We start from the raw sequence: 144,179 nt of genomic DNA, 5'->3' as shown, positions 1-144,179 counted from the left end.
TAACTCCTTAAATATTGACATTTCGGGGTTTTTAGCTATAATTTGTGATCACTTTTTTGAGGAGGAAAAATAGCATACTTTAAAATGGCCATAACTCCTTAAATATTGACATTTCGGGGTTTTTAGCTATAATTTGTGATCAGTTTTTAAAGGAGGAAAAATAGCATACTTTAAAATGGCCATAACTCCTTAAATATTGATATTTCGGGGTTTTTAGCTATAATTTGTGATCAGTTTTTAAAGGAGGAAAAATAGCATACTTTAAAATGGCCATAACTCCTTAAATATTGACATTTCGGGGTTTTTAGCTATAATTTGTGATCACTTTTTTGAGGAGGAAAAATAGCATACTTTAAAATGGCCATAACTCCTTAAATATTGACATTTCGGGGTTTTTAGCTATAATTTGTGATCACTTTTTAAAGGAGGAAAAATAGCATACTTTAAAATGGCCATAACTCCTTAAATATTGACATTTCGGAGTTTTTAGCTATAATTTGTGATCACTTTTTAAAGGAGGAAAAATAGCATACTTTAAAATGGCCATAACTCCTTAAATATTGACATTTCGGGGTTTTTAGCTATAATTTGTGATCACTTTTTGAACTAGGAAAAATAGCATACTTTAAAATGGCCATAACTCCTTAAATATTGACATTTCGGGGTTTTTAGCTATAATTTGTGATCATTTTTTTAAAGAGGAAAAATAGCATACTTTAAAATGGCCATAACTCCTTAAATATTGACATTTCGGGGTTTTTAGCTATAATTTGTGATCACTTTTTTGAGGAGGAAAAATAGCATACTTTAAAATGGCCATAACTCCTTAAATATTGACATTTCGGGGTTTTTAGCTATAATTTGTGATCACTTTTTAAAGGAGGAAAAATAGCATACTTTAAAATGGCCATAACTCCTTAAATATTGACATTTCGGGGTTTTTAGCTATAATTTATGATCACTTTTCAAAGGAGGAAAAATAGCATACTTTAAAATGGCCATAACTCCTTAAATATTGACATTTCGGGGTTTTTAGCTATAATTTGTGATCACTTTTTGAACTAGGAAAAATAGCATACTTTAAAATGGCCATAACTCCTTAAATATTGACATTTCGGCGTTTTTAGTTATAATTTGTGATCACTTTTTTGAGGTGGAAGACTAGCATACTTTAAAATGGCCATAACTCCTTAAATATTGACATTTCGGGGTTTTTAGCTATAATTTGTGATCACTTTTTGAACTAGGAAAAATAGCATACTTTAAAATGGCCATAACTCCTTAAATATTGACATTTCGGGGTTTTTAGCTATAATTTGTGATCACTTTTTTGAGGAGGAAAAATAGCATACTTTAAAATGGCCATAACTCCTTAAATATTGAAATTTCGGGGTTTTTAGCTATAATTTGTGATCACTTTTTGAACTAGGAAAAATAGCATACTTTAAAATGGCCATAACTCCTTAAATATTGACATTTCGGGGTTTTTAGCTATAATTTGTGATCACTTTTTTGAGGAGGAAAAATAGCATACTTTAAAATGGCCATAACTCCTTAAATATTGAAATTTCGGGGTTTTTAGCTATAATTTGTGATCACTTTTTGAACTAGGAAAAATAGCATACTTTAAAATGGCCATAACTCCTTAAATATTGACATTTCGGGGTTTTTAGCTATAATTTGTGGTCACTTTTTTAAAGAGGAAAAATAGCATACTTTAAAATGGCCATAACTCCTTAAATATTGAAATTTCGGGGTTTTTAGCTATAATTTGTGATCACTTTTTGAACTAGGAAAAATAGCATACTTTAAAATGGCCATAACTCCTTAAATATTGACATTTCGGGGTTTTTAGCTATAATTTGTGGTCACTTTTTTAAAGAGGAAAAATAGCATACTTTAAAATGGCCATAACTCCTTAAATATTGACATTTCGGGGTTTTTAGCTATAATTTGTGATCACTTTTTGAACTAGGATAAATAGCATACTTTAAAATGGCCATAACTCCTTAAATATTGACATTTCGGGGTTTTTAGCTATAATTTGTGGTCACTTTTTTAAAGAGGAAAAATAGCATACTTTAAAATGGCCATAACTCCTTAAATATTGACATTTCGGGGTTTTTAGCTATAATTTGTGATCACTTTTTGAACTAGGATAAATAGCATACTTTAAAATGGCCATAACTCCTTAAATATTGACATTTCGGGGTTTTTAGCTATAATTTATGATCACTTTTCAAAGGAGGAAAAATAGCATACTTTAAAATGGCCATAACTCCTTAAATATTGACATTTCGGGGTTTTTAGCTATAATTTGTGATCACTTTTTGAACTGGGAAAAATAGCATACTTTAAAATGGCCATAACTCCTTAAATATTGACATTTCGGGGTTTTTAGCTATAATTTGTGATCACTTTTTGAACTAGGATAAATAGCATACTTTAAAATGGCCATAACTCCTTAAATATTGACATTTCGGGGTTTTTAGCTATAATTTATGATCACTTTTCAAAGGAGGAAAAATAGCATACTTTAAAATGGCCATAACTCCTTAAATATTGACATTTCGGGGTTTTTAGCTATAATTTGTGATCACTTTTTGAACTGGGAAAAATAGCATACTTTAAAATGGCCATAACTCCTTAAATATTGACATTTCGGGGTTTTTAGCTATAATTTATGATCACTTTTCAAAGGAGGAAAAATAGCATACTTTAAAATGGCCATAACTCCTTAAATATTGACATTTCGGGGTTTTTAGCTATAATTTGTGAACACTTCTTGAACTAGGAAAAATAGCATACTTTAAAATGGTAATAACTCCTTAAATATTGACATTTCGGGGTTTTTAGCTATAATTTGTGATCACTTTTTGAACTGGGAAAAATAGCATACTTTAAAATGGCCATAACTCCTTAAATATTGACATTTCGGGGTTTTTAGCTATAATTTGTGATCACTTTTTAAAGGAGGAAAAATAGCATACTTTAAAATGGCCATAACTCCTTAAATATTGACATTTCGGGGTTTTTAGCTATAATTTGTGATCACTTTTTGAACTAGGAAAAATAGCATACTTTAAAATGGCCATAACTCCTTAAATATTGACATTTCGGGGTTTTTAGCTATAATTTGTGATCACTTTTTAAAGGAGGAAAAATAGCATACTTTAAAATGGCCATAACTCCTTAAATATTGACATTTCGGGGTTTTTAGCTATAATTTGTGATCACTTTTTAAAGGAGGAAAAATAGCATACTTTAAAATGGCCATAACTCCTTAAATATTGACATTTCGGGTTTTTTAGCTATAATTTGTGATCACTTTTTAAAGGAGGAAAAATAGCATACTTTAAAATGGCCATAACTCCTTAAATATTGACATTTCGGGGTTTTTAGCTATAATTTGTGATCACTTTTTAAAGGAGGAAAAATAGCATACTTTAAAATGGCCATAACTCCTTAAATATTGACATTTCGGGTTTTTTAGCTATAATTTGTGATCACTTTTTAAAGGAGGAAAAATAGCATACTTTAAAATGGCCATAACTCCTTAAATATTGACATTTCGGGGTTTTTAGCTATAATTTGTGATCACTTTTTAAGGGAGGAAAAATAGCATACTTTAAAATGGCCATAACTCCTTAAATATTGACATTTCGGGTTTTTTAGCTATAATTTGTGATCACTTTTTAAGGGAGGAAAAATAGCATACTTTAAAATGGCCATAACTCCTTAAATATTGACATTTCGGGGTTTTTAGCTATAATTTGTGATCACCTTTTTAAAGAGGAAAAATAGCATACTTTAAAATGGCCATAACTCCTTAAATATTGACATTTCGGGGTTTTTAGCTATAATTTGTGATCACTTTTTAAAGGAGGAAAAATAGCATACTTTAAAATGGCCATAACTCCTTAAATATTGACATTTCGGGGTTTTTAGCTATAATTTGTGATCACTTTTTAAAGGAGGAAAAATAGCATACTTTAAAATGGCCATAACTCCTTAAATATTGACATTTCGGGTTTTTTAGCTATAATTTGTGATCACTTTTTAAAGGAGGAAAAATAGCATACTTTAAAATGGCCATAACTCCTTAAATATTGACATTTCGGGGTTTTTAGCTATAATTTGTGATCACTTTTTAAAGGAGGAAAAATAGCATACTTTAAAATGGCCATAACTCCTTAAATATTGACATTTCGGGGTTTTTAGCTATAATTTGTGATCACCTTTTTAAAGAGGAAAAATAGCATACTTTAAAATGGCCATAACTCCTTAAATATTGACATTTCGGGGTTTTTAGCTATAATTTGTGATCACTTTTTAAGGGAGGAAAAATAGCATACTTTAAAATGGCCATAACTCCTTAAATATTGACATTTCGGGGTTTTTAGCTATAATTTGTGATCACCTTTTTAAAGAGGAAAAATAGCATACTTTAAAATGGCCATAACTCCTTAAATATTGACATTTCGGGGTTTTTAGCTATAATTTGTGATCACTTTTTAAAGGAGGAAAAATAGCATACTTTAAAATGGCCATAACTCCTTAAATATTGACATTTCGGGGTTTTTAGCTATAATTTGTGATCACTTTTTAAAGGAGGAAAAATAGCATACTTTAAAATGGCCATAACTCCTTAAATATTGACATTTCGGGTTTTTTAGCTATAATTTGTGATCACTTTTTAAAGGAGGAAAAATAGCATACTTTAAAATGGCCATAACTCCTTAAATATTGACATTTCGGGGTTTTTAGCTATAATTTGTGATCACTTTTTAAAGGAGGAAAAATAGCATACTTTAAAATGGCCATAACTCCTTAAATATTGACATTTCGGGGTTTTTAGCTATAATTTGTGATCACCTTTTTAAAGAGGAAAAATAGCATACTTTAAAATGGCCATAACTCCTTAAATATTGACATTTCGGGGTTTTTAGCTATAATTTGTGATCACTTTTTTGAGGAGGAAAAATAGCATACTTTAAAATGGCCATAACTCCTTAAATATTGACATTTCGGGGTTTTTAGCTATAATTTGTGATCACCTTTTTAAAGAGGAAAAATAGCATACTTTAAAATGGCCATAACTCCTTAAATATTGACATTTCGGGGTTTTTAGCTATAATTTGTGATCACTTTTTAAAGGAGGAAAAATAGCATACTTTAAAATGGCCATAACTCCTTAAATATTGACATTTCGGGGTTTTTAGCTATAATTTGTGATCACTTTTTAAAGGAGGAAAAATAGCATACTTTAAAATGGCCATAACTCCTTAAATATTGACATTTCGGGTTTTTTAGCTATAATTTGTGATCACTTTTTAAAGGAGGAAAAATAGCATACTTTAAAATGGCCATAACTCCTTAAATATTGACATTTCGGGGTTTTTAGCTATAATTTGTGATCACTTTTTAAAGGAGGAAAAATAGCATACTTTAAAATGGCCATAACTCCTTAAATATTGACATTTCGGGTTTTTTAGCTATAATTTGTGATCACTTTTTAAAGGAGGAAAAATAGCATACTTTAAAATGGCCATAACTCCTTAAATATTGACATTTCGGGGTTTTTAGCTATAATTTGTGATCACTTTTTAAGGGAGGAAAAATAGCATACTTTAAAATGGCCATAACTCCTTAAATATTGACATTTCGGGTTTTTTAGCTATAATTTGTGATCACTTTTTAAGGGAGGAAAAATAGCATACTTTAAAATGGCCATAACTCCTTAAATATTGACATTTCGGGGTTTTTAGCTATAATTTGTGATCACCTTTTTAAAGAGGAAAAATAGCATACTTTAAAATGGCCATAACTCCTTAAATATTGACATTTCGGGGTTTTTAGCTATAATTTGTGATCACTTTTTAAAGGAGGAAAAATAGCATACTTTAAAATGGCCATAACTCCTTAAATATTGACATTTCGGGGTTTTTAGCTATAATTTGTGATCACTTTTTAAAGGAGGAAAAATAGCATACTTTAAAATGGCCATAACTCCTTAAATATTGACATTTCGGGTTTTTTAGCTATAATTTGTGATCACTTTTTAAAGGAGGAAAAATAGCATACTTTAAAATGGCCATAACTCCTTAAATATTGACATTTCGGGGTTTTTAGCTATAATTTGTGATCACCTTTTTAAAGAGGAAAAATAGCATACTTTAAAATGGCCATAACTCCTTAAATATTGACATTTCGGGGTGTTTAGCTATAATTTGTGATCACTTCTTGAACTAGGAAAAATAGCATACTTTAAAATGGCCATAACTCCTTAAATATTGACTTTTCGGGGTTTTTAGCTATAATTTGTGATCACCTTTTTAAAGAGGAAAAATAGCATACTTTAAAATGGCCATAACTCCTTAAATATTGACATTTCGGGGTGTTTAGCTATAATTTGTGATCACTTCTTGAACTAGGAAAAATAGCATACTTTAAAATGGCCATAACTCCTTAAATATTGACATTTCGGGGTTTTTAGCTATAATTTGTGATCACCTTTTTAAAGAGGAAAAATAGCATACTTTAAAATGGCCATAACTCCTTAAATATTGACATTTCGGGGTGTTTAGCTATAATTTGTGATCACTTCTTGAACTAGGAAAAATAGCATACTTTAAAATGGCCATAACTCCTTAAATATTGACTTTTCGGGGTTTTTAGCTATAATTTGTGATCACCTTTTTAAAGAGGAAAAATAGCATACTTTAAAATGGCCATAACTCCTTAAATATTGACATTTCGGGGTTTTTAGCTATAATTTGTGATCACTTTTTAAAGGAGGAAAAATAGCATACTTTAAAATGGCCATAACTCCTTAAATATTGACATTTCGGGTTTTTTAGCTATAATTTGTGATCACCTTATTAAAGAGGAAAAATAGCATACTTTAAAATGGCCATAGCTCCTTAAATATTGACTTTTCGGGGTTTTTAGCTATAATTTGTGATCACCTTTTTAAAGAGGAAAAATAGCATACTTTAAAATGGCCATAACTCCTTAAATATTGACATTTCGGGGTTTTTAGCTATAATTTGTGATCACTTTTTTGAGGAGGAAAAATAGCATACTTTAAAATGGCCATAACTCCTTAAATATTGACATTTCGGGGTTTTTAGCTATAATTTGTGATCACCTTTTTGAGGAGGAAAAATAGCATACTTTAAAATGGCCATAACTCCTTAAATATTGACATTTCGGGGTTTTTAGCTATAATTTGTGATCACTTTTTTAAAGAGGAAAAATAGCATACTTTAAAATGGCCATAACTCCTTAAATATTGACATTTCGGGGTTTTTAGCTATAATTTGTGATCACTTTTTTGAGGAGGAAAAATAGCATACTTTAAAATGGCCATAACTCCTTAAATATTGACATTTCGGGGTTTTTAGCTATAATTTGTGATCACTTTTTTGAGGAGGAAAATAGCATACTTTAAAATGGCCATAACTCCTTAAATATTGACATTTCGGGGTTTTTAGCTATAATTTGTGATCACTTTTTTGAGGAGGAAAAATAGCATACTTTAAAATGGCCATAACTCCTTAAATATTGACATTTCGGGGTTTTTAGCTATAATTTGTGATCACTTTTTTGAGGAGGAAAAATATCATACTTTAAAATGGCCATAACTCCTTAAATATTGACATTTCGGGGTTTTTAGCTATAATTTGTGATCACCTTTTTAAAGAGGAAAAATAGCATACTTTAAAATGACCATAACTCCTTAAATATTGACATTTCGGGGTTTTTAGCTATAATTTGTGATCACTTTTTAAAGGAGGAAAAATAGCATACTTTAAAATGGCCATAACTCCTTAAATATTGACATTTCGGGGTTTTTAGCTATAATTTGTGATCACTTCTTGAACTAGGAAAAATAGCATACTTTAAAATGGCCATAACTCCTTAAATATTGACATTTCGGGTTTTTAGCTATAATTTGTGATCACCTTATTAAAGAGGAAAAATAGCATACTTTAAAATGGCCATAACTCCTTAAATATTGACTTTTCGGGGTTTTTAGCTATAATTTGTGATCACCTTTTTAAAGGGGAAAAATAGCATACTTTAAAATGGCCATAACTCCGTAAATATTGACATTTCGGGGTTTTTAGCTATAATTTGTGATCACCTTTTTAAAGAGGAAAAATAGCATACTTTAAAATGGCCATAACTCCTTAAATATTGACTTTTCGGGGTTTTTAGCTATAATTTGTGATCACCTTTTTAAAGAGGAAAAATAGCATACTTTAAAATGGCCATAACTCCTTAAATATTGACATTTCGGGGTTTTTAGCTATAATTTGTGATCACTTTTTAAAGGAGGAAAAATAGCATACTTTAAAATGGCCATAACTCCTTAAATATTGACATTTCGGGGTTTTTAGCTATAATTTGTGATCACTTTTTTGAGGAGGAAAAATAGCATACTTTAAAATGGCCATAACTCCTTAAATATTGACATTTCGGGGTTTTTAGCTATAATTTGTGATCACCTTTTTAAAGAGGAAAAATAGCATACTTTAAAATGGCCATAACTCCTTAAATATTGACATTTCGGGGTTTTTAGCTATAATTTGTGATCACTTTTTTGAGGAGGAAAAATAGCATACTTTAAAATGGCCATAACTCCTTAAATATTGACATTTCGGGGTTTTTAGCTATAATTTGTGATCACTTTTTGAACTTGGAAAAATAGCATACTTTAAAATGGCCATAACTCCTTAAATATTGACATTTCGGGGTTTTTAGCTATAATTTGTGATCACTTTTTAAAGGAGGAAAAATAGCATATTTTAAAATGGCCATAACTCCTTAAATATTGACATTTCGGGGTTTTTAGCTATAATTTGTGATCACTTTTTGAAGGAGAAAAAATAGCATACTTTCAACTGGCCATAACTCCTTAAATATTGACATTTCGGGGTTTTTAGCTATAATTTGTGATCACTTTTTGAAGGAGAAAAAATAGCATACTTTAAAATGGCCATAACTCCTTAAATATTGACATTTCGGGGTTTTTAGCTATAATTTGTGATCACTTTTTGAAGGAGAAAAAATAGCATACTTTAAAATGGCCATAACTCCTTAAATATTGACATTTCGGGGTTTTTAGCTATAATTTGTGATCACTTTTTAAAGGAGGAAAAATAGCATACTTTAAAATGGCCATAACTCCTTAAATATTGACATTTCGGGGTTTTTAGCTATAATTTGTGATCACTTTTTAAAGGAGGAAAAATAGCATACTTTAAAATGGCCATAACTCCTTAAATATTGACATTTCGGGGTTTTTAGCTATAATTTGTGATCACTTTTTGAAGGAGGAAAAATAGCATACTTTAAAATGGCCATAACTCCTTAAATATTGACATTTCGGGGTTTTTAGCTATAATTTGTGATCACTTTTTGAACTAGGAAAAATAGCATACTTTAAAATGGCCATAACTCCTTAAATATTGACATTTCGGGGTTTTTAGCTGTAATTTGTGATCACTTTTTAAACTAGGAAAGATTGCATACTTTAAAATGGCCATAACTCCTTAAATATTGACATTTCGGGTTTTTTAGCTATAATTTGTGATCACCTTATTAAAGAGGAAAATAGCATACTTTAAAATGTCCATAACTCCTTAAATATTGACATTTCGGGGTTTTTAGCTGTAATTTGTGATCACTTTTTGAACTAGGAAAAATAGCATACTTTAAAATGGCCATAACTCCTTAAATATTGACATTTCGGGGTTTTTAGCTATAATTTGTGATCACTTTTTAAACTAGGAAAGATTGCATACTTTAAAGTGGCCATAACTCCTTAAATATTGACATTTCGGGTTTTTTAGCTATAATTTGTGATCACCTTATTAAAGAGGAAAAATAGCATACTTTAAAATGTCCATAACTCCTTAAATATTGACATTTCGGGGTTTTTAGCTGTAATTTGTGATCACTTTTTGAACTAGGAAAAATAGCATACTTTAAAATGGCCATAACTCCTTAAATATTGACATTTCGGGGTTTTTAGCTATAATTTGTGATCACTTTTTAAACTAGGAAAGATTGCATACTTTAAAATGGCCATAACTCCTTAAATATTGACATTTCGGGGTTTTTAGCTATAATTTGTGATCACTTTTTGAACTAGAAAAAATAGCATACTTTAAAATGGCCATAACTCCTTAAATATTGACATTTCGGGGTTTTTAGCTATAATTTGTGATCACTTTTTTGAGGAGGAAAAATAGCATACTTTAAAATGGCCATAACTCCTTAAATATTGACATTTCGGGGTTTTTAGCTATAATTTGTGATCACTGTTTTTAGGAGGAAAAATAGCATACTTTAAAATGGCCATAACTCCTTAAATATTGACATTTCGGGGTTTTTAGCTATAATTTGTGATCACTGTTTTTAGGAGGAAAAATAGCATACTTTAAAATGGCCATAACTCCTTAAATATTGACATTGTGATCACTTTTTTAAAGAGGAAAAATAGCATACTTTAAAATGGCCATAACTCCTTAAATATTGACATTTCGGGGCTTTTAGCTATAATTTGTGATCACTTTTTTAAAGAGGAAAAATAGCATACTTTAAAATGGCCATAACTCCTTAAATATTGACATTTCGGGGTTTTTAGCTATAATTTGTGATCACTGTTTTTAGGAGGAAAAATAGCATACTTTAAAATGGCCATAACTCCTTAAATATTGACATTTCGGGGCTTTTAGCTATAAATTGTGATCACTTTTTTAAAGAGGAAAAATAGCATACTTTAAAATGTCCATAACTCCTTAAATATTGACATTTCGGGGTTTTTAGCTGTAATTTGTGATCACTTTTTGAACTAGGAAAAATAGCATACTTTAAAATGGCCATAACTCCTTAAATATTGACATTTCGGGGCTTTTAGCTATAATTTGTGATCACTTTTTGAACTTGGAAAAATAGCATACTTTAAAATGGCCATAACTCCTTAAATATTGACATTTCGGGGCTTTTAGCTATAATTTGTGATCACTTTTTTAAAGAGGAAAAATAGCATACTTTAAAATGGCCATAACTCCTTAAATATTGACATTTCGGGGTTTTTAGCTATAATTTGTGATCACTGTTTTTAGGAGGAAAAATAGCATACTTTAAAATGGCCATAACTCCTTAAATATTGACATTTCGGGGTTTTTAGCTATAATTTGTGATCACTTTTTTAAAGAGGAAAAATAGCATACTTTAAAATGGCCATAACTCCTTAAATATTGACATTTCGGGGCTTTTAGCTATAATTTGTGATCACTGTTTTTAGGAGGAAAAATAGCATACTTTAAAATGGCCATAACTCCTTAAATATTGACATTTCGGGGTTTTTAGCTATAATTTGTGATCACTGTTTTTAGGAGGAAAAATAGCATACTTTAAAATGGCCATAACTCCTTAAATATTGACATTTCGGGGCTTTTAGCTATAATTTGTGATCACTGTTTTAGGAGGAAAAATAGCATACTTTAAAATGGCCATAACTCCTTAAATATTGACATTTCGGGGTTTTTAGCTATAATTTGTGATCACTGTTTTTAGGAGGAAAAATAGCATACTTTAAAATGGCCATAACTCCTTAAATATTGACATTTCGGGGCTTTTAGCTATAATTTGTGATCACTGTTTTTAGGAGGAAAAATAGCATACTTTAAAATGGCCATAACTCCTTAAATATTGACATTTCGGGGTTTTTAGCTATAATTTGTGATCACTGTTTTTAAGGAGGAAAAATAGCATACTTTAAAATGGCCATAACTCCTTAAATATTGACATTTCGGGGTTTTTAGCTATAATTTGTGATCACTGTTTTTAGGAGGAAAAATAGCATACTTTAAAATGGCCATAACTCCTTAAATATTGACATTTCGGGGTTTTTAGCTATAATTTGTGATCACTGTTTTTAGAAGGAAAAATAGCATACTTTAAAATGGCCATAACTCCTTAAATATTGACATTTCGGGGTTTTTAGCTATAATTTGTGATCACTTTTTTAAAGAGGAAAAATAGCATACTTTAAAATGGCCATAACTCCTTAAATATTGACATTTCGGGGTTTTTAGCTATAATTTGTGATCACTGTTTTAAGGAGGAAAAATAGCATACTTTAAAATGGCCATAACTCCTTAAATATTGACATTTCGGGGTTTTTAGCTATAATTTGTGATCACTGTTTTTAGGAGGAAAAATAGCATACTTTAAAATGGCCATAACTCCTTAAATATTGACATTTCGGGGTTTTTAGCTATAATTTGTGATCACTGTTTTTAGGAGGAAAAATAGCATACTTTAAAATGGCCATAACTCCTTAAATATTGACATTTCGGGGTTTTTAGCTATAATTTGTGATCACTGTTTTAAGGAGGAAAAATAGCATACTTTAAAATGGCCATAACTCCTTAAATATTGACATTTCGGGGTTTTTAGCTATAATTTGTGATCACTGTTTTAGAAGGAAAAATAGCATACTTTAAAATGGCCATAACTCCTTAAATATTGACATTTCGGGGTTTTTAGCTATAATTTGTGATCACTTTTTTAAAGAGGAAAAATAGCATACTTTAAAATGGCCATAACTCCTTAAATATTGACATTTCGGGGCTTTTAGCTATAATTTGTGATCACTGTTTTTAGGAGGAAAAATAGCATACTTTAAAATGGCCATAACTCCTTAAATATTGACATTTCGGGGCTTTTAGCTATAATTTGTGATCACTTTTTTAAAGAGGAAAAATAGCATACTTTAAAATGGCCATAACTCCTTAAATATTGACATTTCGGGGTTTTTAGCTATAATTTGTGATCACTGTTTTAGAAGGAAAAATAGCATACTTTAAAATGGCCATAACTCCTTAAATATTGACATTTCGGGGTTTTTAGCTATAATTTGTGATCACTTTTTTAAGGAGGAAAAATAGCATACTTTAAAATGGCCATAACTCCTTAAATATTGACATTTCGGGGTTTTTAGCTATAATTTGTGATCACTTTTTTAAAGAGGAAAAATAGCATACTTTAAAATGGCCATAACTCCTTAAATATTGACATTTCGGGGTTTTTAGCTATAATTTGTGATCACTGTTTTTAGGAGGAAAAATAGCATACTTTAAAATGGCCATAACTCCTTAAATATTGACATTTCGGGGTTTTTAGCTATAATTTGTGATCACTTTTTTAAAGAGGAAAAATAGCATACTTTAAAATGGCCATAACTCCTTAAATATTGACATTTCGGGGTTTTTAGCTATAATTTGTGATCACTGTTTTAAGGAGGAAAAATAGCATACTTTAAAATGGCCATAACTCCTTAAATATTGACATTTCGGGGTTTTTAGCTATAATTTGTGATCACTTTTTTAAGGAGGAAAAATAGCATACTTTAAAATGGCCATAACTCCTTAAATATTGACATTTCGGGGTTTTTAGCTATAATTTGTGATCACTTTTTGAAGGAGGAAAAATAGCATACTTTAAAATGGCCATAACTCCTTAAATATTGACATTTCGGGGTTTTAGCTATAATTTGTGATCACTTTTTTAAATAGGAAAAATAGCATACTTTAAAATGGCCATAACTCCTTAAATATTGACATTTCGGGGTTTTTAGCTATAATTTGTGATCACTTTTTTAAGGAGGAAAAATAGCATACTTTAAAATGGCCATAACTCCTTAAATATTGACATTTCGGGGTTTTTAGCTATAATTTGTGATCACTTTTTTAAAGAGGAAAAATAGCATACTTTAAAATGGCCATAACTCCTTAAATATTGACATTTCGGGGTTTTTAGCTATAATTTGTGATCACTTTTTTAAGGAGGAAAAATAGCATACTTTAAAATGGCCATAACTCCTTAAATATTGACATTTCGGGGTTTTTAGCTATAATTTGTGATCACTTTTTGAAGAGGAAAAATAGCATACTTTAAAATGGCCATAACTCCTTAAATATTGACATTTCGGGGTTTTTAGCTATAATTTGTGATCACTTTTTGAAGGAGGAAAAATAGCATACTTTAAAATGGCCATAACTCCTTAAATATTGACATTTCGGGGTTTTTAGCTATAATTTGTGATCACTTTTTAAGGAGGAAAAATAGCATACTTTAAAATGGCCATAACTCCTTAAATATTGACATTTCGGGGTTTTTAGCTATAATTTGTGATCACTTTTTTAAGGAGGAAAAATAGCATACTTTAAAATGGCCATAACTCCTTAAATATTGACATTTCGGGGTTTTTAGCTATAATTTGTGATCACTTTTTAAGGAGGAAAAATAGCATACTTTAAAATGGCCATAACTCCTTAAATATTGACATTTCGGGGTTTTTAGCTATAATTTGTGATCACTTTTTAAGGAGGAAAAATAGCATACTTTAAAATGGCCATAACTCCTTAAATATTGACATTTCGGGGTTTTTAGCTATAATTTGTGATCACTTTTTAAGGAGGAAAAATAGCATACTTTAAAATGGCCATAACTCCTTAAATATTGACATTTCGGGGTTTTTAGCTATAATTTGTGATCACTTTTTAAAGGAGGAAAAATAGCATACTTTAAAATGGCCATAACTCCTTAAATATTGACATTTCGGGGTTTTTAGCTATAATTTGTGATCACTTTTTAAAGGAGGAAAAATAGCATACTTTAAAATGGCCATAACTCCTTAAATATTGACATTTCGGGGTTTTTAGCTATAATTTGTGATCACTTTTTGAACTAGGAAAAATAGCATACTTTAAAATGGCCATAACTCCTTAAATATTGACATTTCGGGGTTTTTAGCTATAATTTGTGATCACTTTTTGAAAGAGGAAAAATAGCATACTTTAAAATGGCCATAACTCCTTAAATATTGACATTTCGGGGTTTTTAGCTATAATTTGTGATCACTTTTTAAGGAGGAAAAATAGCATACTTTAAAATGGCCATAACTCCTTAAATATTGACATTTCGGGGTTTTTAGCTATAATTTGTGATCACTGTTTTGAAGGAGGAAAAATAGCATACTTTAAAATGGCCATAACTCCTTAAATATTGACATTTCGGGGTTTTTAGCTATAATTTGTGATCACTTTTTAAGGAGGAAAAATAGCATACTTTAAAATGGCCATAACTCCTTAAATATTGACATTTCGGGGTTTTTAGCTATAATTGTGATCACTTTTTAAGGAGGAAAAATAGCATACTTTAAAATGGCCATAACTCCTTAAATATTGACATTTCGGGGTTTTAGCTATAATTTGTGATCACTTTTTTGAACTAGGAAAAATAGCATACTTTAAAATGGCCATAACTCCTTAAATATTGACATTTCGGGGTTTTTAGCTATAATTTGTGATCACTTTTTAAGGAGGAAAAATAGCATACTTTAAAATGGCCATAACTCCTTAAATATTGACATTTCGGGGTTTTAGCTATAATTTGTGATCACTTTTTTGAACTAGGAAAAATAGCATACTTTAAAATGGCCATAACTCCTTAAATATTGACATTTCGGGGTTTTTAGCTATAATTTGTGATCACTTTTTAAAGGAGGTAAAATAGCATACTTTAAAATGGCCATAACTCCTTAAATATTGACATTTCGGGGTTTTTAGCTATAATTTGTGATCACTTTTTTGAGGAGGAAAAATAGCATACTTTAAAATGGCCATAACTCCTTAAATATTGACATTTCGGGGTTTTTAGCTATAATTTGTGATCACTTTTTTGAGGAGGAAAAATAGCATACTTTAAAATGGCCATAACTCCTTAAATATTGACATTTCGGGGTTTTTAGCTATAATTTGTGATCACTTTTTAAAGGAGGTAAAATAGCATACTTTAAAATGGCCATAACTCCTTAAATATTGACATTTCGGGGTTTTTAGCTATAATTTGTGATCACTTTTTTGAACTAGGAAAAATAGCATACTTTAAAATGGCCATAACTCCTTAAATATTGACATTTCGGGGTTTTTAGCTATAATTTGTGATCACTTTTTAAAGGAGGTAAAATAGCATACTTTAAAATGGCCATAACTCCTTAAATATTGACATTTCGGGGTTTTTAGCTATAATTTGTGATCATTTTTTGAACTAGGAAAAATAGCATACTTTAAAATGGCCATAACTCCTTAAATATTGACATTTCGGGGTTTTTAGCTATAATTTGTGATCACTTTTTAAAGGAGGTAAAATAGCATACTTTAAAATGGCCATAACTCCTTAAATATTGACATTTCGGGGTTTTTAGCTATAATTTGTGATCATTTTTTGAACTAGGAAAAATAGCATACTTTAAAATGGCCATAACTCCTTAAATATTGACATTTCGGGGTTTTTAGCTATAATTTGTGATCACTTTTTAAAGGAGGAAAAATAGCATACTTTAAAATGGCCATAACACCTTAAATATTGACATTTCGGGGTTTTTAGCTATAATTTGTGATCACTTTTTAAAGGAGGAAAAATAGCATACTTTAAAATGGCCATAACTCCTTAAATATTGACATTTCGGGGTTTTTAGCTATAATTTGTGATCACTTTTTAAAGGAGGAAAAATAGCATACTTTAAAATGGCCATAACTCCTTAAATATTGACATTTCGGGGTTTTTAGCTATAATTTGTGATCACTGTTTTTAGGAGGAAAAATAGCATACTTTAAAATGGCCATAACTCCTTAAATATTGACATTTCGGGGTTTTTAGCTATAATTTGTGATCACTTTTTTGAGGAGGAAAAATAGCATACTTTAAAATGGCCATAACTCCTTAAATATTGACATTTCGGGGTTTTTAGCTATAATTTGTGATCACTTTTTTGAGGAGGTAAAATAGCATACTTTAAAATGGCCATAACTCCTTAAATATTGACATTTCGGGGTTTTTAGCTATAATTTGTGATCACTTTTTTGAGGAGGAAAAATAGCATACTTTAAAATGGCCATAACTCCTTAAATACTGACATTTCGGCGTTTCTAGCTATAATTTGTGATCACTTTTTGAACTAAGAAAAATAGCATACTTTAAAATGGCCATAACAACTTAAATATTGACATTTCGGCGTTTCTAGCTATAATTTGTGATCACTTTTTTGAGGAGGAAAAATAGCATACTTTAAAATGGCCATAACTCCTTAAATATTGACATTTCGGGGTTTTTAGCTATAATTTGTGATCACTTTTTTGAGGAGGAAAAATAGCATACTTTAAAATGGCCATAACTCCTTAAATATTGACATTTCGGGGTTTTTAGCTATAATTTGTGATCACTTTTTTGAGGAGGAAAAATAGCATACTTTAAAATGGCCATAACTCCTTAAATATTGACTTTTCGGGGTTTTTCGCTATAATTTGTGATCACTTTTTGAACTAGGAAAAATAGCATACTTTAAAATGGCCATAACTCCTTAAATATTGACATTTCGGGGTTTTTAGCTATAATTTGTGATCACTTTTTTGAGGAGGAAAAATAGCATACTTTAAAATGGCCATAACTCCTTAAATATTGACTTTTCGGGGTTTTTAGCTATAATTTGTGATCACTTTTTGAACTAGGAAAAATAGCATACTTTAAAATGGCCATAACTCCTTAAATATTGACATTTCGGGGTTTTTAGCTATAATTTGTGATCACTTTTTGAACTAGGAAAAATAGCATACTTTAAAATGGCCATAACTCCTTAAATATTGACATTTCGGGGTTTTTAGCTATAATTTGTGATCACTTTTTGAACTAAGAAAAATAGCATACTTTAAAATGGCCATAACTCCTTAAATATTGACATTTCGGGGTTTTTAGCTATAATTTGTGATCACTTTTTGAACTAGGAAAAATAGCATACTTTAAAATGGCCATAACTCCTTAAATATTGACATTTCGGGGTTTTTAGCTATAATTTGTGATCACTTTTTTGAGGAGGAAAAATAGCATACTTTAAAATGGCCATAACTCCTTAAATATTGACATTTCGGGGTTTTTAGCTATAATTTGTGATCACTTTTTGAACTAGGAAAAATAGCATACTTTAAAATGGCCATAACTCCTTAAATATTGACATTTCGGGGTTTTTAGCTATAATTTGTGATCACTTTTTTGAGGAGGAAAAATAGCATACTTTAAAATGGCCATAACTTCTTAAATATTGACATTTCGGGGTTTTTAGCTATAATTTGTGATCACTTTTTGAACTAGGAAAAATAGCATACTTTAAAATGGCCATAACTCCTTAAATATTGACATTTCGGGGTTTTTAGCTATAATTTGTGATCACTTTTTGAACTAGGAAAAATAGCATACTTTAAAATGGCCATAACTCCTTAAATATTGACATTTCGGGGTTTTTAGCTATAATTTGTGATCACTTTTTAAAGGAGGAAAAATAGCATACTTTAAAATGGCCATAACTCCTTAAATATTGACTTTTCGGGGTTTTTAGCTATAATTTGTGATCACTTTTTGAACTAGGAAAAATAGCATACTTTAAAATGGCCATAACTCCTTAAATATTGACATTTCGGGGTTTTTAGCTATAATCGGTGATCACTTTTTAAAGGAGGAAAAATAGCATACTTTAAAATGGCCATAACTCCTTAAATATTGACATTTCGGGGTTTTTAGCTATAATTTGTGATCACTTTTTTGAGGAGGAAAAATAGCATACTTTAAAATGGCCATAACTTCTTAAATATTGACATTTCGGGGTTTTTAGCTATAATTTGTGATCACTTTTTGAACTAGGAAAAATAGCATACTTTAAAATGGCCATAACTCCTTAAATATTGACATTTCGGGGTTTTTAGCTATAATTTGTGATCACTTTTTGAACTAGGAAAAATAGCATACTTTAAAATGGCCATAACTCCTTAAATATTGACATTTCGGGGTTTTTAGCTATAATTTGTGATCACTTTTTAAAGGAGGAAAAATAGCATACTTTAAAATGGCCATAACTCCTTAAATATTGACTTTTCGGGGTTTTTAGCTATAATTTGTGATCACTTTTTGAACTAGGAAAAATAGCATACTTTAAAATGGCCATAACTCCTTAAATATTGACATTTCGGGGTTTTTAGCTATAATCGGTGATCACTTTTTAAAGGAGGAAAAATAGCATACTTTAAAATGGCCATAACTCCTTAAATATTGACATTTCGGGGTTTTTAGCTATAATTTGTGATCACTTTTTGAACTAGGAAAAATAGCATACTTTAAAATGGCCATAACTCCTTAAATATTGACATTTCGGGGTTTTTAGCTATAATTTGTGATCACTTTTTGAACTAGGAAAAATAGCATACTTTAAAATGGCCATAACTACTTAAATATTGACATTTCGGGGTTTTTAGCTATAATTTGTGATCACTTTTTTAAAGAGGAAAAATAGCATACTTTAAAATGGCCATAACTCCTTAAATATTGACATTTCGGGGTTTTTAGCTATAATTTGTGATCACTTTTTAAAGGAGGAAAAATAGCATACATTAAAATGGCCATAACTCCTTAAATATTGACATTTCGGGGTTTTTAGCTATAATTTGTGATAACTTTTTTAAAGAGGAAAAATAGCATACTTTAAAATGGCCATAACTCCTTAAATATTGACATTTCGGGGTTTTTAGCTATAATTTGTGATCACTTTTTGAACTAGGAAAAATAGCATACTTTAAAATGGCCATAACTCCTTAAATATTGACATTTCGGGGTTTTTAGCTATAATTTGTGATCACTTTTTAAAGGAGGAAAAATAGAATACTTTAAAATGGCCATAACTCCTTAAATATTGACATTTCGGGGTTTTTAGCTATAATTTGTGATCACTTTTTAAAGGAGGAAAAATAGCATACTTTAAAATGGCCATAACTCCTTAAATATTGACATTTCGGGGTTTTTAGCTATAATTTGTGATCACTTTTTAAAGGAGGAAAAATAGCATACTTTAAAATGGCCATAACTCCTTAAATATTGACATTTCGGGGTTTTTAGCTATAATTTGTGATCACTTTTTAAAGGAGGAAAAATAGCATACATTAAAATGGCCATAACTCCTTAAATATTGACATTTCGGGGTTTTTAGCTATAATTTGTGATAACTTTTTTAAAGAGGAAAAATAGCATACTTTAAAATGGCCATAACTCCTTAAATATTGACATTTCGGGGTTTTTAGCTATAATTTGTGATCACTTTTTGAACTAGGAAAAATAGCATACTTTAAAATGGCCATAACTCCTTAAATATTGACATTTCGGGGTTTTTAGCTATAATTTGTGATCACTTTTTGAACTAGGAAAAATAGCATACTTTAAAATGGCCATAACTCCTTAAATATTGACATTTCGGGGTTTTTAGCTATAATTTGTGATCACTTTTTAAAGGAGGAAAAATAGAATACTTTAAAATGGCCATAACTCCTTAAATATTGACATTTCGGGGTTTTTAGCTATAATTTGTGATCACTTTTTGAACTAGGAAAAATAGCATACTTTAAAATGGCCATAACTCCTTAAATATTGACATTTCGGGGTTTTTAGCTATAATTTGTGATCACTTTTTAAAGGAGGAAAAATAGCATACTTTAAAATGGCCATAACTCCTTAAATATTGACATTTCGGGGTTTTTAGCTATAATCGGTGATCACTTTTTAAAGGAGGAAAAATAGCATACTTTAAAATGGCCATAACTCCTTAAATATTGACATTTCGGGGTTTTTAGCTATAATTTGTGATCACTTTTTGAACTAGGAAAAATAGCATACTTTAAAATGGCCATAACTCCTTAAATATTGACATTTCGGGGTTTTTAGCTATAATTTGTGATCACTTTTTGAACTAGGAAAAATAGCATACTTTAAAATGGCCATAACTCCTTAAATATTGACATTTCGGGGTTTTTAGCTATAATTTGTGATCACTTTTTAAAGGAGGAAAAATAGCATACATTAAAATGGCCATAACTCCTTAAATATTGACATTTCGGGGTTTTTAGCTATAATTTGTGATAACTTTTTTAAAGAGGAAAAATAGCATACTTTAAAATGGCCATAACTCCTTAAATATTGACATTTCGGGGTTTTTAGCTATAATTTGTGATCACTTTTTGAACTAGGAAAAATAGCATACTTTAAAATGGCCATAACTCCTTAAATATTGACATTTCGGGGTTTTTAGCTATAATTTGTGATCACTTTTTGAACTAGGAAAAATAGCATACTTTAAAATGGCCATAACTACTTAAATATTGACATTTCGGGGTTTTTAGCTATAATTTGTGATCACTTTTTAAAGGAGGAAAAATAGCATACATTAAAATGGCCATAACTCCTTAAATATTGACATTTCGGGGTTTTTAGCTATAATTTGTGATAACTTTTTTAAAGAGGAAAAATAGCATACTTTAAAATGGCCATAACTCCTTAAATATTGACATTTCGGGGTTTTTAGCTATAATTTGTGATCACTTTTTGAACTAGGAAAAATAGCATACTTTAAAATGGCCATAACTCCTTAAATATTGACATTTCGGGGTTTTTAGCTATAATTTGTGATCACTTTTTGAACTAGGAAAAATAGCATACTTTAAAATGGCCATAACTACTTAAATATTGACATTTCGGGGTTTTTAGCTATAATTTGTGATCACTTTTTAAAGGAGGAAAAATAGCATACATTAAAATGGCCATAACTCCTTAAATATTGACATTTCGGGGTTTTTAGCTATAATTTGTGATAACTTTTTTAAAGAGGAAAAATAGCATACTTTAAAATGGCCATAACTCCTTAAATATTGACATTTCGGGGTTTTTAGCTATAATTTGTGATCACTTTTTGAACTAGGAAAAATAGCATACTTTAAAATGGCCATAACTCCTTAAATATTGACATTTCGGGGTTTTTAGCTATAATTTGTGATCACTTTTTAAAGGAGGAAAAATAGCATACTTTAAAATGGCCATAACTCCTTAAATATTGACATTTCGGGGTTTTTAGCTATAATTTGTGATCACTTTTTAAAGGAGGAAAAATAGCATACTTTAAAATGGCCATAACTCCTTAAATATTGACATTTCGGGGTTTTTAGCTATAATTTGTGATCACTTTTTAAAGGAGGAAAAATAGCATACATTAAAATGGCCATAACTCCTTAAATATTGACATTTCGGGGTTTTTAGCTATAATTTGTGATCACTTTTTAAAGGAGGAAAAATAGCATACATTAAAATGGCCATAACTCCTTAAATATTGACATTTCGGGGTTTTTAGCTATAATTTGTGATAACTTTTTTAAAGAGGAAAAATAGCATACTTTAAAATGGCCATAACTCCTTAAATATTGACATTTCGGGGTTTTTAGCTATAATTTGTGATCACTTTTTAAAGGAGGAAAAATAGCATACTTTAAAATGGCCATAACTCCTTAAATATTGACATTTCGGGGTTTTTAGCTATAATTTGTGATCACTTTTTAAAGGAGGAAAAATAGCATACTTTAAAATGGCCATAACTCCTTAAATATTGACATTTCGGGGTTTTTAGCTATAATTTGTGATCACTTTTTAAAGGAGGAAAAATAGCATACTTTAAAATGGCCATAACTCCTTAAATATTGACATTTCGGGGTTTTTAGCTATAATTTGTGATCACTTTTTAAAGGAGGAAAAATAGCATACTTTAAAATGGCCATAACTCCTTAAATATTGACATTTCGGGGTTTTTAGCTATAATTTGTGATCACTTTTTAAAGGAGGAAAAATAGCATACATTAAAATGGCCATAACTCCTTAAATATTGACATTTCGGGGTTTTTAGCTATAATTTGTGATAACTTTTTTAAAGAGGAAAAATAGCATACTTTAAAATGGCCATAACTCCTTAAATATTGACATTTCGGGGTTTTTAGCTATAATTTGTGATCACTTTTTAAAGGAGGAAAAATAGCATACTTTAAAATGGCCATAACTCCTTAAATATTGACATTTCGGGGTTTTTAGCTATAATTTGTGATCACTTTTTAAAGGAGGAAAAATAGCATACTTTAAAATGGCCATAACTCCTTAAATATTGACATTTCGGGGTTTTTAGCTATAATTTGTGATCACTTTTTAAAGGAGGAAAAATAGCATACTTTAAAATGGCCATAACTCCTTAAATATTGACATTTCGGGGTTTTTAGCTATAATTTGTGATCACTTTTTAAAGGAGGAAAAATAGCATACATTAAAATGGCCATAACTCCTTAAATATTGACATTTCGGGGTTTTTAGCTATAATTTGTGATAACTTTTTTAAAGAGGAAAAATAGCATACTTTAAAATGGCCATAACTCCTTAAATATTGACATTTCGGGGTTTTTAGCTATAATTTGTGATCACTTTTTGAACTAGGAAAAATAGAATACTTCAAAATGGCCATAACTCCTTAAATATTGACATTTCGGGGTTTTTAGCTATAATTTGTGATCACTTTTTAAAGGAGGAAAAATAGCATACTTTAAAATGGCCATAACTCCTTAAATATTGACATTTCGGGGTTTTTAGCTATAATCGGTGATCACTTTTTAAAGGAGGAAAAATAGCATACTTTAAAATGGCCATAACTCCTTAAATATTGACATTTCGGGGTTTTAGCTATAATTTGTGATCACTTTTTTGAGGAGGAAAAATAGCATACTTTAAAATGGCCATAACTCCTTAAATATTGACATTTCGGGGTTTTTAGCTATAATTTGTGATCACTTTTTGAACTAGGAAAAATAGCATACTTTGAATTGGCCATAACTCCTTAAATATTGACATTTCGGGGTTTTTAGCTATAATTTGTGATCACTTTTTGAACTAGGAAAAATAGTATACTTTAAAATGGCCATAACTCCTTAAATATTGACATTTCGGGGTTTTTAGCTATAATTTGTGATCACTTTTTGAACTAAGAAAAATAGCATACTTTAAAATGGCCATAACTCCTTAAATATTGACATTTCGGGGTTTTTAGCTATAATTTGTGATCACTTTTTTGAGGAGGAAAAATAGCATACTTTAAAATGGCCATAACTCCTTAAATATTGACATTTCGGGGTTTTTAGCTATAATTTGTGATCACTTTTTGAACTAGGAAAAATAGCATACTTTAAATTGGCCATAACTCCTTAAATATTGACATTTCGGGGTTTTTAGCTATAATTTGTGATCACTTTTTAAAGGAGGAAAAATAGCATACTTTAAATTGGCCATAACTCCTTAAATATTGACATTTCAGGGTGATATCACTAGGTCGACCTAGCCGCCTCTATCCATTTTACTTCGCATCTATTTCGTCTTTTCTGTTTTAGCCTTGTTTTTAGTGTCTCCAACGTGCGTTGCAATACACCCATCTCTCTTTTCGTCCTTGTCTCTCTATATATAAGTGTCTGTTGGTATATATGTAAATGCACATATATATTTTCTAGTCTCAGATAATGCCGCAACATCGGTTGCCATAACACATTGACGTTGTGCAAACCATGTAAAAATTGGCACAATTCATTTAGGGCAACATCCTTGAAGCTTTTGCCGGCATATAACGTTCAGCGCCATCTCTCTCCTTTTACTTCCTACACCTCTCTCTCACAAATAACAGAACAATGAATGAAAGGATGTATGTATGAATGACAGAGGACGAACGCGACATGGGTACAAACAGATAAGTTCCTCATAGATTCGGATCTCTATGTATAGCTAAATGAACAAGCAATGGGGACGGACGGCATTTCCCCTCCCCTCTACCTCACTTCCTATAAACTCTCTGTATTTCACACAGAATGACGTCATTCAACCAAGTTTATCATTGAGAAAAAATAGAGAAGGTAAATTTTAGCGCCGCAAGGGGCCGGGGTCAGCTATTTTTTTTCACACTGAGGTCATACCCCAGGGTATTCGTCCTTGTTTAGAGCCCACAAAAAAAAGCCTCCCTCCCTCGAAATACAAAACTTCATTCATTTATTTTTTTGTTATACTTTTTTGTCTGTAAGCCATAATTTATTTATTGCAATCAAATTGTGTTTTTTTTTTCTCAATTTTTTTCCATTTCTTTTCAATCAATTTATGATTTGTGTGTGTTTGTTTGTGTTGAGTTTTTTGGAAGAAATTTTTTTTTATAAAAAAGGAAACTTATAATTGTTTGCACGAATCCTGGCAGCCAGCAGTTGGCTTGTCATCTTCATCCATAGTTGTTTTTTTTAAGGCGACAAGGGCCAGGACCTTCTGATTTTTTGGCAAATTAAATAATCCAGGCGCAAAAAAAGTATAAATATTAAAATTACGAAAGCATTGTTGATGTTCTTCTTCTTCTTGTTTATTTGTCTGTCTCCGTGGGTCAGTTTTTCATCATCAGCATCATCATCAGGAAATAAATATATGTTTGTATATTGCAATCGATTCTATAAACAATTTATAAAATTTGGAAAAGTTTCTTCAGTTCAACCATTAGAGCCCAATCAGCCTTAATTAAATCATCACGGAAGTAATCCTTGCAAGCATCGATACTTTGACGGGAAATCTGAAAAGAGAAGAAGGTGATAAAAAATGAAATGGAAAGGATAAAAAGAAACAAAAAAAATAAAAATTACCAGTAAAGAAAGTCTTAAAGTCGGGCGGGGCCGACTTTATGATACCCTACACCACTTTGCTAATTTAGTTGAGCTCCACATAATAATTAAATGTTTTTATGGGAGAATTCATAATTCACCCTATGATTATAATTATAATTTAAAATTCAAAGGACTAAATATGCCGAAACATTTGTATCCTTTAAATTCGGAATTGTATTGCCCATTTGGAGCAAAAATAATTTGAAATCAGATAAAGATATATATGGGAGCTATATCCAAATCTAAACCGATCTCCATAAAATTTGGCAAAGATATTTCTGAGCGGTATTTGATATATTTCCCTGAATATCGTTCTTACGGATTGCTATTACGGCTGTGGACAACAAATCGGATGAACACTATATATGGCAGCTATAGCTATATCTGAACCGATCTTCACCAAATTTGGCATACTAGCTTCTAGACTCAATTCGGTCGTATGTGCCGAATTCCACCCCATTTGGACAAATATTAGACGTACAATAAAAAGTAAATCGGACGAAGTTATATATGGGAGCTATATCCAAATCTGAACCGATCTCGATAAATTTTAGCAAAGGTATTTCTGAGCTGTATTGGCTATATTTTCCCAAATATTGTTGTTACAGAGTGCATATTACGGCAGCGGAAGACAAAAATAACAAATCGGATGAACAATATATTTGGGAGCTATAGCTATATCTGAACCGATTTCGATCAAATTTGGCAAACTTATTTTCAGACCTAATTTGGTTGTATGTGCAAAATTCCATACCATTCAGACTGATATTACACGTTTGGTGCACAATAAAAGGCAAATCGGACGAAGATAAATATGGGAGCTATATCTAAATTTTTACCGATTATCTCCAATTTCAATAGCGTTCGTCCTTGAGCCAAAAATTTCATCGCAATCGGATAATAAATGCGACCTGCATTTTGTTCACAAGAATACATGGACAGACGGGCGGACTGACATGCATAAATCAACTCAGATTCTATGCAGATCATCAAAAGGGTCTATCTCGTTTCCTTTTGCCTGTGCACATACCCTAACCATCATGTGGTGTAGGGTATAAAAAGAAAGATAATAATAGAGGTCTCTCAATTTTTTAGACCCCAGGTCTCTTTGGGCAAAATTCGTTTTAGGACATTTAGAGTCGATCTAGGGATGTCCGTCCGTCTGGCTAGCTGGTGTGTAGGATAACTCATGAAGGTCCTAAACTTGGTACATCACAATATTATCCTCAAACTTAGATCGAGTTCGGAGATGGGCAATATCGGTCCACTCCATCTGGTACCTCCCCCACAGAAGGTCGAAATGCTATAATGGACAATATCGGACCACCCCATTAAGTACCTCCCCCATAAATGGTCGAAATTTTGAATAATTATAACTCTTATAAAATGTGATAAAAATATCCAATTATCTTCAAATTACACAGATCACAATATTTTAATTAACCCAAGGTCTGGTGTGAAGATGGAATATATAGGTCCACTCCTTCTGGTACCACCCCACAAAGGGTCAAAATTTTGAATATCCATGAAGCTCATAAAACGGGAAATGAACATCCGATTCCGTTCAGACTTGGAACATCTCAATATATGTATTAAAACAAGATCTGTTATAAAGATGGTAGAGATCGGACCAATCCTTCTGGTACCTCATCCACAAAGGGTCAAAATTTTGAATAATCAAAACGATTATAAAATCCAAATAAGAGTCCAGTTCTCTTCATACTTCGCATATCCCATTATTTCTAGTAATACCAAATCTGATGCGAAGATGGGATATATCGGCTCACAGGAGAATCACACCTTCTAGAGTTTTCAATAAAAAGGAGGACCTCATAGGTCTTATTTGAAAAGTAAACCGTCTAAAGGTCCTCAATGAAATGAATACCTTCTTCGGTATTCTTCGGTCTGAATACCTTTTGCAGGTCTTCTGAGCGAAAAAGATCTTTACAAAGTCTTCGGAGACCTGTCGAAGGCCTTCCTTATTATTATTTATGAATAGGAAACCTATATGAGACCTTCTACAGGGCCTGCTATGGATTGAAGGTTTCTTTTATAAAAAAAGACCTCTACAGGTCTTTTTACGCAAAAAAAATCGCCTTTAGCTCATTTATGCGTAGAACAAAAATTTGACCTCTCTCTCTCCGGTCCTTTTAGAGGAAAACAAAAAAAAACCATACAGCCTTCAACTATGCGAAATAATGACGCACTATTCGCTCTACGATTCCATTGGAAAACAAAGGACGAATGCCGGGCGGAGAGAAGGGACTAATAAAACAAAATGAAACATTGAATGACTAGCACAACATAGAGTACGAGACCCAACTCTCCACTTTTCCACCATTTCCTCGCATTGCAGAGAAGTTGGCAGAGAACGAAAATAAGATGTGTGTATTCCAAAAATAGATTTGTAGATGATGGAGTAAACATTAAATAATTGGGTCAATGTGTCAATACAAATAAACGAATGAACGAACGTAACATACACACACACACACAGAGATACGCATGTATATATACACCACTACAATATATATTATATACAAGAAAAAGAACATGTGTGTGTGTGTGCGCGCAGCATTTCAGCCAAAAGTCAATGGCCAACAGAAAGCGTAGAAGGCAAAGTATGACGTTAACAATTTTCCAAGCAATTGTCATGAATACCCTCAACCCAGCTATTGGATGGGATGGGAGGTATGGGAAGGCATCCAACCAACAAAACATTTCTCCATCCATTCATATTTTGCCTTGAGGTCGGCTTACATACATACATACATATTTGTTTCCTTGAGGTTTCTTCAATGGATTAAAGAAGAAGATGTGGAGGAAAATGTATTTAACTAGAAAGACTAAACGGGATCGAATGAGATATAGAATCCACTTTTTTAAACCACTTTAAAATCAAAATTCTCAAATATTCCCTGGAACCGAAGGATAGTAAATTTTACGTAAAAAATACCACTAATAATAATGCTGAAGGAAAACAAAGCATCCATAATCCAAAATATCTGAGAGACATCTTCCAGAAGCAAAAGTGACCAAAACTGTTAACCAACAAATTCCAAATATTTTTGCGAAATAGTCTTCTAACCCTTGCGAAGCCAAAATATTAAGTTGTAGCCCCTTGAAATAAAAATTGTGGTTAGGATCTTCGAAATAATAGTTTTAGACCATAGGTACCTTTGGACAAAATACGTTTTAGAACATTTGGAGTCGATCTAGCGATGTCTGCCTGTCCGTCTGTCTGTCTGCCTAGCTGGTGTGCACGATAACTCTCAAGCGTGATAGTGTAATTTCTTTATATTTGGCTGGGAAACCACAAGTGGGTATCGTTAGAGCACTCCAGCATTTAAATGTGAATAGATCTTTTGTGTCTCGTACCATAGCTCGTTACCTTTATACTGGTAGCGTAGCCCGACGTCAAGGAAGTGGACAGAAGAAAACAGCAACATCAGCAGAAATGGTTCGAAAAGTAAAGAAGCGACCCGCGTCGCAGTGGCCGAAAAATGGCTCGTGATGGCAATATTTCATTCGGCAAATATTGAAAAATGAGCTCGGGGTAAAGCCATTGAAATTCCAACAAGTAAAAAAGCTGTAAGTTCGGCCGGGCCGAACTTTTAATACCCTCCACCATTTGGTACAAATTTGGCAATTTCCAAAAAATAAAACCCGTTAAAAATTCTGTTAAAATCTTAAAAGTACCGAATGCTTATACGACGACGTGGGCCTGCATAGGCAACTTTTGTCATAAATTATTACATATTTAAATGCGAAACTTGAAGAAAAATCTGTTTATAATGTAGCTAAAATCGTCAAAATACCGAATATGGGGGGTACCGTTATATGGGGGCTATACGAAGACGTGGACCTGCACAGACAATTTTCTGGCATGGGCTGAAGTATCCATTACGAACTTCACATAGCGTAAAATCATTAAAATATCGAATATCGGGGGGTTCCGTTATATGGGGGATATATGAAGACGTGGACCTACATGGCTCACTCTTTGACTTTGGATGAAGTATCCATTACGAACTTCAAATACCAAATTTGAAACGATTCCGGTAAACAATGTCGCTAAAATCATCAAAATACCGAATATCGGGAGGTACCGTTATATGGGGGCTATATGATAACTTGGACCTACATGGCCCATTTACGAACTTAACCTGCCTACTGGGAAAAAATACATGTGTGCAAAATTTTAGCCTTCTATCTCAATTTGTTCGAAAGATAGCGTGATTACAACAGACAGACAGGCAGACACACAGACGGACAGACAGACAGACACACAGACAGACAGACGGACATGGCTAAATCGTCTTAGAATTTTACGCTGATCAAGAATATATATACTTTGTTGGGTCTGACATGAATATTTCGAGGAGTTACAAACGGAATGACAAAATTAATATACCCTCCATAGTATGGTGGAGGGTATAAAAAGTGCAAGAACTTAAACCGCAACAGAAAGAAAATAGACTCAAAAGAGCTAAAGAGTAGCTTCGCTTGGCCGAAAGAGCTGAACTGCCGAATTTGGTTTTCCCCGATGAGAAAACATTCGTTGTCCAGCAGTTTGTAAACAAACAAAATTATCGTGTTTACTTGCCAAAGAGGTCAGCTGAAAATGTGCACCTTCGGTTGGCCACCACAACTCAGGCGCCGGCCATGGTGATGGTGTGGGACGCCATAACAGTCGCTCTCCGCTCGTATTAATCGACCGTGGCATCAGAATAATGCCGAATATTATCGCGAAAATATTCTGGAGGGTGTATTAAAGCCTTGGGCACGCAAATATTTTGGCCGCAGAACTTGGACATTCCAATAGGACTCAGCGCCATCGCACTCAGCACGCTCCACCCAAGAATGGTTACAAAATGAGGTTCCTCGCTTCATTTCCAGCGCACAATGGTCACCAAAATCTCCGGATCTCCAATCCGTTGGACTATTGTGTCTGGAGTATTTTGGAAAGCAAAGTTGGCACTAAAAAATACCAAAGTGTCGATCATCCCAAGCAAGCGCTTCGCCGGGAATGGGCCAAAATACCGCAGAGCAACATTGTAGGCGCCATTACTAGTAATGCTGAAAATGGGTTTTTGTTGGCAGATGCGAAGACCTGAACCAGCATAGACAATTCTCTGTCACAGGCTGTAGCATCCATTACGAACTTGAAATATGACATCTCAAACAATTTTGGTGGGTCTTGTACCAAAACTCGTCAAAATTCTGAATATAGGGAGGTACTGATATATGGGGCATATACGAAGACCTGGACCGGCATAGACAATTTTCTGTCATAGGCTGTAGTATCCATTACGAACTTCAAATACCAAATTTTAAACAATTCCGGTCAATAATGTCGCTAAAATCATTAAAATACCGAATACCGGGAGGTACCGTTATATGAGTACTATAGAAAAACCTGGACCGATATATCTCATTTTCAATACCAACCATCCTAGACACAATACAAATTGCTCTGCTAAATTTTGACGCTCTACGTCAAATAATGTGGGCTGTATCGTGATTTCAATAGATCGACAGACGGACAAACAGACGGACAGACAGATGGACGGACAGACAGACGGACATCGTTAAATCGACTTAGAATTTTATACATGTATGCATATACACATATACATTATGGGGTCTACGACGAATACTTAAGGATGTTACAAACGGAATGACAAAGTTAATATACCCTCCTTTCCAAGGTGGAGGGTATAAAAATCGTATCATAAATTTCCATCAACTTACCTTGCTAACCAACATATCATCAGCTTCAAAATGACGGCCAAACATTTTGGGTGATTCACCGGGTATGGGTTCGATTTTGACACAAATCTCCTGACCTTTGCGGGCCGTTTCCAATTGTTTGTGATTCGATTCGATGGAGGTGACAATGCCAATATCGACAAACTGCAAAAGAAAAAGAGAGACAGGAAATAAATTTCATTATTAAAAAAATACTACTCAAAAAAAATATGCAAAGCAATTTACGGATGTATAACAAGTTAACAATTACAAAAAAAAATTAACAACAACAATTCCCTGGGGATAAGAGGCGTTCGCCAAAAAAACAACCTACAATCCATTGAGTCTGGTATTTTGATTTTCCTATCTTTGGTATGTTTTTCTTCTTTTTCTTTTATAAGGTTTCAGGCATTTCTCACCTACTCGTCGTCATCGCCATCATCATTCTCCGTCGTTGCAGTTGTCGTTGTCATAGCCGCTGTTGGGCTGTTAGGCATAAATGTTGCAAGTTTATTCAATTATTCAACTTTCAGCGACAGCAGCAACAACAACATCGCCACCACCACGTCATTATGCAACTTCAACTTCTCTGGAACTATGAAAAGCAAAAACCGATTCAAGTCATCGTAAACCAACCAACCACCACCGCCAACCTAAACCTAGGACAGGAAATTAAAAGCGTAACATTTCCTGTGGGCGTTCAGTTTAGCTTTGCAGAAATATGAGTGGAAGTAAGAAAAATGTAAATGATAACCAGACAGTCAGACAGACGACTGGCAGTAAGTCAGTCAGACTGATCGTCATTCAGCCAACAAGCCAACAGAAAAAAATAATAAACATCAAGTATTTATTGAATTGAATTGAATGCTGTTGCTTGTGGTGGGTCAGGAATGACAATTGCCATTTACAAAAGGTGCTACAAATTTTTATGAAATATCAGAGATGTCCCTTACCTGTTCCTCCCATAGATAGAAGAGCTACTATAGGTGTCCAATTGCCATTTACAAAAGGTGCTACAAATTGTGATGAGCTATGGGAGGTGCCCCTTCCCTGTTCCTCCTATAGATAGAAGAGCTACTATAGGTGTCCAAAAGATAGATACGCGTTAATTACGGGTTATGTTAGGAAAGTAAGTTTGCACAAAATTGGATGATCTTTTCTTGATCGATACAATAAATTATTTTCTGTGAAAATTTTGACTTTTTGTGGAGAAGGTACCAGAAGGAGTGGACCAATATTGCCCATCTCTAAGTTTGACATTAATATTACCATGTACCAAGTTTGAGGAAATTAGGAGAATCCACTTCTGTCTGAATATGAAATGGATTTGAACACCATTTTATAGCATTCAAAAGCAGAATTCGATTGGAGATGATCTGACGAAGAATTCCCGAGAGTACTCCTTTTACAGAGAGAGAGAGAGAGAGAGTATTCTACAGATTTGCAAAGAAAAATTAACAGCAAGATCTCCGACTTTAGTTGCGAGGAAGAAATACTCAAAAGGGACAGGACTCGAAGATTGCTGATAATGAAATTTCCAATATATCGAGACAATCCACTTCTGCTTGATTATAACTTGCATATCAAAGCATCGAAATAAAAGACAGAATTTGGTCAGGTAAATCTGACCGATGAATTCCAGAGAGTACTCCTTTTACCTGTGGTGAGAGTGGCAGTACTGGAAGATTGCTGAAAATGAAATTTCCAATCTATCAGGACAATCCACTTCAGCCGATTATATTTTGGATATCAAAACATCGAAATAAAAGACAGAATTCGGTCGAGGAAAATCTGATCGAAGAATAGCAGAGAGTACTTCCTTTGCCTGTGGTCGTATCAATAGATGAAAAGATGAACTTGAACGTATTCTCCAAAATTGCAAACAATCATTTACAGCCATAAATCCGATTTACTCAATTCTATTCGCGAATGAAACACACTCAGGTTTGGCTAGAATCGATTTTCGTTTAGGAAATCACATGGTACTCCACGGATTAAAAAAAAACGCTTTCGTCAATGTAAAAAACAAGTAAAAAACAGCTATCTTGAAAATTTTCAAAAAATCCTACTAAAATGAAAACCGTTATAAGCTGGATATACGATATCGTGGACCTATATAGACAATTCTCTTCCAGAGGGTAAAGAACACAGAGAAAACACTTTTGGGGGGATTTTCAGACAATTCCATTAAAAAATGTTGCTAAACTCATGAAAATACCGAATATCAGAAGGCACAGTTGCATGGGGGATATACGATAGCATGGACTCATATAGACAATTCTTTTCAAGGATTATAGTTCTCACAAAGACCTCCTTGTCTGGAATTTCAACTCCATTAAAAAATGAGGCTTTAATCATCAAATACCGAATATCGGGGGCTACCCATGTATGGGGGCTATACGATATGGTGGACCATATCTTGACAAACTATCCAAGTTTTTCTGAAAAAAACCTAATTTTTGTGGGCGCCATATCTTTACTTTATTTTTTGTAAAGAATTCAAAATTAATTTAAATTTCTGAAATGGCGCCCATATTCGTCTTAGACCCCATAAAGTATATATATTCATAATCAGCATAAAATTCTAAGTCGAATTAACGATGTCCGTCTGTCTGTCCGTCTGCCTGTCTGTCTGTCTGTCTGTCCGTCTGTCTGTCCGTTGAAATCACGATACAGCCCACATTATTTGACGTAGAGCGCCAAAATTTAGCAGAACAATTTTTATTGTGTCTACGATGGTTGGCATTGAAAATGAGATATATCGGTCCACGTTTTGGTATAGTCCCCTCATAAAGGTACCTCCAGATATTCGGTATTTTAATTATTTTTGCCACATTTTTTCACGGATTGGTCTGAAAATTGGTATTTGTAGGTCATAACGGGTCCCAGTTCATGTGGCAAAACATTGCATTTATAGGTCCACGATTTGGTATAGCCCCCATATAACGGGACCTCCCGATATTCAGCATTTTAATGGTTTTTGCCACATTTCTTCGCGTATTTGTCTAGAAATTGGTATTTGTTGGACTTAATGGTTCTAGCTCTTTTAGCGAAACACTGTATGTATAGGTCCACGTTTTTGTATAGCCCCATATAGCCGAATTTCCCGATATTCGGTATTTTGATGATTTTTGGCACATTTTCCCATTAATATGTCTAAAAATTGGTATATGTGGGTCATAATGGGCTCTAATGTTTCCTTTACCCTAAGGTGGAGGGTATTAAAAGTTTGGCCCGGCCGAAAAATTCAAGTTGTATTTAGCAAATTTTTCCGTTTGCGTTTTCAAGACATTTCTATTCACTTTGGCTGTCATCTATTAAATGCTGGGACGAAATAGGGAACTAACGTTCAGACGACATCACTTGCTAGGGCCAAATTCTCGAATTCCGCATCGAGTAAATTATTTAGTGAACATATAAAGTAAACAATTAAAAAGCAGCTAAAATCGGTAGAACTTAAACTTCATTTCAGCTCTTAAAATTTGAAAAATTCGCAACATCAGGTGATACAATATTTGAGGGCTCTACAAAAACGTGGACCTATGTGGCCAATATAAATACCAAAAATTTTACGGACCTAAATAAAAGTTTTATCAACCTAATTTCTTTTCGTTCGAGAGTTAAATTGATTTCCACAGACGTACAGACAGAGCTAAGTCGACATTAAATTTTATGCTGATTAAAAATATATGTACTTTGTGAGGTCCAAAAGTGTATATTTCGAGGGGTTACAAACGGGATGACAAACTTAATATACCCTCCATACTATGGTGGAGACTATAGAAATAGGGATAATGGACTAGGGCACCATCGGAACTATGTTACCTCCCTTGGGAAGACGGTGAAAACATGTATCGCAGCGAAAAAAAAACGAAAATTGTATTTCCGCAATTCCGACACTAAGGATGTGTGGTCTGCATCCTCGCAGGGGGGAGGTATAGTACGACCTCAGTTGTGGGGGCGCCATAGTCACATATTCTTCCACGAAACACGGTTTGCTAAAGAATTCAAAATTAATTTAAATTTCTGAAATGGCGCCCAACGTAAATTAAGTCGAAAAAACATTTAAACAAATTTTTTCTTCACCTTTAAACAATAATGGTACTTATACACAGGTCTGAAGTCAATCTGTACCTAAGTATTTTAATTATAGAGAAAATTAAAATAAAAAGCGCTTTTTTTTGCTAAAGAATTCAAAACTAATTAAAATTTCTGAAATGGCGCCCAACGTAAATCAGGTCGAAAAAAGATTTTAACATATTTTTCAATCGTCTTGCAAATAATATTTATACTTATGTAAAGGTCTGCGGCCAACCTGTGCCTAAGTATTGTTATTAAAGAGAAAATTATTTTTCAGACCTTATGCCCATTGGGCGCCATGAAATATGAACGATTTTTTGACAATCCGTTACATGAAAATCTTGAAAAACTGTCCAAGTTTTTCTGAAAAAAACCTAATTTTTGTGGGCGCCATATCCACATGTCCTTGTACGGACCACCTTAAAGAGCCTCTTTTGGATTTTTGTAAAGAATTCAAAATTAATTTTTTGTTGTTGCAAAATGGTCAGGCTTATCCCTTTATTGTTGTTTTTATAAAAACAACTTTTGTTTATGAGTGGAGAACGATGGTAATGTTTAATTTCTGAAATGGCGCCCAACGTAAATCTGGTCGAAAAAAGATTTTAACATATTTTTCAATCGTCATGCAAATAATATTGATACTTATGTAAAGGTCTGCGGTCAACCTGGGCCTAAGTATTGTTATTAAAATTATTTTTCAGACCTTATGCCCGTTGGGTGCCATGAAATAAGAAAGCTTTCTTGATAATCGTTTACATGACAATCTTTAGTTTTGGCTATTCCAAACTTTGACCCTTTGTTGGGGAGGTACCAGTAGAAATGGTCCGATCTCTACCAACTTCATAAAATATCTTGTGTTGATGAAATATTGACATGTACCAAGTCTGAATAGAATCGGATATTAAAATCGCATTTTATTGGCTTCATGGATATTAAAAATGTTGACCTTTTGTAGGGGAGGTACCAGAAGGAGTGGACCACTGTATCCAATCTTCATCGTAGATCTTATGTTAATAGAAATAATGGAATGTGTGAAATATGAAGAGTATCGGATGCTTATTTCGGATGTTATAATCGTTGTGGTTATTCAAAACTTTGACCCTGTGTGTGTGAGCTACCCGAATCCTATTTCTAACATCAGGACAGAAAAAATGTCCGAAATTTTATGATCTTCATGACTACTCAAAACATTGTGAAATATGAAGAGTATCGGATACTTATTTCAGATTTTATGATAGTTTTCGCTATTCTAAACTTTGACCCTTTGTGGGGGAGGTACCATAAGGAGTGGTCTGATCTCTACGATCTTCATAACAGATATTGTGGTGATAGAAATATTGAGTTGAGTGCCAAGTCTGAATGGAATCAGATGTTAATTTCGCGTTTTATGACCTTCATGGATATTCAAAATTTTGACCCTTTGTGCGGGAGGTACCAGAAGGAGTGGACCGATATATTCCATCTTCACAGCAGACCTTGAGTTTATTAAAATATCCTAATGTGTGTATATTGAAGACAATCGGACTCTTACTTCACATTTTATAAGAGTTATAATTATTAGAAATTTTGGCCCTTTTGGGGGGAGGTACTTGATGGAGTGCACCGATATTGTTCATTTCCCTTCATGACCTAGCACTAATACAAATAGTAGGATTTGCGAAGCTGCAGAAAAATCGTAATATCCTTTCTCCTTCTGTGCAGTAAAATAATTTCTTTGAAAATTTCGACCTTTTTTCGTTTGGAGGGTGGTACAGGAAGTAGTGATATTAGCCATCTCCGAGCTCGATCTAAGTTTGACAATTATATAACGATGTGTCAAGTCTGTGCCAAATCGAATACTCCCTTCGAGAGTTATCGTGTGCATCAGCTAGACTGACGGACGGACTACAAATATCCTAAATTGAAGAAATTGACAACAAACATCCTAAATCGGATTTGGTCCCAAGAGACTTGAGGTCTAGAAACGTACCCTAGACCCTCAGTAGCCGCGGGTATAAAAAATGTTGAAAGATTTAACACTTCTTTGAAATTTTCAAAAAAAAAAAAAAATAATTTGACTGTCCAATAGGTGTTAGAAACGAGTGATTAAAAATTCGACTTTGAAATAGCCCCCTTTCCACATGCATATCCTTTCCAAAATGTCGAAAAATTTATGAAAATCATAATAATTACCCTTGAAATATTGTTAAAAAATTCCACTGGCTCCGATAGTCTTAAAAAAAAACTATTTTTAAAAAATCCAGGCCTCTAAAATGCTTTTCCTCCAAAAGTCTTTCAGAAATCGACATTTCCCAAAAAGACCTTGACGACATAATTTCCTACAAGAAAACCAACAACAACAACAACCCTCACTTTCATTTCCTGCCTCTATAGCTGTAAGATATTTCAGAAGATTTGACACACAAGAAAACTGCATAAATATTGGCAAATTTGTTTTTCGGCTGAGTCGTGTAAAAGCAGAATGATCTTGTGGCATTCTTTTAGCTCCTTAGAGGGGTGTTGTTGTTGTTGTTGCTATATGTTTGGAACAAATGTTGCCCGAAGAATCGAAAACAAACACTCTTGGAATGCCAAAGCAATGTTTGAACGCCATCAGGCGCAGATGTTATAAATGAGACAGACGATGGCGACGAAGGCACAAAAATAATCTGTGCCTGTGTTTTCAATTTCCTTTGCATTCCAGGGTGGATGCTCTGTAGCGGATGGAAGGCCGATAGGCAGACAGACGGACGGACCGAAAAACCAGCCGGATAGCAACTAAATCATGTTTGTTCATTGATGATTCCAGCAAGTCTTTGTTTGTAATCAGCTCAACAGGCTGCTGTGAGGCTGCAACTGTTGCCGGCTGATTTTTCCTCAATGGCTGGATGACTCTGTCTGTCGCTCGAGTGAGACAAATTTGCCAAACTCTTAAATGCACACACACACACATTCAATCTCATAGCCGCTACTTATCCGACAAGGAAGGGAGTGAGCCTTGCTGCACAAAAGGAAGACGATCATCATTATTTTGCCTGGAGGATATTGGTTAAATGCTGTTGCGGCTGATTTTTAACGATTTCAAGCCGTGAAATTTTGTTTCTTTTGTTTTTAGCAGAGAAAGAGAGAAAGAGGGAGGGAGAGAGAGAGAGAGAGAGAGGAGGGAAAAATGCAGGGAATTCTTTGGGATGAGGGCATGTTTCTTTTTTCTGGTTTGTTCGCTTGGTTATATCTTTTGTTTCGTGACTGTTGCCATTATGGCAAGAATGCCGGTTTCACAACCAACGCGAGAATCCAACTGCAGCCACAGATGTCCAAAAATAATGTGCCGCTGTTGTTGTTATTGTTGTTGCTTTGGCTGGTGATAATATAAATTGAAATTAGTAGTTCATTGCAGGTCCATCTGTTTGTCTGTCCATCGAAACAGACATTCATCCATCTGTCCACTCTCATACCTTATGGGCCCTCCCTTGCCTTTTTTATGTTTTTTTTGTCAACGGATGAAGTAAATTTCTGGAGCAACATTTGTTTTTTTGCTCTGGACTACTTTTCACCATTCATTCCCAACTTTGGTTGGTGTGACTCCGCTGGTGTGTCTGTCGATGCGATTCCTCCTGACAATTATCTTCAATTATTGAGATAATGTCTTGCGGAAGTAGTCGCATGTTCTCAGACAATTATCGATAATGAAGTACATTTCCATTTACGACAGACAGACGGACGGACGGACCAACGTCCGCCATGGATGGCCAGCCAGTTGGTATGATCGACGACATACCTATGGAGATTTGTTTCGTTGTTCTGGGCTGTGACAAATGTTTTTCTCATTTAAGTTTTTTTTCTTTTTTGGTCTTTAATTGGAAATGATTCACGCCATTCTTTGTTGTAGCTTGGATTTGTAACAGGGCGTGTGATGATGAGGTACATGGGGAAAGGGCTCAATGAGTCACCAAAAAGAAAAGAAGTCTTAAAAAATGTCGCAGGGAAAATCATTCAGCTTTGCCTTACGTTGGACCAAGAAGGTTCATTAAAAACTAGATGGGAGTTGTAAAGAATTTTGGCGCCCAACGTAACCTAAATAAGTTAAATAGTATCACTCGGTTTTTCCGATAGAGGTATACCCCCAGCCATAAGTTATGATTATTCACACTGTTTATCCTTTATGGGGAAGGTTCCGAAGCAATTGGCCTATATTATCCAATTCATATCTGACCTAAGTCTGATATAAATACTACAACGTACCTTTTTTGGACTATACCATCTAATTTCAATAATATAATAATATGAGATATCTGCAAATTATTGGAAAATGTGAAAATATGCGAGAGGTACCAGATATAGCGGACCAAAATATTCCACTTCATCTAAAACAGAGAATATTGGAATGTGTCAAATACAAAAGAAATCGAACATTTATATCAAATTATTTACGAAATCATAAATTCCGATAAATTACATATTCATATCATAGGTGTCTGGTTAAGAGAAACCAGTAAAGAAAGTCTTAATGTCGGGCGGGGCCGACTTTATGATACCCTAAAGTTTAAAATTCAAAGGACTAAATATGCCGAAGCATTAGTATCTTTTAAATTCGGACTTGTATTGCCCATTTGGTGCACAATTAATTTAAAATCGGATAGAGATATATATGGGAGCTATATCCAAATCTGAAGCGATCTCGATAAAATTTGGCAAAAATATTTCTGGGCTGTATTTGATATATTTCCCTGAATATCGTGGTTACGGAGGAGTGCATATTACGGCTGTGGGTAACAAATATAACAAATCGGATGAACAATATATATATGGGAGCTATATCTACATCTGAACCGATCTTCACCAAATTTGACATACTAGCTTCTAGACTCAATTCGGTCGTAAGTGTCAAATTCCATCCCATTTGGACAAATATTAGACGTTTGGTGCACAATAAAAGGGAAATCGGACGAAGTTATATATGGCAGCTATATCCGAATCGGAACCGATCTCGATAAAATTTGGCGAAGATATTTCTGAGCTGTATTTGATATATTTCCCCAAATATTGTTGTTACAGAGTGCATGTTAGGGCTGCGGAGGACAAAAATAACAAATCGGATGACCGATTATCTCCAATTTCAATAGGGTTCGTCCTTGGGCCAAAAAATGTTGTTTGGAAAATTTCATCTCAATCGGACAATAAATGTGACATTTTGTTCGCAAGAATACATGCATGACGGACGGATTCTATGGAGATCATCAAAAGCAACTATGGGTCTATCTCGTTTCCTTTTGCCTGTTACAAACAAATGCACAAAGACATAATACCCTGATCACCTTGTGGTATAGGGTATCATTTTTGGAAATTGTGACCCTTTTGTGAGTGACGTACCAGCAGGGGTTGGATGTGTGAAATTTGAAGAGAGTTGGATGCTTATTTCGCGTTTTATGATCGTTTTGGTTATTCAAAAATTTTACCCTTTGTGGAAGAGGTGCCGGGAGATATGGTCCGATCCCTACCATGTTTTTATACAGATCATATGTTGATAAGAATATTGAGATTTGCCAAGTCTTAATGAAATCGGATGTTAATTTCCCGTTGTGGGAGCTTCATGTAAATTCAAAATGTTGACCCTTTGTGTGTGGGGGGGGTGTACCAGAAAGAGTGGACCGATATTCCATCCCATCTCCCATCTACACAGCAGATCTTGTTTTAGTAGCAATAATGGGATGTGTGAAATATGAAGAATTATTTCGGATTTTATGATCGTTTTGATTATTCAAAACTTTGACCCTTTGTGGGGGATGTACCAGGAGGAATGGTCCGATCTCTACCATCTTTATTACAGATCTTGTGTTGATGGAAATATTGAGATGTACCAAGTCTGAATTGAATCGAATGTTAATCTCGCGTTTTATGAGCTTCATGTAAATTCAAAATTTCGACCCTTTGTGAGGGAGGTACTTGAAGGATTGGACGATATTTTCCATCTTCTCACCAGACCTTGGATTAATAAAAATATTGTGATGCGTGTAATTTGAAGATAATCGGACTTTTACATCACATTTTATGAGAGTTATAATAATTCAAAATTTTGACCCTTTGTGGGTCAAGTACCTGTGATGGAGTGGAGCGATATTGTCCATTTTCGCACCGGACCTAGCATTGATGCCTACACTCTTGCCTTTCCATATGTGTTGATATCTTTTGTAGTTCCGAAGATATTAGTGATAAAAATCAGAGATTTGCTCTACCTATACTTTTATAGCTTTTTTAGGTCCGAAGATAGTGGCTTTAAATTCGAAGGCAGGCTATCAATTTTGTATAACCGGATAAAAACCGCATTTTCTTTCCGAACTTTCAGGTCAAATAACCGGGTATTTTCCCCATGAAAAAACTACTTTGTTGTTATCAGATTGAAAATACCAGCCACTTATAAAAATTTGAAAATGATCCGAGCATAGCCCCTAAAGTCAACCTGCGCTGTAACCCAAATAGAGGGGACAACCAGCCCACCCCCTCCCTGCCCTTTCCACATTTTCTTTTATTTTTTTTTTAAATTTCGGATTAATAATCCTTGTAATATTCCAATAACAATACGAGAATTATTTTGGCCGAGAATGTATACCCCAAGTCAAGTCATGAAATGGGGTATTTTGGTTCGCTTTTTTCAGAATGTGATGAAGAAACTCAAATTACACGGGATCGCAACAAGTCGAATTATTCAACAAAAAATATTTTTCGTAAAATTCTACTATAGTTCCCGGAAGACATCAAAAGCCTAAATCTATACAAAGAAAGTTATAAACGCTTCTCAAAAAATCCCTTTTCCCTTCTGCTACTCTCCTTTAAAAAAATTCCTAATATTCCACTTCTTTAAATCCGAAATTTATATGATACACATATTTACGTTTCCAAAGACGTAATATTAATCGGATATCCGCTTCGTCTTTTTTTGCTTCCATGTTCCGTTATCGTTTCCCTCAAAAAAAAAATTCCATTAACGAAATTATGCGTCAAATTAATTGAACATGCGATTGTTTGTCTGTCCGTCTAACTCTTGCGGTCCTATGACAATTCTCAATGCCATGACTCATATTTCGTTGACATAAATTCCTCCATTCCCAACCTCCCCCTCCTCAGCAGAGCTACTGCAAAACTTAAAAAATATTTTCGAATATTACCATAAAAATATGTGACACGGTGCGCGTTTCTTTGTAATGCCTGTCACGACGACGACGACGACGACGACAACAATGAACCCAATCGCTTGCCATTACGGGCGGATAGTGTTAAGCGGCCTCGTCTTAATCACCGCTTAACCGAAAATGTCGAAAAGTCCCCCATATTTTTGTGGAGCGCGATATGAACGTTGGCGCAGAGCTCTATGTCTTCCTCCGCCACATGGTGGCATTGATGAAACATAAATATGTCACTTTGGTTCTGCTTGTTATTCGCGTTGTTTTCTTATTGTTGTTGTTCGGCACAGGAACTGATCGTGTGATTAATGCCGCCAATATTACAAAGAAAATAAACAAGAACAACAAAATAGTAATAATAATAAGAAGTGTAATATGAGTAGAACGTCCGCTTCGCATTTGTTCTTCATAAACTAATTATCAGAGATGGGAAATTGAAACTTCTTTTTTAGGTGATTTTTCACAAAACTGACGATTTCCGAAAGGGATTCTAGCTATAAAAGACTTGTTAATAATAATCCAGCCAATAAAGGGCTGTCGAGGTTCGAGGTCTTCCATAAACCTGCAGAAGGTCTTCTAGCCATGGAAGACCTGCAGCCATTGACGACCTTCTGAGGGTCTTCGAACTAAAGAAGTTCTGAAGAAGGTCTTCCTGCCATAGAAGAGTTAGAGAAGTTTTTTCTAGCCATAGAAGACCTGTAAAAGGTCTTCTAGCCATAGAGGACCTGTAGAAGGTCTTTTAGCCATATAAGACCTGCTGAGAGTTTTCTAGTTAAAGAAGACTTGTTGAAGGTCTCCCTAACACAAAAGACCTGCTTAGGGTCTTCTAGACATAGAAGACCAGTAGAGGGTATTCTAGCCATAGAAGAACTCTAAAATTCCTGTTAAAAGCTTCTAGTCATATAAGATCTGTTGAAGGTCATCAAACTATAGAAGATCTGCAGACCTGTTAAGGTCTTCTAAAACCTGAAGAAGGTATTCTAGCTATATAAGACCTGTAGCGAGTTTTATAGCTATAGAAGACTTGTTGGAGGAATTCCTGCGACAAAAAACCTGCTAAGGGTCTTTTAGCAATATACGACCTGTTGAAGATCTGTAAAAGGTCTTCTGGTTATAGAAAACTTGTAAAAGGTCTTCAAGTTTTAGAAGACCTGTAAAAGGGCTTCTAACCATAGAATTCCTGTTAAAATCTTCTAGTCACATAAGACCTTTTAAAGGACTTCTAGCTATAGAAGACCTGTAGACCTGTTAAGGTCATCCACCCATGTTGAGGGACTTCTAGCCCTAGGAGACGTGTTGAAGGTCCTCTAGCGATAGAAAACCTATCGAGAGTTTACTTGCAATGGCAAAGCTTTTAAGGGTCTTGTAGCCATAAGAGACCTGTAGAAGGTCTTCAGCTACACAAGACCTCTAGAAGGTCTCCAAGCTGTAGAAGACCTGTATAAGGTATTTTAGCTATAGAAGACCTGTAGAAGGTATTTTAGCTATAGAAGACCTGCAGAAGGAATTTCAGTTATAGAAAACCTGCAGAAGATCTTTTAGCTATAGAAGACTTGTAGAAGGTCTTCTAGCTATAGAAGACCTGTAGAAGGTATTTTAGCTGTAGAAGACATGTAGAAGGTATTTTAGCTATAGAAGACCTGCAGAAGGAATTTCAGTTATAGAAAACCTGCAGAAGATCTTTTAGCTATAGAAGACTTGTAGAAGGTCTTGTAGCCATAAAAGACCTGTAGACCGTATTCAGCTTGACAAGACCTCTAGAAGATTCATAAGCTATAGGAGACCTGCAGAAGGTATTTTAGCTATAGAAGACCTGTAGATGGTCTTCTAGCTATAGAAGACCTGAAGAGGGTCTTCTAGCTATAGAAGGCCTGAAGAAGGTCATCTATCCATAGAAGGCCTGTTTAGGGTCTTCTAGACATAAAAGACCTGTTGAGAGACTTCTAGCCATAGACGACCTGTAGAAGGTCTTCTTGCCATAGAAGACCTGTAAAATGTCTTCCAGCCATAGATGACCTGTCGAAGGTCTTCTAGTCATAGAGGACCTGTAGGAGGCCTTCTGACCAAATAAGACCTGACGAGAGTCTTCCAGCTTTAAAAGACCTGTAGATGGTCTCCTATCCCTATAAGACCGGTTGAGGGTCTTCAATTCATAGAAGACCTGTTGAGGGTCTTTTAGCCGTAGAAGACCTGTAGAATGTTTTCTAGCCGTAGAAGCCTTGTAGAAGATCTTCTGACAAAATAAAACCTGCCGAGCGTCTTCTAGCTGTAAAAGACCTGTAGAAGATTTTCCAGCCATAGAAAACCTCCTATGGCCTCTAGCTATGAAAGACCGATAGAAGATCTTATATCCAGCTTTTTTTAAATCTTCCACTCCCATTCCTGGTATTTAAATTTAATAATCCGCTGCCGTTTATCCTCTCTTCCCTACTCCCCCCCTCTTCCCCTTCCTTGTTTTTAATTTCCCCATTTATTTTCTCACTCTTCTCGCCCTTGGATTACTTCATTATGCGTTACCATTACTGAATCGAGTGATTTTTGCCGACTAATAAATTCCGGTGTCATTCATTGAGGTTTTTTTGTTTTTTTTTTTCCTTCCTTTGTTTTAAAACCGGAAGTAACCGGAAGTAGCAATTAGATTTAGCCCTTCACTTCCATGGCATGTTCAGAATGTCCCATTACGACGTGCATACATATTTATTCAGTAGCCGGCTGTAAATCGAGGAGTTCATTATTAGTCGTCTCATTTTATGTCTTCTACGAAATTCCTCTCAACTTCACAATTTGCTGCACGTCCTGCCACTGTTTCCAAATAACCCTTATGCCGGGACACAAATACACACAAAAACACACTCTCACACATAATCGAAAACGGAAGTATTTGAAAGGCAATGCATAAAATGCATGCAGCGGCATAATGATGAACTCGCAACAACAATAACAACAAGAAAACCACAAACGGAAGACAGGCATGAGGGGGTAACTACAACAAAACACCGACTAAGAACTCGGCAAAGAAAGAGAAAATCAGCTTAAATTAGATTTAACACATTCAGCTGTATCCGGACCTGGGCTGTTTGTTGTCCAACAGACGAAGATCAGTCACTCACTCACTAACTTACTCATTCCGAAACACTCACGTTCTCTGTGTATGTGTGTTCGTGTTGATTTCATGTTGTCAGTACTTAACTATTAAGCGGATTTTGATTGAATGCAAAACTAACAATCAACTCTGACAAAAAGGTGGCTGAGGAAAAAAGGTGGGAAACATGTAAACTATGACTTCTGCTGCTGATTCTGCTCCTGTAGCTACTTCCGGACTACGCTACTAAATTCCATTCACATTTCTCATTGTTTGAATACTTCCGCTAAGTAAATATTTTCAATGATCATCGCAGCATGAATTCAATCACAACAAAGATAAACACGTACAAACAGACAAACACACACAGGATATGGAAAAGGATTGACGAAGGTCTTAAAAGAATCTTAACTAATTATGACTTCCCATGGCAGTTGCAATGATCTTTGGGACAATTGTGGTATTTTCAGAGGATTAAGGATGTAAATTTAAATTCGAAATTTCTGTGAAATTATCAAAAATCATGAGCCATTTAAAGAATTGTAAAAAAGGCCACTCCTTCGAAAATTTTTCAAAATGGAACATCTTTTTTCTTTTTTTTAATTTCGGCATCTTATCATTTAAAAACTTTACATGATATGACAATTTAATTTTAATTTTACATCCTTTGAAAATCTCTCACAAAAATCCGTGTCCTTTGGATAAATTAAAAAACACGGTCTTGAAAAAATGTTCGAAATATCTGTGTACTTTAAGATACTTTTTTAAAAAATACGACTCTTGAGAAATTCTTAAGAAATCTACATGCTCCTAAAAACTATACGGCCTTTGATTAATTCTGAAAAAATCACGGTCTTTGAAAAAAATCAGAAAAAAATCACGTCCTTTCCAAAATTTTTAAAAATGTTTGTCGTTTGAAAAATCTTTAAAATTTCACATTTTTTGAAAGATCCTAAAAATCGCTGTCCTTCGAAAGGATCTTAAAAATCCACATTCTTAAAACATTCTAAAAATTCGACGTCCTAAGAAAAATTTTTACAAATCTACGTCCTTTCAAAAGTTTTTAAAAATTCTCGATTTTTTAATTATTTATTTTTTCTTTTTGTTAAATCAAAAAAACGTTCTTTAAAAATTGTCAAAATATCCTCGTCTTTTTCGATATTTATAAAATTTACGTCTTTTGAAAAATTCTCCATAAATCCGTGTCCTCTGAAAATCCTTCAATATCCACGTCCTTTGAAAGAAATCGTAAAAATCCATGTCCCTTGAAAAATTCGTAAAAATTTCACTGCCTTTGAAAATTTTTGAAAAATCCACGTCTTTTCCAAAGTTTTTAAACATCCATGTCCTTGAAAAATCTTTAAAAAATCACGTCCTTCGAAAAGTTCTTAAACATCCACTTCCTTTTAAAAAAAAAAAACTTCACTGCCTTTGAAAAACTCTGAAAAATCCACGTCATTTCCAAATTTTTTAAACATCCACGTCCTTTGAAAAATCTTTAAAAAATAACATCCTTCGAAAAGTTCTTAAAAATCCATTTCCTTTAAAAAACTCTAAAAATCCATGTCATTTCCAAAGTTCTAAAACATCCATGTCCTTTGAAAAATCTTTACAAATCCATATCATTTTAAAAATTCTTAAAAATCCACGTCCTTTGAAAAATCTTTAAAAAATAACATCCTTCGAAAAGTTCTTAAAAATCCATTTCCTTTAAAAAAACTCTGAAAAATCTATGACTTTTCCAAAATTCTTAAACATCAATGTCCTTTGAAAAATCTTTAAAAATCCATATTCTTTTCAAAATTCATAAACATCCATGTCCTTTGAAAAATCTTTAAAAATTAACGGATTTCGAGAAATTCCAAAAATAAATATCCTTTAAAATATTATTAAAATTCCACATCCTTAGAAAAATGTTTACAATTTTACGTCCTTCTTTAACATTTTTAAAAATCCTCAATTAATATTTCCCGTCCTTTTAAAACTGCTTCAAATTTCAACAAAATTTAAGAAATTTCAAGTATTTCAAAAAATCCTTCAAAACCAAATCCTTCGAAAAAGAAATTAAGAAAATCTGTGTTTTTTTTTTTAAATTTTATGCAACAACCAATGTTTTTAGATTTCTATATCCTCAGCCACAAAATAACATCAATATAACGGTTTTAGACCCTAGATCTGTTTGGACCAAGACCATTTCAGGACATTTAGAGCTGATCTAGGGGTGTCCGTCCGCCTGTCTGTCTGGGTAGCTGGTGCTCACAGTAACTCTCGAAGGGAGTATCCGATTTAATCCAAATTTGGTACATCGTATTATTATTATGAAACTTAGATCGAGTTCGGAGATGGATATTATCGTCCAATCCTTCTGGTTCTGGTTACCTACCCCACAAAATGTCAACATTTTCAAAGAAAATAATTTACAACACAACTTTGCAAATCATAATATTTGCATCAGTTCTAGGTCAGGTGCGAAAATGGACGAAAATGGACCGGCTGACTACATCAAATACCTGCCTCACCAAAGGGTCAAAATTTCAAATAATTATAACTCGTATAAAATGAGATGTAAGAGTCCGATTGTCTTCAAATTACACACATCACAATATTTTTTGGTAAGAAGATGGATAATATCGGCCCGCTCCTTCTGGTACACCCCCACCTAAAAGGGTCAGCATTTAAATACCCATGAAGCTCATAAAACGCGAAATTATAATCCGATTCCATTCAGACTTGGTAGACATATATATTTCCAACAATACAAGATCTGTTATAAAGATGGTAGAGATCGGACCATTTTTTCTGGTACCTCTCCCCCAAAGGGGCAAAGTTTTGAATAACCAAAACAATCATAAAATCCGAAATAAACTTGCGGTTCTCTTCATATTTTACACCCAAGATGGAATATATCGTTCCACTGCATCAAGTACCACCCCCACAAACGCTTTGATGGTCCTTCAAAAAATCTACGTTGAAGGCTTTGATTGTCCTTGAAAAGATTATTAAAAAAATCAAATTGGCGGCTTTGACTATTCTTAAAAAAAATAAATGGACAGAAATCCAGGCGAAAGGCTTCGATTCTCCTTCAAAAAATTATTTTAAAAAATTCGGCCAAGTATAATCCAAGTCGAAGGATTTGATAATACTTAAGGAAATTTGTTTAAAAAAATCCACGTTGAAGGCATTAATGGTCCTTAAAAAAATAAAAAAACCAGATCCTTCAAAAAAATATAAAAATCCAAGCCAAAGACTTTCATCAAATTGATTTAAAAAAATTTACGTTGGAGAATTTTGTTGTCCTTGAAAAAATTGTTTTAAAAAATCGACATTGAAGGCTTTGACGACCCTTGAAAAATTTATTTTTAAAAAATAAACGTCGAGGGTCCTTAAAAAATATTTAAAGCAATAAGAGTCCCTGAAATATTATGGTTATAATCCTTAGAAAAATATTCAAAAAAAAATCTTTGTTGAAAAAAATATTTAAAAACTCGACGTCTGCCATGGTGATGACAAACTTTGAAAATCCATTTTAAAATCCATCGTAATTATAGTCTTTGAAAAGAAACTATTTTAGAAAATATTCAAAAAATCCAATCTATTCATTCAATTCAAATTTTAAAAATTCTGCAAAATAATCAAAAAATCATGTAACAATAAAATCGGATTGCCAATATCACATTACCCGCTCACATCAGTTTTTCTTCAAAGAAGTACTTTGAAGAACAAAAAAAAACAATAGCATTTGCGTTGAGGAAGTTCATGAATTTGCAAATAATTTTTAGGGGTAGCGTTCGAATGAATGGCTCTGAATTTGCGTGTCGGCCAGGGTAAGAATAGCAGCTCCCCTCACTGTGGGAAAGGAAGTGAATTGCGGTAAATCAACCAATGATGATGGTAGTGGTGGTGGTGGTGTGAAATGTGGATGTGGTTATTATTGCAAAAAAAAAAACACACAAAACCAAATATGTTAACAACAAAAGGTGAAATAATATTTCGAACTTTTTTTTCGTAAATTGAAAACAAGATATATTTCCTTTGGAATTGGAAGGAAGTCTTTACAGACTGGTATGGAAAGGAAATGAGGAATTAACCCTTACATTTTTGCAATTGAAAACAATATTTCCAAATCTGGTATTTTGTATTGTGGCAGCAAAAGTGGAATCCGTATTTGGGTTGCTGTATTCCAACACTGGCGTTATGGCTCTGGAACATTTGCGTAATATAATAATTTACAACTCCAGCCAATCTTCTAATGTATTGAGACCTTAAAGTTGCTTTTGGCAGCAAAAGTTGAATTTTGGGTTTCTGGTATACCTATCATTAGGCCTAGCCACACTACCACGTGACTCGGAGATCAACTTGTAAAATGATAGGCAATGACCAGCCAGTGTCCTTTTGTACTTAGTTCCTACTCAAAGTTAGCGAAATTTAGAAATCGAGGCCTTTCCAAACCCAGTCGTTTAAATTTATTAATTTCAAGAGTTATTCCATTACCTCCCTGAACCAATTCACAAAATCAAGCGCCTTGGCCTTTTGAAAAATAATCTAATTAAATACCAATATTTCGTAGAAGTTCCATTGAGCAAAAGGAAGTGGATAAAACGTGCACGCATGCGCAGTGTGGTATTTGGCCCCCTTTGCTTATGTTACATGGACCAGAAGTCATAACTCAAAATTAATGCAGAGACAGACCATCCAAGCATATCCTCTTCAACACCACTACACCATGGTCTTCATCAGCTCCACAATAATAGAGATTATAAATGGCTTAGACCAGTAGCTGGCTGATCGGCACAATGGGTTAAAACGAGAGGAAATTAAAATAAATAATATTATTTTTGATAGATTTTTATTAACAAAAATTGTGGACATTTTTTCATGGTACATATTGAATGTGCAAATTTCATTTGTTCTGAGACTCACAATCAAATTTGATCTAGAATAATTCTTCCTTTGAAATCTGTCCCAAAAAATCAAGTATTAAGGGAGATTTTGACTTGGATTGGTAACGTCTTCTATTAACAGTTTAACCTACATGAATGGTTTATTCTGAAATTTATGGTGCAATTTTGTGTAGAATATTTCTTCTTTTGACAACTTCCGCCTAGAACGAAATTTTAAGTTACATCCAGGCGTCAATTTGAAAAAAGTCCCAGGAAAAATGTATCAAAAAAATTTAGGGAATATTTTGGATTTTTTTATACCCTCAGCGATATGGCTATAGAGGGTATATATCATTTGATACGGCCAAATGTGGCTCATCGAAATAAGGGTTTTAGAGCGTAGGTCTATTTGGACCAAATCCGTACAGGATATTTAAAATCGATCTAGCGATGTCCGTCCGTCCGTCTTTCTGGCTGGTGCGCACAATAACCCTCGAAGGGAGTGTCCGATTTGATCCAAACTTGGTACATCGTAATATTATTGTCGAACTTAGATCGAGTTCGGAGATGGGCAATATCAGTCCACTCCTTCTGGTTCATCCCCCACAAATTGTCAACATTTCCAAAGAAAATAATTTACTGCACAGAATGAGAAAGGATAATCCGATTTTGCTCCAACCTTGCATATCCTTATATTTGCATCAGTCAGTGAGTCAGGTGCGCACACACAACAAGATCTGTTGTGAAGATCCACGTCGATTAAGTCCTTAAAAAATATTTAAAAAATTCACGTTGACAATAGTCCTGGAAAAAATATTTTTTAAAAAATTCACGTTGATAACAGTCTTTGAAAAAATATTTTTAAAAATCCACGTTGATAATAGTCCTTGAAAAAATATTTTCATAAAAATCCGCGTTGGTAAAAAAAATCCGCGTTGGGAAAAATATTTTTTTTTTTAAAATCCACGTTGATAATAGTCTTCGAAAAATATTTTTTTAAAAAATCCACTTTGGTAATAGTCCTTTGAAAAAATATTTTTTTAAAAAATCCACTTTGGTAATAGTCCTTTGAAAAAATATTTTTAAAAATCCTCATTTATAATAGTCCTTGAAAAAATATTTAAAAAAAATCCACGTTCATAATAGTCCACAACAAAATATTTTTTTAAAAAGGCCACGTTGATAATAGTCCTTGAAAAAATATTTTTAAAAAATCCACGTTGATAATAGTCCTTGAAAAAATATTTTTAAAAAATCCACGTTGATAATAGTCCTTGAAAAAATATTTTTAAAAAATTCACGTCGATAAAGTTTTCAAAAAAATATTTTTTAAAAAATTCATGTTGATAATTGTCCATGAAAAAATTATTTTTTAAAAAATTCACGTTGATAATTGTCCATGAAAAAATTATTTTTAAAAAATTCACGTTGATAATAGTCTTTGAAAAAATATTTTTTTAAAAAATTCGCGTTGATAATAGTCCTTGAAAAAATATTTTCAAAAAATCCACTTTAATAATAGTTAATAATCGACGTTAATAATAGACTCTGAAAAAATAAGAAAATCCACACTGATAATAGTCCTTGAAAAATTTGTTTTAAAAAATTCACATCGATAAAGTCCTTGAAAAAATTATTTTTAAAAAATCTACGAGTATAAAAATACGTGTCCTTGAAAAATATTGTTTAAATCCTCATTAATAATAGTACCTGAAAAATTATTTTTATTTTTTGAAAAAATTATTATTTTTTGAAAAAATATTTTTTAAATCCCTATTAATAATAGACCCTGAAAAAATATTTTTTTAAAAATCCACATCGAAAGAGTCCTTGTAAAAAATTATTTTTAAAAATCCACGTTGATGATAGTCCTTGAAAAATATATTTTTAAAAAATCCACGTCGAAAGAGTCTTCGAAAAAATTATTTTTTTAAAAAATCTACGAGTATAAAAATACGTGTCCTTGAAAAAATATTTTTTAAATCCTCATTAATAATAGTCCCTGAAAAATTATTTTTTAAAAAATCTACGTTTATAATCATCCTTGAAAAAATATTTTTTTAAATCCCCATTAATAATAGATAATAGAATAGTCCTTGAGCAAATTATTTTTAAAAATCCATGCTGCTATAAGTCCTTGCAAAAAATATTTTAAAAACCCTCCTTTATGGCTCTGCAGTCCCTAAAAAGATTATTTTTAAAATCCAAGTTTCGCAGCACAAATATTTTTGAAAATTTACATCTTAAAGCTCGGATGATCCTATAAAATATATTCTTAAAAAAGTTTTGAGCCCATGATGGTCCCTTAAAATATTTTCAAAAAATTGGGCTGTAGGATTCTGTTGGTCCTTTAAAAAAAAAAAAACAAAGTTGGGAAGCTCTAATGCTTCTTTGAAAAATATTTATAAAAATCCACTTTGGCTCTCACCTGCCCCACTTCTCTCCACTGTGCAAGCGGTAGCCACTATAACCACTACTACTGGTCTCAAAAGTAACCATTATTACGGATATCTCGTCTACATCCATGTCGTCTTTTTTTCCTTTTGTCTTTCCTTTTCATATTCTAAGATATTCCTGCTTCCAGTCGCCCCACCTCCCTTCCCCTCCATCCACACTTAACCCGTCGTCCAATTCGCACATGAATGAGTGAGTGTAATTGAGGAAGTTATAATTGCCAATGAATAACTTTGGCGAGTATGGATGGATACAAAGAAAATAAGAAGAAGAAGTCACAAAAGACCAACAAGACCAACAACACCACCAGAAGAGTCAAAATAAAAAGAATGCGTCCGCTGGCAAAGTCAACCAGTCAGACAACCATTCCACCATTCATTTAAGGAACTCAAAAGCAACAACAACAACGAGAAGCAAGTCAAAACTTTTAAAAAAAGGGGACCAGTGGCAGCCAAGAGAAGACCAAAAAAAGGAAACAAGTTTTTGATTTGAATGAATGTAGGTAGAAGAAGAAGCAGAAGCAACAAAATCGTCTGAATGAATATCTGTCGGAATGACTGGTTGGTTGGCAGATTGCTTGGCAGGACGTGGCTGCTTTCAAGCAAAAAAAAAATTGAAATCATGAATGAAATCGAATAAGTCCAGTGTTATCAGCGACGAAGACAACAGCAGCAGCAACAACACTACCAGAAGCAATATCGTCATATTCATCTCCATCTTGAGTGTCTGGTTTCTGGTTCAATTACTTATTTTATTTTTGCGGTAGCCGGGTGTAGCGCTATTGCCGCGGGATAATTTAAAAAACATCCCAAAAGCAAAAAATACAACAAATCTGAAAGTCATCCAAAAAAAAAAACACAAAAAAGTGGCACATAATTGACGAAGGTCGTACGACAAGTTGAAAGACAAAAAAGAAACAAAAAATGTTATTTATGTTATGAAATTTGGGATGCAGGGGAATTTTTAACGTTCTTCAGGCTACAGGGGAGGATGTTTCAGTTTCGGGCAAAAAAAAAAAACCAAAAGAGATAGCTTCCCAGGCTCTTTTGGAGACAGAAGACCTTATAGAGATCTTCTGGGATTGAAAGACTTTTCAAATGTCTGCATGGATAGAACTCTTGTTAGGGATCTTCGAAAAATAGTTAGCGCTGCAAGATCTTAGAAAGGTCCCTAATCCATAAAAAAATTTCAAAAGGTATTCTGTCATAGAAAATCTCTGAGAAGTTTTTCATACATAAAAAACCCCTGACAGACTTTTTTGTACAGAAAACCTCTGAAAGGACTTACATCCAGCTCACAGGACTTTTCGTCAGGCATTTTGTCGATAGAAGTCAGAGAGGACTTTCATCTATAGAAGAAACCTATGTATTTTTTCTACAGTTGACCTTCGCCGAGATTTCTGTCTGTGGAAGACTCCACGTCGACAGTATTTCTTGAAAAAAATATTTTTAAAAAATCCACGTTCATAATAGTCCTTGAAAAAAATATTTTTAAAAAATCCACGTTGGTAATAGTCCTTGAAAAAAATATTTTTAAAAAATCCACGTTGGTAATAGTTCTTGAAAAAAACATTTTTAAAAAATCCACGTTGGTAATAGTCCTTGAAAAAAATATTTTTAAAAAATCCACGTTCATAATAGTCCTTGAAAAAAAAACAATATTTTTAAAAAATCCACGTTTATAATAGACTTTGAAAGAAATATTTTAAAAAAATCCACGCTGATAACAGTCCTTGAAAAAAATATTTTTAAAAAATCCATGTTCATAATAGTCCTTGAAAAAAATATTTTTAAAAAATCCATGTTCATAATAGTCCTTGAAAAAAATATTTTTAAAAAATCCACATTCATAATAGTCCTTGAAAAAAATATTTTTAAAAAATCCACGTTCATAATAGTCATTGAAAAAAATATTTTTAAAAAATCCACGTTCATAATAGTCCTTGGAAAAAATATTTTTAAAAAATCCACGTTCATAATAGTCTTTGAAATAAATATTTTTAAAAAATCCACGTTCATAATAGTCCTTGAAAAATATATTTTTAAAAAACCCACGTTCATAATAGTCCTTGAAAAAACTTTTTTAAATAATCCAAGTTGAGAATATTCCTTGAAAAAAAATATTTTTAAAAAAAATCCACGTTGTAACAGTCATTAAAAAATAGTTTTTCAAAACACAAGTTGTAATAGTCCTTGATTTTTTTTAAATCCACGTTGTAATAATCCTTGAAAACGCATTTAAAAAAATCCACGTTGCAATAGTCCTTGAAAAATATTTTTTTTTTAAATCCGCGTTGTAATAGTCCTTGAAAAATAATATTTAAAAAAATCGTCGAGGTAATAGTCCTTACAAAAACCACGTTATCCACACATAGAATTCCTTGTAAAAATGATTAAAAAATATTCTCGTTGATTCTAGTTTTTGAAAAATTTAGGAGGCTTTTCTGGCTGTGGAAGAGTTCTAAAGACCTTTCTCTATAAAATACCTGGGAGTAATGTTTTGTTCAAAGAAGATCCCTGAAGGATCGATTGCCAACAAAAGAACTTTGAAAAGTCGTTTCTTTTTTAGTAGACCCATGAAGGGTCTTCAGTTTGCTCTAGACCTCTGAAAGGGCTGTAGTACATTACACATCCCTGGAAAGTCTAATTTTTATCCCCCTAAGATTCCTTCCCTCCATATAAGACCCCCTGAAGGGTATCCTTTCTAAAAACGATTTATGAAAGGACTTATACCCAAAAAAGCAACACGGGGTTATTCTGTGTGTTAAAGATCTCTTCTGTCCATAGAAGACACATTCGAGGGAATGAAGGGTCCTATGTTCATAGAAGGCTCTCGAGGGGTCATCTGTCTATTGAAGTCCTTTGAGAATCCATAGAAGACACCCAAGGGGCCCTCTCTCCATAGAAGACTCCTCAAAGGACTTGTGTCTGCAGAAGCCCTCTAAAAGATCTTTTGTTAATAGAAGACACCTGAATGGTATTCTGTCTATGAAAGTACTCTGAAAGGTCCATAGAGGACTCAGAGGACTAATCTGTTCATAAACTCTTTTGTCTGTAAAAGTAGACTCAGGTTGACCTTCTATTCATAGAACACCATTTATACGGGTCTTTTGCCCATAGAAGATCTCTGAAAAATCTTCTGTCCATAGAAGAATCCTGAAAAGACTTCTGTCCATAGAAGACACCGGAGGGGTCTTCTGTCTATGAAAGTTCTCTGAAATGTCTATATTTTTTTATCCGTAGAAAACTTTTTGCAGGTCTTGCGTCCATTGAAGACCTCTGAAGGATTTTCCGTCCGTACAAGACTTCTGTCTGCAGAAGACCTCTGAAGGGTCTTCTGTCCATAGGATCGCCCGAGGGGTCATCTTTCAGCAAAAGACTCCTAAAGGATCTTCTGCCTATGATAGTCCTCTGAAAGGTCTATAATGGACTCAGAGGGGTCATCTGTCTATGGAAGACCTCTGAAGGGTCTTCTGTCCATAAAATAAGAGTCATAAAAAACCTCTATTCAAAAAAAACTCTGACAGGTCTTTTGTCCATAGAAGACCTCTGAAGGATCTTCCGTCCATAGAAGACTTCTAAAAAGACTTCTGTTTATTAAAGACACCCGAGGGGTCTTCTGTCAGCAGAAGACTCCTGAAGGAAATTCTGTCTATGAAAATCCTCTGAAAGGTCCATAGACGACTAGGAATGATCATCTGTCTGATGATCTCAAGGGTTTCTGTCCACATAAGACTCGTAAATGGTCGTATGTCTATAAAAGAAGACTCAGAGATCTTTTATCCTCAGAGGACCTCTGAAGGGTCTTCAATTCATAGAATACCACTAAAGGGTCTGCTGTTTGTAGAAGACCCCTGAACGGACTTCTGTCTGTAAAAGGCTTCTGAAATGTCTTTTGTCCATAGAAGACATCCGTGGCTTCTTTTGATCGTAGAGGACTTCGGAAGGGTCTTCGGTCTAGAAATGTCCTCTGAAAGGTCCATAGAAGAGCTCAGACGAGTCCTATAAGTGCCACTCGAGGGGTCTTCTGTCTATAAAAATCCCCTGAGCATCCATAGAACATAACCAAGGGACCTTCTGTCCATAGAAGACTCCTGAAAGGACTTGTGTCTGCAGAAGACCTCTAAAGAGTCTTCCATCGAAAGAAGACTCCTGACTGATCTTCTGTTTATAAGAATCCTATGAATGTTTCACACCTCAGAGAGGTCTTTTATCAATAGAAGATCTCTTTGGAGGATCTTTGGTCCTTAGAATACACTTGAAAGGTCTTCTATCCATAAGCATCCTAAGAGGGTCTTAAAGGTATTCCCTTCCTGGAAGACTCATAAAAAAATGTCTTCCCTCCATGGAAGACTTCCCTGAAATTCCTTTTTATCCTCCTGGAGTTCCCCTACCTTTTTCACCCCTTCCTTCGCATATCCTCCTCGAAGTTAATCGAACGGAAATTCACTTTAATGACAGAAGTGATATTTCATTGAAAATGTCAAACAAGAATAGGATAAACACACGCGTACGCACACACACACGCGCAACGACATCCCCAGCGAAAGGAAGTGACATTCATTGTAAATAGATAAAGGGGAGCGAGAAAAAGAAAAGAAATAACAACGATCCTTGTCCTGCCAGAGGCTAACAAGCTTACAAGAAGCGTGGCCATGTTGTGGACTTATCTTTGGATCGGTTAAACATAATATTGATTTATTATTGAGGCCCCTCCCATTCCCCTCCTGTCCACCTTTCTTGCAATTGCATAATTTAAATAGACTACAGACATTGCACAATTAGATCGAGTGTCTGGATGGTAGGAAGGAAAGACATTCAAGACAGGCAATATCAATCATTGCCTCCCTAGGCGAGCAGGCAGCCAGCTATCCAGCCCTCCTTTGATAAACAATCAAGAAAGCCTCTTGTTTTTGTTGGATTACACTTCGTGTTGTAAGTAGTCACACCTGAGTCAATAGTCTGTCGAAAATATTTGCCGTAGGCTTAGTTTCGTCTACAGAAAATCATATCGGTATGCATGGTAAATAGTTTAATTATCTATGGGTGATTGTCCCCAACCTGCCCTCTCCTAACCACTTCTTCCTCTTTCAAAAAAAAGGGGGAGACCCAAGACATGTCTGAAAAGTAAAAGTGATTAATTTTCAATTGTTGATCATCCAAATAACGATTCATACCACCCAGCCATCCATCGAACCATTCCAGCACCAATCAAGGTTTGTTTTACCAAAAATTGGGGGAGAAGAAACAACAGCAATCATTGTTTTCGGGTGGTAGCAAGGGAAATTGTCTAGGGGGGCATTTACTTACCCACCCAAAGAACAAAAGCTTTATTTCATTGGACACAATGTAATTGAATAATTTCATAATTTTCCGAAATCAAAATGGAATACAATTCGGAAATTTGTTTGCTAATTGGAAATTTTGAAATGGGCCTCGAGAGATGCATTCATACAAGCTCGGGAGACATAAAGAGGTTACACTTACAAAACAAGGAAAAGAAAACGATTCCCTTAATAAAATATTCCGTCATAGACAAAACAAGTAAAAACATAGCTAAGTTCGGCGGGGCCGAACTTTTAATACCCTCCGCCATTTGGAAGGTTCTTGAATATAAAAAAACAAGTTAAAAAGCAGTAAGTTCGGCCGGGCCGAACTTTGAATACCCTCCACACCATTTGGAACGAATTTGGAAATTTTCAAAAAATAAAATCCGTTAAAAAATTCTGTTAAAATTTTAAAAATAGCGAATATAGACGTTATATTGGGGTCTATACGACGTGGACCTACATCGGCATTGTTTGTCGTAAGCCATTACGATATTAAAACTGAAACTTCAAATAAACGGTGAATAATGTAGCTAAGATCATCAAAATATCGAATATAGGGAGATACCGTTAAATCTGAACTGTGCGAAGTTCAGGACCAGCATAGACAATTTTCTGTCACAGGCTGTAGCATCCATTACGAACTTCAAATACGACATCGGTGAGTATTGTACCTAAAATCACCAAAATACCAAATCTAGGGAGGTACTGATATATGGGGGCTATACGAAGACGTGGACCTGCATACACAATTTTCTGTCATAGGCTGTAGTATCCATTGCGAACTTCAAATACTAAATTTGAAACAATTCCGGTGAATAGTGAAGGTAAAATCATCAAAATACCGAATATTGGGAGGTACCGTTATATGGGGGCTATACGAAGACGTGGACCTGCACAAACAATTTTCTGTCTTAGGCTTTAGTATCCATTAGGAACTTCAAATACCAAATTTGAAACAATTCCGGTGAATAATGTCGCTAAAATCATCAAAATACCGAAAATAGGTAGGTACCATTATATGGAGCCCTATACCAAAACGTGGACCTACATTGCCATTTTCAATACCAAAAGTCCTGCAGACATAATATATATTTGACTAAAATTTGATCAACCTACTTCATTTCGTTCGGAAGATAGAGGGATTTCCACAAAAGGACAGACGGATAAACGGCGGACATCGCTAAATCGACATAGAATTTTGTCCTGATCAAGAATATATATACTTTGTGGGTTCTAAAATGTATATTTCGAGATGTTACAAACGGAACACCATACTATGGTGGAGGGTTCGATCTCTACCATTTTTAAACAGATCTTATGTAGATAAAAATATTGAGATGTGCCAAGTCTGAATAAAATCGGATGTCAATTTCACGTTTTATGAGCTTTATGGATAATACACATTAAATTTAAAGTGTTATATTTCGAAAACTTACCTCTTTGCTCGGCACACAGATCGGTGTACCCACTTTGACGATACCATTTTCGACCATTACACCCATAACAATGGGGTCACGACTGTTGAAGATGAATTGTGGCAGTATCTGAAATTAAGAAGAAAATGAAAAATAAATTAAAATGAAGAAGTTTTGTCCCCCTTAAGAAATACGAAAAGGTGGACCTATACATACAATGTTTCGGCGCACGAACAAGGACCCATTATGACCTACAAATACCAATTTTCAGATAAATCCGTGATAAAGTGTGGCAAAAATCATCAAAATACCGATTATCGCGATGTACCGTTATATGGGGACTATACCAAAACGTGGACCGATATATTTCATTTTCAATACCAACCATCCTAGACACAATACAAATTATTCTGCTAAATTTTGACGCTCTACGTCAAATAATGTGGGCTGTATCGTGATTTCAACAGACAGACAGATAGACGGACAGACAGACGGACATCGTTAAATCGTCTTAAAATTTTATGCTGATTAAGAATATATATACATTATGGGGTCTACAACGAATATTTAGGGATGTTACAAACGGAATGACAAAGTTAATATACCCTTCTTTCCAAGGTGGAGGGTATAAAAAAGGCCAGCGATTGTCCTACCGAAAAAAGAGGATTTTAGGACTTAGCTTTAAGGAATTTCTATAAGAAACTAGAATTATTTCCGTAGATTACTAGATATATTTCTTAACATGACCATTAGTCACCCCTTTGAAGAAAGGTCTTTTTAGCAGAAACTAAGGGCTATTGATTTATCTACCGGAGATATTTTAACAGGAAACCCGTATCTTTCTACTGAACTCTTCAGGTGTTTTTAATGAAACCCAGAAGTCTTTGTATGGATGTCCAGAGATGTTCATATAGAAGACCACATAAAAGTTATTTTCATAGGTTATTTTCCGATTTTCCATAGACCTACATTTAGTCTTTCCCAGAAACTGCTCTCGTCTTCTTTGGAAAAACTCCTCAATGATCTTCTCCCCTATAGAAGTCAGAGGCTTGCCTATTATGATTTTCCTTATTGAAGATAAAAACGTCTCATCAGAGAGGACCAGGAAACTCCTAACAGAAAGCGATATTTCTTCCCACTAAAGACCGGGTTTTCCTATAAGCCTAAAGCCTTTCCTTGAAACTAAAGTTCTTCCAGAGGTCTTATAGAATACAGGATAGAACCTCAGAGACCCTTTATAAAAGAGGTATTTTTATACAAGAACTCTAGAGGTTTCTTTTTGAAAACCACAAGAACCACCCTAAAAAGGTTTTCAGATTTTTTTTTTGAAACCCCGAGGGCTTCGCAAGCTTTCGTATGGAAAGGAAGGAATTTGATGTTCAGTAGTAAAACTGTACTGATAGCTCTTCCTTAACAGAACAATCAACAGGGTTCTTTTCAGGTGGCCATTAATACCAAAGCTGTCTCTTATAGAAAAGTATTGTAGAATTCTGTAATAAATATGGAGTTCATTTAAATTCGGCCAAATTCTCCTTCAGGTCCTCAATGAGGACACCTGCTGTTATTTCACAAGAATCTTTCTGTCTTTCTATAAGAGCTTCTGTTACCCTACAGAGTATTTCGCTTCATTAATTTATAGAAAGGGGACTCTTAAAGTTTTCTATAAGGCCCTTTGATTCTGTAAAAAAAATGGGACCACATGACATTCTAAGCAGAAAAATCCTGACAGATCATCTTTAAGTGAGTGATCAAAAAGTCCTCTAAAAGTAGTTAGCATAAATACCTACATAGAAATGCGTTATAGTGGTGTTCTTAAGAAAGATCTTTCTATGGAAGCCCTACAGAACTCACCTTTGGGTTCTCAATAAAATACTGCAGGTCTACTACCAGAAAACGATTTTTTAATAAAATTACGGATATTCTATAGAAAGTTACTAAGGTCTATAAGAATACCAAGTTTTGGGTTTCTATAGAGAATCTTTTCGTTCTTTCTTCCTTCTCCCCAAGAAAGGCTTTTATCTTCTTCTTCTTATAATCCTTCTGTTCAGGTTTAAAAATACCTTTTTTCTGGTATTACATGACAGAACATTTTTGTCAGTTAAACTTTCCTCCGTTCTTCTATGAGAAAGCCTTCTTCTGAGCTTTTAGATATGACCATTTTTTGGCCTCCTAACAGACACATTTTTTGATCTTGGATTGAAAGACCTGTTCCTAGACTTTAGCTGGACGATTTATTTGTCCACACAACTATAAACTTAATTTCAATTTGAGAAGATATTCTGCTACTCTTTTAGGAATAGCCCTTTTTTGGCATTTCTTATCAAAATATTATCTAATAGAACCTCCTCTATAAGAGAATATTTTTCTCTTCTCCAGATTTTCTATAAAAATATATTCTTTCATCAAAAGATCTTCTTCAGGTCTTTTTGAAAAGCTTTTCTTTATCTGAAAACAAATTTTAGTCTAGTCATCTCTAAAATGATTTTCTTCAGGTCTTTTACAGGAAGACCTTCTCCCGATTTTCTGTGATGGAACTTTATGCCAGTCATCTGTGAGAACTTCTCCTGGCCTTATACAAGAAGACCTTCATTAGGGGTTCTATAAAAATAATTTCTTCACCAGGAAGATACTTAAGTGGCATTTTATGAGAAAGGCAAAATCTTCAATGAGAAGTCAGGACAATTCTTGTGCTCTTCTACGAGAAGACAATTTTTGGTCTTCTAAAAGAAAAGACCTTCATCTGGAGTTTTATGAAAAGGCCTACTTCTGGTCTTCGTTTTTAATGACTTTTTCTGATCTACTAGAAGACCTTATTTTTTGGACTTTTATGAAAGAATATGTATCCGAACTTTTATGAGAAAAAGTTCTTCTAAACTTTTCTTGTCACCTATAAGGATCCTTTCTTCTAGTCTTCTATGGGAAGATGTCTTCTGGGATAAAACCTTGTTGTCTTCTAGAACAAGCCCATCTTCTGCGACTCTATGAGAAGACCTCATGTTTGAACGTTAGTAGAAGATTTTCTTTTTGACTATTTTGAGAGGACCTTCCTTCCTTCAAACTTTTATGAGAATATCTGCGGCTGGTATAATGGGGCTATAATAAGACCTTCTCGTCTTTTTTGGTAGACATTCTGGTCTTCTTTAACAAGAAAGGACCTTCATCTGGAGTTTTATGAGAAGACCTACTTCTGGCCTTCTTTGTAATGACATTTCTGATCTTCTGATATGTATCCGAACTTTTATGAGAAACAGTACTTCTGAACTGTCCTTATCATCTGTAAGTAGGCTTTCTTCTATTCTTCTATGGAAGGATGTCTTCTGCGATAAAACCTTCCTGTCTTCTATGACAAGACATTTTTTCTGAGATTCTGTGAGAAGACCTAATTTCTGAACGTTTGGAGAAGATTTTCTTTTTGACTTCTTTGAGAGAACCTTCCCTTCTTTAAACTTTTATGAGAATACCTGCAGCTGGTATAATGCGGCTATAATAAGACCTTCTCGTCTTCTTTGGTAGACATTCTGGCCTTTTATAACAAGATCTGGTTTTGGCAGTCTATCGAAAATTTTTATTTTTCATTTTAGGGGAAGATTTTCTTCCAGACGTCTATGGGAGGACCTTTTTTACCCTCTGATCTTCTGAGAGAAGACTGTTTTCAGGTCTTATGTGTTTCTCAGGATTTCCCCAACTTCTCCCCCCGCCTCCTTCCAAGTTTCAGATCATCTTCTGGCTCATTAAGTTTCCTGATCATTTGCCTTCGTGTGAATAGAAGAAATAACAACCTGCCTGTCTGTCAGACAGTCAATCATTCGTCTTCCCTTGAGTTTTTCTTCTTCTTTCGATACATGCAACATGTTGCATGTTGTAATTGACTAATTTCTAATCCCATGGAGAATTATGTGTGTTTTGTTGTTGTTGCTGCTATTCTGCCTTCTCAACATCCGGCCTTAGACAGATCGAAATGTTCTATGACCCTATGCAGTACCATACATCCGCCGTTTCGTGGCAAAGATGGATCATGTAAATTGCTTTAAGATCCCAGCCGGGGGAGATAATAGAAAATATATCCATGGGATAATTTCCGAACCAAAAAAAACGAACACTTTTTACTCCACAAAAACAACAACAACAACAAAAAGTCATGATGATATTATTTCATGATCTGCCAGAGCAATTTTCATCCATTGAAGTCGATTTTCAATGGCAGTGAAGTGTGTGTGTGTCTGTTGTGGCCAGCATCTTCATCTATGGCCATTGTCGTTTCCAGGCCGTCGTAAAGGCGGATGCCAGCATTTAATGTTGCTATTGTTGTAATTACACGCGTACAGGTGTAAAATACATATGACCGGATGGTGATGATGATGACGACGTCGACGTTGAGCGGATGGTCGAATGAAATCGGACAAAAAAAATACATTCTTCTTGGAGCGATTAAAATGCAGACTCACACACACGCATATGGAGGAAAACTCATTGGTCTCATACATCCAACCATTAACCTGTTGCCTGGGTATGGCGGTCTGGCTGGATATTGCAACTGGAGGCCTTTATGTCCGACTACTTGACTGGACATGGCCAGGCCCCCACCTCGTCCCCAATTAAACGTTGATTCCGGGCCACAAAATGCGAGCAAAATACCTGTATGGACAAGCAGCATCTGTGGAATGATGACCATCAACCTGCAGTCGTATGTGCGTGCGTGTGTGTTTCTGTGCCTGATCAAATCTTCTTTCAGCACGCACAGCTTCCATGTGTCCATGGCAATTGTTGCACTCCGCTATTAATCTGTCTTCTAAATGATCATCGAAACCAATCGACCGGAATAGCGAAACAACAGCGATCTTCTTTAAATTGGTCATTATTCCAGAATTTGTCTTGTCCCAAAGAGCGGAGACCTCGTGGACATGGAAACAATGGAGAGAAGGTATATAGGTGCTTGACACGTTTTGTGTGATCTGCTCGCTTTTTTGTGAGACATGAAACTGCAGCAGCATTTGTTTGAAGCGGAAATTAAGTTGTAGCTAATGTTGGTTTTTGTTGTTATTGTTATTGTTGTTGTTCTTTTTTGTTAACTATTGCAATCTTGATGAACAAGAATGTTTGATAGACTCACAATTAATTCACTTTGGAAGAGGAGGACCTTTCCTTTTCTTTAGAAGGCAGAAGATCAGCTTTTGGTGTTCTATGAGAGGAGGACGTCAGCTTCTGGAGCTCTATGAGAGGAGACCGTCAGCTTCTGGTGTTCTATGAGAGGAGACCGCCAGCTTCTGGTGTTCTATGAGAGGAGGACGTCAGCTTCTGGTGCTCTATGAAAGGATACCGTCAGCTTCTGATGTTCTATGAGAGGAGACCGTCAGCTTCTGGTGCTCTATGAGAGGAGACCGTCAGCTTCTGGTGTTCTATGAAGCAGCACCAGCAGCTTCTGGTGTTCTATGAGAGAAGCACCAGCAGCTTCTGGTGTTCTATGAGAGAAGCACCAGCAGCTTCTGGTGTTCTATGAGAGAAGCACCAGCAGCTTCTGGTGTTCTATGAGAGAAGCACCAGCAGCTTCTGGTGTTCTATGAGAGAAGCACCAGCAGCTTCTGGTGTTCTATGAGAGAAGCACCAGCAGCTTCTGGTGTTCTATGAGAGAAGCACCAGCAGCTTCTGGTATTCTATGAGAGAAGCACCAGCAGCTTCTGGTGTTCTATGAGAGAAGCACCAGCAGCTTCTGGTGTTCTATGAGAGAAGCACCAGCAGCTTCTGGTGTTCTGTGAAAAAGCACCACCTTCTGTGAAAAAGCACCACCTTCTGGTATTTTATGACAAGGCTTTCTTCGGGTCTTCTAAGATAAGAAGGATATCCTCTGATCTTCGATGAGAAGACCTTGTGGTTTTCTATTCCTTCTGCTCTACTATGAGAGAAGACCTTCAGCTCTTCTATGAGAGAAGACCTTCAGCTTTTCTATGAGAGAACACCATCAGCTCTTCTATGAGAGAAGACCTTCAGCTCTTCTATGAGAGAAGACCATCAGCTCTTCTATGAGAGAAGACCATCAGCTCTTCTATGAGAGAAGACCATCAGCTCTTCTGGGAGAAGACCATCAGCTCTTCTGGGAGAAGACCATCAGCTCTTCTATGAGAGAAGACCATCAGCTCTTCTGGGAGAAGACCTTCAGCTCTTCTGGGAGAAGACCTTCAGCTCTTCTGGGAGAAGACCTTCAGCTCTTCTGGGAGAAGACCTTCAGCTCTTCTGGGAGAAGACCTTCAGCTCTTCTGGGAGAAGACCTTCAGCTCTTCTGGGAGAGGACCTTCAGCTCTTCTGGGAGAAGACCTTCAGCTCTTCTGGGAGAAGACCTTCAGCTCTTCTGGGAGAAGACCTTCAGCTCTTCTGGGAGAAGACCTTCAGCTCTTCTGGGAGAAAACCTTCAGCTCTTCTGGGAGAAGACCTTCAGCTCTTCTGGGAGAAGACCTTCAGCTCTTCTGGGAGAAGACCTTCAGCTCTTCTGGGAGAAGACCTTCAGCTCTTCTGGGAGAAGACCTTCAGCTCTTCTGGGAGAAGACCTTCAGCTCTTCTGGGAGAAAACCTTCAGCTCCTCTGGGAGAAGACCTTCAGCTCCTCTGGGAGAAGACCTTCAGCTCCTCTGGGAGAAGACCTTCAGCTCCTCTGGGAGAAGACCTTCAGCTCCTCTGGGAGAATACCTTCAGCTCTTCTGGAAGAAGACCTTCAGCTCTCCTGAGAGAAGACCTTCAGCTCTCCTGAGAGAAGACCTTCAGCTCTCCTGGGAGAGAGACCTTCAGCTGTTCTATGGAGAAGACCTTCAGCTCTTCTATGGAGAAGACCTTCAGCTCTTCTATGGAGAAGACCTCGAGCACTTCTACGAGAAGACCTTCTGCTCTCTTCTATGATAAGTCCTTATGCTCTGCTATAAAGAAGACCTCCAGATCTTTCTAAGAGAAGACCTTCTGTTCTTCTCTGAGAAGACCTTAAGGTCTTCTATGAGAAGACCTTCTGTTCTTCTCTGAGAAGACATTAAGCTCTTATATGAGAAGACCTTAAGGTCTTTTATGAGAAGACCTTAAGCTCTTCTATGAGAAGACCCTCTGCTCTTCTATGAGAGCAGACCCTCTGTTCTTCTACGAGAGCAGACCCTCTGTTCTTCTATGAGAGCAGACCTTAAGCTCTTCTATGAGAGCAGACCTTAAGCTCTTCTATGAGAAGACCTTAAGCTCTTCTATGAGAAGACCTTAAGCTCTTCTATGAGAAGACCTTAAGCTCTTCTATGAGAAGTCCTTCAGCTCTTCTGGGAGAAGACCTTCTGCTCTTCTATGAAGAAGAACTTCAACTATCAAAGAAGACCTTTTGCTCATCTATGAAAGAAGACCGTTTGGTCTCCTATAAGAAAACCTTTTGGTCTCCTATGAGTAGACCTTTTGGTCTTCTTTGAGGAGACCTTTTGGACTCCTATAAGAATACCTTTTACTTTCCTATGGAAAGACCTTCTGGTCTTCTTTGAGAAGATCTACCTTCGTCTTTAATTTAAAAATATTTTTTTTTTGAAAATATTTTTTTTGGCTCACCTTAAGTTTACATGGGAAGACGGCAATGGATTTAAATTCTTCACGTTTCTTTTGTTTCAGCTCCTCGCGATAGGCCATAAACTTATCGAACAAGTGATAAATAATATCGGCCTGGAATATTTTTACACCCAACGAATCGGCCATTTCTTGTGCTTCCTTTTCGACCTTAACGTCGAAGGCTAAAATTGTGGCAAATCTGTTAAAATAAGAGAGAAAAAAGGAAAATGATGTCAGAACTGATTAGTTTTGTAATAAAATATATTTCGAAATTTATGGAAGAATAAAAATTATAGATTTTCAAATAAATCGTTTGCAGTAATTAAAAAGGAAATCAAAAAGATAGCTATTGGCAATTAAAAAGACGTTTTAATGATTAAAATAAAATGGAAATAAATTCCAACAGGATATGGCTGAGAGAACAGTGGGTTGGAAGGGGGAGAGGGATAGGAAAAAGAAGGAAGGAATATTTTCACGAAAATATTTTATTGACATAAATTTTGAAATTGCTATAACTCATTCGAAATTTGATGGAATCAACTTCATAAAGAAAAGCAGGTCGTTCCTTTGGCAAAGAAGTTAAACCAGGTGCCTTATTTCATCCCCTCTAAGTCTTTTTTAGGGAGGCCTTCAGGTCTTCTATGGAAAGACCTCCAGGACTTCCATAGGGAGGCTCCAGGTCTTCTATACGGAGACCTCCAGGTCTTCTATATGGAGACCTCCAGGTCTTCTATGGTAAGACCTCAAGGTCTTCTATGGAAAGACCTCCAGGTCTCCAATTGAAGTCATTTATAATATCTAAATAGAGACAGACCTTTCGGCTCTTCTATGAGAAGACCTTTCGGCTCTTCTATGAGAAGACCTCTCGGCTCTTCTATGAGAAGACCTCTCGGCTCTTCTATGAGAAGACCTCTCGGCTCTTCTATGAGAAGACCTCTCGGCTCTTCTATGAGAAGACCTCTCGGCTCTTCTATGAGAAAACCTCTCGGCTCTTCTATGAGAAGACCTCTCGGCTCTTCTATGAGAAGGCCTTCGGCTCTTCTATGAGAAGACCTTCGGCTCATCTGTGAGAAGACCTTCGGCTCTTCTGTGAGAAGACCTTCGGCTCATCTGTGAGAAGACCTTCGGCTCTTCTATGAGAAGACCTTTCGGCTCTTCTATGAGAAGACCTTTCGGCTCTTCTATGAGAAGACCTTTCGGCTCTTCTATGAGAAGACCTTTCGGCTCTTCTATGAGAAGACCTTCGGCTCTTCTATGCGAAGACCTTCGGCTCTTCTCTGAGAAGACGTTCATGCTCTTCTATGAGAAGACCTGGACCATCTTTATAAGCCATTTCCATTGTTTTCTTTTCTTCCAATATTCTATACCCACTGTTTTCCAATAACCCCTGGTCCCATAGTCAAACATCTTCAAAACTTCTCTCCCCATTCGCCAAAACAGGAAGCCAACGATTTCCATTTGAAACCCAGAACAGAAGAAGAATCTGAGCCAAGCCACGTAATACGAGAGTAGTAATAATGCCGCTCCCCACCACCACCACCATCATCCTCAGCATAATGATGACGCTGCCGATGATAATAGTAATAATAAGACAAGAAAATTCCATTTCAGCAAAAAAATCCAAAATCAACAACAACAAAAAAACGGTTGCATGTGCCGGAATCAGCAGTCAATTTCAGAATTAAAACAAAAAATACGAAAAAATAACAGCGGACGCAGCAGAGTTCCTTCTCAACATTGAATTCATTCATTCATACATTTCCCGCAAACAGAGGAATGGTTGAATGGATGGACAGACTAGCGTACGGTCATCATTCACATAATTAAGTTTCGGGTTCTTGAAGTTGTTGTCGTTGTTGGATTTGTTCTTTATTCCCCCGTTTAATGTCGTTTACTTCATCCGCTGTTTTAAATAAGTAGTCCACAGCCCGTAGATGATACCTAGGGTAATCAGATTTGCTCACAATCACCGCCATAATAATAATAATAATGATGGAGATCACCATCATCATCATCATCGTAATGTGACCAAGCGACCGACCGACAGACACTCACGATCGCCATCGTCGTTACTCACTTTGCTTGGGTTCTTTGTTTTTGGTTTTTTGCTTCCTAAGGAACATTCTGCGGATGATGTTAATGGTGGCTATTAATTTATTCAACATCGGATATTCAATATCATTCGAATTATCTCCATTACAGTTTGGCGACCGTCGTCCAGTGAACCAACCAGCCAGCCAGCCATCCAGCCAAGCACCAGAGTGCAAGGGTAAGTTGTCGTTTAAATTTTGTTAGTATGTAGCTTTACGGGTATTGGTGCATTCTTAAATCAAAGCGAGCAACCAATCACCACAAAACCAATTGAGAACAGCCGGCCCTTCCTCTCCTCCAAGTGGTTTTTTAATCTAAAGTTCTTTGTCTGCCATTAATTAGCCATGACAATAAATGGCATGAATGACTGCTGGCTGAGTGGTGGGGAAAGACAAAGATCTTGACATTCGAGGTAATTACCTTTGACCTCTTAAGTCCGTCAGTTTTTGGCAAATTAAAAATGAATCATTTTTTTTTTGGGAATTGAAGCCCTACAAAGACGAGGCCACAGAAACCTTAAGAGAAGTTCTTCGTGAAGAAGAACAGAAGGCCTTCGTATAGAAGACATGAAGGACATCGTATAGACGACCTATGAGTCTTTTCATAGAAGACCTGGAGGGCTTCTCATACAGAAGACCCGGAGGTCTTCCCATAGAAGACCTGGAGGATTCTCATAGAAGACCCGAGGTCTTCGCTTAGAAGACCTGGAGTTCTTCGCATAGAAGACCTGGAGGTATTCTCATAGAAGACCTGGAGGTATTCTCATAGAAGACCTGGAGGTCTTCTCATAAAAGGCCTGGAGGTCTTCTCATAGAAAGTTCTGGAGGTCTTTTCATAAAAGCCTTGGAGGTCTTCCCATAGAAGACCTGGAGGTCTTCACACAGAAGACCTGGAGGTCTTCTCATAGAAGACCTGGAGGTCTTCGCATAGAAGACCTGGAGGTCTTCTCATAGAAGACCTGGAGGTCTTCCCATAGAAGACCTGGAGGTCTTCCCATAGAAGACCTGGAGGTCTTCTCATAGAAGACCTAGAGGTCTTCTCATAAAAGAACTGGAGGTCTTCTCATAGAAGACCTAGAGGAGGTCTTCTCATAGAAGACCAGGACCTCATAGATGACTTGGAGGTCTTCGCATAAAAGACCTGGAGGTCTTCACATAGAAGACCTGGAAAGTCTTCTCATAGAAGACCTGGAGGTTTTCTTATAGAAAACCGGGAGGTTTTCTTATAGAAGACCTGGAGGTTTTCTTATAGAAGACCTGGAGGTTTTCTTATAGAAGACCTCCCAAAGAAGGCCTGGAGATCTTTCAATGAAAGACCTTGTGGTCTCACATAGAAGACCTGGAGGTCGTCCCAGGTCTTCTATGTGAGACCTGGAAGTCCTCCCATAGAAGACCTAAAGGTCCTCCTATAGAAACCTGGAAGTCCTCCCTCCCTTCATGTCATTATTTACATTTCAGCTTGAATACTTACTGTGGTTCATGTTCCAGCATTGTTGAGGCCTTCATTACATCACGCTTGACAACGGGACCAATGCGAATAGCGGAATACTACAGAAAAGGAAAACAAATAGACACAAAAATAGATTAGTAAAGAAAATCGAGCAAAAAGAAAACCGATTGTAACTTAAAATAAACAGCAGTAGCAACAACAACAACATGTGATAAACAACATAATTGACATAATAATAACAATAACAACAACAATCATCATCAACCATCCAACCAGCTAGCCAAACAGACTGAATGACAGCCTCTTGGCTTTAAATTAGAGAAAAAAAATCAACGAATTTTGGACGTTGCCGCTTTTGAGGCAGCCCCCAGTCTCAGCAACAACAACAAAGTAAAAAACGTGGCCGCAGTCTCTGGTGGCATTATTCATTCATTCAGCCAGTCATTCAGTCAGTCACTCGGCAACAGTGGGGGTGACACAAATTAAGTACCAATTCCATGTGTGTGTCGGTGCACCACAGATTGTTGTGGAGGAGTTTAGTGAGCCAGCCAGCCAGGCAGGCAGTCAGTCAACCAGGCATTGAACTAAACATAGACTGCCCCCATGGGGGTAATGTTGCACACTAAGCCACTCTCACTCATTGTAGTTATGGCAGACAACATCACCGACTGTCAGTCATCAGTGGCAAACTACAATTTGCCCCCACCGCCATGGTAGTGGAATTCGTAGACAAATACACAAATGTGGATCAGAATGTAATTAAATGACAATAAAAAGATATTTACAATGAGCCGGCATTAAAAACTTTTCATATGGGCTAAAGAGGTTAAAATATAGAAAAGTTTGGAAAATTTTTGGAAACATCAACATTTAAAGATTTGTTGGTCCTTTAGAAAATTTCTTTAAAAAATCCACGTTTGGAGACCAGTTGGTCCTTTAGAAAATTTCTTTAAAAAAATCTACGCTTAGAGGTCAGTTGGTCCTTTAGAAAATTTCTTTACAAATCCAAGTTTAAAGATCTGTTGGTCCTTTAGAAAATTTCTTTAAAAAATCTACGCTTAGAGGTCAGTTGGTCCTTTAAAAAATTTCTTTACAAATCCAAGTTTAAAGATCTGTTGGTCCTTTAGAAAATTTCTTTAAAAAATCCACGTTTGGAGATCAGTTGGTCCTTGAGAAAATTTCTTTAAAAAATCCACATTTGGAGGTCAGTTGGTCCTTTAGAAAATTCCTTAAAAAATCCACGTTTAAAGGTCTGCTGGTGCTTTAGAAAATTTCTTTAAAAAATCCAAGTTTGAAGGTCTGTTGGTCCTTTAGAAAATTTCTTTAAAAAATCCACGTTTGGAGACCAGTTGGTATTTTAGAAAATTTCTTTAAAAAATTTTTAAATAAATTTTCTAAAGGAACAACTGACCTCGTTCCTTTAGAAAATTTATTTAAAAATCCAAGTTTAAAGATCTGTTGGTCCTTTAGAAAATTTATTTAAAAATCCACGTTTAAAGGTCTGTTGGTCCTTTAGAAAATTTCTTTAAAAAATCCACGTTTAAAGATCTGTTGGTCCTTGAGAAAATTTCTTTAAAAAATCCACATTTGGAGGTCAGTTGGTCCTTTAGAATATTTCTTTAAAAAATCCACGTTTAAAGGTCTGTTGGTCCTTTAGAAAATTTCTTTAAAAAATCCACGTTTAAAGGTCTGTTGGTGCTTTAGAAAATTTCTTTAAAAAATCCACGTTTAAAGGTCTGTTGGTCCTTTAGAAAATTTATTTAAAAAATCCACGTTTAAAGGTCTGTTGGTCCTTTAGAATATTTCTTTAAAAAATCCACGTTTAAAGATCTGTTGGTACATTAGAAAATTTCTTTAAAAAAATCCACGTTTAAAGGTCTGTTGGTCCTTTATAAAATTCCTTTAAAAAATCCACGTTTAAAGGTCTGTTGGTGCTTTAGAAAATTTCTTTAAAAAATCCACGTTTAAAGGTCTGTTGGTCCTTTAGAAAATTTCATTAAAAAATCCACGTTTAAAGATCTGTTGGTACTTTAGAAAATTTCTTTAAAAAATCCACGTTTAAAGGTCTGTTGGTCCTTTATAAAATTTCTTTAAAAAATCCACGTTTAAAGGTCTGTTGGTCCTTTAGAAAATTCCTTTTAAAAATCCACGTTTAAAGGTCTGTTGGTCCTTTAGAAAATTTCTTTTAAAAATCCACGTTTAAATGTCTGTTGGTCCTTTAGAAAATTTCTTTAAAAAATCCACGTTTAAAGGTCTGCTTGTCCTTTAGAAAATTTCTTTAAAAAACCTAAATTTAAAGATCTGTTGGTTTTTAGAAAATGTCTTTAAAAAATCCAAGTTTAAAGGTCTGTTGGTCCTTTATAAAATTTCTTTAAAAAATCCACGTTTAAAGGTCTGTTGGTACTTTAGAAAATTTCTTTAAAAAATCCACGTTTAAAGGTCTGTTGGTCCTTCAGAAAATTTCTTTAACAAATCCACGTTTAAAGGTCTTTTGGTCCTTTAGAAAATTTCTTCAAAAAATCAACGTTTAAAGGTCTGTTGGTCCTTTAGAAACTTTCTTCAAAAAATCCACGTTTAAAGGTCTGTTGGTCCTTTAGAAAATTTCTTTAAAAAATCAACGTTTAAAGGTCTGTTGGTCCTTTAGAAAATTTCTTTAAAAAATCCACGTTTGGAGACCAGTTAGCCCTTTAGAAAATTTCTTTAAAAAATCCACGTTTAAAGGTCAATTGGTCCTTTAGAAAATTTCTTTAAAAACTCCACGTTTAAAGATCTGTTTGTCCTTTAGAAAATTTTTTTAAAAAATCCACGTTTAAAGGTCTGTTGGTCCTTTAGAAAATTTCTTTAAAAAATCCACGTTTAAAGGTCTGTTGGTCCCTTAGAAAATTTCTTTAAAAAATCCACGTTTAAAGGTCTGTTGGTCCTTTAGAAAATTTCTTTAAAAAATCCACATTTGGAGGCCAGTTGGTCCTTTAGAAAATTTCTTTAAAAAATCCACGTTTAAAGGTCTGTTGGTCCCTTAGAAAATTTATTTAAAAAATCCACGTTTAAAGGTCTGTTGGTCCTTTAGAAAATTTCTTTAAAAAATCCACATTTGGAGGCCAGTTGGTCCTTGAGACAATTTCTTTAAAAAATCCACGTTTAAAGGTCTGTTGGTCCTTTAGAAAATTTCTTTAAAAAATCAACGTTTAAAGGTCTGTTGGTCCTTTAGAAAATTTCTTTAAAAAATCCACGTTTGGAGACCAGTTAGCCCTTTAGAAAATTTCTTTAAAAAATCCACGTTTAAAGGTCAATTGGTCCTTTAGAAAATTTCTTTAAAAACTCCACGTTTAAAGATCTGTTTGTCCTTTAGAAAATTTCTTTAAAAAATCCACGTTTAAAGGTCTGTTGGTCCTTTAGAAAATTTCTTTAAAAAATCCACGTTTAAAGGTCTGTTGGTCCCTTAGAAAATTTCTTTAAAAAATCCATGTTTAAAGGTCTGTTGGTCCTTTAGAAAATTTCTTTAAAAAATCCACATTTGGAGGCCAGTTGGTCCTTGAGACAATTTCTTTTAAAAATCCACGTTTAAAGGTCTGTTGGTCCTTTAGAAATTTTCTTTAAAAAATCCACGTTTAAAGGTCTGTTGGTCCCTTAGAAAAAATCATTAAAAATCCACGTTTAAAGGTCTGTTGGTCCTTTATTCCTTTTTAAAAACCCTTTATTTATTCTTTAAAAAACCCTGGTTGTAAAATCTGAAGTGCATAGGGAAAATTCTTTAAAAATCCACGAAGGGAGGTCCCAAGGTCATAAAGAAAATTAAAAAAATATATTTCGAAACATTTTTCTTAAATAAGTTCAACAGAATAGTTGCTCCATGTTCTTAGAAATCGCCATTGGTGGTAGAATTTTCTAGAAATGAGGTATTTCCATGCACAGTGGTCCGAAATTAGGAAAGCCATTTAAATTTAATTGCTGTCTGTACTACTCATACCCCATCCAGGGGGAATCGGGGAGAGAGAGAGAGCATCCACAAAAATAACAACCCGAATTGAAAATAAAATATTTATTTGCTTACAAATATAAAACAGCAACAACAAGAAGAACAACAGCGAAAACCCATCAGCAATAACACTGAACATAACACCACCGCCACGCCACGCCATGCCACGCCACCATCCATATTCGCGCAACGGAAGTAGTTTTTCCTGTTTGTTGACGTCGTCGTCGTCTTACGTTGGTCGTTGAATCGTTCTACTCATTCATTTTTATCAAAATGTACACACGACGATAATATATACATATATATACGATTTATTTGTATGTACATATGTCGGTCGTTCGGTATATATACTATATATAGGCGAAACTATGAATGAATACCCCATCCATCCACTCAGTGTGTATTAGAGTGGCCCCAACCATAAATGGTTTCTTTCAATTGCTTTCTATTACGAAATATAAGGAAGTCATTTGACTACAGATCAACATTTTCACTGCTTGGAAAGTGGTTATGGCCAGCGATTTGAAAACCACGCGACATGCACACACACTCAAACTCACATGGAGTGTAGGCTCACTTTCAAAACCGAACAAAAAAAAACACGACAAAAAGCGTTATGAATTCATTCAAAAATATGTGGCACTTTTACACACCACAACAACAACAAACACATAATAGCTGGTGAATGCGGAAATTAAAGTGTGACTTATGAATGCTAATAGCAGAGGGCCAATAAGTTTTGGGGAAGTCTAAACTAGGAAGGTGATTAGTTATAAAAACTCGAATTGTAGATTTTTAAAGATTGGATTTTTTGAAGAACTTTTCTAAAGGACTAACTGACTCTTTAACGTGGATTTTTTAGAAATGTTTTAGGGCCTAACAGGTCTTTTAACTTGGATTTTTAAAATACATTTTCTAAAGGACAAACTGATTTTTTTTTTTTTTAATTTTCCAAAGGACTATAACTGTTAAAAGCGGATTTTTTTAAAGAAATTTGCTAAGGGACCAAAAGACTTTTTGACTTTGATTTATCAAAGAAATTCTCAAAATTTTGTTTTTTTTTTTCAAATAAATGTTCTAAAGGACTAACAACTCCAAACATGGATTTTAATGAAATTTTACTGAAAGGCTGAAAGACCTCTAAAAAAAGATTTTTAAGGCTGTTTTATAAAGGACCAACAGAGCTGCCAACATCGATTTTTTAAGACTTTTGTAGAGGACTAACAGACCTTTTTTTTAAAGAAACTTGCATTTTTAAAGAATTATTTTAAGGTCTCAACAGACTTCTAAACTTAAGACATCTCTACAGCACCAGCAGACCAGTAATCGTAGATTTTTCAAAAAAATGTTTAAAGGACCAACTGACCTTTGAACGTGGGTTTTCTTAAGGAATTTTCTATGGCCAACAGACCTTTAAACGTGGATTTTTTAAAGAAACTTTCTAAAGGAACAACTGACCCTTAAACGTGGATTTTTAAAGAAATTTTCTAAAGGAACAACTGACCCTTAAACGTGGATTTTTAAAGAAATTTTCTAAAAGACTAAGATACCTCCAAACATGGATTTCAAAGAAATTTTGCTAAAGGACTTAAAACGTGGATTTTTAACGAATTTTTAAGGGTTCAACAGATTTTCAAACCTGGATTTTTTAAGGCATATTTTAATGCTTCCGACTTTCCAACATGGATTGGTTAAATGAATTTTAGAAAGAATAAGCAGAACTCTATACTTGTTTTTTTTAGAAATTTTAAGGGACAAACTGACCCCCTAACGTATATTTTTAAAGGAATATCTCACCTATAAACGTAAATTTTTTAAAGAAATTTTCAAATATTTCAAATTTTTCTCATAGACTTCTTAACATTTACTTTTTAAAGAAATTTTCTAAAGGACTAATAGACCATTAAACGTGGATTTTTAAAGAGATTTTCTAAAGGACCAACAAACCTTAAAACGAGGATTTTTAAACCATTTTTTTCAAAAGACCAACATACCCTATGCATAAACTTGTTCCAAGGATTTCTTTCACAATTCCAAGCATGGATTTTTTAAAGAAATTTTCTAACGGCCAAAAGGCATCTAATCTTGGATTTTTTTAAAGAGATTGTATAAAGAACTAACATACCTCTAAACATGGATTTTTGTATAGAAATTCTTAAGTAAGCCCCTTACAGACCTCAAATTGTATGTATTCCAAAAAAAATCCCAAAGGACTAACAGACTTTTGAACGTGGATTTTGTAAATTAAATTTGCTAAAGAACTAACGGACCTCTCAACATGGATTTTTTAAAGAGGGTTTCACAAGGACCAACAGACCTCCAAAACGTGTATATTTTAAGAAATTTTGGAAAATTTCTTAAAATACGTGGATTTTTGAAAGGAATTTCCTAAAAAACTAAGGACTTCTAAAAACATTTTTGAAACGGCTGACAGATCTCCAAACGTGGATTTTTCTAAAGGACTTACATTCCTCTAAATTCGTTGCAATTATTTTCTTTACGGACCTGTGAACGTAGAACTTTTCTGAGGGAAATCCAAAGTTGTAAATGTGGAATTTTCTGAAGGATTTTGAAGGTTATCAACGAAAGTTTTTTATAGCATTTTTCAAAGGACTTCCAAGGCTTTCAAAGTAGAATTTTTCGCAAGGACTTCTAAGGCTGCAAACATAAAAAAATCTATTAAGGTCTTCCAAGGATATCAACGTGGAATTTCTCTGAAGGACTTTCAATGCTATCAGCACGTAATTCTTAAAGAGTTCTTCTAAAAGACTTCCAAGGCCATATGTGCAGAATTTTTCAGCAAAAATGTTTAAAAATTTTCAAGACTATCAACGTATATTTGTTCAAGGATTGTCAAGGCAATTAACGTGGATTTTTTCAAATAACTTTTTCTAAATGACTCTCAGGACTATCAACTTTGAAATAATCCTTCTAAGGGATTTTCGTGTCTTTCAAAACGTTGCTGTAATAAATATTCTAAAGAACTTTCGGATCCTTCAAGGTGATGTAATGTTGGTCCTTCAACAAAATCAAATAAACTATTAGCGGCATTATAGTCCCCCAAAAATTCCTAAAAAAATCAGGATTACTGGCTTTTAAGTCCCTCAAAATATTGTCAAAAAATCATCTAATAGTGATCTCATCGTCTTTCCAAAAGATTTTAAAATCCATGATTATTGATAAAAAGGTAATCCTCATATTCTTTAAAAAAAATATTCAAAAATCTGCAATTCAATAATGTTACTATTAAGTGGTTTTATAGGCCCTTAAAAAATCTATAATTGGACTTCAAAGGATATCAACATGGAAATTATTTGAAGGATTCGCGGAATTTTTAAGCAAAAAAATTTTAAGAATTTTTAAGGCTATCAATTTCCCATATTCTTTAAAAAATAATTTTAAAAAATCTGAGATATTTAATCCTTCAAAAATCAACTATGTGGCTTTTTTATAGGCCCTTAAAAAAATCCTTAATGGTTCAAAAAAATATAAAAATCCTAAAATTGTGATCTCACAGCCTTTCAACAAATTCTTAAGAAATCCATGTTCATAGTCCCCTCGAAAGTTAATTTAAAAATCCACATTTTCTGATCTGATCCTCCAAAAAAAATCTTTAAAAACACCATCAGTCTTCCCAATTTTCTATTTTCATAACTCCTCTACAAAATCTTAGAAGACCCAAGAAAAATAAAAAAACTTCTTGTCCTCCTACGCAGTCTAATAGTCCTTCGAAAAAAAATCCTTTCTAAAATTGTATTTGCTTTCCACCCAGACAACCAAAAATCTTTGCATATTTGACTCTCATTTTTTCACTCTGCAAGTCAGAACATAACCACTTCAAATGTTCATGTATGTGTGTGTGTCTGTCTGTCTGTGCAACATAAAAACCCACACTTACACCTCCTCATCGATGTGTTGTATGGAAATTCAAATTTCCATTTTAGAATACGAATTCAAAACCGTACAACTATTTGCAGCAAAAAACAACAAATACAGCACAGCTAACAACAACAGCGGAGGCATTACATTACTGATGAAATGCGGAAATGGTTGATGATGATGATGTGACACAAAAACGAAAAAAAAAAAAAACAGATGAAAGAAAACAAGCAAACAGCAACAACAATTCAGACCAAAAAAAAACCAAAAAGCTGGAGGTTTGCTTGGTTACATTTAGAAATCTGTGGGAATTAACCTGATGAGTTTGAAATGAGTCGTTGTTGTTGTTGCTGTTTGTTTGGAATCTAGTGTGATTAGCATCATCGAACAACACCGAAAAATATTCAAGTTTATGATGCATTCAAAGAATCAGACATTAGGCCTCCACATATTTTGACCACGACATGTTGTTGTCAATCCATTGACAGATATGCAATTTTAATCATTGAATATTTATGATGTTGTTGAGCGAAGGAGGGAGGCAGGGAGCGGCGGCACAGTGTTTAAAAATGGGAAATTTTCTAAAGGACCAACAGACCATAAAACGTGGATTTTTTAAAGAAATTTTCCAAAGGACCTACAGACCTTTAAACGTGGATTTTTAAAAGGAAATTTCCGAAAGGACCAACAGACCTTTAAACGTGGATTTTTTAAAGAATTTTTCTAAAGGACCAACAGACATTTAAACGTGGATTTTTTAAAGAATTTTTCTAAAGCACCAACTGACCTATAAACGTGGATTTTTTAAAGAAATTTTGTAATGCACCAACAGACCTTTAAACATGGATTTTTCAAAGAAATTTTGTAATGCACCAACAGACCTTTAAACATGGATTTTTCAAAGAAATTTTCTAAAGGAAGAACAGACCTTTAAACATGGATTTTTTAAAGAATTTTTTTAAAAGACCAACAGACCATAAGACGTGGATTTTTTAACGAAATTTTCTAAAGGACCAACAGACCTCCAAACGTGCATTTTTTTAACGAAATTTTCTAATGGACCAACAGACCTTTAAAAGTGGATTTTTTAAAGAAATTTTCTAAAGGACCAACAGACCCCTAAACGTGGATTTTAAAAGGAAATTCTTTAAAGGACCAAGAGACCTCTAAACTTGGATTTGTTAAAGAAATTTCCTAAAGGACCAACAGACCCCTAAACTTGGATTTTTAAAGAAATTTTCTAATGAATTCGGAGACCTCTAGACGTGGATTTTTTAAAGAAATTTTCCAATAAATTGGGAGACCTCTAGACGTGGATATTTTAAAGAAATTTTCCAATTTTTTAAATAAATTTTCCAATTAATTTTCAAATGAATTTTTTATTCAATTTTCCAATGAATTTTCTAATGAATTTTTAAATCAAATTTCCAATGTATTTTTAATTCAATTTTCCAATGTCTCCAAACCTCTAGACGTGGATCTTTTAAATAAATTGGCCAATGAATTTGGAGACCTCTAGACGAGGATTTTTAAATAAATTTTCCAATGAATTTGCTGACCTCTAAACGCGGATTTTTTAAATAAATTTTAAAACGAATTTGGAAACCTCTAAACGTGGATTTTTTAAAGAAATTTTAAAAATTTGAAATTTTTTTCTAATTGACCTTTAGATCTCCAAACGTGGTTTTTAAAGATTTTTTCTAACGGACTTTTAGTCCTCCAATCGTTGTTTTTTAAAGATTTTTTTCTAACGGACTTTTAGATCTCCAATCGTGGATTTTTTATAGATTTTTTCTAAGGGACTTTTAGACCTCCAATCGTGGATTTTTTAAAGATTTTTTTCTAAGGGATTTTAAGATCTCAAATTTTTTTAGGGAATTTTAGACATCCAATCGTGGATTTTAAAGATTTTTTCTAAGGGATGTTAAGATCTCCAATTTTTTGGGGACATCCAATCGTGGATTGAAATTTTTTTCTAAGGGATTTTTAGACCTCCGACCTGCATTTTTTAAAGAATTTTTCTAAGGGACTTCTAGACCTCTAATTGTGAATTTTTTAATGATTTTTTCTAACGGATTTTAAGATCTCCAATCGTGGATTATTTTAAAAATATTTTTTTAGGGAATTTTAGACCTCCAATCGTGAGTTTTTCTAAGCGATTTTTAGACCTCCAATCGTAAATTTTTAAAGGATTTTTTCTAACGGACTTTTAGATCTCCAATCGCGGATTTTTTAAAGATTTTTTCTAAGGGACTTTTAGATCTCCAATCGTGGATTTTTTACAAACATTTTCTAAGGGCATTTTAGACCTCTAATCGTGGATTTTTTAAATATTTTTTCTAAGTGACTTTTAGACCTCCAATCGTGGATTTTTAAAGATATTTTTTAGGGATTTTTTGACCTCCAATCGTGGATTTTTTAAAGATTTTTTTCTGAGGGACTTTTAGATCTCTAATCGTGGATTTTTTAAAGAAGTTTTTAACGGACTTTTAGACCTAATCGTGGATTTTTAAAGAAATTTTTAACGGACTTTTAGACCTAATCGTGGATTTTTTAAAGAAATTTTAACGGACTTTTAGACCTAATCGTGGATTTTTTGAAGAATTTTTCAAGGGAATTTTAAATCTCCAAACGAGGATTTTTTAAAAAAAAAATTTCTAAGGGACTTTACTGACCTCTCAACGTGGATTTCTTTAAAAATTTGCTAAGGGACCAACAGACCTTTAATCGTCAAATTTTTAATGATTTTTTTCTAACGGACTTTTAGACCCCCAATCGTGCATTTTTAAAGATTTTTTCTATCGGACTTTTAGACCTCCAATCATGGATTTTTTAAAGATTTTTTATAAGGGACTTTTAGATTTCCGATCCTGGATTTTTTAAATAATTTTTCAAGGGAATTTTAAATCTCCAAGTGTGGATTTTTCAAAGAAATTTTCTAAGGGACTTTTAGATCTCCAATCGTGGGTTTTTAATTTTTTTCTATTGGATTTTTAGACCTCCGATGTTCATTTTTTTAAAGAATTTTTCTAAGGGACTTTTAGACCTCCAATCGTGGATTTTTTTAAGATTTTTTCTAAGGGGATTTTAGACATTCATTCATTCTTTTTTAAAAATTCCTTGTAAGTGACTTTCAGATTTCTCAAGGTGGATTTTATTTAAATTTTTTTAAGGTGATCTGAAGGTTACCCAACGGGTATTTTTCAGGATTTTTTCAAAAGAATTTTCGCAGCTCTCATCGCTTATTGTTTTTTGGTATTTTTTTCTAAGGACTTTCAGGTCAATGGACGTGGTCCTTTAAAGTTTATTTTCCAATGGACTTTTAGACCTTACCATTCGGATTTTTTAACAAAGAACTATCAGACCTTTAATAATGGATCCTTTAAAGAATATTTTCGAGAGGGTTTCAAGGCCTGAAAACTTGGGGTTTTTAAAGCAATTTTTTAAAAACTTTTAAGAATTTTAACCGTATATTTTTCCGAAGTGCTATTAGGTATTTTCTTGTGGTTTTGCACTAATATTTCAACGGGAACATTCAAACCATTTAGGGAGGACTTTCATACCTTTTGACGGATATATTTTAATTGTGGATAAATTTTTTTAAATTATTTTTTTACATATTTTTGTAGTTTTTTTATTCAATTTCCCCCCACTGTGCCACCATGTCCACCACGTGCCTACTATTAGTCTCTCTCTCCCCTTTTGGCCAGGTTAATAGCTACGAGAGCAGCAACAACAAAAAACTACAAACTTGTTCATTTTCAAATAAAATATTTATAGAGTAGGCCATAACCGTGTCGGAGAGTAGGTGTTCGTTGGTTCGATTTTTTTTTCGTTTTCGCTGATTCCACGGATGGTTGGGCTAGTAATGTGTGTGTGCGTAGGTGTTCTGGGAAAGATTGTAACTTTGAGTTTACATAGAAAATAAAATATAAAATTAGCCAGGGCAAATTAAACAAAAAAAAAACACCGAAAAACACAACGTCGCACAGCTGGAAAATGTTATTTTTGAAACATTTAAAGTTCACACATATTTAAATTGGAGGTTGGAGAAGCTACTTGCTATTCATAGATATGCAGCGAGAGATAAGAACTATAAAAACTCTTCTCGGACCATGGAACTTCAAATCGGTTAAATGTCATCATGGCCTCTTTATTTATGGGGTCATTTAACACAAGGTTAGTTAATGGCTATGGGTATGTGATTTCAATCATGAATGGTTGGGGATTTGGAAATAGTTTTTTTGGGAAATAAAAAATTCCCCCCTCTCCCCTTAGCCAAAATTGGTTATTGAAACCTTAAATATCTTCCGATGGCCTGCAATGATTTTTTATTATTATTTTCATATTTTCATGGCATAGCCAAGCGACACCAGCAATGCCAAACTATTTGCCCAAGTTGGCCCCAGCAGAGGCAGCAACACATTGGGCACTTTGCACTGTTGCTGCCACCGCTGCTGCTGTCCATATTTGAAAAAAAACAACGACCAACGGAAATGACTAATAATTGACTTCATTAGATATCGTTTTCGTTTTAGAAAAACCATAGCGAACCACCAACCAGCCAACCAAACAACAACAACGAAAAATACAATTTTTAATTTTGGCTGTCGACCGCATTTTGCAAAAATACGACGCCATGTCTGTCGGAATCAACGCAGCCGGGGAGAGAGCGCTACGTGCTGTGCCACTAAGCGTACAATAATTGTATTGTGTGTGTGTGCGGGCGGGCGGACGGACGGACGACTAGAGTGGGTAAAGGTATTATAACTAGGCGAAATGAGGGACAGACAGACCGTCCGACAACTTAACCTAACATTTGTGTATGTCAAAATATTAGAAAACCGCCCGCATGGTGGCCGCGGCCACCAGCAACAACAAACAACTCGTCAATGTTGCTGACTGGCTGTTGGCGGCGACGTTGTTGTCACAAATTTTTTGACAAATATTTCATCCATAATCAGCGTTATTTAATGTCAACCGTGGCGAGACTTAAATTTCAAATTTGTTTTCTCTCCAGATGTCAACATTGAAAATTACAAAAGCGAAAACAACACTCAGGCCGGAAATTTCACAAAACTTAACCTCAATGTTTTGAAACCTAAAATATAACCTTAAAAAGTAGATAAAGGTTACATCATTAAAATATGTCTCAAACACACACAATTCTGAAAATTATGAGCATTCTTAAACCACATAACCTTGAAAACACTCAAAAAAAATACATAACCTCCAAAAAATTTTGAAACATAAACCTCAAAATAAGTTGCAATATCTCAAAATATGTAACCCATAACTAAATGTGGAAAAGAATCCATTTAAGATGGATATTTGAAAAGCCTCATATTCGAATCAAGATAACCAAACAATTTTGAAAGGAATATAACCCAGACCTATATTTTACAAAAAAAAAAAAAAATAAAATAAAATAACCTTAAAATATACTTAAGCGTATTTTGAAATCAGTGAAGCTAGAATGAATTCAAGGCACACACGTCTACATAACTTTCAGCATATCAATAATGTTAAAATACCACGAAAAACATAACCTTAAACTTTTCAAATTTGTGAAACAGAATCTCAAACTAACTTAAACAAACTTGCAAGACCTATGGAAATTTAGGCATAGAATCTTAATTTTTTAAAAATATAATAACAAGTCTAATTTTAAATTTTCAAACATTTATTTTCAAGAGTAATCGGGTTTATCAATGCGGATTTTTGAGAATTATTTCAAACAACTTTCAAACCTTTTAAATAGGGGTTTTAAAGAATTTATCGACATGGAATTTGTTCAGGAATTATTCGAAAAAATTTCCTTCTTACACGGTTTTCGAGACAAATTTCAAATATGCTATTGAGAAATTTTAAAGAATTTTTCTAAAAACTTGTACGTCTCTCGGCCTCGATTTTTAAGGGGTTTGGGAGACTTGCAGAATCATTCTAAAGAATCTTTAGTAACTCCAAAAGTGGATTTTTGAATTTTTTATATAGAGCAGAGCTCTCAAGAATTTGTATAAAAAGCTTTCAGACTTGAAAACAAAGATTTTTAAAAGAAAATGTGGGAATTTTTGAAAAAAATGAACCCTTATTCACAAAGAATTTTTCTAAATTTTTTAAGATATTTATTCTAATTTTTTTGATGAACATGTATGAACATTTTAAGATCTTTAAGCTGAAATTTTTCTAATTTTTTGGAAAATTTTCTAATCATTTTATATCAAATAACTTGAATTTCTAAAGAAATTTCACACCCCTCAATATAGTCTTTTAAACTATTTTTTATAGACATTCATGCCTTTTACTTTTATGCATTTTTCAAGAAATTTATTTTTGCCATTTTTCGTCTCTCCATGAATATGATAATACCCTCAGCCATATGGCTAGAGAGGGTATATATAATTTGATACGGCCAAAACGTGCCTCATCAAAATCACGTTTTTAAACCTTAGGTATCTTTGGACCAAATCCGTTTCAGGACATTTGGAATCGATCTAGCAATGTCCGTCCTTCAGTCCGCCTGTCTGTTTGGCTGCTGCGGCGATAACTCTCGAAGGGAGTATCCGATTTGGTCCAATCTTGGTGCATCGTAATATTATTATCAAACTTAGATCGAGTTCGGATATGGACAATATCCAGGCAATATACCCCACAAAAGGTCAACATTTTCAAAGAAAATATTTTACTGCACAAAAAGAGAAAGAATAATCAGATTTTGTTTCAATTTTGCAAATTCTGAAATTTGCATCCGTGCTAATCAGTACCCTCAACAAGGGTCAAAATTTGGAATATCCATGAAGCCCATAAAACGCGAAATTAACTTTCGAATCCTTTCAGACTTGGCACATCTCAATATCTCCATCAACACAAGATCTATTATAAAGATGGTAGAGATCGGACCACTCCTTCTGGTATCTCCCCCACAAAGGGCCAAAGGTTTGAACCAAAACGATTATAAATTCCGAAAAAGCATTCGATTCTCTTCATATTTCACACATTCCATTATTTCTACTAACAAAAGATCTGCTGTGAAGATAGAATGCATCGGTCCACTTCTTCTGGTATCTCCCCCACAAAAAGGGTCAAAATTTTGTATGACCATGAAGCTCATAAAACGCTATTTCCATCAACACAAGATATTTTATAAGGATGGCAGAGATCGGAAATTTTCTTCTGGTACCTCCCCACAAAGGCCCAAAATTTTGAATAACCAAAACGATCATAAAATCCGAAATAAGAATCCTGTTCTCTTCATATTTCACACATGCCATTATTTTTACTAACACAAAAGCTGCTGTGAAATGGGATATATAGGCGCAGTTCTTCTGGTACTTTTCCCACAAAGGATTCAAAATTTTGAAAAAAAAAACGCGAAATAAGCATTATCTTCAAATTTCGGTCATCTAAACATTTTTGCTGGGCGTATACATCTGTCGGCAAAACCGACTGATACTGCTTGGCTTGTTAAAGATTTTTTCATGATTCTTCATTCCACTAATCGTGGATTTTAAAAGGGTTTTTAGTTTTATGTTTAATGGGTTTATAATCGTCTATCCGAGTATTTCTCAGGGGTCTTCAATACACCAATCGTGCAGTTAAAAAAAAAATTTTTCAAGGGTCTTCAGTCCACTAATGGTGGATTTTCAAAGATTTTTTTCAAGCTTCATCAGTCCACTATCAGTTGCACTTTAAAGTATTCAGTCCTCCAATCGAGTTTTTAAGATATTTTGTAAAGAGTTATTGGATCACCTATCTTGGATCAAAGTCATCAATCATACCTTTTTTAACGATTTTTTTTCAGATTTTTAAGATATTTCACTTAGGTTTTTTTGATTTTATTGCAAAGCCATTGGCACAAAATCTTATCTTCATGCACTTCGCTAAGGGGCGCCCAACATTGACGGCCTCTTATGATTCTTCTATGGATACAAGACAAGAAAAAGTGTGAATAAATGCTTTGAACCCCTTTAATAGATCCTTTTTATAAATAAGATCTTCAATAGGTCTACCCTCTGCTCAAAAAGAGGAAAAATAAACCCCTCCTCACTAAACAATCAAGAGTTTATTTTTTCATTTGCATTCTAAGATTTTGAAAAAAAATTTTCCATGTTTCAGACGAAATTTTGTAAGGGTCATCAAGACTTTGAAATCCCCAGACTTGGATGGATTTCATAAATAATTTATTTAGAGGATATTTTACAAAGTTTCCCAAAGAGCTAAAGGACACTAATCTTGAATTTTTACAATATCTTATTCACATGTACTTTGTAAAATGGCGCCCAACGTGAATTTATAACAAATGTATGTTTGTGTACATAGACGGCCTCTTAAGGGTCTTCCATGGGTAAAAAGGCAAAAAAAAGGTGCTCCAATGCCAAGAAAACCTTCAAAAGATCCCCTTTGAAGACCTTCAATAGAACTAGTATACCTCATAAGCCAATTCTTCAGTCCAATAATAATGGATTTTAGACGAAATTTTCCAAGGACCACTAAGACTTTTTAAAAACGAGACTTTGGTGGATTTTTTAAATAATTTATTTGAAGGGTATTTAGTCCACTTAGGATGGAGTTTTTTACAACTTTTCTCAAAGAGACTAAGGACTCTAATCGTGAAATTTTCCAATATCTTATTCACATGTACTTTGTAAAATGGCGCCCAACGTGAATTCATAAAAAATGTATATAAATGACGGCCTCTTATTGGTCGGGCGGGCCGAACTTTCAATACCCTCCAACTCAGGGTAATGGAAACATTAAAACCAATTATGACCCCCTAATACCAAATTTTAGACAAATTCGTGGGAAAATGTGGCAAAAATCATCAAAATACATAATATCGGGAGGTACCGATATATAGGGATTATTATACCGAATCGTAGACCGATACATCCAACCATTCTAGACACAATACAAATTATTCTGCTAAATTTTGACGCTCTACGTCAAATAATGTGGCCTGTATCGTGATTTCAACAGACAGACAGACAGACGGACATCGTTAAATCGACTTCGAATTTTATGCTGATTATGAATATATATACATTATGGGGTCTGCAACGAATATTTATGGAATGTTACAAACGAAATGACAAACTTAATATAACCTTCTTTCCAAGGTGGAGGGTATAAAAACCTTCAATAGATCCCCTTTGCAGAGAAGATCTTCAACAGGTTTTCTATGCCACGATAGCCCCTTTCGTGCCACCTTCTGCGCATAAAATATGGAAAAATAATCCCCAAAATACCTCCCCCTCTGCAAGAGTTTATTTTCCATTTCCAAAATAAAACTACGAAATATTTCGGTTTTCAAGGAAAATAACAAATTAACCTTGGATGCGCATAATTGGGAATAGTGCAGCAGAAAGCGAAGAACAACAAGAAGAATAACAAAGACCTCGTGTATTGTTGTTTTTCGTTTTCGGTTGTATATTTGAATGAACGCAAATACATACATCCATACATTATATCTTAAAGGGGGGTTATAAATAATTTAATTAATCCATCAGAGAATGTAATGAAGAATGCTGTGCATGTTTTAACTACACAAAACAAACAAAATTTACAAATATATGTAGATACTATACAAATATGTATGTATGAATGTATGTATGTATTTTAGTATGTATACGATTGAAAAAATAATTTAAAAAAAATTACAATTTGTACGGTTTTTGGCTACTGAATAAACAATGACGCGCTCTTCATGATCATCACACGCCGGCGATGAAGATGATCGTCATGATGATGATCAGCAAAATGTTAATAATGATGATCGTGCGCCAAAAACATGCTTGTTTTTGTTGTTTTATTTTGACTTGTTTTTATGAATTTCTGTGTTTTTTTTTTTGCGCTGGGTTGTATACTCATCCGTCGTTTAACTCATTCATTCATTCATTGGTTTGTCCGCTGGTGCGCTCGCCCGTTCGTTCGTTCATTCATTCATTCAGTCAGCCAGCAAGTCATTCATGTGCTTGCCGCTGCTGCTGCTGCTATGCCCCCACACCCAATGCCATTTAATATTGGCTGTTGTTTGTAATCATTGGCTCTTTCGATTCAATATACTAATGTGGAAATGTGTGTGTGTTTGTATGTACGCACATATGTACACAAAAATGTGCAAATATTATTTAAACAGTGGCTCACAGAAGGGGGCTTTTAGAAATCGTAGAGACATTGGAATTAGAAAAAAAGAAAAAAAGGACATGGAGCCAAATTGATGTTCCCCCACGTTGGGCGCCACTTTCAGTGAGGTGAATAATGTAGCAAAAATCATCAAAATACCGATATCGGGAGATACCGTTATATGGGGGAAATACCAAAGCGTGGACCCATACATAAAATATTTCGCCACACGAAGAAGGACCCATTATGACCTACAAAAACCAATTTTCATACAAATCCGTGAAAAAATGTGGCAAAAATCATCAGAATACCAGAAATCGGGAGGTGCCGTTGTATGGGGACTATACCAAAACATGGATCGATATATCTCATTTTCAATACCAACCATCCTAGACACAATACAAATTATTCTGGTAAATTTTGACGCTCTACGTCAAATAATGTGGGCTGTATCGTGATTTCGACAGACAGACGGACGGACATCGTTAAATCGACTTAGAATTTTATGCTGATTATGAATATATATACTTTATGGGGTCTACGACGAATATTTTAGGATGTTACAAACGGAATGACAAAGTTAATATACCCTCCATTCCAAGGTGGAGGGTATAATGACAGATAAGGTATGGAAGCTTGAAATATAGAGGGAATTATTTCAGAAAAAAAGGAGATGGAGCTAAATTGATATTTCCCCACGTTGGGCGCCACTTCCCTTTGAGGTGATATCCCTCAAAAATTCTAGCAATCGACAGAGCAAGTCACGTTGGACGTCAGAGGAACCAATAACAGCAATGCAAAATAACTTATTACAACAAATTAAAAATGTATAACAACCCACGTTGGGCGCCACTTTCAGCAAGGTAAGAACCTTGTTAGATTCAAGTATTCAGCTTAATTACAGCAAATTAACAAGTAAAAAACTGTAAGTTTGGCCCTCCACCATTTGGAACGAATTTGGTAATCTTCAAAAAAAAATCTGGTAAAAATTCTGTTAAAATCTTAAAAATACCGAATGTGGCTGTTATATTGGTGTCTATACGACGATGTGCACCTGCACTAGGTAACTTTTGTCATAAGCCATTGCAGTATTCAAATGCGAAACTTGAAAAAAATCGGTGAATAATGTAACAAAAAACATCAAAATACCGAATATCGGGAGGTACCATTATATGGGTGCTATACCTAAATGTGGGTCTGCACAATTTTTTGTCATAGGCTGCATTATCCCTTACGAACTTCAAATAGCAAATTTGAAACAATTCCGCTGAATATTGTACTAAGAATCCTCAAAATACCGAATATGGGGAGGTACTGATATATGGCGCCTATACAAAGACCCGGACCTGCACAGACAATTTGCTGTACCAGACTGTAGTATCCATTACGAACTTCAAACATCAAATTTGAAACATATCCGGTGAATAACTTCGCTAAAATCATCAAAATACCTCTCGATACCGTTATATGGGTACTATACGAAGACGTGGAACTGCACAGACAATTTTCTGTCACAGGCTGTAGTATCCATTACGAACTTCAAATACCAAATTTGAAACAATTCTGGTGAATAATATCGCTAAAATCATCAAAATACCGAATATCGCCAAGTACCGTTATATGGCGACTATTCCAAAACGTGGACCTACATGGCCCATTTTCAATACCAAAAGTCCTGCAGATAATATACACTGGAGTAAAATTTCATCAACCTACTTCATTTCGTTCGGAAGCTAGAGAGATTTCCACAGACGACATAGAAATGTATGCTGATGGTGGAGGATGTAAAAATGAGGTATTGAGGTCACGTTGGACGCCAGAGGAACAAATTACCACAATGCAAAAGAACTTATTACAACAAATTATAAATGTATGGCAAACGATATAGAGTTCCAACTATGTTCATCCACATTGGGCGCCATTTTCAGCAAGGTAAGAACCTTGTTAGATTAATTAGCGTAAATTAAAAATAATTGACAAATTAGATCGATCTCCCACCAGGTTGAACGTTATTTCCAGTATAATACGGTACTTGATTAATTATAGCATTCAGAAAACCACGTTGGGCGCCATTTTTTTTGGTATTTATTTGTTCAATTTCGGTAAATTTTTGAAACACCGATTTCAATTAAAATATTTGGCAAACGTCTTCAGACCTTCAAACGTATAAATATCAAATATATTTTATATTTATATACATCTTTCTAAAATCCCCAAATATAGGTCATGAAAAATCCACAATTCGAGGTCTTGAAAAATCCACGGTCATAAGTGTTGACACTCTTTCCAAATCCCCAAACATTGGTCTTGAAAAATCCACGATTATTAGTCTTTGCAAATACACGGTTATAGGTCTTGAAACTTTTTTCAAAATCCTCAAATATTGGTCCTGAATAATGGAATAGTTAGAAGTCTTGAAAATCTTTACAAAGTATCCAAGTATTGTCCTTAAAAATTCAAGATTATTGGCCTCAAAAAATCGGTATTAGTTTTGACACTCTTTCCGAAAATTCCCCAATATTCCAGGATTCTTGGACATGAAAAATCCACGGCTATTGGTCTCGACTCTTTCCACAATCCCCAAAATATTGGTCTAAAAAATCCACGATTATTTGTCTTCAAAAATCCACGGTTATAGGTGTTGACACTCTTTCCGAAATCCTCAAATGTTTAATAATTTATTAATCTTGAAAAAATGTACAGTTATAGGCCTTGACGCTCATTTCAAAATTCCCAAATATTTGTCTCGAAAATCCACGATTCTTGATCCTGTAAAATCCACGGTTATAAGTTTTGACACTCTTGCCACAATCCCCAACAGACGGACTGACATGCATAAATCGATTCAGATAGTGATTCTATGAAGATCCTCAAAAATATTATGTTTAAAGCCCAGGGATAGTGGTCCCAACAACACACGAATTATGCTCACAATTAGTGGTCTCCTTAAAAACATATGAAAATCTGGGACCATAAAGGTAATTCCTTATCTGATGTGATGGTATCCAATATAATTCTCCTTCTGGCATTCTTTCATACATCGAGGACCTTCAAAAGAACATCAATTTGCAAGAATATTAATTGTACCCCTTTAGAAGAAGGTTCTGATAACATGAAGTTCCCAACTTGAATTGTTACCAAAAACGCTTTGAGGAAATTCAGTTTGGACAACATTTTCAATTAAAATTGATTTTCAGCACCCTAATATCCTCAAGTCATCCGATCAATTGCTGTTTTGGTTTTGTTTTAAGATTTATATCACTATTACAAAAAAAAATAACAACATGCAAAAGATGACGGCGAACTGGCTCGATGTGTCAGTGTCAAATTGAATTCCACTCGATTGTTGATTGAACGACAGAATCAACGAATGAATGAATTAATGCCTTGAACTCTGTTTTTTTTTATGACGACGACATCTCAATACTCTGACTCTAATGACTGATGGACAGACGGACAGAGAGACTGAGTGGCAGGCTGACTAACTTGACTGCATCACACCCACCCATAGGCAAAACAAATTTAATCGATAAGTCGAAAAAAGGCAGGCAGGCAGGCGGAGAGGAAGGGAGGGGGGGAGGTAGGCAAACGACAAATCGACCATCCACTAATGTGACACATTTGAATATCTATCTGTCATAATCAACATCATTTGGTGATGTACATTTTTGCAAAATAATGTAAAGATCGGAATTTTCAATATGCCAGTAGAAATCTGGAAAGATAAGAATGGTTAGTACTTTTTACACCCTGCACCACATGGGGGTAAGGGTATTATGACTTTGTGCATTTGTTTTTGTAACAGGGAAAAGGAAGCGAGATAGACCCATAGTTACTTTTGAGGTTCTTCATAGAATCACTTTTTGAGTCGATTTATGCATGTCTGTCCTTCCGTCCATTTACTCTTGTGAACAAAATGCAGGTCGCATTTATTATCCAATTGAGATGAAATTTTGCAAACAATATTTGTTTGGGCCAAGGACGGGCCATATTGAAATTGATGATAACCGGATCAAATTTAGATATAGCTGCCATATATATCTTCAACCGATTTCGGGTTAATTGTGCACTAAATGGCCAATAGGAGTCCAAATGACCTGAATTTTGGTACATCCTACCGAATTCAGTCTAAAAGCAAGTACATCAAATTTGGTGAAAATCGGTTCAGATATAGCTATAGCTCCCATATATATGTCTCGTCCGATTCAGGGTTTTAAGTACCTCACTTGCGTAATATGCACGCCAGAAGAATGATATGTGGTATCAGATATCAGATACAGCTCTGAAATATGTGTATCAAATTTTGTCAAGATCGGTTCAGGTTTGGATATAGCTCCCATATAAATCTCCGAACGATTTCGGGTTAATTGTGCACCAAAATGGCCAATATAAGTCCTAATGACCTGAATTTTGGTACATCCGACCGAATTTAGTATAGAAGCAAGTACATCCAATTTGGTGAAAATCGGTTCAGATATAGCTATAGCTCCCATATATATGTTTCATCCGATTTGGGGCTTTAAGTCCCTCACATGCGTAATATGCATTCGACAACAATGATATTTGGTTCCAGATATCTTATAGAGCTCGGAACTACCTCTGCCAAATTTTATCAAGATTGGATCAGATTTGGATATAGCTCCCATATAAATCTCCGATCGATTTCGGGTTAATTGTGCACCAAATGGCCCATATAAGTCCTAATGACCTGAATTTTAGTACATCCGACCTAATTCAGTCTAGAAGCAAGTATATCAATTATGGGGTGGGTCGGTTCTGATATAGCTATAGCTCCCATACGTATGTTTCATCCGATTTGGAGTTTTAAGAACCTCACATGCGTAATATGCATTCGACAACAATGATATTTGGTACCAGATATCAGATACTTCTCTGAAATAAGTGTATCAAATTTTGTCAAGATCGGTTCAGGTTTAGACATAGCTCCCATATATATCTTCAACCGATTTCAGGTTAATTGTGCACCAAATGGTCAATATAAGTCCTAATGACCTGAATTTTGGCATATCCGACCGAATTAAGTCTAGAAGTAAGTACCTCAAATTTGCTGAAAATCGGTTCAGATATAGCTATAGCTCCCATATATATGTTTCATCCGATTTGGGGTTTTAAGTCCCTCACATGCGTAGTATGCATTCGACAACAATGATATTTGGTACCAGATATCTCATAGAGCTCGGAAATACCTCTGCCAAATGTTATCAAGATTGGATCTGATTTGGATATAGCTCTCATATATATCTTCATTCGATGTCGGGTTAATTGTGCACCAAATGGCAAATATCTGTCAAAAATTCCTAAATTTTTGTATATCCGACCGAATTCAGTCTACAAGCAAGTACATCAAATTTGAAGAAAATCGGTTCAGATATAGCTATAGCTCCCATATATATGTTTCATCCGATTTGGGGTTTTAAGACCCTCACACACGTAATATGCACTCCACAATGTTGATATTTGGTAGCAGATATCTTATAGAGCAAGGTTCAAAGTGCAAGAACTTATACCGCAACGGAAAGAAAATAGACTCAAAAGAGCTAAAAGAGCTTCGCTTGGCCGAAAGTGGTGAACTGCCAAATTTGGTTTTCTCCGTCTCCGATGAGAAAACATTCGTTGTCCAGCTAAAAGAGCTTCGCTTGGCCGAAAGTGGTGAACTGCCAAATTTGGTTTTCTCCGTCTCCGATGAGAAAACATTCGTTGTCCAGCAGTTTGTAAACAAACGAACAAATGATCGTGTTTACTTGCCAAAGAGGTCAGCTGAAAATGTGCACCTTCGGTTGGCCACCAGAACTCAAGCGCCAGCCAAGGTGGCGACCAGAACTCAAGTGCCGGCCATGGTGATGGTGTGAGCCCCCATAACAGCCGATGGTCGCTCTCCGCTTGCATTAATCGACTGTGACATCAGAATAAATGCCGTGAAAAAATCTGGAGGGTGTATTAGCACGCAAACATTTTGGCCGTAGACCTTGAACATTCCAACAGGACTCAGCACCATCGCACTCAGCACGCGCCACCCATGAATGGTTACAAAATGAGATTCCTCGCTTAATTTTCAGCGCACAATGGCCACCAAAAACTCCGGATACTAATCCGTTGGACTATTGTGTCTGGAGAATTTTGGAGAGCAAGGTTGGGACTAAAAACTAGCAAAGTGTCGATCACCTCATGCAAGCGCTTCGCCGGGAATGGGCCAAAATACCGCAGAGCAACATTCGGGCAGCGTGTGACGGTTCCATTGGCCGTTTGAAGGCTATAATTCGTGCAAACTTGACGAAGTCGAACAAATCTAAACTTATTCTAAAATTTGATGCTATTCCCGACATTTTTTGCTTTCATTCATTCAAATTAAAAAAAAAAAAATTAAAAATTGTGGCTTTTGACTTTGCTGCCGTTCTTTTTTATCTCACCCTGCATATCCTTGATCCGATTTCAGGTTTATTTTGCAAATAATGCCTAACATCAGCCCCTCCAAATAAATTCTTTTGTTCCGGGAGCTCTTCTAAATATTCAAACTAGTTTAGGGTATCATATAGTCGGTCCCGCCCGAAGTTTTCCTTACTGGTTTCAATTAGAAATTAAAAGTTAACTGTTTTCTGATTCTAGAAATGTGAAAATGCAAAGAGATATCCGGATAGTAATAGTAGTAATCGTAGCTGGTAGCAATAGTAAATTATAGGGATTCGCAAGAGTTATTCATTTACATTCTATGAGTCCACACAACCGGCGAGCCAGCCAACCAGTCATTCCGCCATTCATCCATCCATGTCTTTTTAGTCTCATTGGATTATTCAACTTCCGTTCGTATTTCCGTTTGGCATTTGTTTTCTGTATGGCAACAACAGCCATAGAATGAAAGCAGCAATGCTTGCTCGCCTGTTCGCCTGCCTGCCCGCCAGCTTGTTGGCTTGCTTATTGTGCAAATAGCGAAATGAAAAAAAATAAAATTAAACAGCAAATACCTAACAACAACAACAGCAAACAAACAAACAAATTAAATAGCTTTGCTTGCTAAAATTGTAGAAATGCCTGTAATAATAACACACATAAAAAAGAGATATGGAAATACAGAAAAAAAATGAACGAAAAAAAACCCCAAGTGTAATCACGTACTCTCTCTCACTCGGTCCTCCACCAAATGGAATTATGGAATTTCTATGACTACTGAAACAGAAAAACAGAATCGTAGTAGGCACCCAATGTGGGCAACTACAAACACACACGCCGACGTACACTTTTCAGCGCAAGATCGTCATGGACGGACTTATGCGATATTTGTCGTTTCTGTTTTTTTTTTTTGCAATTGAAGAAATACCAGCAATTAAAAGACTTAGCACACCCATGGCAACCCATAGCCGTGGTTGTGGATTATTCCATTACATCGTTGTCTAGCAATGATGCAAAATGCTTGGTTCTAGAAAGCTAGCTAAAGTTAAAAACTGAAATATATAACTTTTTCTGTTTAGTTTTCTCTTCAAATCTATAAAAAATTAAAATTATTGCTGTTCCAAAACAATGCACCAATATTGGGAAAAATCCAAGATTTTCGGAAAATCCATGTTTGAGGATCACTGCAAACAAATAATTATTGATCTTAAAAAATCAACGCTTGTCGGCCTTAAAGAATCCATGATTATTGCTGTTAAAATATCCACTATTTTTGGTCTTGAGAACTTTTCGAGAACCTACTTAGCTAGTAACCCAGAAAGCTTTGCTTATTGCTGTGGAAGAATCAAGGATTATTGGTCGAATAAGTTCGCGATTCTTTGTCCTGACATTCTTTCCAAATGGCTTTCGAAATCCCGAGACTATTGGCCTTGACATTCTCTCTGGTCTTAAAAATCCAAGATTTTCAAATCCAAAATCCATATTGAAAATTTCTAGAAATTTATCCTAATTGAACTTGAAAAATCCAAGCTTGTCGACCGTGAAAAATCCATAGTTATTGGTGTTATAAAATCCATATTGTTGGTCTTTAGAATATTTCCAAGAACCTACTTAGCTAGTAACCAAGAAAGCTACACTTATTGCTGTGGAAGAATCAAGGATTATTGATCGAATAGTCCTTCCATAGGTCCACGATTATTTGTCCCGATATTCTTTCCAAATGGCTTTCGAAATCCTGAGACTATTGGCCTTAACATTCTTTCTGTTCTTAAAAATCCAAGATTTTCGGAAAATCCATGTTGAAGATCTCTGGAAACCCATTTTAATGGAGCTTGAAAAATTCAAGCTTTTCGGTCTTGAAAAATCCAAGATTATTGGTGTTAAAAAAATCCACTATTATTGGTCTTTAGAATCTTTCCAAGAACCTACTTAGATAGTAACCCAGAATGCTTTGCTTATTGCTGTGGATCAAGGATTATTGGTCGAAAAGTCCTGCCGTAGGTCCGCGATTATTTGTCCTGACATTGTTTGCGAATGGCTTTCGAAATACCGAGACTATTGGCTTTGACATTCTTTCTGGTCTTAAAAATCCAAGATTTTCGGAAAATCCATGTTTGAAGATCTCTGGAAACCCATTTTAAATGACTTAAAAATCCGAGCTTGTCGACCTTGAAAAATCCAAGATTATTGGTGTTAAAAAATCCACTTTTATTAGTCTTTAGAACTTTCCAAGAACCTACTTAGCTAGTAACTTAGACAGCTATGCTTATTGCTGTGGAAGACCAATTAGACCAATAATCCTTGGTCTAATAGTCCTCCCATAGGTCCGCCTTTATTTGTCTTTTCAAATGGCTTTCGAAATCCCGAGACTATTGACATTGGCATTCTTTCTAAAACTCTTTAAAAAAATTCTATATTTTTGGTCTAAACCATTTTCTCATAAATTCACGATAATTATTCTTTAAAAATCCTTGATTATAAGTCTGCACAAATTTACGTTAATTAATCATAAAAAAATCCAAGTTTTTTTGATTCGCCATTTTTGGTCTAAATCGTTTTTCATAAATCCACGATTACTTTTCTTCAAAAATCTTTGAATATAAGTCTGGACAAATTTAGGTTAATAAATCATAAAAATTCAAGATTTTTAGGTCTTCAAATGCTACGATTTTTGGTCTTAAAAAAATCTTTTTGTTTTTCAAAACTTCACGATTATTGGTCTTCAAAACATTCACGATGTGGGTCTTCGGAAATCCACATTTGTAAATATTGGAAGTCTATTAATATTCCTCGATATTCCAGAACCCACAATTTTTGGAATTCATAATCCTGTCAAAATTCCCGAAAAGTGGTCTCAAAGAATCCGCGGTCATTAGACCCGAAAAATCCACTATTATTAGTCTTGAAAAATCCGAGGCACTATTCAAAAATCTTCGATTATTGGTCTGGAAAAATCCAAGGTTATGAGTCTTCACACTCTTTGCAAAATTTTCGAATATTGGCCTTATACAATTCACGATAAACAATTCCTGACAAATCCACGATTATTGGTCTTCAACAATTCACAATTATTGGTCGTGACAAATCTACGATTATTGATCTTGAAAATCCACGATTATTAGTCTTGGCACTCTTTCCATAATAACCGAATATTGGTCTTGAAAAAAAATCCAATTTCCAAAATCTTAAAAATTTTGTCCTAAAAATCAACGATTATTAATCTTGACAAATCCAATCCTTTCAAAATCCTCAAATATTGGTTATTAGTCTTGACACTCATTCCAAAATTCTAGAATATTGGTCTTTAAAAATCCACGATTAGATAAAAGTCTTGGTCTTGGTCCATTTTCCAAAATCCCCAATATTTATCTTGAAAAATCCAAGATTATTAGTCTTTACAAATACACGGTTATAGGTCTTAACTCTCTTTCCAAAATCCTCAAATATTGGTCTTGAAAAATCCATGATTTTTATTCTTGAGAGTCTTTCTAAAATTTCCAAATATTGGTCTTGAAAAATTCTAGGTTATATGGTGATGACACCGTTTCCAAAATCCCGAAACATTGGTCTTAAAAATTCACGATTATTAGTCTTTACAAATCCACAGTTATGGGTCTTGATACTCTTTTCAAATCTTTGAATATTGGTCCTGAAAAGTTCTTACACTCTTTCCAAAATCCCTCAATATTCAACTTGAAAAATCCACAATTCTTGGTCATGAAAAATGCACGGTTATAAGTCTTGACACTCTTTTCAAAATTCCTGGATATGGTCTCGAATAATCCACAATTACTGGTCTTCAAAAATCCACCTTCATAAGTCTTGATACTTTTTTCAAAACCACGTTTATTAGTCTTGAAAAATCCATGGTTTAAAGTCTTGACACTCCCTCCAAAATCACCAAATTGTGTCCTTAAAAATCGAAGGTTATTGTTCTTGAAAAGTCTACGGTTATATGTCTGGACAATTTCCAAAACTACCAAAAATCGGTCTTCTATAATTCACGATCATTGAGATAAAAAAACCACGGGACACTCGTTCCAAAATCTCCCAATATTTATCTTGAGAAATCCAGGATTCTTGACTATAAAAAATTCACAGTTATAAGTCTTGACACTCTTTCCAAAATTTTTGAATATTGATCTCTTTTCAAAAGTCCTGACACTCTTTTCAAAATCTACCAATTCTGATCTTTACAAGTCCACGATTTTTGGCCTTGAAAAATCCACGGGTATTAGTCTAGGCACTCTTTCCAAAATCCCCCATCATTAATCTTGAAAAATCCAGGATTCTTGGCCATAAAAAATCCACGGTAATAAGGCTTGACACTCTTCCTAAAATCCCTGAATATTGGTCTCGAATAATCCTCCATTATTTGACTTCAAAAATTCACGGTTATAGGTCTTGGCACTCCTTTCAAAATCCTCAAATATTGGTCTTGAAAAATTCACTCTTTTCAAAATCTTGACACTCTTTTAAAAATTCTCGAATATTTGTCTTGGAAAATCCACGATTATTGGTCTTGGTCTCTTTCCAAAATCCCAAAGGTTGGTCTTTACAAATCCATGAAAAAACAAGGTTATATGGCTTGAGACTCTATTGAAAATACTCAAATATTCTTCTGGAAAATTCAATGTTATAGATGCTGATACTCTATTTAAAATTCTCAAATATTGGTCTTAAAAATCCATGGTCATAAATCTTTACACCCTTCCAAAATCTCCAAATATTGGGCTTGACAATCCACGGTTATAAGGCTTGCACTTTTTTCCAAAATCACCAAATAATGGACTTAAAAAATCCACAATTATTGGTCCTAATAAGTCGACGGTTTTAAGTCTCGCCACTCTTTCAAAAATCCCGTAATATTGTTCTTCTATCTACGATTACTAGTCCTTAAAGGCCCACGGTTATTGCTGACAGTTATTGACCTAAGAAAATGCACTACTAGTGGTCTTTAAACATCAACTATCAATGGTCTAGACTTTTTTTCAAATAGCCCAAATCCATAATGTTGGTACTGACATCCTTCAAAAATCCACGATTATTGGACCTTAAAAAAATTCACAGATGTTCGACTTGAAAATCCATGCTTTTTGGTCTTGATAGTAATTACAAAGTTCACTATTTTTGGCGTTTCAAAAAATCCCGACTTAAAATATCAAAATATCAAAAAATCTAATAATCTTCCAAACATGCATAAATAATAAATCTTCAAAGATCCCCGAGTATTGGTTTCGATAGTATTTCTGAAAATCACGTATATTGAACTCGGTAGTTTATATGTAAATCCGCCAATTAACGACCACTCTTCTTCCCAAAATAAGCGGTTATTGGTCTTGGCCTTGAAAATTCATGATTATTAGTCTTCATGGTCATGGCAAAATTCACTATTTTAGGTTTCAAAAATCCTCGACTTCAAATATCATAAAATTCACTATTAAAAATTTTCCAAATTATGCATGTTTTGGTCTTGGGAGATACCAAAAATATTCGATTTTTGTTTTTTTTTAACATGAAGATAATAGATCTTCCTAGATCCCCGGGTATTGGTCTCGATAGTAATTCTGAAAATCCTAATATTGTACTCGATAATCTCCCTATAAATTCAGCAATTAGCGACCTCTTTTTTTTTTTTTTGGTATTGTTTTCAAAATCCCTATAATTTTTTCCCGTCGAAAAGTACCTCTTGGAAGTCTTTTAAATTGGTATTCTAAGCACATCGTTTAATACGAAAATATTGGTGCTGGTTGTCTCGGCAAAATATTCTAAAAGAATATGAAAGCTATTGGTATTGATAGTCCTTCAAAACAGAAGGGTCATATCATAGTCTATAGTCACTCAATGTTCTGTTGCTTTCTTTCCAAACCCATATTTTTGTTGTCTTGGGGGTTTAAAGCCTTTCAAGTTAGGTTTCAAAGCCTTTGAAATAATACGGAAATACTAGTGTTGATCGTCCTAAAAAGAATCTTAAAAGATCATAGCCTTTGATGTTGATAATCCTTTGAAAACAATAGGGTTTTATAATAGTCGAAAGTATTTCTGGATATCGACAATTAATGTGCTTTTTTTTCAAAAATCCGCGGTTCTTATTCTTGAAGATCCCTCCAACTTTTCAAAATGTTTTTTTGTGCTCTTTTCAAAATCCAATGTTTTCCATATTTTCCCAAAAATTGGTGTTTATCGTCGGAGACTGAATTGATGCCACTTAAATTCTATTCAAACACTCCACCACATCTGCATTCTTCACCTCAAATTCCCACCAAACTGTCAATGAAGACAATCTCACCACAACACAAAAATTTCATTACCCCCACTAATAGTTTATCACAACATGTGTTGCATACTTTTAGGCATATTGAGAACAATACAAAATACAATCACTTACCGGTATTTTTGATGTGCGCAAGAATTCCAACAGAGCTTCCAATGAACCCAAAGTTGAGGCTTGTACATACACACCGGTAGCAGCCAGCTTGATGTGACTCAAAGCGCTCTTGAGTTCACGGGCAACCTCTTCCCTGTAAAACAAAAACAAATATATATTTTCATTATTTGCCAATTAAGAACAAATTTATATTCTACTTACTTGCAAATCTCCACCTCATCCGGCTTGTGGGCAATCAGTAGATTGATGCCCGCAATTGCCTTTTCCAAATCCTTGGCGGCTATCTTAACACCCTGGGCTGCCACCACTTCTTTGTGCTCAACATAGGCATTCTTGACACGCAACTCCTTCATAGGTTGCGGCATCAACAGCGAACGTATTTGGGTAACAATTGGACCATCGGTACCAGCCAAGATCATTGTTTGACCCTCACGCAATTTGCCATTAATCAAAATGGCATCAATGGTTGTGCCCAGACCTGGAATGGCCTTAACTTCCAAAACGGTGGCCTGCAACTCCTCCGAGTACATCAGCCGTTTGGCCAACATTTTCTGACAGAATTCCACAATGAGGAACAACAGGTTGCCCATACCCTCGCCCGTTATGGCACTGGTGGGCACCAAGGAAATGTAGGTTTTCGGATCGGGATTTTCATAGAAGAGTGCAGCATTGAGACCCTGTTCGGCAAATTGCAAAATCACCTCCTTGGTACGCTGTTGGAACTCCACTTGAGTATTGGCCTCTTGTTCCTTCAACACATCACGTATATCACGACGGGCCATCAGCTTCCAATCGTACAAACGATCGATTTTATTTAAAGCTACAATGAAGGGACATTTCTTCTTCTTAAGTAAATTAATGGATTCAATGGTTTGCGGTTCGAGACCGTGCATAATGTCAACGACCAGAATGGCAATATCACAGAGCGATGAGCCACGATTACGTAGATTACTGAACGATTCGTGACCGGGTGTGTCAATAATAAGCAGGCCGGGAAGTTTGAAATCAAAATCGGAGGAGTTTCGCACCACCTTCGATTGTTCTTTGATGGCATCCATGGGGACGTTGGTAGCACCAATTTGTTGGGTGATACCACCAGCTTCGGCATCCTGAACATTGGTGCGACGCAACTTATCCAGAATTTTTGTTTTACCCGTATCAACGTGACCGAGTACACAGACAACGGCGGCACGTAAATTATCAACTGTGCGTTTCTTTTCAGCCTCATCTTGACGTTTAAGGATACGACGTTCGGCACGCAAACGTCTTTCTTCGGGATCATTTAAATTAATGGCTTCCTCCTTGGCATCGGATTCGGAGTCGGAGCCAGAATCTGAATCAGAATCATCATCTTCGTCAGAGCCCGCACTGTCATCGTCATCTTCATCGGAATCACCTTCACCGCCCTCTTGGGCATTATCATTGGAAGTCTTATCATCATTGTTGGTGGTGGCTTGTGATGTGTCATCGTTTTGTTCCTCCTCCGAATCGGAAGCATCCCAGGACTCTTTGACAACCTCTTTCTTTTCAACGGGTTCTTGGACAACGGGAGTCTGCGAAAAAGGGAGAAAGAGATAAATTAAAGAAGAGGGTAAAAATAAGGGGAATAGGAAAAAAACTTTGAATGCCAAGATCTTCCAAAACAAGGGATGCCTAATGAAAACCAATCAAAAGGAATGGATTTTTTTAATATTTGATACTTGTGTGCTGTTATATGGATCTTTTGAGTCCTTCGGTCTCATGATCCTTAAAAATTATTTTTTTCAAATTGACCTTTTAAGGTCCTTTAAAAAATTTGAAATCTTGGCTATGAAGCTCTGGCTGTCTATAAAAATATATTTGTAAACAATCTACGTTTTGAGGTCCTGATAAACTGAAAAACTATCCTCCTAAAAATTCATTCCAACTTACCGTTGTTGTTTCCTCAGTCTTTGTGTCATTCTGTTGTTGATTGTTGGCATTTGGACCCTTCTTCTTGGGACGTATGCGGGTACCTAAAAATGTATGGAACACATCAATCATACACACTATTTATTAAGAAATTATTTTCTTGCTTACCCGGCCTGGCGGGTCTCCTTTCATTGGGATCGGGAATCTCCAGACCCTGAGCCTTCAGAGCCTCCAACATGGCTTGGGCACGGGCACGATCTTCCTTTTGTTTCTTGGTCAAAAGTTTACCCTCAGCCTTGAGACGGGCCTTACGCTCCTGTTCCTTTTGTTTTTTACGTTCCTTGCGTTCGGCTTCCAGGCGAATGGCTTCCAAACGGGCACGTTCACGTTCCTCCTCTTGACGTTGACGTTCCTCTTCGAGTTGACGCTGTCGTTCTTCCTCCTCCTTTATTTTCTTTAAACGTTCCTGCATGGCCGCTACCATGGCGGCGGAGACACCCTTTTTCTTGCCATCTTTCTTGGTCTCCTCTTCCTCAGCTGCGGTCTTTTTGTCCTTTTTGCCTTTCTTTTTGTTCTTGCCACCCTTCTCCGTTTCACCTTCGGCAGCTGTGGCCTCGGTTTCGGCTTCATTGGAGGCTTCTACTTTCTTCTCCGGTTCTGCAACGGGAGCAGCTTCAACGGGGGCCTCTACTTCCACGTGGGCTTCCTTGGGCGCAGTGGCAGGCTTTGGCTTAGGCTCTTGGGCAGCCTTTTGCTTAGCTAAGGCCGCTTCCCGTTTTTGCCTTTCTTTCTTTTCCTTTTTCTTTTGGGCTGCAGTCTTTACAGTACCACCCTCCTCTGCCTCTTCATCTCCACCGGCATCTGCCTCAGGCTCATCGGCGGCCTCAACCTCGACCTGTTTCTGTTGTTTTTTATTCTTCTTTTTACCCTTACCACCAAATTCTTCTTCAATCAAATCTTCGGGTGATACAACATTTGCAGTAACATCCTTGGGAGCGGCATTGCCGGCATATTCAGCCTGAATATCAGCCAACAATTTATCCAGATCTTCATCATCGTCATCTCCCCCCTTGCCTTTACGTTTGGCTTTCTTGGATTTTTTACCAGCATTTTTGGCTACCCTGGGAGCTTCCTCCTCCTCTTCCGGCTCCTCGGGTTCACTGGGCGGTGCTGGTGGAGGTTCATCGTCGTCATCATCATCCATCAACAATTCAAAGGCCGATTTCTTGGGTGCAGCCGACTTTTTCTTGTTCTTCTTATTCTTTTTGCCACTTTGTTCCTCCTCTGCATCGTCAGCATCCTCGTCACTGTTGGCTGCCGGTTTATTCTTTACCTGCAATTTCTTGACACCTTTGGAAATGGTCTCAACCTCATCGCCACTATTACCAGCCTCATCATCGGAATCTTGTTGTTTTTTCTTGGAGTTTTGCTTCTTTGGAGGTTTGTTCTTTTTGTTTTTGGCATTAACCTTTTCTACTTCCGCATCGGAGTCTGTAGCCATGGCTTGGACTTGGGTTTGTTCACTTGAAAAGAGAAACAAAAATAAGACCGGTCAATAATGAAAATGTTTGCTGGGTGATGCAAATACCACATTGCATTTTACTCTCTGGCCAAAAACAATGCAACAACACCGCCGCCAACAAACCAACCAAACAACAACAAAAACAAATTCAATGTATACATGGCTAGTTGGCTGGCTGGCTGGTTGGTTGGTTGATATGTTGGCCAGAATCGAAAAAATATGTTTGACAACGTAGCACTTCGCTTTCCCCCACACCACACACTCTGCACCCACTAACGTGACATCTTCAACACATTTTCTTCTCGTCACCCAATTTCCAACTCTTTCGAGGATCTTTCCCTTTCTACTTACACTTCATCACCAGATGAACTGCCACCAGCGCCGGCCGAAACTATCTCTTTCTTGCCCTTTTTATTTTTAACCATTTTTCTTCGAGTAACTTCAACACGTTTATTCGTGAATCCACAGAATTCAATAAATACACAATTCCCTGCAGATCACTCAACTCGAAACCGACCAAGTATCGAAAAGTATTTACGTCAAAATAATCACAAAACAATCCTTCCTCTTTAGTGGACGGATTCAGGTGTTCGGTGGCTTCCCTGTTTTCTTCCTTGGCGAAATTTTATTTGAACAAAAAAACACTTTTCTTTCAATCACTCAGACGTCTGTTTTCGAGTTTTTCTCTTTTTGCATTAACCCTCTTTTTTGCATGCCTTCCTTTTTGGTTATGTCAAATGTCAATTCCAATTTGACATATAGACGGTATTGTTTTGTTTTTGTTGGCATGCGAACACATGTTTGTAGTTGTTACAAGGCAATGATAGGTGGCGCGCCAATTTGATGGATAATGCAAAGGAAAATAATAAGGGTACTCATGTTTTGTGATCAAATATTGTGTGTGGAAATTGTGTCCGAATGCTGCCAATCAAAATCAATTTCTGAAAGAAAAATACATTGCTGGGGTGTGTTTAAAATATTTACCAATTTAACCATTGAATTCAAAGATTGATCCGTTTTGATCAAAATTTTGATAAAAAAGTCCAAGTTCGCACTATTTAACTCATTTTAAAAATAAGGAAAAATATTAAATAAATGAAATCAGCTTTTTCATATAATTTTGTACAATTCAGGAAGCTGGCACAGTCTCAGGGATGCATTTTTGTAATTTAACGAAGCTGTTCCACCTCCTTTCTGTACCATTGCGATAACCAATTTTCCCTTTATGATATCGAAAAAATTGTTAAAATAGTAGATTATTGCAGGTTGTGGAACAGCATATACAAGTTGGCGCAAAAGTAATCCTTCTATCAGAAAATGCTATAAATGTTACGATTGACCCATATTGTCAGTTCTGTTTTGACAATGCGAAATACACGTTAATAAACTATGTTACGTGAAACTGCTCCAGAACGCGGAATATCGGAATATTTGACCAATAAAAGGGTCGGATTTCCTGACCGCCCAAACGGAAATACCGTAACGTTTGAGCGCTCGCCTTCGAAGATACTGTCACAATAAAAGATGCGGCCAGGTGTGGCAGGTGATACCCATTTCCGTGGCACGTCGTCTGGTCGATGTCGACAGCGTTTCCATGACATCCACGGCTACAGCAGCTCTATTCTCTACAAAACGGATACTCGTTCTGCTGATGTAGCCGAGGATGTCATGAAAGCGCCATCGACCAGACGACGTGCCACGCAAATAGTATCAGTCGACGGTCTTTTGAGCGAATTTCGGTACGAGATTTGAAGATGTTTCCGTACAAAGTCCAGATAGTGCATCAGCTGTTATCTACTGACCGTCAATAGCGTCTAACATACGCTCAAACCATCCTTGACCACCACCAGGAAAAAGATGATTTTGCATCAAAAATAATCATGAGTGATGAGGCCCATTTCCATCTTAGCGGGTACGTAAATAAGCAAAATTTACGCTTCTGTGACATTGAAATTCCGCATTTAACGCACGAAGAGCCATTATATCCCCTCAAAGTCACTGTATGGTGTGCTGTTTTTGCTGGAGGAGTCATCGAACTGTTACGGTTACTGTGAATGGTGAGCGCTACAAAGGAATGATCTACGACTTTTTTTTGCCGCAAATTGATGAGTTGGGATTGGAAAACATGTGGTTTCAACCGGACAGATGCATTTCCCGAGCGCCTAATATCCCTTTTTGGTGATTTGCACTAGCCAGCAAGATCGTCTGATTTGACCGCTCCAGATGACGATGACTGAAGCCAGTCAAAAAAGCCTTTTATGTATTCTCACCTTAAGCTCCTACTACAAACGAAGCTGTTTCCAATGCATGGCTGTTTAAAAAGGAACAATCAAAGGTGTGTCAAGTTCACATAGTATAAATTTATATGAACAGGATCATTTGGGACATTTGCAATTCTTGTATTAAATAAAAAAACATAATTTTATTTATATGTTTGCAAATTGTTTTGTTTTTTAATTAATATTAACGATATTCGATGCACATTCCTGTAGTGAACAAACAGCAGTTTTTTGGGAGAAAATCGCATTTCTAGAACCCTTTTAACTGAATATTTCAACCTTCTAGAACCCTTGAGCATTGTTTCTTTTTTTGCTTTGATTTTTCACTTTATCGCATTTTTCAGCTTTGTTTCTTCCTCCCCTTTTTTCTTATTGGCGCTTTACTCGGCATTTGTGTGATGCCGCTTTATTTTGTATTTTCTCCAAATTGGATTGGAATACTGCTTATCCTTGCAGATATCTAAGTAATTTGTGTGAAAAACGTAAGGCAGTGTTATTGGGAAATTGGAGCGGTAGTTCGATAACATTCTACAATACAAATATTCAAATATAACGTGAGTAGGTGCTACAAAGGATGTCTTCGGCAGATCCTAGCAGCATTTCGGACGATATACCCAGCTCATCAACAAATAACGAGGTAAGCTGCCATGGTTTATTGCATTAAATATTATGTTTGTAGAATTTTCCTTAAACATATTGCAGTCCCAAAAGTCTGGTGATTTAAAAAACGACAAAACCTTTTCCCGCTATCGTTCTTTGATTGTGGTGGAGTGCGGCCTGAAGATTGCCACAAATGAGGCAACTTTGAAACGTTTGCAAAATCTACGTAGGGAATTGAATTACATTAACGAAACCGATTGGATGTATGAGCCGGTCGATAAGAAAATCCCTTAAGACCCCACAGCATCACCAATACATACAAAAATCATAAACAATTCATCCGTTAAGCATTAGCAAAAACTGCAACAAAAAGAAGCATTATGATTACCCTATTAAAAAATTTGTTGCTTTCGCGGGAGGAGCGTAAAAATGAATTGGTCTCAAAATTGGAGGAGGAACAGCGTTATTTGGATGAAGAACTAGACGATGAGAATATAAACACCAAGGCCCAGCCAACATCTTGCATGCAAAATGTCATACAAAATGTTACCATCAACGACAATGAACCACGTGAGGTGAATGGCAATAGCAATAGTGGGTGCTTTAAGAGGACAGGTGGGTAAAAATTGCAATTGAAACGTAATAGGTCTAAATTTTCCATTCACTCACAAATGGACCAATTCTAAAACCCTTTGAGCTCTACAAAATTCCTGGTATAGAGCTCACCAGAAATGGTCCAGGTGTCTATTTGGTAGAATTTTTGAATTAAAAATGACAAATTCAATTTTGTTAATAATTTCAGGTATAATAAGTAGCTTGAAAAGCAACCATGGCACCATTGACCACGGGATCTTTTTCGACATGAATGTGGCCTTATCAATCTCTTCCGAGTTAAAAGTAGGCTGTCGTGTCGAGTACTTAGCCTACAAACATTCGGCCACAGATCATATCAAAGTGGTTAAAATCGAACAAATTATGGACCAATATTGGGATGATAAGCAGCCGACAGAACAAAAGGTAGATATTCCACTTCTCTCCCCATATTGTTTAGTATAAATTACCATTTTTAATCTTTATTTTAGATTGAAGAACAAATAGAAGAGTTAAAATCTGAACAACCGAAATACTTTAATACTCATCAACGCAACATTTTGGGTTTGATTACGGAACGTAAACCCGACTCGATTCTTGTTGATACCGATTACAAGGTTATGAGCATTCACTTGGATTCCATTGAAATTGATTTTGTTCCGAAGGAGGGTGATCGTGTCTATGTTTGTTGTAATGTACAAAGTGATGAACATTTTATAGATAAAGCTGGCGAAATTCTGCAGGAAGTTAGTGTACATCCAGCACGTTTAATGAAACAGGAAAAATGCACTGTAAAACGTGTCCTACCCGATTGGGGGGTGCTGAACGATGATGCCTATTATACGAATGATATATTACCCGCAGCCTGTAAACTTAATGTGGGCGATACCGTGTGTGCTGACCTTATTGAGTGTGAAAGGGTAGGTGCATTCAAGGGATATTTTATTTCTGAGCGAATAGGTATTTCACTCATATAAGACATTTTTATCCACGGAAGAAAAAAATGCCTTTTTCGAATAGAAAACCTGTGAATAGTACCATTGGACATCCTTTATATTGAGGTCTTTCTGAAGATCTTCCACCTTCACAGGTTTTCTTCAAAGACATTTATCTACAGAAAAAGAAAATAACTTTTTTGCATAGAAAACCTTTCTAAAGGTCTTCTGATAGAAAGTAGACCTTTACAGTCGACCTTTAGGATTTAAAAAAAACTTACGGCTTCTTGAAGGTCTCCCATCTACAGAAGAAGAAAACGCCTTCTTTGAATAGAAAATCTGTAGATAAGGGATTTTTTGGAAATTCTTTATATAGTAGTCTTTCTTAAGGTCTTATAAATGCAGTAGACTTCCACAGGGATTTTTAGATGGCCTTCTATAGTTCCCTCCTTTGTACCACCTATTAATAACATTAATTCCTCTTTCAGGGTGAATTCATTTGGCGCTGTATCAAACTAGCTGTCGTCGAACAGGCCTACGTCCCCCAAGTCTATGAGTCCACACAACGTGTCATTGAACAAAAAACGGAACATCGTGCCGTTACAGTATCCCCCGATGTCAGTTGTGTGTTCACATCAACATTTCAAAAGAAAGAAATTGAATTTGTTTGCACAAATAATTGTGATCGTTCTTTTCAAGCTACAGTTGAGTTTTTGGGACGTAAGCGAGATACACAAATACGTGTCTTGGATCCAGAACCTGGTACAACATTTCATTTGGGTCCAAATGAAAAACTCAGCATACATTTCGAAGTAGAATCCAAAATTTATGGAGAAAATCAAGAATATTTTGTAATTAAATTCGAAAAGTTCCGCATAAAGCGATCGGTAACTGTGATTGTTTGTGAAACCGAAGCTGAGGCCGAGGCGGTGCAACAGGCCATTGATATGCAGAAGGAAAATGAGAGTAGTTCAAATATACCCGGTGCAGGGGGACGTAATGCGGCACATCGTTCACGTTATTATGCCAATCAGGTGAGGTTGCAAATAAAAACTTAACATTAAAATAATTAAAAAATATCTTCCAGGTCTGGTCTAAACGCAGCGAGGTGATCCCCGGTGTTGGCATTGCCACCAAACGCCGTTTTATTGCCCAACGCATTGGCTATTTTGAGGTACCGGAACGTCTATGCAAAGCCTATTTAACTTCCGACAAAAAACAAGATATGCTTGACAATATTGAACAAATGTTTCCAAGTATAAAACAAGAACTGTGCATGTCCAATTATGTTACACGTTTCCAGACCCTTATCTATTTGGAAGAAATTGAGTACTTCGTTAACTTCCGTAACTATGATCGTGAGCGGGCTCACTTTACACGTGAAGGAGAATATCTATCGCTGCAAATTGACAATCTGGCGGAGAGAAGACCCTCATTGGTTATTGGTGATGTGGTGCGGGCCATTAATCCTTGGAGTGATCGAGATGGTGATAAACGCAATTATGATGGTGTCATACACAAGGTGCTGTTTAATCGTGTCCTATTGAAATTCAATGCCGGCTTCCAAGAGAAATACAATGGCGAAGATTATCGTTTGGAATTCTTTTTCTCGCGGTTTGGTTTTCGCAAACAACATTTCGCCATACAAAAAGTTGTTCGGCATTTGGGTGAACAGTTTTTGTTTCCATCACGTGTTTATCTCAGGGAACAGCCTCAGCTGGATGTGCAATTGGATGAGGATTATAATTTGCAATTGAATGGCAATACCTATCGTTGGTATAATCCCATTTTGAATCCCATACAAAAGGTGGCTGTGTCGAAAATTCTACGTGGAGAGGCCCAAAATATGCCATATGTCATCTTTGGACCACCTGGAACGGGAAAAACCATGACATTGGTGGAAACTATTTTGCAGTTGGTGAAATTATTGCCCAGCTCACGTCTATTGGTGGGTACTCCCTCTAACAGTTCGGCAGATTTAATTACCACCCGGCTAATTGAAAGTGGTGATCTTCAAGCTGGAGATTTTATACGACTGGTGTCACAGAATCAAATTGAAAGGGAGTTAATACCCAGCCATCTGCAGCCGTATTGTGCCACCATCGATGTTGCGGCCGATGGCACCTGTAATGATTCAATGATTGTCACCGAATCGGGCCTCAAACTCAAATGTCAAATGAAATATTTGGGTAGACATAGGGTTACCATTGGCACTTGCTCTACTTTGGGGAATTTCCTTCAAATGGATTTCCCTCCTGGTCACTTTACCCATGTGCTCATCGATGAGTCGGGCCAGTGTACAGAATCTGAGGTCATGGTTGCCATTACCCAAGTCTCCAAAACCCGCGGCCAGGTCATACTCGCTGGCGATCCACATCAATTGCAGGCAATTGTTATAAACCGTTACGCTGGCGAAAGAGGTTTTACAACATCATTCCTGGAGCGAATACTCACACGATCACCATATTTGCGAGACATTATACGTTATCCAGATTCTTGTGGTTTTGATCCACGTTTGGTAACAAAATTGCTGTACAACTATCGTGCCCTACCCTCCATATTAAATGTTTACAATGAGTTGTTTTATGATTCCGAATTATTGCCCATGATAAAGGACGATTCAAGGGAAGCCAATATGATAAAGAGTATAAGTGATCTATTGCCAGATTCTCATACCCGACCCGCCACTCATGGTGCCTTCTTTTATGGCATGCTAAGTGAAAATATGCAAGAAAAGGATTCGCCTTCGTGGTACAATCCTCATGAAGCAAAGAATGTAAGTTACATCTTATATTTTGTTGCGTTACTATTTTTAATTCTTTTCTTATTCCTTTTAGGTTTTCCTAATGACCCTGCAGCTTTATCGCAAGAATATCAAGCCAGAAAGTATTGGCATTATTACACCCTATATGAAGCAAGTGAAACATTTGAGAAATCTTTTTACCACTGCCGATATTGCCATGCCTAAAATTGGTTCTGTTGAGGAATTTCAGGGACAGGTATGATTTGAACTACAAAATTGCATACACAAGACCTGAGCCTTTGGTCTGAGCTTCCAATCCAACAACTCGAAAATATTTGATCTGATTTTTTTGGTTTTTCTTACAGGAACGTGACATCATTCTCATTTCAACGGTACGCTCCACCAAGAAACACTTACCAAACGATATACGTCATTCATTGGGTTTTGTCCAGTGTGCCAAACGTATGAATGTCGCCATATCTCGTGCTCGTTATTTACTCTACATTTTTGGTAATCCCCATCTGCTGGTTTTGGATCCATGTTGGCGTTCATACATTAGGTATTGTGTTGAAAATGATGCTTATTTAGGTTGCGATTTACCACCAGGTTTATACGAACCATTAGAGCTGGCAGCAAATGGCGAAGAAAAGGACAACGATGTGGAAAATTGAATAGAAACACACTTTTAACTTTACAAATTTCAATATAGTCGTAAGAATTTAAAAATTGCAATCCAAAGAAATAGGGAAATATGAAGAAATGAGTGAAATAAATTCCTATAGTCTTTGAATATATTAATGATTTCAAATTTCAAACAATAAAATTGTTCGACCATCAAAAAGGGTTTGAAACTTTTTTTCTATTTCATTTGTGAAGCTGGTTAAAATATGGACCCTGCAAGAGAAGTAAGATAGAGGCAGTATAGAGTCAAGGAATCCACTGGCTATAAACAGGGAGAGGTGATGGTTGGTCGGTAATTTGAAAAACGTAATCCTAATCGACAGGGAACCTATCCATAACTTATCAAATTTAAAGGAGATCGGCGGCCTCTGTCTTCTCGTGCTTACGAAATCAAAGTTTTCAATTGTTAAGACAAAGATCTGACGCAACTTATTTTGGGACAGAAGGGAACTAACTCTTCGTTAGCCCTGGAAACCTTGCAATTGGTTTTTAGATGTATGTATTTTTGGAGAACGGCCCTTTTAAGACTGTAGCCGACCATTAACAATTCCAAGATTTTCAGTTGTATAAAAATCCCTGTATGCAGTTGATATGAGTGGTCCTTTATCATTCAGTTTTTATGGAAACAGATTCTGAATCTCCAGCGGAGTGGGGGTCGGATTCTCTAAATTTTTCTTTGGAGATCCAGACCTGACAAGTTTCAGTCTCTTCCGTCAAAAGGATATCCTGTTTGTTCACAGGAGAAGTTGAGGCATTTGATTGTTCTGCAGCATCAGTGCTTGAACTGTGGTACAAAAAAGATGATCCACTTTAAAATTTAACTATTTACTGGGACTTAAGAACATGAGTCCTTCAAATCCCTTCAACAACGCCACAGAAAATGTTGTCTATATCCAATTTGTAGATTTTTTGCCATCAGATTCTGAATATCCAGTGGGATGGAGTCCAGGACTCACCAAATTTTCTTGGGAAATTCGGTTCGAAATCCGACAGGATTGTTCCTTTTATCAAAAACAGTGGTCGTCAATCTTCTGTCTTTCTGTAGTTTGATATCTATAAATATTTTCGATAAATAACAGCTCTTCAGGATGAGATGAGTCTTTAATTGCTCTACATGAATCAAATGGAACCTTCAACTGATTTTCAATAGAAATTGACCCCTTGTATTGTCCTTCAAAAGAAGATGAGCCAAAAAACTATTATTCGAGAAAATATGTGCCTTTTAAATGGTCCATAGGAGAGGCCAAGCCGTCAACTGGTTAGGAAAAGATGGGCTTCAAAGCTACTTGACGGGAGTTGATGTACCTTTTAACTAATAATAGTAGAAGTTGGACATTACAAGAACTTTTATCGTTTCTATCCGCCGGGTAAGGGGAATAGTTTCTTATAGTGTTTGGTGGTTGGCTAGACATCTATTTCTTGAGAAAAGGGTTTGAATTTTTTGAATATTAGCACAGTTTAGCAGAGAATTTTTCTCGAAATTGCATCGAAAAATCATCTTGAGTGATGAGGTAAAAAATTCATTGCTCTTGTGCGGGAAAAGTTTTTAGATCGTGTTATTGGCCATTGAGATCTTGTGATATTACACCTTGCAACTACTTTGGATCCACATCAAATACAAGGCCTACCTCAACATTCCATCGTCGATACAAGATCTCGAATATGGAATTCGCAAGACCATGGAGGGCAAAGGACAGCCAAATTGCTATTTGGTTACGCAACATTTCATGAACAAGCGTGCTCGTTATAGTCACCTAACGGCATATCCCTGTCATTATTATAAAAAAAATATTTTCAGCAATTTATTTATTTCATTTGCATTCCTTTATGTAATACAAGACCCTTAATACTTTCAAAAAATATTTTTTTTTCCTTAATACCAAACTGACGCCACTTATTTGCAATACTCTGCCTATTTTTGCATGCTACCGTTATATTTTGTTTGGTACAATCGATTATTCGACATTTCCCCAGTAATCGATTAATTACTATCTCTCTTGCTCCGTTGTGGCCTCTCATTCGTATTTTCTGGCTCCCCTTTGGTGCTCTTTTTCACCATGGCAAGTCGACTTGCGTTCCAACCAATTTCAAATAGAATCAGTCGTTTTTCAATCGTGAAGAGAAAATAACAGACGGCGGGAAAGGTGGAATAGCATTTAGCCGGAGAGAGTTGGGAACAAAGGACACAAGAACAAAAAGGATATTAGCTGTTCGCATCTAATCAAAAGTATTTGCAAATACTTCAAGTAATTGTCAAACGACTTTAAAAAAGTTATTAATTAAAAAACTTCTGGAAAGTTTAACATTTTTTGGTTAAGTTAACAGCCGCAAAAGAAAAATCGAAAAAATGGAGCAAATTATTGCAAATTTATTGTGTGCCGATAATAATTTGATTAAACAGGTAAGTGTGCGAAAGAATCTCTCAATTGTTATTTAAGATTTGTGCAAAAATCCATTGCATTCCTGTGAAATTGGAAAAATGTTCTTTTGAAAACACGTGGGGACTGAAAAATTGATGGCGTTTTCTTTTTTGCAAGTTCTTCTTCTTGCTGTACCTTTTGTGTGTCTTTTATTGCAGTTTCCATGTTATTCGATTTTCTTGCTGTTGCCGTTGCTGCTGCTGTTTGCCTAAAAATTTGCAGTATGCGTGTTGTATTTGTATGACAGGCGGTAGATTGTGTTAGTGTGTGTGAGTTGGGTAAAATGTGTTCGGCGCGAGTTTTATAAGAAAAGATAAAGTGGGTTACCGTCTCTCATGGAATTCGGCCTAAGTAGAGGAATTTATTGTTTGATTTATGGGTATTTCCGCAAGAAAAGGGGGAATTTTATTTGTGCTTTGATGACTATGATGGTGGCATGAAATGTTTACAAATTCTACTGCCTGTGGGTTAAATGTAAATACATACATCATCTGTGTGTGTACATTTGTAAGACATAATTATCTTACTCTAATTACTGACTATAATACTAGATTTGAGAATGATACTTTTTTTCACTTAATAATTAATCATAACAATTTATGTGTTGCAGGGTTAAAGAGGAGGGGTGTGGCAGGCTGGCTGGTCAGTCGGCAACCGACCGCCATTTGGCAACAATTTATGTATAATTTTCTATAAGACATCATTAAATTAATTTCTTTGGAAGATGTTCGCACACACAACTCATCACTAAAAAAATCTTGGAAACATGTGCTTCTTCCATGATTGAGTGACTAATGTAGAAAACATTTGCCACTTTTCTTTTTTGCTAGTTTGCCGGCTGGCGCATGCTATGGTACTTATGAGTGCTATGTCTGTGTTCTGGCGTTTTGTGTTTAATTGAAATTCCTAATAAGACCTAGCCCCAGCATATGTATAAATTTGGATATGAATTAAAAAAATGTTAATTTATGTGTAATGTTGTTGCTATTTTTGGCACATTTTATATCTGTGCGTAGATCATGACATTAAAATATTTTTGGATAAAATGATCAATTTATGTTCGCAGGCATGTGCGTGCACATATTTCTGCAAAATTTAAGTATTCTTTCAAATATGATTGGGTCCAAAGTTGAATAATATCAATAATTTGGACATATCGAAGATCTTCTTTTGGTGAAATTTGTTTTTGTTTTCTATTCCTCGAATATTTATACCCTACACCACATAGTAGTAAGGGTATTATGTCTTTGTGCATTTGTTTGTAACATGGAGAAGGAAGCCAGATAGACCAATAGTTACTTTTGAGGATCTTCATAGAATCACTTTCTGAGTCGATTTGCATGCCAGTACAAAATGCAGGTCGCATATATTATTCGATTGGGATGAAATTTTTCAAACAATATTTGTTGTTTGCCCCTACAGAAATTGGTGATAATCGGATCAGATTTAGCTCCCATATATCTTCAACCAATTTCGCATCAATTGTGCACCAAATGGCCAATATCAGTCCAAATGACCTGCATTTTGGCACATTCGACCGAATTCAGTCTTCAAGCAAGTAAAATACAATTGTTGAAAATCTGTTCAGATATATATAATACGCCATAACTTGGAAATACCTTTGCCAAATTTTATCAAAATCGGCCAAGATTTGGATATAGCTCCCATAAATATCTTCAACCGATTTCGGTTTAATTGTGCACCAAATGACCAATACCAGGCAAAATGACCTGAATTATGGCACATCCGCAAGTAATAAAATGGGCGAAAATTGGTTCAGATATAACTATAGCTCCCATTCGTAATATGACCCCACAACAATGATATTTGGTGCCAAATATCTTATTAAGCTAGGAAATACCTTTGCCAAATTTTTATCGGCATCGGCTAAGATTTGGATATAGCTCCCATAAATATCCTTAATCCGATTTCAGGGTTATTGCGCAAATAATGGCTAATATCAGCCCAAATTGAGTGAATTTCTGGCCGTACATTTCGATTTTGTGGAACTCTGCTTCGAAATATATTTTTTTTTCGTATAATCCTTCTCGAAGTAATATCATGCACTCTGTAGCAATGTTATTTGGTATAAAAATTTAGTGAAAATCGGTTCAGAATGGGACATGCCTACCATATATTAGTTCCCTCTGAAACCAAACTATAACTGCTCTAGAGCCAAATGCTGATAGTTGGTATGATCTACTTCAAATAAATTATTTTCTTACGAAAGCTCTATCAAAAATACATAGTTACTTTTCCTTACTGTTTTTTTTGCATCTCCTTTTGTGCATATTAATTCTATAGTGGAACGTATTTATTTATGGTTTGATGCAGAGTGTGCAGTCATGATTTAATTGCCGTTTATTATAGTTATGGCATTTTGGCAAAATATTCGGCACAAGATACTATACAAAGGTCGAAATATCAAGGGACGAAATCCTGTGGGTGATCGTAATAATTCGTTATTTAATGTTCATTAATGTTACCCTATTGTAATGTTATGTTTTTCTTGATCAGCCATTGGCATTTCTTTTTCTGACTTCTTTTTGTATTAATTCTATAGTGGAACGTATTTTTTTAGGGTTTTGTGCAAGTTAATAAAAAGACTTGTGTGCCTTTTGGTGAGTTAGAATGAACTAACTTCTTTATTCAAATCAAAAACTTATTCTACTTAAACTAAACAAATCAAAATTGCTGACAATACGCTGACACTACACTTCCCATGGTCACGCCACCAGACGTAACACGACTCCATGCTAAGCACACAACAGTCAACCAAGCAAAGCTCACAAAGGCAACATTGTTGCCTGTTAGTTTGGCAGGGATGTGCTAACTACCCCCTCACTTAAGTGAAGGCCGTCCTCGGTCTTCTTTATAGCCATTGCTACGGCAGATTGGAAATCTCGCTGTTCTCTCTTCTTCGCCCTACGCTTAACGAGGCACAATATGGAATAGAGTAATCCGATACTCATAAAAACAACACAACCAACTAATATTGGCCGCACTTTTGCATCTCTTTCAAGTTCGCCAATATATTGTAAGTTTTGCAAGTTCATCTCATGGACAGATGATAAACTTAAAATTTCGCTGTGGTTGTTTATAATAATTGAGGGAAATGATGGTGTTCCTGGTTTCCGCATATCAATGTTGTTTCTATTTACGAACAGCGTACCATTGACAGTCACATTTTTTTCAAAAGTTATTAGGAATGTGCCGTTTATGTTTCTTACATTTTCGGTTGCTTCTTTCACTTCTGCAATAGCGTCATTCACAATGACAATTCCATCATCGATTTCTGCCACTTTTTCAAGATTATTGCTTTGCGTATTACAGTGTGCTGATTTACCCGATATGAGTTGTTGAGCGCAGGTTGACTCTGGCATCAGTTGACAATAGGTTGAAGATATTGCGTGCTTGCAATCTGTTGCTGAATAAGTCTTTCCTTCACAGTCTACCACAGTGTTGGTGTCAGCGAATTGAATAATTTTATTGAAGTGGGGAACTGGGAATAAAGAAATTTTCTGACATGTTCGTATTGGAATGGGATATCTAATGATAAAATGCAAACAAAATTCATTTGATATTACTTTTACTTTAGACAAATACATTAGTTCTGATATGGAAAAATCTGTGTATTGCTCATTGATCTGATTTTTTATAAAAAATTTTAAATCATCCTGGTCCAAAACTGTGGGATTTATAATATTGATTTTAGCCAAAGTTACAGATAAAATTATATTTTGTAATTCCATAAGCAGCATTCTGTTTCTAGCCATTAAAATTTCAAAAAGTTTAACAGTATTGTTATATATCCCGGTCTGTTAGTAAAACAACTGTTGCCTTCAGGTAACTCATAACAACTGAGTGATGGTGTTTATTGCATATGCTTACATCGATAGTAGTTTAGTAGTTACTGAATACGTAACGTATACAACACCTCTCCCCTCTCTTATAACAAAAATAATAAAATGAATTCAATAAAATACTATTAGCTAAAAACTCCGAACACTAATACCTTTCAATCCGTATCGATAACATAATCATTTAGTCGATGAGGTCGCCGTATATTCCTCCTAGGATTCGTTCTTATGTTGACTGCCTCGCCATTCCCTGCTGGCTCTTCAAATCCGATGAATGCTGACCCCGGAGAACTTGGGGGCGTTGCGAAGGACTGATCTCGATTGTCTGACATCACGCATTCGTCTGTTGCTTCTCGTTCCGCATTACTCATACTTGTAGGGTTCTCTCTCTTCTCCAAAGTCAAATCTGATGACTCATAACTAGCACTATGTGTTTCCTCAACTTCGTTATCCAGCTTTACTCTGCCATTAATCTTTCTCAATTGATCAATGTGTCTGTTCCAACACCTACCATCTTCCAGCCTCACTTTGTAATGCAAATCACCAATTCTCTCTCTTACTATTCCAGGCTTCCACTTAAGCTTATCCATATAATCCCGAGCCATTACAGCGTCTCCTACTGCTAACTCTCTTGTAGTTTTTTGTCTTTCGGGGTCTCGGACTTCATTGTTGGGCAGTAGGAGGTCCAATCTGCTTTGTATTTGTCGCCCAAACATTGTCATAGCTGGTGATTTATTCGTGACCGGGTGAATTGCTCGTCGATATGCCAATAAAATTTGATCAATTTTTCGCTGTAACTCCTCCTTACGAGGCATTGCCTTCAACTTGGTCTTGAAAGTTTGTATAAAACGTTCTGCTTGACCATTCGTTGCAGGGTGGTACGGTGCCCCCAACTTATGCATGATACCATTTTGTTTTAAAAACTCTTGAAATTTCGCGCTTTTGAACTGCGTCCCGTGGTCGCTGACTAGAATGTTTGGTATTCCAAATTGCGCAAATATACTTCTACATACTTCGATTGTTGTCTCCGTGGTAATGTCTCGAACTATCCTTACCTCCGGCCATTTACTAAAAGCATCCACCAGTACAAAAAAATATTTGCCCAAAAAGGGACCAGCGTAATCCACATGCACCCTTTCGAAAACTTTCTTCGGAGGTAACCAGCAATGAACCGGTTCTTTCTTTACATCTGGTCGCCCGATCTGGCATTCATAACAGTCAGCAACCGCTTTTTCAATGTCCTTATCTAAATTTTTCCACCAACAATACGCTCTGGCAAGTGACTTCATTTTTGATACACCAAAATGTCCCGAATGTAATTCTTGTATTATTCTAGTTCTCAGCGGTTTTGGCACATACACTCTTATGCCTCTTAATAAGCATCCTTGTTGCAAGCTAAATTCGGATGGGTCGATTCCAAAACTGTCGGCAGGATCACACTTCCGGCCATATGACAAACTGTCTACTAAACGTCTTACTTCCGCATCTTTTTTTGTGGCTTGTCCTAATTCCTTGACGGTGATTGGCAAATTCTCAATTAATTCCATTTCAATTTGATCAATCTCGCTGATTGTTTTGCTGCATTCATTTACAGGAAGCCTCGATAGCGCATCTGCATTCCCATTCTCCTTAGATTTACGCAAACGAATCTTGTAATCAAAAGATTCCAGGAATACTGCGTAATGTTGCATACGCGTTGCAGACAATACCGGTAATCCATTGTCAGGCGCAAAAATCTGTGATATTGCTTTATTGTCGGTAATTAAAGTAAATTCCCTTCCATATACATATTGGAAAAACTTTTTTACCCCGAATATTACTGCGTATGCCTCCTTGTCTACTTGGCTATACCGTCTCTGTGTTGCATTTAAAGTTTGCGATGCAAACTGTATAGGTCTTTCCGTTCCATCGCCAAATTCGTGACTCAATACGGCTCCCACACCCGTAGGGCTCGCATCCACTGCCAATGTTAATTTTTTTCTTGGATCATAATGTGTCAGCACCACCTCTGATCCCACTTGTCTCTTTACTTCTTCGAAAGCCCATTTACATTTAGCATCAAAATTAAATGGAACTTCTTTGTGCAGTAATCGATTTAGAGGGTAAACTATAGAGCTCAAATTTTTTATAAAACGACCATAATAATTCACTAGTCCCAAAAATGATCGAACTTCGTCCTTGGTTGCCGGATATCTCATTTCTTGAATAGCCTTAATCTTGGCTGGTATCTTACGAATTCCTTGTCGATCAATCACATAACCACAATACTCAATACTCTCTCGCAGAAATTCCGACTTAGCAAGATTTATTCGCATATTGTATCGGTCTAATCTTTTTAACACCTCTTCTAACCGGTCTAAGTGTGTCCTCTCATCCTTGGCTGTTATTTTAATGTCATCCAGGAACACCTTAACACCCGGTATATCCGCTAATAACTGCTCCATTAATCTTTGCCACTGAGACGGGGCGCTAGCAACGCCAAACATTAATCTTGTTGGTTGAAATAATCCTTTGTGTGTGCTCAGGGTTAAGAACTTTTGGTCATCTGGATGTACTTCTAACTGCAGATATGCCTTGGACAAGTCAATCTTCGAATATTTTTCACCGCCTGCCATTGTACTAAACAATTCGTCGACTGTAGGCAATGGGTGCTTGTCCACCACTAAGACCGGATTGATCGTTATCTTGTAGTCTCCACAAATTCGTATCTTGTCATCTTTCTTTCTGACCACCACGATTGGTGTAGCCCACTCGCTACGTTCCACTTTTTCCAATAATCCAGCTTTTACTTGGTCATCTAATTCATCTTCCACTCTCTGCAACAGTGGAAAAGGTACTCGTCGCGCCTTCATACATTTCGGAACAGCATCGGTTTTAATATTCAAACGCGCCTGAAACCCCCTAATTTTGCCCACTGACTTCGAAAATAAATTTGGATATTTCTCCAAGATACTCCTTAACTGACCTTCCAAATTCGCCGACTCCTGAATTTTGTTTACGCTTACCGATGACACACTCTTTCCTTTTAACATCTTCAGCCAGTCCAATTTAACTAACCGCAGCCACTCTCTTCCCAGCAATGGTTTCCGATTGGCCCGTACTAAATACATTTTGACTTTTGTTATGTCTTTGGCTCTTACTTTCACCCATATGTATCCCGCGCAATCTATAGGCGTCTTGCAATAACTATAGAGTTCCAAATCTGGTTCATGAATTCGTATTTTCTTCGAAAAATATTTGTACGCATCGGCAAGACTTATGATGGTGACCGGCGCTCCCGTGTCAACTTCAAATGTGATATTACGATCATTTACTTCCAATGTACATAGAATTTTATCCCGTATGCTGGGGCTCTGTCCATTACTTTCCATCTTACACACTTCTTGCTCTGAGTCCTCCTTTCCACTGACTTCGCCGTCAGATATTTGTTTCATTGTAGATCTTGCTTTAAAACACACACGCCTTAAGTGGCCTCTCTTTCTGCAAAAATTGCATACAGAATTTATGTGACGGCAATCGTTTGAATTATGCTTACTGCTGCCACATCTGTCACAGTTTGTATTCAGTTTCGATCTCGCTCTTTGTTCTGTCTCTCTGACTCTTTTCTCCCTCTCTTTTGTCTTTCTCATATTCACCATGTCAACGGCTTCTTGCTGCTTATTCATTTCCTGGAACCCCTTTTCAGCTTGTTCAAACATGTTTGCCAAATGTATTGCATCATCTAATGTTAAATCGTCCTTTTCCAATAACCGGCCTTGAATCTTTCTGTTCCCTATGCCGTACACAAACTGGTTCCTCAGTGCTTTGTCCAGGTATTCACCAAATCCACAGCCCGTTGCTAGATGTCTCAAAGCCACTAAATATTCTGCGGCGGATTCTGTAGGTTCTTGCTTACGTGAGTGGAATTTAAAGTTCAAAAATATTTCATTGGGTTTAGGGTTATAATGCTTCTCCAGCAATTCACAAATATTATCATACTGCAATTCCTCTGGTATCAAGGGTAAAGCCTTGTCACATAGCTTATTATAAGCCTCTGTACCCATGAAATGTAATAGATATTTAGCCTTCATCGCCTCGCTCGTACCAAAAATCGCCAACGCCGTCTCAAATCTTTTCACCCAACGATTCCAGGTTGTAGCCTTTTCATCAAATGGCTCCATTTGAAAATTGCCACGCGGTTTTGGTTCACTCGTCGCCATAATTGTTATATATCCCGGTCTGTTAGTAAAACAACTGTTGCCTTCAGGTAACTCATAACAACTGAGTGATGGTGTTTATTGCATATGCTTACATCGATAGTAGTTTAGTAGTTACTGAATACGTAACGTATACAACAAGTATCAATTTGTTCCTTTCGTTCGGTATTTAAGATTGTGTTTACTGCATTGGTCAACTTTTCTATTTGGATCTGTATTTTCGTATTTATTTCTATTTGTCTGTTGTTGGAATCTACGAGTTGTTTCTCGACAAATTTGACATCCTCCCAGTCATCGGCATCTGGTGTACCGGCAATAACCTTCAGTGCTGTGCCTATAAGATTGATGCTTCTCGCATGCCGATGATGTACGGTGAGTGTTGTTAAAAGAGTATCAATATGCAATACATCGGCCTCCAATATCTTTTTAACATGCGTCTGAGGGAAGATCTGTATTGCGTTTTTTGTATCGTCTAATATCTCGGAATACGTTGTAAGGTTTGTCGTATGTCTTAAGTACCCATATTTGTTCCATATAATCGCGTTCCCGTCCAAAATTGGGATATAATCGGAATGCGAATAATCAATAATCTTTGCAAATGTGAGGTTTATCATAAGAAACAATTGTAGTGTTAGCCTGCGTAAAGAAAAAATAAAAGGTAGGAGAAGAAACATTTAGACATCTTATTGAAAGGATTATCTTAGGTTGTCCTTATGGACCACCCTCCCCTTTATTAGGACAGTTGTCCCCATGTCTGCTTCAACAGTAGCTTCTTCATAAAGTGGGGTCATTTTATTTCCAAGTCTACGATTATTCTTAACAAAGACTTTGTCTCCCACGTTATAAACTTTGTCATAACGACTTTTGTTGAAGTATTGTAACTGCCTGTTTTGCGCGTTACAGATTCGCTCTTTAATCTTTTCTCTTACTTCAGAAGGTGTAGAATGTATCGTATCAATAGGTCTCTCATTCGTGACAGAATGAATTGTCCGGTTATATTCTATGGTCGATTGTAAGATGAGTTCGACAGTGTCATCGATCTTCCTTTCTATTTTTAGGCATCTTGCGATTTCGGCAAGAGTGCTGTGAAATCTCTCTACCTGCCCGTTTGATGTGCTGTGTAGAGGAGGTGAATTGACAATTTCGACATTAAAACTGTTTTTCAGAATTGATCTGATAGTCTCGGAGTTGAAAGACCTCTCATTGTCACAATAGACAATTTTGGTGTTAGGAAAAATATTCATTAATTGGAGAATCGGTTCTCTTATGTCCAGAATTGTTCTGGTGGCTATTGGCTGTACCACTGCGAATTTTGAGAATTTATCCACGCAAGTTAAGAAATGTTTTTTATCAGTTGAATAAATGTCAATATGTAGAATTTCACCGGCATATGAAGGAACTATTGTCTCTCCTATAACATGTTTCTCTGGGTGTCGATTGTATTTAGCTTTTGAACAGGTTTTGCAGTTTGCAACAACCTCATTCGCTATTTTTACCATTTTGGGGAAATAGTATTCCGAAAGGATTTGTTTAACATTCTCTTGAGCTGCCCGATGAGCTCTATTGTGTTCACTTACAACAATTTCTCTCTGATCGCATTGATTGAAGATGTCAGCGACAAATTTACTACAAAATCTGAACTTTGTTGAAGGAAACATTTTAATCAAATCATGTTGAATGTGAGCCAACACAGGTAGGTCGCAATGAATGGCATTTACTACTTCAGTATTGACTGCATCAACAAGTTTAGCCAGTATTTCGTTTTTATCCCCGAATTCTATGATATGTCTCGTTTTGTTTCCGAAAAGTATAAAATTTCGAGTGACGGGAAATTCTGCCTCTTCCAGAATGATTTGGTTGCGGAAACAATTGACCGGTTTGTCTGAGCTTTCCATAGTGTAGGTGTATGACTCCTCACTATGAACTGTTGCCATGTCTGACGAATTTTCGTTCTCTAATGCATAGACGACTTGCCTTGATAGCGCATCTGCAACTTGATTTTCTTTTCCTGGTTTATAATATAAGTTTGCATTATGTTCATCTATAAAAGCTTTCCAGCGCTTAATTTGTGCATTAGGATTACGGTCCGAAACTGAATATGTTAACGGTTGGTGGTCAGTGAAGATGTTAAGAGTCTTCACACCATAAAGGTAATGCCTTAGAGTTTTTAGAGCCCAGACTATTCCTAGAAGTTCCCTTTCGTTTGTGGCGAGATTCAACTCCTTATCCGATAACGCTCTAGAAATCATAGTGATTGGTCTTCCCTCTTGGGATAGAACAGCACCTAGACCACGCCCTGATGCATCAGTAGTAAGGTCGAATGCTTTTTTATAGTCAGGGTACATCAACAAGACGTCTTCTGAACATAGAATATTTTTTAATTTGTAAAATGCATCCAGTTGGGAGGCATTAAGATTGATGATAACCTTTTTGGATTTGGTTGCAGGAATTTTTCCGTTTTCTCCTTTTAAATTATCGGTTAAAGGTTTTGCAATTTTGGCAAAGTCCCTTATAAAACATCGGTAATAGTTCGCTAGCCCAAGAAATGATCTCAAAGCGAACAACGTCGTTGGTTCTGGGAAATTTTGTATGGCACTTATCTTTGATGGTGCCGTTTTTATACCTTCTTTTGATACGACAAAGCCAAGGTATTCAACTTCGGATTTAAAAAAATTTGACTTTTCAATAGAGACTCTCATGTTTGCATCGAGCAGTTTCCTAAGAACACAGTCGATATGTTTTACATGATTCTCTTTGGTTTCTGAAAAAACAATAACGTCATCGACGTAAACATAGCACGTTTTACCAATTTCCTCTCTGAGTATGTCGTCTATAGCTCTTTGAAACATACTCGGAGCGTTCTTTAATCCGAATGGGAGACGGCAAAATTCATACTTCCCGTTGTTTACAGAGAATGCTGTTTTTTCCCTATCTCTTTCTGCGAGAACAATTTGGTGAAACCCGGATTTCAGATCTAAAGTGGTAAAGTACTTTGCTTTACCTAAATTTGATAATATCATTGTTACGTTCGGAACAGGATATTTATCATTAATTGTTTTGGCATTAAGCTTCCGATAATCTATAACAAGACGTTTCTTTCGGTTACCTAGATTGTCGACTCCCTTTTTGTCGACTACCCATACTGGGCTATTAAAAGGTGACCTCGAAGGTCGAATTATACCATCTGCTAACAACTTTTTTATTTCTGAGTTTACAAATTCAGATACCCCCATTGGGTATGGATATAGTTTAGAGTAAATTGGTTCTTCGTTCTCCATGTTAATAGTAGCAACGATATTTGTGTTGTAAGGTAGTGCTTCTTTAGGATCAGCAAAAACCTTCATTCGTTTTTTTAACATTTTCTGAAAATCCGCCTTAACTGCGAAAGGCACATCAATCTTATCAATTTCTATAAAATTAACATCTTTACATTCAAAAAATTCAATAAGTTCAGAGCCAGAATTATGTAGGATGACTCCTTTATTTAGGTCGATGTTTGCATTGATTTGTTTTAATAGGTCTAAGCCCACAATAGCGTCAAATGTTGTTAAAGTTGGCAAAATGAAAAATGTAGAGTTCATGCCGAATAAATTTACAAAACATTTTTGTTTAATAGGTGTTTGTCCATTGACGGAGTGAACCGAGAAAGGAGTACTTACAGGAATTATATGTTTCAGTTCATGGAGAGGCTTTATATAATTTTTCGAAGCCCCTGTGTCAATTAAAAGGCGTATTGGTTTCCCCGCTACTGTCCGCCTTACAAACGGTAGTAGGGACCTTCCTCTAAAAAATTAACATAATCACAATCTTCCTTTAATTCGTCATTTATGTCTTCAAATTCAGAGTGAGCTATGTCACCATATTGTACCGCCTGCTCTTCCGGAATTATTTGATTAACTTTTTGGAATTTTGGGCCCGTACTCCGGTCAGACCCTGCTTGACGCTTAAAAGGTTGTCTGTGAGAATTTCTACCGTTACCATAATTAGTCGGTGATCTGAATTTGGAAGACGTTGGATCCAAGTCCATTTCTTCGGTTTGATCTCTAGGCTGTAAATTAGCATCAGCACCCTTTTCGTAATGTGGGTTTTTGTGTTTATGATAATTTTGTTGGTTATTGTTATAACTATTATCAGACGGTTTTCTTAATGGAAGTTTTTTTGAGGTTTCAGACCTACTCTTTTTTTCATCATTCCTATTTGCAAATGATGTAGCAAAAACGTATCTTTCATGATTCGCCTCCACTTCTTGCGCTAAGGCTAGAGCTGAGGGAAGATCAGCGGCGCGGGCCGCGAAGAGTACATCACAGAGAGGTTTCCTTAATCCGGAAACAAATACTCTGAGTGCGTCTTGTCGGTATTTGTTATTGATGGCTAAAGCTAAATTTCTGTCATAGCTCATAATAGTTTTATTTGTTAACAATGAGAGCTTTCTCTCCACTTCATCATAAAATTGTATCACTGACTGTCCGCCTTGTCTGAGGGTACTTAGTTCCTGTTCGATCAGGTGAATTGGTTGTTTATCTGAGTACGTAAAGTCCAACCTATTTATTATAGCTTTAAAATTTAACACCGTATTGAATGATGCTAATACTGCATCTGCCGGTCCTCTAATTTTATTTCTAATGATACAGACCGCTTGGTAGTGCCTTGAGCTACCATCATATCTTTCAAAAACTTTATACGCGTTATGTGCCGCTTGTCTCCACGACACATAATTTTCTATTTTCCCGTCAAATTCGGGCAAAGATTTAATAACGTCTAGCGACTCATCGCATGTTATTGTTGAAAAAATTTTTACTTCTTCATACGGTTTTACATCTGTTTGTCCTATGGAAATGGACGACAATTTTCTTGATAGATCGTCGACTTTTTTGTCGACTTCTGATTTATGTGTCTGAATCGCTGCACGTACAGCGGATTCTATCAATTTTGAAATTTCGTCCGCGTTCATAATATCTTTTTTTTATAGAAAAGTTGGTATAACACAATCTTAATCACTGCACAGAAATTGAAATATTTTAAATACGCACTATACGAAGTAAAAAAAAAAAATCTCTTGATATTTTCACCTGTTTTTGGACACACAATTTTTTCGACAAATTTTTTTAAATTCAATGAGTAATACACTTACATGACTTTGTTTTATATTATAATATGTTAGTGGATCCTTAGAGCTTCTTAGGGCGTCTTTTCTAGAGTGTAGAGCTTATCCCTTTTGCGTTAGTTGGACGACTTCATACAAAATAGATCCTCCGTTGGGTAGTTTTCGTTCTGGTTTTTGTGTAGACCTTATTCCTTTTGTGCGAGTTGGACGACTTGGGTAGTTTTCGTTCTTGTTTTTGTGTTTGGGTTGGGTCAGAGATTACTTTTTTCAAAGTAAATCCTTTAAATAAACCCGGTTGGGCGCCAGTTAATAAAAAGACTTGTGTGCCTTTTGGTGAGTTAGAATGAACTAACTTCTTTATTCAAATCAAAAACTTATTCTACTTAAACTAAACAAATCAAAATTGCTGACAATACGCTGACACTACACTTCCCATGGTCACGCCACCAGACGTAACACGACTCCATGCTAAGCACACAACAGTCAACCAAGCAAAGCTCACAAAGGCAACATTGTTGCCTGTTAGTTTGGCAGGGATGTGCTAACTTGCATTCGTGATTTTGTTACTTTTTTGAGTTATTTTTGCTGGTGAATGAGGATTTTATAATGAATTAATTTATATAATTAAATTAATATGATTAAAAACTATCTACTAACCTTGGCGGTTAAGTTTTAAAGAATGGAATCAATAAAAAATGAATAACCGGCAAAATATAATGTTCAAAGATTGAAGGGCGTCAAGGGAAGGGCTGAATCACGTAGGTGATGGATTGATTGCAATGTTTCGTTATGACGTATTCATGCAATTCTTGTTATGGCAAGGAAAAATTAAACATTTTCAGCTTTCTTGCACGTGTTTGCGATTTTCTCCTACATATTTTCAATGCAAAACATATCAAGGTCGACGAGGCATATTTAAGTACATTATTAATAAATGATATTTGATAAAATATTAAGTTATTTAGAAAACTTAATATTTTATCAAACCAATTCAATATAAAATATATTTGTTAAACTTTTAGTCGGATAAATGAAGAATTATAAAATATTTCATAAAAATGTTTAGAATATTTCATTCTCCTAAAGCCACTTTTGTCGGTATATGAAGTATTTTATATTATTTCATAAATTTCTTAAAATTTTAACCTTTTACAGGCATTGCACCTATTTGCTGACATTAAATGCTATTGGTCTTATGATATTTATTTAATATTGTTTATGTATTCCCGTTAGACCATATCTAGAAATATTTATGACACCCTTATTCAATTGTAATTTAAATATTTTTCCTCCAGAATGTCACAAGATTTTCTAACAGAGATTTATTTGTTTTCAACCTTTTTTTGTGTTAAAAAAACTAATAAACATATTTTCTAGACTCTTTAGAATGTGTTAATTGCGATGGACATACATATGTGTGACTGTATCTATTTTAAATAAATATTCATTTCCTACTATTAGCCACATTGCACTTTGTTGTCGCATTTCTCTATTTACCATATTTCCGAATAGGGGAAAATAACGTGGTTTTCAACTCTTAGCCATTTTTTTCGTTCTAACTATTTTTTTAGATTTGTGATAAACAATAATAATTTTCTAATAGCCATGTTTTTTTGAATATCAATTTTTCATTTTTTTTTTATAAGCTTTTTGTTTCAAATGCAGTCTCTGATGTTGTTACTAAGCGTCATTGAGTGTGTGTGTGTGTGTGTGTGTGTGTGTGGTGGAGGGGGAGGATAGATTTTTATTTAGAATCAACGTCATCTAGCATTACTTTAAAAAATACCTATATACTATAGGTATTTTCAATGGGCATATCTTGATATGACCTCCACATTTTTATGTAGAGTGTAGCAGCAGCAGCAGCACCGCACCACCACCACCCAACTATTTAGTTCTTTTGCATGTGATAAGAGAATTTCTTTTTGATTTTGGCATTAAATAAACAAGTTTATTGTGTGCAAATTTTATTTCACTTATAGTTTTTACAGTCGGACCTCTATATAATATTGCAATACTAAATATTCCTCTGTTCCATAAATTAAAATAAGCAATTTCGACAATAACAACTGTTAAAATTATTCCAGTGACAGCTCATTTCATTCATTCAAATATAAAAAAATATAAAAATTATGACTTTTGACTTTCTTGCAGTTCTTTTATCTCACCATTTGTATTTTCTACAATGACCGATTTTCACCTTATGATATCGAAACAGGAACAGAGGCATTTGTTAACTTATATTCCAACCCAAAATCTCCCTTTCTAGATGTTCGCCTTAACCTTGTTTGCATGTACGAGATATTTTATAATGTCTAGAATTTTTGTTTGCAATTATAAAAAATACCTTTAATTTTTTTTGGCAAAATCAAAAAAAGAAATATGAAATGTTGCCACGCGGTAATTAGGCAAAGCTACCGCCAACAACACCATAGCCTCCCAGACAAGCTGTATAGACGACCAAATGTTGTGTTCTGTTTTCTTTATTGCTAATATGTTATATTTCACAGGTAATTTATATAGAGCGCGGGATGTGGATGTCTTATCTCTTTATTTATTTCTTTGGATTTGCTTGTCTTGCCCGTCAGCATGCTGCATGCATGCTGTTACTTTCTAAAGAAGCAAAAATAAACGAACGAACGAAGAATGATATGGTGTTTGGCCGATTGATTGCAATATTTCGTTCGCCATGACGTCTCAATGTATTTTGTTATCCATGACACGGGAACATTAAATGAGTTTCGCTTCCGTGGCACATGTTTGCGATTTTTGGATTTTATGGTCTTACGTTTTTTTTTTTATTTCGGAATGATAATAAAAAATGGTTATCACTTTTCATTGGGAAATGATTTTAAAGAATTTTAAGGTAGCCAGAATTTTCCCTGGTATTAGAAGGTGTCGATTTTCAAATCAACTTGGAATGGCAGACACCTGCCGGCTTTTTGAAAGCTATAGAGAAGTTCTTCAAATGAAAAAAAAATTAATTAAAAAATATCGGTCGGTTTTGCCGATAGATGTATACTCTCAGCCAATTTCCGATTATTTAAATACATCTTGATTTTGGTTATGATTATTCAATTGTTGACCCCCTATGGCATAGGTTTCAAAGGAATGGGCCAATATTGTCCATTTCATATCGGACCTAAATAAATACGATATAAATACGTGTTTGGTTTGGACTAGAGATGATGAGAGGAAACAACTGCAACCAACTTTAGGCTGTTGTCATCTCTAAGCCACTCGTCCGATACGCTGTTGAAATTATTCCAGTGTCAGCTCATTATATTGTTTACAAGCGTACAAAAGCATTTTGGTGAGAAGTTTCAAAAAAACAGGTTATTCGTGATAGAATTCAAGCTTGATAATGTGATTTCTTTATATTTGGCCGGAAAACCTGCCAAGTGGTTATCGTTTGAGCGCTCCAGCATTTAAATGTGGATAAATCTTTTGTGTCTCGTACCATTTCTCGTTGACGTGAGTGATACTGGTAGCGTAGCCCGACGTCAAGGACGTTGAAGGAAGAAAACAACATATTGAAATATTTCATTCGGCAAATATTGAAAAATGCTTAAGCCGAGCTCATTTTTCAATATTTGCCGAATGGAATATTGCGATATTGCCATTGAAATTTCCAAAATATGCAAGAACTTACATCACAACAGGAAGAAAATAGACTCAAAAGAGCTAAAGAGTTGTTTCGCTTGGCCGAAGGGGGGAATTGCCTAATTTGGTTTTCTCCGATGAGAAAACATTAGCGCGCCACATATGAATGGTTACAAAATGAGGTTCCTCGCTTCATTTCCAGCGCACAATGGCCACCAAAATCTCCAGATATCAAATCGTTGGACTATTGTGCCAGGAGTATTTTGGAAAGCAAGGTTGGCACTAAAAATACCCAAGTGTCGATCAACTCAAGCAAGCGCTTCGCAGGGAATGAGCCAAAATACCGCAGAGCAACATTCGGGCAGCGTGTGACGGTTTCATTGGCCGTTTGAAGGCCATAATTCGTGCAAAAGTGTGACTCCTTGTGGATGAGGTACCAGAAGAGGGAGTTTGCAGATAAATATCATCTTCATAAAAGATCTGGTGTTAGCAAAAATCTTTGTACGTGTGGAATTTAAAGAGGGCTGGATGCTAATTTTGCTTCTTCGAGAGTTTTCTTGTGAAAATTGTGAACCCCATGTGGGGGAGGAGTTACCATAAGGAATTGTCCGATCTTTACCATCTTTATAACAGATGTTGTGAAGATGGAAATATTGAGATGTACCAAGTCTGAATGGAATCGGATGTTAATTCCGTGTTTTATGAGCTTCATGAATATTCAAAAATGTAACCCTTTGTGGGGGAGGTACTAGACCTCTGGATGGTCTGGCTTTCTATACAAAATCGATGAAGTCCATATTAAAAGTTTATATACATTTAATGATTTGTTGGGTTGTTTGATTAAAAGGTGCGAAGATACACTGGGGTTGGCAGCTGCTTCACTCGGAGACCATTGTATTTATCATAGGAAGAATAAATATGTAGGAGATAGAGATTGAGAACGAAGCAATTTTCGCATGGAAATCCCGATTAGATTTTTGTAAATTAATACTAATCGAATTGTGACCACAATCAAAATTTCCAATCAAATTTCAAAACTGATTAACAAAAATATCACCTTTTTAGTTCGGGACTTTTTATAATTATTTTTCTTTATTTCCAGGCTACTGCTGACTTGCAAGAAGCCTACAAACGTCCTGAAACCATACCCCAACTATGCGACATTGTTGTTTCCAACAAGGAAGCCCAGGTACGCCAGTACTCTGCTGTGCTTTTGAAGAAACGTTTGGGTAAATTGCGTCACTGGCAAATGGTTCCACCAGATCAACAACAAATGTAAGTTCCTTCCGCTTTTGTGTTCCAAAAAATCAGGCTTTTTTCAACGATTATTTCTTTCCCTATTTGCAGCATCAAGCAAGGCATGTTGAACGCCTTGGTCAACGAACAAGAGAAATCCGTACGCAATGCCATTGCTCAATTTGTTGGTGTTTTGGTACGCCATGAAAGCAGCGACAAGCAAGGTGGTGCCTACATGAATGAGGTGTTGAAATTCGTCTATGGCCATTGCAGTTCAGCTGATCCCAAACAAAGTGAATTGGGTTCATCGATCTTTGCCACTCTCACTGATGTGGCTCCCGATCAATTTGTACCCCATATGGAATCGGTTTGTGAAATGTTCACTGCCGCCTTGATGGCCACCGAGGCCAGTGGCAATATGTCATCACCGGTTATTTTCAATATTCTTACTGGCATGACCTATTTGGTGCCCTTCATTTTGGGTCACAATGGTGCCGAACAAACCTATCAGAAGTCTATCCCATTGATCATTAAATCATTGCAAGCTTTTGCCGTTCAACCCGATCCCGATCAATTTGTGCGTGCCTTTGATATTTTGGAAAACATGGCCGATTATACACCCAAATTGTTGACAACGAATATTAAGCCCTTGCTTGATTTCTGTTTGGAGGCATCCAACAACAATCAATTGGATAGTGCTGTGCGTGTCAAGACTGTCTCATACATTGGTTGGTTAGTGCGCCTCAAGAAGAAGTTGATTATCAAGCAGAAATTGGTTGAACCCATTATCCAGGTTGTTTTCAATTTAATGGCCACCGAGCCAGAGGGTGAGGATGGTAAGTAAAATTTATAATTACATTGGATGTCCTTTTCTCACAGTCTCCCTTTTTTGTTTTTACAGATGACGAAGAATACTTTTTGGGTGAGGATAGCTCCAATCCCATGACCACCGCCACCCAAACCATGGACTTGTTGGCATTGAATGTCCCACCAGAGAAATTGATTCCCCCACTATTGCAATTGTTGGAGCCTGCCTTGCAGGGCCAGGATCCCTTGCCTCGTCGTGCTGCCTACCTGAGCATGGCTGTCATTGCCGAGGGCTGCTCCGAAGCCATTTGCAATAAATATTTGGAAACCATGTTGAATATTGTTAAAGTTGGCATTACCGATCCCACGCCATTGGTGCGCAATGCTGCCTTCTTTGCCTTGGGCCAGTTCTCCGAACATTTGCAACCCGATATCACCAAGTTTGCACCACAAATTCTGCCCATTCTTTTTGAATTCTTGCAACAATTGTGCAATGAATTGAGAGTAAGTTTGAGTTTTATGCCTTAATAGACTAGAATTAGTATCTGATATTTTTTAAGAGCACCAACAATTCCAAGTTAGAGGCGCACAAACAACACCCCCTTTCGTTTTGAAATTGGCCCTCCCTCAACTCTTGTTTTTTTTTTTTGTCTACTCCCACAAAACAAATTGGTTTTTAATGCAAAATTTGTCCTTTGGCTCTTTTTTCTTCCCTCTTTTGTCTTCGTTTTTTGATTACAACAATGCTTTTTGTTGTTGTTGTTTGTTTTTATTTTTTTATTTTGTGTTTTGTGAATGCTGCGCATTTTGGTTGGTCGGTCGGTCATCCTCCCATCATTCTTCTAGGCTTTTTGGCCTCAAGCAAATCCATGTGATCAAGCTGCTGGTGGCAACTGGCCCAACACAGCAGCCACAACACCAAAACAAGACTTAAATTCCATACTCTATATGAGCCAATTGCAAATCAAGCGTAAAACGCTTCTAACTAATTATGTAACTACTATTTGTCCTAACTTGTGAAACAAATTCATTTTGAAATTTTTTAAATCTAAAACTGAAATTCTCTATGTTCGTCTAGAGTGGTGGTACTGAACCCAAGCACATTGACCGCATGTTCTATGCCTTGGAGACATTCTGTGAAAACCTGGAGAATGCCTTGGTGCCACATTTGCCTTTGTTGATGGAAAGGTGAGTTTAAATAACATCCCCCAGCTCCCCATAACTCTCCCTATCGAATTCCTTCTAATGGGTCTGTATTTTCTTAACTTTCTCTCTTTAGACTTTTCGAAGCCATGAACCCCAACAACTCGGTGCGCCTACGTGAGCTGTCCCTGAGTGCCATTTCTGCCGCTGCCAATGCTGCCAAGGAAAACATGTTGCCTTATTTCCAACAATTGATTGCCATGCTGCAAACCTATTTGGTCAAGACCGAAAACGAAGATATCTTGGCTTTGCGTTCTCAGGCCATTGACACCCTGGCCTCATTGGCCCGTACCATTGGCAAGCAAAACTTTATGCCATTGGCCACCGATACCATGAACTTCTCACTATCCCTTCTGGAGGAGGCCGATGATCCCGATGTACGTCGTGCCTTGTACAATCTAATTGCTGCCCTTGCCGAGGTGGTCAACGAGGAAATGGCTCCAGTTTATCCCAAAATCATGTCACGTCTCTATGACTCAATTCTCTCCACCGAGGAAGTTATTCCCGAATTCAAGGAAGACGTCATTACGGTGCCCGGTCCTGAAAACGATGAGAACGATGATCGTGAAATTGACATTGAAAATTCCGATGGTGAAGATGATGATTTGGACAACATTGCCGGTTACAGTGTTGAGAACTCCTATTTGGATGAAAAGGAAGAAGCCATCTTGGCCCTGAAAGAATTTGCCCAACACACCGGTGCTGCTTTCATTCCCCACTTGGAGGAATCGTACAAGAATGTCTACAAAATGATTGATCATCCCCAGGAGGATATTCGCAAGGTATCCATTGATGCCTTGGCCACATTCATTATTGCCCTGTTCAAGCAAAACGATGTCCAGGGTGTGGCCAATGCCATTACCATTCTCATCCCCAAAATGGGACAAATTGTACGTGACGATGAAGAGGTCTCTGTTGTGCTGGCCGCTTTGGAAAGTTTCTCGGATTTGTTGAAGGAATTGAAACAATTGGCTTTGGCCGACGATAAGATGTGTGATACCATCTTCACATGCATCAATGATGTTTTGTTGGGCAAGGTCGCCTGTCAGTTTGATGAACCCAATGCCGGTGCTGATGATGAAGAAACCGAGGAGAGTGAATATGAGGAAGCTATTGTTGAGGCAGCTGGTAATTTGTTGCCTTTGTTTGGTCACGCCATGACCCCCGAGAAATTCGCCTTGTACTTTGGCCGCATCTATCCCATCTTCTTGACAAAATTGGTGAGTAGGAAATGCATTTTAGATTCTCATCCAGAAAGGGGAAAGTTTCAAGTGAATTTAGGGAAACGCGTATAATTTTTAGCGGCATTTGAATAACGTGGATAATATTTTTCGTGATATTTGAACGAAATGGACATTTTTTTCGTGACAATTTGATACGGCGTATAAACTGTCCCTGATATTTGGACAATGTGGATAATTTTTTTTGGTAATATTCGGACAGCACGGATAATTTTTCGTGATATTTGGATAACACGGACAATTTTTCTGAAATATTTGGATAATACGGATAATTTTTCTTGACATTTGGATAATTTTTTGTGTCAGTTGGATAACTTGGATAAATTTTCTGAGTCATTTGGATAGCGCGGATAACTTTTTTGGGATATTTGGATAATGTGGATAATTTTTTGAGTCATTTATATAACGTGGAAAATTTTTTGGTAGCATTTGGATATTGTGGATAATTTTCTGTGTCATTTGGATAAGTTGGATCAATTTTCTGGGTCATTTGGATAACGCAGATAAATTTTCTGAGCCATTTGGATAATGTGGATAATTTTTCGTAACATTTGGATAACGTGGATACATTTTTCGAGTAGTTTGGATAATGTGGATAAATTTTCTGAGTCATTTGAAAAACGCGGATAAACTTCCTAAGTCATATGGATAACGCGGATAACTTTTTTGTGACGTTTGGATAATGTGGATAATTTTTCGTGACATTTGGATAACGCGGATAAATTTTCTGTAACATTTGGATAAGTTGGATACATTTTCAGAGTCATTTGGATAACGCGGATGAATTTTTGTGACATTTGATTGGCGCGGATAATTTTTCGTGACAATTGGATAATGTGGATACATTTTTCGAGTAGTTTGGATAATGTGCATAAATTTTCTGAGTCATTTGAAAAACGCGGATAAACTTTCTAAGTCTTACGTATAACGCGGATAACTTTTTCGTGATGTTTGGATAATGTGTATAATTTTTCGTCACATTTGGATAACGCGGATAACATTTTCGTGATGTTTGGATAGCCTGGATAAATTTTTAGAGTCATTTGGGTAACGCGGATAAATTTTCGGTGACATTTGGATAACGCGGATAAACTTCCGAAGTCATTTGGATAACGCGGAAAACTTTTTCATGATGTTTGGATAACCTGGATACATTTTCAGAGTTATTTGGGTAACGTGAATAAATGTTCGGTGACATTTGGATAACGCGGATAAACTTCCTAAGTCATTTGGATAACGCGGATAACTTTTTCGTGATGTTTGGATAACCTAAATACATTTTCAGAGTCATTTGGGTAACGCGGATAAATTTTCTGTGACATTTGGATAACGGGGATAATTTTTTCGTGACATTTGGATAACGGGAAACATTTTTTCGTGTCGTTTGAATAATGTGGATAAAATTTTCTGAGTCATTTGAAACATGCGGATAAACTTCCTGAGTCATACGGATAACGCGGATAACCTTTTCGTGATGTTTGGATAACCTGAATAAATGTTCAGTCATTTGGATAACGCGGATAATTTTTTTAGATAAGTCGGAAACATTTTGCGAGTCATTTGAAAAACGTGGAAAAACTTCCTAAGTCATTTGGATAACGCGGATAACTTTTTCGTGATGTTTGGATAACCTGGATAAATTTTCCATTTGGATAACGCAGATGAATTTTCTGACATTTGAATTTCGATTTATTTTTCCCTGCTATTTTTTTCCCTGCTTCTTCAAATTGTCGATTCAATTTGGATAACTTAAATGCCAATCTGAAATACTAATTTAATTTCTCTCCCTCTCTCTCTCTTCTCTCTTTAGCAAAAAGCCAAGAAGAACGAAGATTTGGAATCCCAAAGAGCTTTTGTCTATGGTGCTTTGGCTGAATGTTTCGATGCCTTGAAACAGAACAGTGCCACCTACTTCGATACATTGTGTCCTATTATGATTCAAGGTCTGTCCGATGAATTCAATCAGGCACGTCAAAATTCGGTGTTTGGTTTGGGAGAATTGGTTCTACACTCTGAGGAGAAATCATTTGAGTAAGTTCAAAATTCCGCTAATTAAAAAACCGACGATAACGTTTTTGTTCACTTTTTTTGCAGAGCTTATCCCCACATCCTGATGGCTTTGTCACAAGCCGTCTCCAAGGAAACCGAACCAGCTGCTTTGGACAACATTTGCGGTGCCATTGCCCGTCTCATTCTGACCAACTGCCAGTTGGTCCCATTGGATCAAGTATTACCCGTTTTCTTGCAACATTTGCCATTGCGTGAAGATTTCGATGAGAATGCCACCGTTTTCAAATGTTTCAAACTTTTGTACATTCAGGCACGCGATCAAATCGCTCCCTCAATGGAACAAATTTTGGCCATTGCCATACATGTGTTGTACAAGAAGGAATTTGTCGATCAAGACACCTGTGACAATGCTGTGGCACTGCTCAAGGAGATCCGCGAAAGCTATCCAGATAAATTCAATGCCGTTGCCAATTCAAATCCAGAAATTGTAAACTTTTTGCAAACTCTGTAAGTGGCCGAAGCGGGAAGATAATGCAAGATCTGTGTTCCAAATCCTGGATGAATGAAGAAATATCACGCCGCCGCCAATCTATCAACATCATCATCATCACCCATCTCTTAAGTATATAAGCGCGCAGAAATTTTCGGAGAAGTAGAAGCCTGTAAATGTTATAGTATTAACTTTTTCTCATGCAATCAACAAACAACTGTCATCATCAAATGAATTCTTTTGTAGTCGTCGTTGTCTTCTTCCAAGTCTTCTTCCTTCTACAAAAGTTGATTGTTTTTCCATCGTCTTTGAAAAACAACAACCCCCAAGAGAGGAGTTGGTATGTCTTTTGTAGCAAGCTGCTGCTCCTGTGCGTAGTCATATATAATATAGTCAGTTATGTTTTTTGGTGGGTTCTGTATTTTTTTGTAAAGGAACCATTAACACCACCACCGCCTCCCCCACTCCATGTTTCTCTTTGCGAGAACCAAAAAAAGACTGTAAACATTTGTTTGAATCGCATAAATCACATTTTATATAAACCTATTTATTGTTGTTATAAACAATTTGCAATGCGATGTTAGGATATTTAATTTGAAAAAGAAAGCTAACAAATTTTGACCACAACATTATACAAACAAACAAAAATTAATTTATTTATTATTAAATAACTTTTTTGCATATCATCAAATCCTTTGGCATATCTGGCATATGTCACCCGGGAGACATTTAATATTTTCCCCCGTTTCGTCTCCCACATATATCCAAGTGATGATATTTGCCGCCTTTTATTGATATTGATTGTATCAAAACAATCTCCTCCTCGCCCCTCCTCACAACATTTTATGACCTTGAGTTTGTTGTACTGCCCAAGTACAGCACCTGGCTGTGATAACTTTATTAACTACTTGTGTGTCAAATTGTTTCCATTCTCTTGAGGCGTGTCAAGAGATTTTTATAAATTCCTCTCGAAATAAAACAAAAAACATCATTGATGATACATTTTTTTAAAAACAATCATCATTAACGAATTCTCCCCTGCTAATTGAAAAAAATACTCCTTGTCGTAGTACCCCCCGGTAATAAAAGATGACTCCCTTCCTTTGTTTTTTTTTTTTAATTTTTATTTTTTTTTCTCTGCTACACTGTCAATATTGAATTTGGTTTTAAGTTATTTTAATTAAAACTTTGCAGTGCTTAGCACAATATATCCCCCCGGCCCTTAACCTAAAATAGGATTCACAAAAATTCCCCTGTTCTCCCCCTCAACCCCCATAAACAGTGTAGTCAAATGGACAATTCCACATGAAACATGCAATCCATTGACCAGTTTTTTTTTTTAATTATTAAAGAATTAAACATTTATTTTTTACTTATATACTATGTTATATATAAAGAAAAAAAAGAAAACCATTTCTTGAAATTGTATGCTTCACCCCTTTTTTTATAAAAAAAATATTGCGTTTAATTTGTGTGTTTTCTATGCCCCCCACAACCGCCCACCCCAAAACAACATGTATATCACAAAGCATGACGATATCAGCCGAGTTAATTGAAATCTAACCATGCTTTAGCTCATAACTTATATATATAAAAAAATTAAAAACATTCTTTGTTATAAAAAATATATATATATATTAATATTATTTTCCATATTTTTTTTAGTATAGAAATTGTGAAAGAAAACAAAATAAAATTTTGAATTTTAAAGAACTTTACTTGTGGTTTGTTTAATTTCTTATGTGAGAAGATATCTTGGCGTTTTAATGAAAATACCTTGGGTCGCATTCTTTTGAAATGAATTCTTATTATTCTTATTATTAGCTGGACACAATCGAAAATTTCGGAAGAAACAAAACAATAAAAAACAAGTGTATGCATTGGAAGCAATGTAGTTGTTGTGGACAAAAAATCCATCACTACAAAAACAAAACGTTGCTGTGAAAAAGATCTGCCAATAGAACTTGAGTCGAACCTGGAGAGTTTCTAGTGTATAATTCGCATATGCTAATTTGCAATAAGTTCGAAATATATACTACTTTCCAGAGAACGGCCCTTGAAAGCCATCATCCACATCAAATATGCCTGATGAGCCGCTTAACCAACGGCGAAACGCGTCGCATAGTGGTGAGTGTGTGATAGTGTCTATCTGGCTTTCCTTTTCACTGCAAATTTCAGATCATTAAGCTCGTCTCGAAAGAGAAAACAAACACTTAAATCATAAAACATATGATCTTCGCCTTAACAAGGCAAAACTCAAAAATATATTAAGTTTGACCGTGCCGAACTTCTAATACCCTCTACCATTAAGTAAAGAAAACATTCATATATTTAGTATCTTTAAACTACAAACTCCAAATTTCACACAAATCTATTAGAAAATGTGGCTTAAATTGTCAAAATACCGAATATTCGAAGGAACCAGACATACATTTCTGTGTCTTAAAAAATAGAAAATATAAAAATCGGAAAATATAAATAGAATTTTATAATCATTAAATTGAATTTTAATACCGAGTTAATAGCCGGGCATAAATGGATTATGTCCGAAAATGTGCCTCCAGACAAACCGTGCGACATCAGAAAATCTAAGATTCAATCCGAAGATGAATGTTGACAACTCTCACAATGAATTTTTCAATAATACCGAAGATCCCCAAACTAATTCAAAGATGTTATAAGAGTGAGTCTCAAAATTCAACGTGGACCAAGATGTTCAATGTTCTGCCAGCGGAGGTAAAACCCATTACGAACTACAAATAGCAATTTTTAGACAAATCCATGGAAAAATGTTGGTTTTACCTACCGAATACCGGATACCGGAAGGTACCGTTATATGGGGACTATACGAAAACATGAACCTATATTTACAATGTTCCTCCATCAAAGATAGAACCCATTACGAACTACTTATAACACTTTTTCGACAAATCCGTTAAAAAAATTGGCAAAAATCATCAAAATACCGAATATTAGGATGTACTCTTATACGGGGTTTAAACGAAAACTTGGACCTATATCTACAATGTTCCGTCATCGGAGCTTGAACCCATAAGGAACTAAAAATATCAATTTTTAGACAAATCCGTTGAAAATGTGTCAAAAACCTTCAAAATTCCGAATAACGGGAGGTAGAGTTACATGGGGACTATACGAAAACGTAGAACTATATGTACAATGTTCCGCTACTGAAGCTAAAACCCATAACGAACTATAAATACAAATTTTTAGACAAATTGGTGGAAATATGTGGCTAAAACTAGCAAAATACAGAATATCGGGAGGTACCGCTATATGGAAGCTATCCGAAAACGTGAACCGATATATCTCATTTTCAATACCAACCATCCCACACACAATGCAATCAACTATGCCAAATTTTAAAGCTGTGTCAAAATATGTGAGCTTTATCGTGATTTCAACAGACAGACGGACGGACATCGTTAAGTCGACTTAGAATTTTATGCTGATCGTTAATATATACACTTTATGGGGTCTATAACGAATATTTAGAGGAATTACAAACTGAATGACAAATTTAATATACCCTCCTATCCCAGGTGGTTGGTATAAAAATACCGGAATGTTAGAGATACGTTGTTTCGAAGTTCCTAACGAACTTCTGGTTTGTCCTGATAAGCTGCAGTTCCTTATCTGTGGGGTTCGATAGATCTCCATCATAAATGTTTATCTCTTTTCGTAAGCTATGTTTGGCGGTGAATTCTCTGTTCACATTTTCGCTCATACACTAACTCTCAATTTAGTTAGTGCTTCATCGATATGCCTCTTAATACCTCATCTCCTTGGATTTGACGCTCTTAGTGCCGGGAGAGGTCAGCGGAATTTCCATTTTATCAATGGAAACCCCGCTCTGTCTTTCTTCTATTTAGATTTCCTTCTGCCTTGAAATTGTGGGCTTGACGGTTCTTATCGTTGAATTTGTATTGGGAGAGCTGGAACTGTTCAGGTCGACTATCTTGGGAATAAAAAATCGAGGCATGGATTACCTTGGCATCCATGTTCTGTTCCTCACCAACAGGTCCTGAATCAGTCGTAACGGTCCCATATATCCGCATTGATTTGCTGGATTGCTATCTGCTGTCTGGCCACACTATCGTTCATTACGTCGAGTGTCAGAGCATTGTCGCCTTGAAGACTTTCCATCCGCTTCGTCCTACTACTGGTTGCAGACTGGTAGTAGTCGATCCTGAATCACTGCCATAGTCCGATCTGCACTTTGCACTTATAGCTTTGTTGACTTTGTTGAGGGTGCCTAGACATCCCCACTAGTATCGGCCGAACGAGATGTTGGATGAGGGTTGGATGTCGTAAAGGGACTGACCTGGCAAGAACTCGGTGACTAAACCTGAATTCGTTGAGGCGCCCAGGTAACAACGACGTTCCTTTAAACTTATGGCCACTTGTTCCCATAACACGCGTTAGGGGAAGTTTCGTTAGATTACAGTTGACTTGTCCACTTGATAGCATAACTCGCAAACGTTGAGGATCCACTTTATGTGGGGATCAACACACAGGTGTGGCTATTTGAGGGACATCGAAACGTCACCTCATTAATCTAAGAATCATTGGCACTTGGGTGTATAAGCCGAGACTCCCCCAAGATTCGTTGACTACTTACTAAATTTGCAGCTGCCGAGTATATATACTGGGCTTTCAACTATCCCTAACCTGTGGACACGTCCGATAGCAATCAACTATGCCATGGTCTGCAGTGAAAAATTCACTTGGTCTTCTATGTGAGGATACCTTTGGCCGCGTATGAAATTAATGCCTTTTTGATTATGAAAAGAAATGCTCTGGCCATCCATCCTGGCCATTTTATGTGAAATTTTAGTCTGGTCGACTATGGGCTCATGACCCCTAGGTCAAAAATGCCTCTTGGTCATCTACAAGAATATCTCTTGTTTTTGGTGAAAATGTATTTTTGTTCACCTTTGATGGAATACATCGCAATTCTCTTGGTTATTTAGGAAAAGAAGGCAACTTATTGTTCTATAACAAGAAGACGTTTTGGTCTTCTATAAAAAAAAATACGAATTTGTCTTCTATAAAAAAAATCTGTTGGTCTTCGTTGAAAGGTT

At 35.6% G+C, this 144,179-nt stretch overlaps 5 protein-coding genes across 6 annotated transcripts; 3 read left to right on the top strand and 2 right to left on the bottom strand.

The window, feature by feature from the left end:
* Positions 1-25,103: 25,103 nt before the first annotated feature.
* Positions 25,104-129,027, bottom strand: LOC101889094 (eukaryotic translation initiation factor 5B). 2 transcript variants are annotated; one of them, XM_059119532.1, is made up of 10 exons: positions 128,515-129,027; positions 103,725-105,079; positions 103,578-103,660; positions 101,868-103,219; positions 101,667-101,799; positions 70,918-70,994; positions 67,360-67,555; positions 59,825-59,932; positions 31,410-31,571; positions 25,104-25,564 (listed from the first exon to the last, which is right to left on the bottom strand). In XM_059119532.1, the coding sequence occupies exons 2-10, from the start codon at positions 105,055-105,057 to the stop codon at positions 25,457-25,459; spliced, it is 3,552 nt and encodes a 1,183-aa protein (XP_058975515.1). In that variant the 5' UTR covers positions 105,058-105,079; positions 128,515-129,027; the 3' UTR covers positions 25,104-25,456. The 2 variants fall into 2 exon arrangements, with proteins under 2 accessions (XP_058975515.1, XP_058975514.1); XM_059119531.1 differs by lacking the exon at positions 128,515-129,027 and adding an exon at positions 105,430-105,812.
* LOC131801223 (uncharacterized) lies at positions 107,688-108,251 on the top strand. The gene is made up of 2 exons (XM_059119535.1): positions 107,688-107,994; positions 108,060-108,251. The coding sequence occupies exons 1-2, from the start codon at positions 107,932-107,934 to the stop codon at positions 108,249-108,251; spliced, it is 255 nt and encodes an 84-aa protein (XP_058975518.1). The 5' UTR covers positions 107,688-107,931.
* On the top strand, positions 108,338-113,067 carry LOC101893952 (probable RNA helicase armi). The gene is made up of 7 exons (XM_059119533.1): positions 108,338-108,572; positions 108,760-108,974; positions 109,040-109,468; positions 109,972-110,517; positions 110,571-112,259; positions 112,321-112,482; positions 112,592-113,067. Exons 1-7 carry the CDS (start codon positions 108,338-108,340, stop codon positions 112,895-112,897), a joined length of 3,582 nt encoding a protein of 1,193 aa, XP_058975516.1. The 3' UTR covers positions 112,898-113,067.
* LOC101899149 (importin-4) lies at positions 115,001-140,795 on the top strand. Its single transcript, XM_059119534.1, has 8 exons — positions 115,001-115,308; positions 133,193-133,365; positions 133,438-134,162; positions 134,228-134,637; positions 135,212-135,321; positions 135,413-136,556; positions 138,388-138,608; positions 138,672-140,795. The coding sequence occupies exons 1-8, from the start codon at positions 115,255-115,257 to the stop codon at positions 139,096-139,098; spliced, it is 3,264 nt and encodes a 1,087-aa protein (XP_058975517.1). The 5' UTR covers positions 115,001-115,254; the 3' UTR covers positions 139,099-140,795.
* Positions 118,742-124,141, bottom strand: LOC131801222 (uncharacterized protein K02A2.6-like). The gene is made up of 2 exons (XM_059119529.1): positions 119,343-124,141; positions 118,742-119,275 (listed from the first exon to the last, which is right to left on the bottom strand). The coding sequence occupies exon 1, from the start codon at positions 123,384-123,386 to the stop codon at positions 119,346-119,348; it is 4,041 nt and encodes a 1,346-aa protein (XP_058975512.1). The 5' UTR covers positions 123,387-124,141; the 3' UTR covers positions 118,742-119,275; positions 119,343-119,345.
* Positions 140,796-144,179: the final 3,384 nt, after the last annotated feature.

The sequence above is a fragment of the Musca domestica genome, unplaced genomic scaffold (assembly GCF_030504385.1).
Source record: "Musca domestica strain aabys unplaced genomic scaffold, Musca_domestica.polishedcontigs.V.1.1 15, whole genome shotgun sequence".
NCBI lineage: Eukaryota > Metazoa > Arthropoda > Insecta > Diptera > Muscidae > Musca > Musca domestica.
Note: the sequence above shows the minus strand (reverse complement) of the source record. Positions and strands in the feature narration are given on the sequence as shown.

Coding starts and splice junctions, on each gene's coding strand:
- LOC101889094 (XM_059119531.1), bottom strand. CDS start 105,503: ATGGTTAAAAATAAAAAGGGCAAGAAAGAGATAGTTTCGGCCGGCGCT. Junction 67,556..70,917: donor ATGCTGGAACATGAACCACA/GTAAGTATTCAA, acceptor TTATTTTAACAG/ATTTGCCACAATTTTAGCCT. Junction 59,933..67,359: donor TCTTCCCATGTAAACTTAAG/GTGAGCCAAAAA, acceptor TCTTAATTTCAG/ATACTGCCACAATTCATCTT.
- LOC131801223 (XM_059119535.1), top strand. CDS start 107,932: ATGTCTTCGGCAGATCCTAGCAGCATTTCGGACGATATACCCAGCTCA. Junction 107,995..108,059: donor GCTCATCAACAAATAACGAG/GTAAGCTGCCAT, acceptor AACATATTGCAG/TCCCAAAAGTCTGGTGATTT.
- LOC101893952 (XM_059119533.1), top strand. CDS start 108,338: ATGATTACCCTATTAAAAAATTTGTTGCTTTCGCGGGAGGAGCGTAAA. Junction 108,573..108,759: donor TGGGTGCTTTAAGAGGACAG/GTGGGTAAAAAT, acceptor TAATAATTTCAG/GTATAATAAGTAGCTTGAAA. Junction 109,469..109,971: donor ACCTTATTGAGTGTGAAAGG/GTAGGTGCATTC, acceptor TTCCTCTTTCAG/GGTGAATTCATTTGGCGCTG.
- LOC101899149 (XM_059119534.1), top strand. CDS start 115,255: ATGGAGCAAATTATTGCAAATTTATTGTGTGCCGATAATAATTTGATT. Junction 136,557..138,387: donor CCATCTTCTTGACAAAATTG/GTGAGTAGGAAA, acceptor TTCTCTCTTTAG/CAAAAAGCCAAGAAGAACGA. Junction 138,609..138,671: donor TCTGAGGAGAAATCATTTGA/GTAAGTTCAAAA, acceptor CTTTTTTTGCAG/AGCTTATCCCCACATCCTGA.
- LOC131801222 (XM_059119529.1), bottom strand. CDS start 123,386: ATGGCGACGAGTGAACCAAAACCGCGTGGCAATTTTCAAATGGAGCCA.